Source organism: Peromyscus maniculatus, chromosome X (genome assembly GCF_049852395.1).
Source record: "Peromyscus maniculatus bairdii isolate BWxNUB_F1_BW_parent chromosome X, HU_Pman_BW_mat_3.1, whole genome shotgun sequence".
NCBI lineage: Eukaryota > Metazoa > Chordata > Mammalia > Rodentia > Cricetidae > Peromyscus > Peromyscus maniculatus.
In genome coordinates, this window is record NC_134875.1 from 132,196,843 (window position 1) to 132,325,483 (window position 128,641).

At 42.5% G+C, this 128,641-nt stretch overlaps 1 pseudogene; it reads left to right on the plus strand.

Moving 5' to 3' along the window:
• Window positions 1-35,698: 35,698 nt before the first annotated feature.
• Window positions 35,699-99,985, plus strand: LOC121825622 (peptidyl-prolyl cis-trans isomerase A-like; annotated as a pseudogene).
• Window positions 99,986-128,641: the final 28,656 nt, after the last annotated feature.

Consider the following 128,641-nt stretch of genomic DNA (forward strand, 5'->3'; position numbering starts at 1 on the left):
TTGCAACATGTACCAAATTTCCCCATATATAAGGAGAAATAGAATGTGTCAATCATTGGGATAGAACTAAACCATCACAGATTATTAGTGGCTTCATAGGCAAGAGTCAAGTAAAGAGACCCACTACCTGGCTCACAATAACTTTTAATTTGTTCCAACTCTTCAAGAGTCATACTGCTCTTTCTGTCCTTGGGTTCAGGGAGACAACTTCTCAGTCTTCCAATTACTGTTTTTTCTCTTAAAATAGTTACATTAGATTTCTTACATGCTCCAAAGTCCATGTATTATACAAACTTTCATTGCCTCCATCAAATTCAATGCCTTCTGTGTTAGTCTTCTACTGCTACCTAAAAAAATTGCCACAAAATGTAGCAAATTAGTCTTCAAGGATCAGGAACCTAGGTATGCCCTAAATGGTACTTTGATTGAGCATCTCTATTTTTTTTTTTGTTGTTGTTGTTTGTTTTTTGAGACAGGGTTTTTCTGTGTAGTTTTGGTGTCTGTCCTGGATCTCACTCAAACTCACAGAGATCCACCTGATTCTGCCTTGTGAGTGCTGGGATTAAAGGCATGCGCCGCTGCCGCTGCCGTGGCCACCACCCAGCTCATTGAGCATCTCTTATAAGCCTGGAATCAAAATTTCATTCGGGCCATATTTCCATCTGAAGACCAAACTTGGGGGAGGTATTCTTCTAAGTCCATTCATATGGCTTCTTTCAGGCTTCAAAAATCCACTTTCAAGTTTGTTCACTCATATCATATTATTAGCCTTTCTTCAGGGTTGTCTCATGATGTGACAGTTGGCCACCTTAGAGCAAGTAATGTAAAAGAATATGAGAAGAAGCAGCTAGAATAGAACCCATGATCTTCTCGGCGAACCTATTCTCGGAATCCATATCCTACCACTTCTGCTGTATTTTGTCCATTAGAAGTCACTCGCTAAGGCTAGCATGCCCTCAAGACAGAAAGAATTTCACAAGGGCATGAATACCAGAAGGCAAGGCTCATGGGAGAAGAGAGCTCTTAGAGACTACCTGCCATAACTTCTTATGCCAGATTAATACTCAAAGTTCACTGAATATATATTTATAGCAGATATCCTATATTTTCTGTACTCTTTTGGTCTCATCTCTTTATATTCCTGGACATCTTCTGATTCAACAGAGAATCTGAAGCCATCCCTCTTCCTAGCAAGTGCTTATAGTGATAACTAAGGACAAAACTTATCACCAGCTTGCAAATTCTTTGAAAGCAGAAACTATTCCTATACTTTGCAGTGAAAAGCATGGCCTGTCAATAAAGATACCATTGGCAACTGACTAGATCTGTAATGACGAGAGAGAGAGAGAAAGAGAGAGACAGAGAGAGCTCTAGCATGACTCTCTGGCATTTCTGCTCTACTTCTGACTGATTTAATCACTTTGACCTTCATAGGGGCCCAGTCTCTCCTTTACCTTAAAACATAGAGATTGGGCCAGAACTTCAAGACTACTGCAAGGACATGCTCTAAAGAATCGCATTTTATTTCAATTTTCCATGGGGTGGCGTACTAGACACTTCTGATGGCCCTTCCTTCCCATTCCCTTGCCCCATCTTTAATGTCAGCACCATCTATGGGGGGCACTCTATTCTTGCTGAGCATGTCTGTCTGCTTCCTGACTCTGGGCCCTCTCTAATCAGGATGGAGTTTGCCTGGTCTGTGTATCTGCACAGCTTACAAAGGGGAGGGTATTTGTATCCCGGGAGACAATCCTTCACCATGGTCAGATGGCAGACAGTGGATTAATGGCCTCCTGTCCTTCCACTGGATTTCAGAAAGCATTCTCTGCTCTTTCTTGATAGCTAATGCTCTGTTGGTTGCCCTTCATCTTGTTTGGGTCTCTTCCATTAAAGCCAAAGCATGAGGAAACTTAGATGAAAAAGATAATGTATGTGACCCGAACAAAGTCTTACGTGGAACAGGATAGCCTTGTCCTTCTGGTCCTCTAAGCCAGTTTCAAAGTGAGAAGTTTTCTAACTGCAGTGAAGGGCAGAAGTGCAGCCATTCTTCCCTAGGAAGATCCAGACACCGTTTTCCCCTTGCAGGTAACCTAGAGCAGCTATAGATAAAGTAGAGAGCAATCCAGAGGTCCCAGTCCCGAGTTGTTCTGGGCTACACTGGGCATGTGAGGAATTCCAGCAACCTTTAAAGCCTCCTGGAGAAGAATATACATGAGTCTAGATATTGGCCAAAGAGCTTACTAGAGAGATTTACCACCATGGAGCAAGATCAATCCTAGAGCCAAGTGAACTGATTTGGCCACCTGAACTGCCTAGTTTGGGGTCAGGGCCATCAGTAGCTATAAGGGCTGAGAGGAGCTGAGATAGTGAGGAGAATCATATGGCCCTGGGAGAGGATACCACAGGTTCATTCAAGTCAACTTCATGAACTTTAGCAGTTGGCAGTTACCAGGCATTGTGAACATATGTTGCCATGGAGATATGAAGGGTTCCCAAAAGAAAATAATAACACGCTTAAAGACCCCTTTCTTTCATGACTATGAGATGTAACATACTCCTTCCCCATACTCAAGTGACATCATGAAAAATATTAAGGGAAGAAGAACAGCAGGAATTGACCATTTAAAGCAAAAGATAGCAAATTTCCAAAAGAGATTATTTGAATTATTAAAATGGACCGCAGCTGTCAGATCAGAACTAAGTTCAGTAATCTCTCTCTCTCTCTCTCTCTCTCTCTCTCTCTCTCTCTCTCTCTCTCTCTCTCTCTCTCTCTCTCTCTCTCTCTGTGTGTGTGTGTGTGTGTGTGTATGAATATCCATATACATGTCTGATTTAGGAAATTACTTTACATAAATGTACGGAACCTGGAGGTGTCTTTAGATTTTTTCCTAGGTGCTGATGGGGCAGGAAATAAGGCTTCTCTATCAAGATGTCTCACTATGGGGATTTCTCCAGGCTTCTCAGCTGGGACAGCAGTCCCTGCTCAGGGCAGGCTCATTTAAGCTGGAAATCCACAAGCTGCAAATGCACTTCCGGTGTCTGGTTTAACCTGGAAGGCAGATGTCAGGGGTCTTAATACATTCAGCAAGACTTGTGCAGGAAGGATTGAGGGGGAGAGGGCAGCCTTCATTCATTTCATCTCCTTTGGCAGTCTGTTCCCCTGCTGCCTTCCTCAGCCACATCAATGCTATCTGTGTCCCCCTGTCTTTCCCAGCCTCCCCCGGGATGTCTCTTCTACCGGTGACAGTTGCTGAGGGTTCCCCAGGGCAGGTCGAAGTATGATTTGCTTTTCAAGCTCTGCCCACTTATTGATCTCCTGTCTGAGAAATGTCAGCAGCAGCCAGGAGCTCTCCCAGCTAAGGCACTTAGCTTGGAAACCTGGGGTAGCTGCCTGTATAAATCCCTCCCACTTCTACCTGTCTGGCTTTAGAACTATCCCCACCCCCACCTTGGGAAAAGTCTTCTAAGACGAGATGGTGTGAATCAAACAGCTACATGCTTTGAACACTGGGACGGGAACCAGATTTAAATTGGGCAAAGGACACAAGCTCAGAGGCACTGCACTTCACTTCCTGCCTTGAGAGGTTGGCCAGGGGCAGATGCTCAGTGGGTTCAGGAGTCAGAAACCGGGGCTCTGGTCCAGGATCAGGACAGAAACAGTAACCCATTATTCCCACCGCCATCCTCTCACCTCACACCCCCAACTCAGTGCGATTTAAATGCAGGGTTGGAAAGAGGGAGGGGAAGAGAAAGACTGTGTGTTTAGTGGTTAAACCTTTTAAAGTTTAAGTGCATAAACAGGCCTTCTCTGTATCTGTCTATAGCAATTCCCCTGACAGTTACAGCAAAATTACAGAAACTGGGTCGTTTATGTAACCCTTTGTATTGTCAAAGCACATTAACAGCTGCCTTCTTGCGCCCTGCTCAGCTGTCTCCAGCTGTCAGATCCCCATACTGCAGCTCCGCACACTGAGGGGAAAGGACGCTGGCAATGAGCACGTGGGGAATACTGGACCCTCCGGTGCAACAAAGTTTTGAAAAGGAGATTTTAATTTCCTCTGCATATGAGAGTCCCACAGTTTTAGAATAGACTGGATTCTCTGATGCCAGGCCAGATGCTTAGACACCTGGCTAGTGGGCTTTTTCCTCCCCAGTGGGCACACCACCATACCTGTCTCTCCTTTTGGATAGGGTTGAAAGGGCTCATTCATCCATTCAGTTAAAGGAGAATTATTGAATGTTTTTGAAACTACTAGTACTTTGAATAACACGAAGCAGTCGCTGTTTTTGTTTTATTAATTCAGTTAGCGCAGAGTGATGAGTTTCACTGTTCTCTCTCTCTCTCTCTCTCTCTCTCTCTCTCTCTCTCTCTGTGTGTGTGTGTGTATACACACACCCTCTTACAAACCTCTTCCCTTTTTCTCGTCCCCTTCATCCCCCCAGTCCCCATACAGTGTCCTTCTGTCTGTTTTGATGTACATACATCTCATCCTCCTACCCCCTTAAACCTCTTTTCCCCCTTTCCTGGTCCCCTTTCTAACCTTACAGTAAACCTCTTCATTCCTGTCTCTACCTCCACTCCACTAGCCATGTGTTCTTGGCAAGTTCCGTTTTCCTTCTCCCCCTAGCTCAGGCGGGAGCCCAGAAAACCCTCTCAGCAGTGCAGTTTGAAATGGCGTGGGAGATTCAGGTGCAGGTGGACACGGAGCTAGAGCTATACATAGAGATGAAGAGATAATAATGGAGACAGAGTGTTTTCTGGAATTCCACCCGAGGTAGAGGGAGAAATAAAACCAAACTTGTCGAGGTCACAGGGCTAGTGGTAGTGGAGGTGGTTTTAACCTCTCTACTCAGCTCTCCCTCATCTATAGAAAAGTTTTTCTCTGCCCTTCCTGGTCCTGACACTTCCGTTCAAACTCTTCAATCCACTTTATCCTGTAGCCTTGAAGGGATCATAACCTCTGTTCTTACACAGAAGGGGCGTGAGGCTCCATAAGCTCAGCAAGGAGATGGGGCCTGCTGTAGGATTGGACTCTGAATGTTTCAAATTCTAAAGACCTGCCGTGTTTGGCAGTGCCAGTCTCATCCCAGGCCCAGCCATCATTCCAGACCAACCCGCTCACGTGGACAACACAGCGTTTTGCAGAGGGACTTTTATTGAAAAGAATTCATCCAGACCTGGAGCGAGGACATTCTTTCCTTATCTCTCTGCTCTCTGTGTATCAGGAAGCAGGGCTGCTAACTGGAAGATGACTCCCTTGATGGGATTTATGGAGCTGTGAGGATTTCCCGAAATTGGAAATGTCCGTTATATCACCACTAACATCTAAAATTCCAGTTTCCTTCCTTCCTTCCCCTTCCCTCCCTCTTTTCCTCCCTCCCTTCACTTTCACTCCCCCTCCCTCCCTTCTTTCTTTGTATATATATATATATATATATATATATATATATATATATATATATATATATATATATATATATAATCCCTGGCTGTCCTGAAACTGACTATGTAGGCCAGGCTGGCCTCTAACTCACAGAGATCTGCATGCATTTGCCTCCTTACCTCCTTAGCACTGGAATTAAAGGCATACTCCACCTCACCCAGCTCCAGTTTCTTAAAAAGTTAAGTATACATATATCATCCCACTCCCAGATATTCACCAAAGATAAGAGGAATCATACATCCATATGCCAATACCTGAATGCTCAAAGAAGCTTTACTTATTCCAAGCCTAGAAATAATTCAAGTGTCCATCAGCAAGTGAATAGCTAATGAGTTGTGCCATATCAGTATTTTTCAGAAATAAAAAATAAATTGATAACTCTCTCAACATGGATGAATTGCAGAAACATTAAACAAAAGAGCTATCTACACAAGGGTACGTGCTTTGTGATTTTCACTTATTTGAAGCTCTTGAACAGCTAATCCACTACAGTGATAGAGCTTAGAATAGGGCTATGTTAATGTAGTTTGGGCTAGAAAGTAGAAGAGAGAACTTTCTGGAGAGGTGGATGTTTTCCCTATCTTGATGGGAAAATGGTTACATGGGTGTACCCATTTGTCAAAATGAATCAAAATGCCCAATTAAGATGGCTACATTTTGTAGCATGTGATTTATACATCTCTAAAACTGATTTTTTAATAGATTACTGGCACAATAGAAGTGACATTTTTAGCTGGAGTGTATATACACACCACTGGGAACCTATTTGTGTTTTCAGGAAAAGACCTTAAAGTTTTCTTGTGTTTTACTTTCACGTTTGCCCACACTCACTAAACTCAAACATACAGGAAACAAAACATTGCAAATAACCATTCTTAGTTACGTATCTAGCAGACAGCTTGCTTATTAGAATTCTGCCTCCCTTGGGCGTTAAATTCTTAGGGAAAGATTCCAAAATGGAATACTAACCCATCTGCATTGTGAATAGTAAGGAAGGGCTGAGGGTCAGTTCTAAGTCTAAGAATCACCAGGCTACTTAACCTGCTTTGCCAGGAAGATGGTGGAGAAGCCACACAATCTCTCAGATGTCCATGACTTAGAGCAGGTTTGAAATTACAATCTTGTCACACCCATTTAATGCACCACAATGCAGTGAAATCCCATTATCGTCCATATATTAACTGTGCTGACAGATGCAGGATGGAACTGTGGACACCGCCAGAAACACTTCATTCCTTTGGAACCAGGAAGCTTGGGAAAGTCTGTCTCAGCAAAAGTTACCTTTAGCAATCATCTCAGCCCTCCAGATACAAGCTGGAATGGAATGGGTTGTGTTGAACAGCACCTGGTAGAGGGAAGCACGTGAGTGTGTCTGTGTGTGCACATGCACATACCAGGAAGAGCTGGGGCAGCAGTTTGCAAGATACTTCAGAAACTAGCAGAAGCAGCAGCAGAAGCAGCAGCAGCAGCACTTGGGAAGTTGAAATGCTGAAACCTGTGAATCAATCCAGGCACAAAGCTTTCAGTTTCTAATTTCATTCCTGTTTCCAGCACCTTGCAGAGAGTCAATCTGTGCAGAAACACACCCTCTTGGCATTTCTCATATTCAGTTCTAAGGGAATGCAGGGACCACAAGTGTCTAAATGGTTTATTTCTTTAAGAAGACCCTATACCATCAATGATTGCTCTTGCAAACTCTCAAGAACTTTTCAGTGTCCAGATTCAGAAACATTAGAGTAAAAAAAAAATCTCATCTAGACTGACAATGTTTCCTCCTAGAGCCAAAGACAACCTATCAAAAACTTCAACACCAGGCAGGGGAAAAAAACCCTCATTTGAGTTGTTCAAGAAACTCTCAAAACATATAGACAGTTGTTATTGCCCTTGGTAGGCTCCAAGAGGTGAAAATCCTATTGCTAAAGATACCATGCACTTCAGAAACAGGGCCCAGAGGCCTTAGAGCTGGAACCAACCTGAATGTCTCCTCCCTGAAGACTGGCACCATGAAGTCTTTCAAAGGAGAGAAGTCTTACCCAGCTATGACGCCTATGAATCACAATGATCAACATAGAATAATATAGCCCTAATAGTGACATGCATACCTTGGTGGTAACCAACAACTCTCTAACTGGACTTAAAAAATCTGCTTAACAAGAGAAATCATACCTGGTTCTAGAAACCTAGCCAAATACCCATGGGTAGTGAAGTCTTGGGTCTTGGTGGAGAACCTATAACCTCTACTTTACTAAACCAGTATATTCTCTAAGTACACACTGAATACTTATTCTTATACAAACAGATATGTGTAGTTCTCTCCCCTCATTGAGGAAACATCTTTTTGTTTCCCAGTAATGTCAGAAGTTACACCTATAAAGTCTCTTTTATGCATAAACATTAGTTGAACCCGGACAACAATAGACATGCCAAGGTGAATATGGGAAAGCCATGAGGCCTTAATCCTACATAAAGAACTATAGGCAACCAAGGAATGCTAAGAGTGAGAGAAATCGACTTTCACAGGGAAGAAAACACCAGTTACTTATCCAATACCAAATGGTCAGCTCTGAATACACACAAGTAACATTATATAGACTGAATAGGTCATATTTCAGAATATATATGTACATATGTGTACATATAGGCATGTAACAACAGTTAATGAAAAAAGAGGCCATGAATTTGAAAGAAAACAAGGAGAGGTATTTAGGAGGGTTTGGAGGGAGGAAAGAGAAGGGAAATGTGATGTAATTATATTATACTCTCAAAAATAAAATAAATAAAATCCTCAATCTTTTGCTGGCTGTGGTTCTTCAACATTTATTTATCAAGTATCTACTTGATGCTAGATCCTGATTAGGTAGTCAGAAACTCCCCTCCCCTCAAGGAGCTATATTTTAAGTGATCAATAAAGGTTTAAATTACATAATGCATATTGATAATTCAGTGGGAGAAAAGTTATTCAAGCAAAAATGGGTCTCGGTTTTAGATTACATGGTTGGGCAAAGTCTTAGTGAAAAGAATGCAGTTGAGCAAAGGCTTAAAGAGGGTGGGAGAGGTGAGCTCTGTAAGAGCCGGGAAAGACAGACACAGGGAGTAAGAGCAGCCCAGGCAGAGCTTATGGAAAAGGGATGTGCCAGGGAGCAGAGAAGGTGCAAGAGCTCAATATTCCAGCTCTAACTGAGCAAAAGCAACCACAGCTATGAGGTGAAACTAGTAAGGCTCACATTGTGAAGGTCCTCGTAGGCAGTCACATGATTTGGGCTTTGACTCGAGCAAGGTGGAGGCTTTGAGCAGAAAAAGGACTTGTTCTGACTCAGATTTCCAATGTGTTTCCAATGTGTCCAATGCTGAGAACAGGCTGTCCTGTAGGGGCAGAAGCAAGGCAACTATGGTTTGGAACATTTTCATATTCAGACGTTCAATAGATGTTCAGCTGAAATGCTGAGTGGGAATTTGAATGGCCAGAGATAAAATCTCAGAAGGCACACACACACACACACACACACACACACACACACACACACACACACACACACACACAAAATGGTTAAGGTCATGAGAGTGGACTGAATTATTACAAAGGTTGTGACTGGAGACAAGGAACCAGAGAACTCACATCTGCTTTCCTCTGATATTAAATAGTTAAGATGTTCTCTTTAAAAAAAATCTCTTCAGTATGCATTTTTTCTCGAAAACAAAAATGTCCAGATTGAAACCATGCTAAATTATCTTAAGATGACAGTAATCATGGTGATAACTGACAGTGGTGTCATTTATTTTTATCTTCCCACCTACCTAGTCTATAGAAAATAAAGAAATAATGGAATGACAGCTTAGAAATGCTTAAGAATCCAAACCTGGTATCTGTGAATAGGATTTGTGGACTTACTGTGCTTGTAAGAGAGTTCATTTTGCTACTGTTCCCATTTAACTTGCTGAGGACCTCCGCTGGAGTCTTGATCAGAGGCCAGTAGAGCAGGGCCAATGATGCCAGTAAAGTCCTTCTGATATCTGACATTCCTAATAACCTTCGAATGTTGTGGGCTTTCCTCTGGAGGTGCTAGTATATCTGTCCTCCTGCTTCATTGTGTCATTTACCACCTAAAAAATTTCTTAATACTTTATTGTCAGTCCCCTTCTGAAGACTTTGAAAACTGACCTAAGAGATAGAACACTGCCTAGGTCCCAGACAGACTACTGAATGGTTCACACTCAGGACAGTTCTGATGTACACTATAAAGGCTTTAAAAGTTGAATTCGCTTAGGAATGATACCCAGAGATTGTGAATGGTACCTTCCAGCCTGAACCTAACTAGATGAAGTGTCTTTCAAAATAAAAATATCATTATTGTTTCAATACTCTAATCGCATAATACATAAAAAATGGAGTAGAACCCCAAATTACTCATCATATAAATGAATACTAAAATTTCAACTTGCATAGGAAGAGACAACAAACGTCACTGATGAGTGGGTATATTTGTTGAAATTATCTGATAAATATTTTGAAAAAAAATGTGTTCAAACAAGTAATCACAAATATTTCTGGCACAAATTTCAAATGGAAAGTTTCACTAAAGAAATGCAAGGTCTAAAGGAAGGTCAGGGGAAGTTGTTGTATTTTGTTTTGCTTGTGAGATAAGGGGCTCTGCTTCTGAAGATGACCTAACTGGCTATGTAACCAAAGCTGGCCTGGAACTCACCACAGTCTACCCCAACTTGCCAAGTGCTGGGATTACGAACGTGAGTCCTCACCCCACAGCAATTGAAGGATGTTTTTAAACTGTACAGTACAACAAGAGAAATTTAAAGTAAGAAATTGACCCAATGCACATAAAAAGGGTCTGTGAATGTGAAGACAGACCACCTACCAATCTGAGTAACAGAGGAAGAGACTTAAAAAAGATTCATAAGTGTGGAGGCCCACACAAGTTTCCTAGTGAGATCTGAGCTTGCTTTACCCAGCAGGACTGCATTAGAGGATTGTTTGACCATGTGCATGGTTACTAGGTGATTGGAAAAGGTATGCACTTGGCTGTGCTAGGGGGAGGTCTTTTACTCCACACCTTGGCATTCCTATAAAAGGCCCTTTAGAAGAGACAGAAGGGACCAGTAGATAATGATCCAGGCCCTCCCGAGGTTACCCTGTGTTTCTATGTTTCTCTCCCCTCTATCCTTCTTTCTAATGTCTCTTATCACTTACTCCTCAACAGTACCCTGTCATAAAATGTGGGAGTCAGTCTCCCAGCTGGGCTTCCTCAAATAGGGCATTAGGGATCTGTGGGATTTAATATTTATGTCATCAGATTTCCATAGAAGAGAAAGAGTATGGTGCTAAAAATAGCTTGAAGCAATAATATCTGAAAACTTTCTGTGTTAGATAGCTTTCTGTCCCTATGACAAACCACATGAGATAATTGACTTAAAGGAAGAAAATTAACCTGGATCTGGTGACACAGAACTATGATCCCACTTATCCACTTACTTGGGAAGTTGAGTCAAGATGGTCAACCTTTAAAGGTCTACCTAGGCTACACAGAAAGGTGAAGGCTTGCCTGGGCAATTTAGTGAGATGGTATTTCAAATAAAATATTTTAAAGGAAGTTAGCAATATAGATGTATAGTAGTGTGCTTTCCTAGCATGCTCAAATCTTGAGGTTCAATTCCAAATAACAAATACATATACATATATATACTATTTTTGTATATATGTATGTATATATATGTTTGTATGTGTATTGTGTGTGTGTGTGTGAGAGAGAGAGAGAGAGAGAGAGAGAGAGAGAGAGAGAGAGAGAGAGAGAGAGAGAGAGAGAACAGAAGTATATCATGGTAGGCACATGTAACAGGGGAAGCTGCTCACCCAATAACAGGTAGGGAGCAAAGAGAAACAGGAAGGGCCCAGGCTTCCCGTATCCCCTTCACAGTTATGACCTTAATAGCCTAATTTCCTTCTCTCAGCTTTTACCTCTTAAAATCCTGAGGACCGTGTATTTAACACACAGAGCTTCAGAGAACATTCTGCCTCCAAACTATAGTATTCCACAAGTTTGGCAAAACACATAAACCTAAAACATTAAGAAATCAGTGGGTCCCAAATAGAATATATCAAAGAAAACTCGTGCCTAAATAAATCATAAACTGGTATTTTCAAAGGTTGAAGAAAACTTCACATGAAAGCTTCCCCAAAGAAAAAGCACATTGTGTACAGGAGAATAGCAACCTGAATGGACGGCTCATAAGACATCATTGAAGCTAGTAGAAAGTAGCATAATACTTTTAAAGTTTTTTTCTTAGAGTTTCTACTGCTATGATAAAACTCCATGAACAAAATCAGCTTGACATATAAAGGATTTATTTTATCTTACAACTCTCAGGTCACAACCATTATGCAAGACAGTCAGGGCAGGAACCTAGCGGCAGGAGCTGATGCAGAAGCTGTGGAGGAGTGCTGCTTACTGGCTTTCTCCTCATGGCTTGTTCAGCCTGCTTTCCTATATGCCTCAGAATCACCTGTCCAGGGATGCCACCACCCACAGTGAGCTATGTCCTCCCACATCAATCATTAATAAAAAAAAATCCACAGACTTCCTACAAGCCAATCTGCTGGAGACGTTTTCTAAGTTGAGGTTCTCTCTTCTTAGATATGTCTAGGTTGTATCAAGTTGACAAAAACAAACCAGGGTAGTAATGAATTGTCAGCATAATCATAAACTGACAAATGATACATTTTATGAATGAGGGAAGGAAAAATGAAGACATCCTTTGATGTTAGAAAATATAAAACAGATTGTCTCTAGAACAATTGCTACAGAAATCTCCTCAACAAAATAAAAATGTTAACAGGAGAAAATAAAGGAAGACCAATGGAAACAGTCTACATCTCAGTGAAGGTTTGTTTCACAATAGGAAGAAAGCAAAAATTTATAACTTTACCTTCTAGAGTTTTAAGTATAAACAGATGTGATACATAAGACAAATACAACACAAAAGTGGGGTGCAAAGGACTGCTGATAGAGGTAACTTTAATACAGTTTCATTAAACTGGAAGCATTTATTCTAAGTTGATTGCCAAATGTTAAGTACATATTTTATAAACATTAGAGCAACCATTTAAATAACTATATGACATATAGAAAAAATCACAATAAGTAATACTTAATTCTACAAAATGCTCAAATAATGATATGATTGAACAGTGTATTATCCTGGATTTAGTATCAAAAGAGAAAAGTGAGATGAGTAGAAAATTGGCAGAATTAAAATCTGGAGTTTAATTCATAGCAATATATCAAGTATATTTTTCTTTTTGGACCTGATAATATAAGATTCTAACAACTGGGAAAGCTGAGATGTATGTAATAATTTATTTTATTATCACTGCATTCTATAATTTGACATTTTTCCATTCCTAGGATACATTTCGGGTAACCCAAAATTAAGTCAGAAAGCTGGAATAGAAGAATTTTTAAAAACTGAAGAATTAAGCAAAAAAGCAAATATCAAAATGTGGAAGTAATCTAAACATGTCAATAATTACTATAAATGGTCTAAACTCATTTATTAAAATAATGATGAGCAGAATTTGTTAATGTAAGAATATGACCCATCAATAAGCTGTCTACAAGAAACTCATTTCAAATATAATGATGTATGTGAGCATAGTTTCACTAATATCAGACAACTAAGATGTCAGAGCAAAGAAAATGACCAAAGATCACACAGGACACTAACTGGTGACAAAAGGGTCAATTCTTCAGGAAGATAAAATAGTGCTAAATGTGCTTGTACTTAAAACAAAAATTTCTAAGACATGAATCAAAAAACTGGCATAATTGAAAAGAGAAATAGATAAACCCACACTCTTAGTCATAAACTTTTTGACATTTCTTCCTCAGCAATAGATGTGGTAGGCAGGACATGGACCAGTATGTAAAAGAACCACTCAACAACAGGGAAATCATACCTGGTACAGGAAATGCAGCTAACTAATCAGTATTAGTGAAGTCATGGCTATTGGAGGAGAATCTACAACCGCTAGTTTACTAAACCATCATATTCCCTAGCAACAATCAATAAACATTTATCCTTATACCCACAAATAACTGTAGTCTTCAACCCTGATCAAAGAAAGAAATCTTTCTGCAACATCATAGAACATTACAGAGACATTTCAGAAAACCACAACCAACTAATATGCAAAGTTGAGGAACACAGTCCCACAGGAGACATCTACAAAACATTCCCACTGCTAAGGTTCCGGGACCACTGCAGAAGAGGGGGTGGAAAGACTGCAAGAGCCGAAGGATGAGGGAGTTTGCTGTGAGATTGTGTCTCCTAGTAACAGAAGAAGCTACACGCACAAAGTCTCTCCAACATGACTGCCCAAGTGTGAGCTGAACAACGATGTCACCAATGAACATGCCAGACTGGCCAGAGAAAAACCCACGAGGCCTCAGCCCCACACAAAGAACTCGAGGCAATGAGGAAAGCTGGGAGCAGGAGAGGTGGCCTTCCCCAGCGTCAGCCCTGAAAACATACATACAAGTAACATTACATAAACTCAACAGGTTCTATTTGGGAATAAACATATGTATATACAAATATATGTATATACAAATTATATATATATATATATATATATATATATATATAACATGCAATAACAATTGATTTTAAAAGAGGCCATGAATTTGAAAAAGAGTTTCGAGGATTAGGTGGGAGGGCTTGGAGGGAGGACAGGGAAGGGAAAAATGTTGCAACTAAAATACAATCTCAAAAACTAACAAACAAATGGAACCAAGTAATTGCATCAGTCAACTGACATTTTTAGAATATTTTATTACAATAAAATATTCTAAGTAAGTTACAAAGACTATTTTATTACAAACAAGAAAAGTGAGATGAAGTAAACAATCCAAAAATCCCTTCAGTTACTAAGTTAATTACACTTTAGTTCAAAACCTTCCATAAAAGAAATCTCTAGGCCCACATGATAAATTCTGCCTAATACTTAAAGAAGAAATGTCATTAGTTCTAAAAAAAATAATAACAATAAAAACTGAAAATAAATAATTGAAAATCTCTTCTAGAAAATAGTAGACGATGGAGCTCTTCTCAGCTCATTTTTTGAGGTCAAACTTTTCCTGATACTAAAGCAGGACAAAATGATCACAAGACAGAAGCCTACACATTGATATCTCTTATGAACATACATAAAACCAGAGTGAAACATTAGAAGGTTGAATACATCAATAAATAAAACTCCAAATTAACCAAGTGGGGTAGAGAAACACTCAAAAAGTGAATACGTATAAATTCACAATATTGGCATTTTAAATGAAGAAAACGTAAGACTACCTGGTCTTTTTCTGACCAACTGACTGATGCCAGAAAGGGAGATGACAAAAATCCAATGTCTACTGGTGATTTACACACACACACACACACACACACACACACACACACACACACACACCACCTCTTAGTACACTGAACATAGACTGGTGCTTGCTCATGCTGATAAAGCACAACTACAAAATCTTGGTATTAACATGATATTCAATGGTAAAGAATGGGGCACTTCTTCCCTGGGATGAGAACAAAAGACGTCAAAATTGTCCCTCTAACTTGGCACTAGTGAATTGGGCAGTAAGCCAAAGAAATAAAAGGCACACAGATTGGAAAGGGAGAAATAAAATTGTCTCCTCGTAGACTATGTTTATCTACACAGTAGATCCTAAGGAACCTGCAAAACAAAAGCAATGCCAAATATACTCACAGAACCAATGAGTGAGTTTAGCAAGTTTGCAGATATAAGTTAAACATACAAAACTCAAAGACAATTGCAAAGAGCAACACGATTTATAATAGTTCCCAAATAGTGAACTATGTAGTAACGAAATGTGTGAAGGATCTATATGATGAAAAATACAGAACAGACAGGGAAAAATAGAAGCAGTCTTTTGAAAAGTGGGTTCTTATAGAAAAGTGATATACCATGGTCATGGATTGTTGCAGTTCAACACAATACATTCTTGCCAAAATGATTTATAGGTATAATGCGATAACCAATCAAGAGGCCAGGAGGATTTATGTGTATGTCAACAAGTGGGTTCTACAATTTATATGGGAAGGCAAAAGAACCCGGAGACTTAAAACAAATTTGAAAAATAATAAAGAGTAAATAGAACACACTACTTGATTTTAAGACATACACTAACTATAACTGGGATGCCCCATCCCTAGCTGAAGAGCTATAGGCAGTTAATGGCTCCTGGGGAGAGGGTGTCATTTTTCTTCAGGGCCGTGGTCACTGGTAAGCTTCCCGTGATGCAATAAATAACCTCATAAAAGTGTGCATGCCAGAAGCTCTAATTAAACTCAATAAGTTTAATAATAATAATAATAATAATAATAATAATAATAGACATGAATGTAGGAGAGGGACCGATTGGGATGAAGCATTCATGAGACAGTAGGAGGGGAATAAAGGAGAACAGTGTGTGTGTGTGTGTGTGTGTGTGAAATTGTCAAAGAATAAATAAAAATTATTTCTTTAAAAAGATACTCCAGCTCTTAAAAATTGTGATAAAGACGCTGAAATGTAGCTCTCTACAACTGATGGCTCCTGACAGGGTACAGGTAGGGAAGGACTCAGTTTTCTTTAGGGGCTGGCCACTGGGAGTTTAATCATGCTCCGGGGGTACATGTGACTACACAAATTTGACTTGTTTTTTTATTATTGTTATTTTTATTTTGTTGGGGGGGGTCACAAGGAGCAGGCATGGAAGGACTGGGAAGTGAGTATAGTCAGGGTGTATGATGTGAAATTCCCAAAGAATCAATAAAAATATTATTTTGAGAAAAAAAGACTTACTCCATAGCTACAGAAATGGAGAGCAAAGGGATATAGAGCCAGGCTGATGACAAAAGCACCTTGAAATAAGCTCGGTAGGATGGGCAACTGATTCTTGATGAGGTTTCAAGGAGTGGGTGGGCACTTGTTCCATTTGGTGTTTGGGGTGGTGTGAAAGAAAACGGCCCCCATAGGGAGTGGCACTATTTGGAGGCATGGCCTTCTTGGAGGAAGCATGTCACTTGGGGGGCGGGGGGGTTGAGGTCTTTTTCTCAAGCTACCCTCAGTGTGACAGTCAGTTGATTTCCTGTTGCCTGCAAAATGTAGCACTTTCAGCTGCAGCACTACATCTGCCTGCACACTGCCATGCTCTCCTTCATGATGATAATGGACTGAACCTCTGAAACTGTAAGCGAGCCCTCAATTAAATGTTTTCTTTATAGGAGTTGCTGTGGTCGTGGTGTCTCTTCACAGCAATAGAACACTGACTAAGACAGCATTGTTGCTTCATGGGGTCCTCAGCCCTTTTGTTGAGAGATCTGTGAAAGAGGTAACTCTCCTCTGCTGTCTACTTAAAAATCCTGGCCTTCTGGGCCAAGCCAACAGAGAAAGACAGACTGATAGACTCACCCACTCAATGGGGGTTCATGTCACAAGTTGATAGGTCTCCTTTTCTTCGTTCTGTAGATGGGAACAGTAGATGTGGAGAGCTGTGGCTGTGTATCCCAGTATCCAGACTAGATGGTAGCAAAGGTTCAACTTCTGTCTGCTGTCTGACATGCATGGGAAATGTGCAGGACAGATGGCCACTATTTACTTCTTGTTTCCTTTAGTAATCAGAGATTTCGAGAGAGCCCGGAGGCTTTCCCCCATGAGCCAGGTCAGCTGTGCAGTGGTGGTGCAGGAAGGTGATACTCTCCAATATGCTGCCTACTACCTGTAAGTCTTGGCCTTCCATTGAGCAGGAAATCATACAACAGAGGCAGCCAAGCACAATGGTAGATCAAGGCAAGATGCTTAACCACGTAGGGTACAAACCAGCAGGCGTGCTGAGCCTAGGGTGCTGCTCTGAACACAATTAGGGGCCGTGCACGAACCTCAATTGAGAAAATGTCTCCACCAGACAGGCCTGCGATCGAGCCTGTAGAGCATTTTCTTCATTAGTGATTGAGATGGGAGGGCCCAGCCCAGAACATTTTCCCTCCAGTGGTCTCCACCCCCAGCATCCTTCCAGCCTGCTTGCTATTTTCTGCTCCGCCGGGGCAGTCATAGGCAACCCATGAGTGGCTGCCTGCTTGGGGCCCTGCTTGGTGTGGCCTGTTCTCACAGTCAGCTGTAGCTTCCTCACAGCCCCTGCCCCCAGGCAACCAGGTGCCAGGGGTGGGGCTTGGAAACCCTGGGCCTGCTGAGCCTTCTCTGCTCTCCTCTGGAGCCAGAAGCTTTGCGTGTGGGTACACCTGCTTGGTACTTCCTGGAGAGGAGAAGGGGCCTGTTTTTAGTGTATGCACCCTTTCTCTTACTTCTTCTGTCTGTCTGTCTTTCTCCCTACATAAGCAAAGGCAGTTCCTTCAACACCACGAGCAAAGAAGAGGGAGAGGCCGAGAAACGAAAGACTCAGAGTGTTACACCTAACAGTGGGTGTATATTATGGAAAGCAGTCGACAATCAGTGTTTGTAGACGCCTTTTATTTTATATTATTTCCTCACCTGTTCGGCTTTCTTGGGCAGGAGCCAGGAAGTTAATATTCTCTGTCAAAGTCGGCCTTTTATCTGTCAAGTTCAAAATGAAACTGAGACGCTGGGGTTTTAAAGCGTCTCGGGCAACAAGTAAACACACCTCAGCAGCAGCACCAGCCCAGGGTCAATGACTGGGGATACATCCGCCATAGCAGCTCCTCCTGTGCCACTCTGAGTGGGCTTTTGATTAAGAGTCACTGTGATATTCACCAGTCTGATTACTGGGGTAGGCCAGTTCAGGCACCCTCTCCACTATTGCCTGGAGTCTAAGATGAGGTCATCGTTGGGGATTCCTGGGAACTTCCCTGGCATCAGGTTTCTCCCTATCCCCATGATGTCTCCCTCTATCAAGATATGTCTCTCCGAAGATTGGTGACTATCCTAACTGTCATCATAGAGCCTTTCTCCACTAACCGATGGAAGCAGATGCAGAGATCCACAGCCAAGCACCACGCCGAGCTCCAGGAGTCCAGTTGAAGAGAGAGAAGAGGGATTCTATGAGCAAGGGGGTCAAGATCATAATGGGGAAATCTACAGAGACAACCAAACCAACCTAGTGGGAATTCATGAACTTTAGATCAACAGCTGTGGAGCCTGCATAGGACTGGACTAGGCCCTCTGCATAAGCGAGGCAGTTGTGTAGCTTGGTCTGTTTGAGGGGCCCCTGGCAGTAGGATCAGGATCCATCCCTGGTGTATGAGCTGGCTTTTTGGAGCCCACTACCTATGGTGGGACACCTTGCACAGCCTTGATGCAGGGGGAGGGGCTTGGAGCTGCCTCAACTGAATGTACCAGGTTCTGCTGACTCCCCATGGGAGGCCTTACCTTTTTTTTTTTGTTTGTTTGTTTGTTTTTTTCTTTTTTTTTTTTTCGAGAGGCCTTATCTTTTTGGGAGGAGGGAATGGGGCGTGGGTGGGCTGGGGAAGAAGGTCCAGGGAATGGAGGAGCAGGAGGAGGTATGAGAGGGGGGTCTGTGGTTAGTATATAAAATGAGTTAAAATTTCTTGATAGAGAAAAAAGAATCACTGTGATTCTTTGACCAGAACGTGCACCAGTGTGGGACCCCTGGCTGGCCACAGCTTTTTGGTGTCACACAAGACCAGTTTGGTGCCATCATCAGCCATGTCACCTCATAGATCATGCTGGAGGGGGGTTGGCATTTGGGCTGGTTAAAGGGGGCAGGTGACAGGGTGGGCTTGGGAGAGGGGCAGCTGGGGAGGGTTAAAGTTCTGAAAGAACTTCCATGAGGTGTAGTCTGAACAGAGTTGAACCGGTTTTAGATCATGTCTCCAGCTTCTTTAGAGCAACCCTCCCCCCTCAAAAGACATTGGAACCTACTTCCTCTCCCCTTCGTTATGAACCAGATTTCATGACTCGCCTTGAGTGTGTGTGCCTGTACACATGTGTGTGCGAGGACACACATGTGCACGTACGTGTGTGTGTGTGTGTGTGTGTGTGTGTGTGTGTGTGTGTGTGTGTTGGGGTGCACATGCATGTTGCCTGTGCAGCATATGGAGGCCAAAGGTCAGTCTCAGGTGTTCTTTCTAGGCACCAGTCTACCTTGGTTTTGTTGTTGTTGTTGTTATTTGTTTGTTTTTCCTTTAAAGACAGAGTCTCTCACTGCCCTAGGATTTACAGATTACTGATTAGACTGCCAGCGACTTCCAGGGATCCTCCTGACTTTTCCTTGTCTTTTCTTCCTAGTGTTGGGCTTACAAGTACACACCACCACATCTGGCTTTTTAAAAAATGGATTCTAGAGATGGAATTCAGGCTCCCCTGTCCATCTCCTCAGCCCCCTCCAATGAGTCACTTGTAATAAGCAATTATGGAAGTAAGACAAGGTAACACTGTATGATTTCCCAGGTTAGATCTTCAAAGTAATGTGCCTTCTACTTTGCTCCCTCTCCGGGGACACTCACCTCAGGAGCCTTGGGTGTCATGTGAGAAACCCAGCTATCCCCCAAGTTACCCTGTTGAGGAGATAGAGAGACCAGACACCTCTTCCATGGCAGCGCCAGCTGTTTGAGCCTTCTCATTTGAGAGAAGGTATCCTACATATGTCCCTCACCTCAAGCCTCTAACTGAAACTGTATGAGAGACCAAAAGTAAAAGACACCTCACTGAGTTCAATCTTCTGAGAAATGTAAGAGCTAATGACAAAAATGGTCAGCCCTGTGTCACCTCATTGTGTCTTAGGGCTGTGTGCTGTAAAGCCAGATACCAGTATAATGATCCCTCTAGTCTGATTTTGTCACCTGCAAAACAACGCTTATAGCAAGCAGACCCTTTCTGGTATACAGATCAACCTTGGGCCATTTATCTCAGGTCAATAGGCCTAAATTTCAGCTGTTTCTCCACACATGTTGCCTTGGTCCACTCATTCACATTTTCCAAGCCTTAGTTTCCATGTCTACACAATGGAGACAATTTAGTTAGGCTCTACTCACCCAGACAGTGAAGGGGTCAAATGTGATAGAAGTCGTAGACTTCTCAGTGACCTGACATCCCAGAGCTCGTCAAATGTCTCGGTACAGCCTCTCCATTCCAGCCAGCTGGCAGAAAAAAAAAACATAAAGCACTCATATAAGTGTCACATACATGCAAACTTGATAGCCCTGTGCAACTGGACCAGGAAAGGGACTTCTTCGTAAAATGCAGGGAATGTGTGGAAGCATCTCTTTATTCTTATGATCTATGAGAGTGACACAGGGGCAGCCAGTGACATCGTGCAGCTGTGGAGACCAGTTCCATTGTAGGAAGCTTCCCTGGATCTCTGTTACTTCTTAATCGATTTGAGGGCCTCAGTGGTCAACTCAGGGTTTGAAGGTCTCCTAGAATACTGTGAGGCTGGGATGCAGCCCAATGGTAAAGTGTCTGCTTAGCATGCACAAATCTCTGGGCTTGGATGCTGAGGTAGAAGGATTACCGTGGGTTCAAAGCCAGAACAGTTACACAGTGAGACCATGCTTCACTACAACACAAATTTGCAGTGGCCTTGAATTTCAGAATCTTCCAGGCATCAATGTTGTGCCGCCCAACCTCAGACCCAGCTGGACTCAATAGCATATTTGAGGGTCATGTCAAAATGCAAACAGGTTCTTCAGGAAGGAATGAGGCATGCTAATTTTATGGCAAGCTCCATGATGACCACACTGAGCTGGTTCCTAGAATTCTAGGCAGAATGCTCTGCACCAAGCCTGCAGCCCTTCTGGGGGCCTCTCCCTTTCTTACAATATGGCTGCTGCTAATAAAGGCATAAATGCTGCCAAGCACTTATTACAGTAATATTATCTTTATATTATCCCAGCATTACCAGGCCGTGCAGAGGGCTGGGGAGGCGGGAGAAGCTCTTCGGTGCTGTCAGTAATCGGAGGACGGCAGTTTAGTTTAATGATAATGACTTACACTTACATAGCTGCCCTCATCCCAGAGGACCCTGGAGCACTTTACAAATACACTCGCACTCTGAGCCTTTCGAACAAACCTGAGCCGCAGCACTGCTTATAAATAAAATATATTCTGAGTGCCTCTATATACTGCAAATGTATGATATAAATATGTATAAATGTAACAAATATGATTTTTGCATGTTACATTTATAATATTCAAAAAATCGTGACCTATCATGGATGTACAGCTACAAAAGAGACTCATAAGATGCAGAAGTCCAATAAATACGCATACTGGGCAGCCATTTAGAGCAGGTGCCAGCCCGGGGCTCTTAAAAGCTAAAGAAAGCACTCATGGTCTGCATTCATTGGATTCCTCTCTCACAGAGGTCATTCTCAGGTCAAGTTCATTCAACCAGATCCAGCCCAGGGTCCAGCAAATCGACAGATATAAATAGCCCTGGTATTTCATCAGGTTGATTCTGACACCAAGATGCTGTGTGATCATGGCCAGAGGAGGAAACATCTCTGGCTCTCAATATAGACAGTATTGTCAGCACAGACATCTAGGCAGAGCAAGTGTAGCATGCTATTGCTCCTAATCTTTCGAGGCCGTTCTATATTAGCTCTGAGCTGCTATGGAAGAAGTCAGACTACTCTGAGACTGCCATGCCATGTTGTGAAGAAGCCCAGGATCAATGAACAGGCCCTCTGGTTAGCGTTAGCTCAGGCTTCAAACATAAGATAACAAAACTTTAGATGATCCCAGCTCCAGACTCTGAATCTCTTCCAGCATTCAAGTCCTTCTAGTTGAGATTCTAGACATCCTGGAATAAAAATAAGCCTGCACTTTGCTACTACATGCCTACTACTGCTCCACAGAACATGGACCTGATAAGACAGGCACTCCTCCTTACTAAGTTCACAATCTGTAACACAGTAAGAGTAACCCTAAAAATTAGCCAAACTCCAAATTGTGGAGACAGCAAAGTAGACTCTGCCTTACTCTATGGTGAATAACTTCGAAGTCACATGACAAAGGGCATACACATGAAGGTGCCAGGGACACTTACTATTCTCCAAGTACATTTTAGGGGTTCCCCTGTCAACAGCCCTGTATTAAAATTTTTGGAACTTAAAGCGGGAAATAAGCATGTAACTGAGTCAAGAAATATGATGGGCGCATGTGAGAAAGGATAGGAAGCCGTGTTTTACACCCTTACTTTTGAAGACAGTCTGGATGCCCCTGGGAAAATGTACTGCACAGTGATGACAGCAGAGACCTTGAAGACACAGAGACTGGTGTTTGAATGCTGCTTCATCCATCTTATGATTGCCTGCCCCTGGGTGAGTTCTTGCACCTCTGAGCCTGGGATTTCCTGCTGATGGCATTAGAGCTTCAGGAGGAACAGAGAGCCCTTGTATGTGGAACTGTTCACAGGCCCCATGTAGATGCCTGGTTACGGTCAACTGGTCTTCCAGGGGGACACATGGGACGGTGTGTTCAGGCTTAGGCTCTAGATCTGCATTTCCTGCTTCAAAGCCTAGATCCAGAACTTCCTGGCTGTGTTACTTTGGGCAAGGCTTTATGGAGTTGTGGAGGGAATTAACGAACTATATATACCAGACTAGCACACTATTCATGGGAGATGCTCAGGGCATGTTAACTGTCAAAGCCCTTTATGATCTGCTCTTGTGTTTTCTCCTCCTGCCTTCTCCCCTTCTCCCCTTTTCTCACTGTGCATTGGTGGAGCCATTCCTGCCATCCACCCTAGTTCCTTGCTGCCTTTTGCTACTGTCCAACACCTTAGCTGTTCTGGAGTCTCCTTGGCCGAGTGAACCAGTCTTCCCAGAGCACCTTCCTCTCTGTTCCTGTCCTTGGCCTCTTCTGGTACTTTCGGAACTGGTACCTTGCTCCACTGAGCCTCTCAGGCCCGAAACCAAGGCACTGCAGGTGGTGCCTTCTTTCCCTTCTCCTTTCCCTCTCAAATAACCACTGAGTCCTATTTCCTCCATACAGTCTTGCTGGGACCTATATGGCGCTCTCCACTCTCCGCGATGGCACTGGGTGCAGCCACCATTGTTGCTGACCAGAACACAGCCATGATGCTTCATTGCTCTTACCCTGTACTTTCACTTTATATCTACTCTCCATGCAGCTTTCAGAACAATTGCCACTTCCCCACCTAACACCCGCCAGTGATTTCCCTCTTCACTATGTACAAAGGATAAATTCATTGCCTCATAGCTTATTGCACCCCCCACTTCATTCCTTAGTAATCTAGATCTTTCTACCCAAGGCCCCTTGTACTTGCTACTACCACTGCTCAAAATGACTTGCTCATCCAAGTTCTCATCCTTCATCCTTCAGCATAGTGTCATATCTGGAAAGTGACATCTTCTCGATGCCCCCATGTAAATCAAGTCCCTTAGTACCTTTGATGGACTTTTATACTCCTTTGTGATGCTACAATGCATAGTTAAATATTCCATAATTAAATTTCTTATTCCCCCATGAGACTGGCAAGGGAAGGATTCCCAACTTGGTATATCATTGTCCCCCAAATATCTATTGAGTACTGTAGGAAGAGAATAACGTCCCGAGTGAATGTGTATTGTTTGACATGGACACAGCCATGTCAAGAACTCCAATGCCTTAGCCCCATGAGAGTGACAAAGTTTTCCCTGCATCTGAGTGCAAATGTTGACAGTGTATGCAGAAAATGGCCACTGTCACTTTCTCTTCGGATGTTTATGGCCTCAAGACTGCTCTGCTACAGAGACTTTACCTTCTTGTTTATCTGTGTGTCATAACCCTGCCTCCTTGTTCAGCTGCATGCAATAACCCCACTTTCCTGTTCAGCTGTATGTGTTAAATATGTTGAGCGCTAGGGTGCTGTGGCTTCTCCATCCAAGAGCCCAGAATGTCCAATCAAAGCTTTTCTGTACATGTGTCTGTCTTTTCCTCAATTCCCTCACTGCCCCAGTTAGGTCAAACCTGGGTTCCTGTGGAAGGGAGGGTGAAGATAGAGGCTTAGTTTCCTGTTCACAGTAACTAACATTATATCATCACGGTAGTAGGCTCCGTCATGCCCTCACTCAGATCCCCATTCAAAGAAGGATGTGCTGCTTGGTTGTGGCTTGGAGTGTCTGTACCCAGCTCTCAGGCCTCAACCCCTTCAGGGTAGGTCTCAGCTAATGAGTGATGAAGAGCCATTGAAGCTCAGAGGTCCTTCAACTTGACTGTACTGGACACAGCTTGCCTGGTCCCATGTTGGAGAATCTTATTTAGTAGGGGTGAGGTGGGGCTTGAGGACATCTCTTACATGCTCCTGGTGATGTTGATGCTGCTGTCCATGGATCACACTGAGAGTCAACACACAAATGACAACGGCTCCACTTATATTTTTAATATAACCATGGTATCCAGTGGTGCTGAGTGATGTTTTTGTCAACTTGACACAAGCTGGAATCATCTGGAGAGAGGGAACCTTAACTGAGAAGATGTCTCTATCAGTCATCCTGTAGGCAAGTTTGTAGGGCAATTTCTTGATTAATGATTGATGTGGGAAGGCCCAGTTCACTGTGGGTGGTGCCACCTCTAGGTAGGGGGTCCTGGGTTGTATAAGAAAGCAGACTAAGCAAGCCTTTACTTCAGCTCCTGCCTCCAGCTCCTGCCTCCAGGTTCCTGCCTCCAGGTTCCTGCCCAGAGTTCCTGCTCTGACTTCCATGGATAATGGACTATAAGATGTAATAAATGTATAATAATGATGTAAAAAGAAGCTGTAAGATGAAATAAACCCTTTCCTCCCCAGGTTGCTTTTGGTCAGTGTTTTAGCACAACAGAAACTCAACTAGAACACTAACCAAGATACATTTAGTAGAAAACATACTTCAAATTTTGAACTTTGACCTTTCCCTGAGCTAACACTCTATGGTGTGACATTCCTTACTACACTAAGCAGTGGCAATAGGGCACAGCTCCCAGTTAGTCCTGTGGTTACAAGGAACAACGGCTAACACCCTACTCTGCACTACACTGGAGTGGGTGGTAGGTTAGGGCTACTACATGCCTTTTATGACAGTGGGATCATTGGAACATAACTTCGGTGTAAGTTGAGGAAAATCTGGATGGAGAACTGAAAGACAGACTAGAATATTCATTGTCCTCGAAGTTCTAATCTAATAGTCCTATGGGCTAGGTGTCCCACAAAATTTCTTTTCACCTTGGAATGTCCATTTACCTATGTTTGAATCCCCAGAATGAGGTGAGGCTTGAGTGGTCACTTGGGAAGCAGAAAGAAGTCGGGAGGCTGAACACAGAAGTATGTTGCTGTTTCTCCAGGGTTCAGTCCTCCCGCCTCCCGCCCCTGAGTTTTCACCCATCCAGGGCCCGACTTCTAGCTGTGTTTGGCATTCAGCTTCCTGCTCCCAGCCTTGCCACTTTCTGGAGCGCCACTTGCTCACAGAGCCACCTCCTCAGGCATGTACGTAGCTGATACTCTGGGCAAAGCCACTGACTGTTTTAATCTACTCTCCATGGCCCTTAAGCGGAAGTCTTGAGATGCATCACAAGAAAACAGCCATGAGGTGGGCTGGGGCTCTGAGAATGAATTGAAGAACGACTCCTCTGCGAGGCGTTAATACCTTGCAAAGAAGTGAATCTACTGGCGTTTTTTTTAGAGTTTAATAAAAATATATATGCACCATGAGGAAATCACAGCAATAATTCCTTGCACCTTTGTTCTAAGAAGCCCAAAGCACTCCCCATATATTATCATATTCATTATCCTATTTTCTTCACGTTTCTCATTAATTTTTTTCTGAGGTGATATATTAATATGAAATTCTAAATCACATTAAGGATACCACGAACCAAACTTGTTCCTCTTCACCCTAACTCCACCTTTCTCTTCTCCCCGTTCCATCCATCATCCTCATCCCTTTCCCCAGCTGAGGGGAGGTCAAATCAGCAGCTGGTAGGCAGCTGATGGTGGGGGCTGGGTGTAGGGGGGCAGATGAGTAGAGCAAGGCAGGTGTCAAAGTGCTGCTGTGCCAGTGGGCAGCTTTCCCAGGCCAATTGCCAGGGCTCACCCCCTTCCCCAGGGTCACTCGATCAGATCAGGGCTCTGAGGCAGGTCAGGGAGAGGAAACTGCCCTCCCCCCTCAACTCTCCCTCCCTCATGCAAGAGGGAAAGAATCAGGCTCATTACAGATATTATCATGCAGCACTTCATATTTCAAAGAGCTTTATAATCGCTAATTAGTTATTGCCAGAGAATATGGAAATGGCGCCTTGCTGGAAATACGCAGGATGGGAAGCTAGAGTTCTGTAAGAAGATTAGCCTGTGCCTGGCTGCCTGACCCAGGGGGCACTTAGGAAAGTGTGGCCACCCATCGGTTGTAAGGCCCAAGGTTTGGCATCACGGCCAGTGTCATCCCTAGGTTCTAGACCCAATCAAAACAACATTTTCAGCCAGAATAGTCAAAGACAATGAAACACTTCCCTCTTGCCCGTGTGCTTTGCTTCGTTCTCACTTTACTCCGGCTATTTCAGTTTCTTTTGTGTGTTGGTGTCTATATCTGCAGGAGTGCACACGTGGGGAGGCCAGAGGAGAGTTGTCAGGAGCTGATTAATTCTCTCTCCTTCCACCCTGGATTCTAGGGATCATCTTAGGTCCTCGGGCTTGTTGGGAAAGTGCGTTCTTTACCCCTCGAGCTATCTTGCTTACTCTATGCTTCATTCGTGCTGTGATGGCTAAACTGGACCTGGGGCTTCATCCCAAGGGGATGCTTGTGTGCAAAGCAGAGGGAAAGCACTTCTAGATGCTTCTTAAAGACCTCATGGACACATAAGTGTTTTGATCAAGTTCTGAATTCTCTTCAGAGAAAGGGGGAACAAAGAACATTTTTTTTTTATCACGGTTTTACCTCAGTCTCATTGGAATTCCATTATAATTTCCCTCTGAAGCTAGAGTGAGAGAGGAGCAAGAATGTAGCCCTCCTGGGAGCTCAATTTGCCATCCTTGAGGAGCCCTGTCCTTCCTAGGGTACAAGGACTCCATCCTTCATCCTTCCTGTTAATGGGTACTGAGGAAATGTCCCATTTCCCAAACCAATAGTACAGGTGGTGGCAGCAAAAGCCTTCCTTCTGGCAAAGGTCAGAAGTAGAGGGACCATGCCTTTGGAAGCCCTCCTGACTACTTTATAAACTCAGTGAGTAAACATATCCAATACAAATGGCCCTAGCTTTCGGACCTTTCTGGAAATGGGGCCTGTGCTAGATACTCAGTAGTCTGATCACACTCTCCATACTTCCCAACTGTAGTTTCGAGGCTGAAGCTAGGAAAAGATGAAGAGCTAGAAATGCGCATGCGTGCCTCCATCTGTTTGCAGGAAGTGTGTATCTGCCAAGGCACAGCCTTTGGATCAGAGACAGCTGTTTTGTCTATTGCCGGTGGGTTACCTTTCTGAAGCTACTCTGTGTGAGAGATTGATGTTCTTTGCTTTTGTAGCATTGTAGCTGGAGAAGGAGCCTCATAGCTCCTTTGCAGATGGTGTCATTCACCATGGTGATGTAGCTCGCCCTAGGCCAAGGGATCTAACAGTTGGTTCAGCTTGGCCAGCAAGGTCAGGGACAGCAGTGAGGAGCTGAACTATACACAGAGGCTTTTGAAAAGCAACATGTGTATAGTACAAGTCTTCTCAGCTCATCGTAACCAGTCCCTTCCACCTTACCTTCTCTCTGTTTCATGCTAAGTCAACTGGCAAGGAGGTTAGAGCCAAAGACTTCCTTTTGCAGTGGTTCTCAGCTTGTGGGTCGTGACCCCCTGGGGTCACATAACAGATTTACATTATGATTCATAATAGTAGCAGTAGCAAAATTATAGCTCTATGAAGTAGCAAGAAAAATAATTTTATGGTTGGGGTCACCACACCATGAGGAACTGTACTAAAGGGTCGCAGCATTAGGAAGGTTGAGAACCACTGGCTTAGAGTGTTAACTGTCCATTGAGATCCTTTTAAAGATGTCTCCAACCCCTATCCAACAACATTCCTCTTTTTCCAAGGTCCCCCAAATCAAAGGGGATGGGTGTGAGGTGTCTGCCATTCCTCATGGTTCCTGGTCCCAAATGGCCTCCTACACTCTCAGGACACCCAGAACCATAGCACATTTCTACCTCCAGTTCTCTGCCTTCCTTTCCAACCTGCCCAGCTCTAGATAACTACAAACAGCCAAAACACTCCTCCCTTACGATGGCGACCCAGAACTTCCCTTCTCTGTGCTCAATGCAATGGGAAAAGAATAAGAAGCCGTGAAGCTGGGGTGGGCATAAAACACAGCCATTCATCTCTCGGGCTCCAGCTGTCTGCCAGCTGCATCACATCCCTAACAGAGTGCTGTGCAAAGGGTCTTAATGAAACACTTAATCCATTGTAATCTTTTCTGGCCTTGGAGAAAGAATTGTGTAGGCACACTCACACGTGGCTGCTCTCTCTCACACGTACACTCACATAAGCACACTCACCGGAACATAATGCTGTCTCTCACACAGGCACACCCTCATGCATACTTGAATGCAAATACACTGACTTGTGTAGCCTAATGATTTCCTCAGCTCTTAGATTTTGCTTGTTTCAACTGCAGTCATGCAAACTGAGTCAAGCCTGGGAGGAAAGGTGGGACCATCCCAGTTTCTCCCAACAAATAACCGCTGTTGTCATTGGCGCCTAAATGAGATGGCATGTGGGAAGGTGTCAGTCCTGGCTCTGTTCACAGGAGACTGTGACAGACATGACCTTTTCTGGAAAGGTAAGAGTTACAGTGGTTATAGGTTATACTGTCACCACAGGGATAAAGGGGGAAAGAGTGGCGAGTGTGTGGTCTGAGCAGTTGTTCCTAAGGACAAATGACAAGAAGAGAATAAACACACAAACGTTTCTAGTGGTTTGATCAGACCCACCAGGCAAGACCGGAGGCATGGGAACTGAAAGGTCCATGGATCACTTATGCAGGACAGAGGTAGAAAATGCCAGCTTTGTATGCTTAAGGGCCGTCTCCGTAGCTGCTCTTGAGAAAGTGGTATCTTCTCCCCCATTCCATGAACCTCTAGGGGCATCCTGCACAGAAAAACTCTTAGCAGGGAGAGGTCACTGTCTGTGTGATGTTAGAGTTAAGGACACAGATCCTGGAGGCAGACTTTCTACAAAGTGCCATCTGTGTGACATTTCACCGAGCCTGGATTTCCTCCTGGGTAAAACGAGAAAACACAGGCAATGCCATTTATAAGGACTGCCCCGCATGGGGAAAATACTCAGGAGAAGGGTAAGGAAAATGGGGTCCTATGGTCTGACATTCAACAGCAGTCTCGCAGAGGTCCTGTCCAGCCTTGGAAACCAGTCCCAGGAACTCTAGCTGCTTGCCCCAGCAGCACACCTTCTCTGTGCCTGTTTCACCGGGAGATCCCAGTCCCTAGCTCCACTTCCTCCCGACGGCCCCTCTTTTCTTCTCATCTCTTCACTTCCCTCTCATTTTCTCCTCTGCTTCCCCCTTTCCAGACTTGGAACCTCTCCCACCTGCTCATTCGCTCTACCTCCCTAGTCCTGAGCAGCAAGAGCAACCACTCAAAGCCTGTTTCCATACACCCCCATTTGAGCACAGAGCACCAGCAAAAGCATGTGAGGAGAGCTGAACGATCCAGCTGGATGACCTAGTCTTAACTCCTTTATTTCCTAGCTACATAATCCTCAGGGGGCTCACAAAACTTGCCTGACACTCAGTTTTCTCATCTGACAAATGGGGGTAGAACAGCTGCCAAAGCGATGTCCCAGGGGTGTTTAGTGAAGTCCAGGAGTGCCTGTGAAGGTGCTGTGCAGCCTGCAAAGCACCAAGTAAGCCATACCCCACAGAGCCTCATCCTGTCTCTGTCCACACTCTGGTCAGCTATTGTTGAAAGGGAGACGTTCACTCATCCCTGGGTGCCTAGCCAGTTTCTCCTCTACCTGCCAGCATCATGGGAGAAAGACGACAAAGCCTAGTGGCTCATGAGGGTCTAGGGACCCCAGGAAGGGTTGATGAGACTTGCTTTCCACGCTGGGGCCAACCATTACAAGGTTTTTGATGATTTTTGCCAAATTCTAAAATGTCGGGTTTAGCAGGATGACTGAGCAAGCTAACTCTACTTCTTTTGCCTTACTCTCGCGTAGGCTTCCTTGGTCGTGTTCTCATGGAAAAAGCAGGAATTTGTGTGTGCACGTCTCTAAGGTATGCTCAGGTCACGTGAGAAAGTACTGTGGGTTTCTGTCCGGGTGTGGGGAGGCAGCATCTTCTGGATTTAGCTTGCGACCTAACATCTCCGTATCTGCTTCACATCTCTTAAAAGCGAGCACATCTTCCCCATTTGAATTGTTTCCCTTTACATGCGGAGTATACACCCTGCATATCATTTCAAGAGAATCCTCAGAGATCCTGTGCTAGAAGAAGGACACAGGGCCCTGAACTCTCACAGCCTCATTTTCCTCACCTGTAAAATGGGGCTAGTGGCTGCTTTGATTCCCGTGGTGGATCTGCCTACAAAAATTGTGTCAGCTATAATTCACAGGAAAGCAATCCTTAAACCGTAAGAACTGCAGAGGTGGAGATGTACTCTCTTTTTAGAGATACAAGCTTGTTGTTCAGTTTCAATCATGGAACCAGGGAACGAAATTCAGAAGAAGGAGGAAGCTTATCAAAGAAGGGAGGGAAAAACAGGGAGACAAATGGGTGGTGGGAAGACCAAAGGGGACCCTTGGGTTGGTGGTATAAAGAGAACCTAAGGGGTCAGACTCCCAGACATAGCTGATCAAGGACCAGTCGCATGAGCTCTACGCATCAAGGTTCATTTCCTATATTCGACGGCAGGTCTTTCATCCTTAACCATTTTGTGACTCTGGTTGCCTTGCGGCTGCTCCTCAGGATCAAGACAAAATGACTCACCTCCCATTTCAGCCTCTCTTGTCTCCCATCAGGCTCCCTGTCTTCACCCTGCCCCGAGACTGCCACTCTGAGGCGAATCCTGGTACGGCCTCCTGCTCCACACAGACTCTGGAAGCCAGGTGACCCCAGACCACACAGCTGGCAGCGAAGAGGATGGCTCAGTGTCTGGAGCTGCCAGCCAATCCTTTGAGGGGTCAGACTGTCTTCTCCAAGCTCTGAAGAGCACACTGCAGCAACGTTCCTGTCGCTAATCTGCCCAGGGCTGCTGGCTTATCTGGTGGCAGGGACCATGGAGACGAGAGAGGGGAGGAGGATGAGAAAGAAGAAGATGAGGAAGATGAAGGATGATGAAGAGAGACGTAAAGGGAAGGAGAGGGAGTGAGAAGGTGAAGTTGAAGGGGAGTTGGAGGAAAGGTGGGCAGGGGAAGGAAAAGGAAGGTGGGGGAAGAGATTGGCAGGGAAGGAAGGGTGTAATAGGAGGCAAGGAAGGGGACAGTTTTGTGTGCCCTGTGACACCAGGGCCACTCTCGCCTCACAATTCCATGAAGAATCTTGTAAAAAAAGAAGCCACAAGAAAGCGAACATAGGAAAGGGGACTTGAAGAGAAAGCCAGGTACATTAGAGACTTCTAAAGCATACATTGCATCCTGGGATTTGGGAGTACCAAAGCCCGCAGATAGTCTGGCCAGGTCTGTGAGAGAGCCTGGAAGTACAGATCCAAAGCTAATTCTTGTCTGCTCTGTCTAGGATGCTCACTAGCCGGTGGCAATCTGTGCTTAGCAGTAGGCACCATGTTTATAAAATGGGGATAATGTAAATTCATGCTTTACAGTGATGTAAAAGGTAAATTAAGTGAAGCAAACAAAAAAAATATGCCTGTGGGAGATGCAGCTGGTGTCCTATCCCTGAACACTGAACACTGGTCCACACTTGCTTGGGAGGAGATGGGAGCTCTTATGTCCCTAAACACTTGATAAATTAACACCCCTGCCCTTTGAACTACTAGCAGTAAAGGGTGCAGGGGTGGGGTGGGGCGGTGATTTGCACCAATACCACCACCAAACCAATAAACCCGCATTCCTTGCCTGAAGAAAGGCAGCTGTGTAAGCGGCACCTGCGCACGTTAGCCGTGTCTCTTCAGTTCCTTGCTAGGACTCTGTTTCTAGGGAGCCCCATATAAAACAGAAGCGACTGACTGAGCTGAGACCAAGAATAGGCCTGCATTGCGTTTGTAGACTGGTTCTCCTGGAGGCAGGAGGACCACCCACAGCTCTGGCCCTACTGAAAGGAGTCATGTAAGTGTGTGCGCCTCAGGCCGCTGTCCAGCTGTCCTGGGCTGGTCTCCCTACTCCAGGGAGGACTTAAGGAGGAAGCTGAGTGGGAGTCCAGTGATTCCAAATGAAAATAGGCTGGATGGAGTGGTCCCCACGGCTTTCTGTGGTTTCCTGGGATACCAAGCAGACACAGCTCTTGCAAATGAGGCTGGCGCTGTCCATCAGACATTGTGAAATGACCACGGAGAAACGATTGGAGGATGAGGAAGCAAGGGGGAGAGAAGGCTGCTGATCTGGGAATTGTGTGAGAAAAGCAGAGTTTGAGACTCCTGCAAAGACTGAGAGGAAGCCAGGGCACAGTAGAATGGGGGAGGTGCCGGCAAATGCTTCCATTTTGTGTGCAATTAGTCTAGGGATGCCCTCATTTGCATAAGGTTCATAAATTTGCATAAAATTGCTGGAGGCCCTAACCACCAGTACAGAAAATAAAATAACATGAATCAATTAGTGGGCCTGGCTGCGATTGAAGCAAGTGTGGTGTGAGGGAATCTCCTTCTCACAACTGAAATCATGCTGCATTGGCAGAAAGGCGGCAGAGAGGGTCCTAGGAGGAGAGCCTGCTCCACCCTGCCCAAGAAGGGACTGGCTGGCCAATCAGATGGACCGAGAATGTGTAGGGCTATGAAATCCAGGCCTAGGCAGCAGATAAATGGTAGGTGGGGGAAGGGGGGGTGGCGGTCAGCCTCAAGGATGCAAATGTCTAGAGAAGCTTAGCAATGTGGTCCCAGCACTTCCTTCAAAGCCATTTTCCTTTGGCCTGAGCTCACACACTTTCTTTTCATTTTAGCCTTCTTAGCATCCTCTTAGGAACCCGGTGAAGTAAGCCCGCTGCAGAGATGCAGAAGTAGACTTGGAGAGCTGTTACAGCTTTGCCCAGTATACCACCAGCAAATGTCAGATAGGGGCCTGGCCAGCGCCAGAGACCCATAGCAACCTCCCAAGGAGCCTGGCGCCGGGCATCCAGCAGGACCTCAATAAATATTTATTTAAGAAATGACTGATGAGTGTGGAGATGAGCTCTGAGGGGAGGTGAAGGTCAAACTGAGGACGCCAATGGCAGCGCTTAAGAAAAACAGGTTAAAAGTGAACCACAGGATGCAATTTCCTTTAAGAAAAAAAAAGTGCCTGCTTGGTCATCTTGGGAGTCTGGGGAGATGGAAGGATGTAACTGAGGCATGATGTTTCGGCCCGTGAAAATTTCTGTGGGAGGGGCTTTTACCCTGTCCTCTCTACTTGTCGACCTTTAGAGCCTTGCCACACTTACCCGTAGACCCAATTTTCAATTCAATTATGGTCTGGAACCTGCAGTCCTTAGTGAGTCAGCATGGCCCTGGCTAATGAGGAAGCTGAGCTGGGGGAGCCGGCTCTTATCTCTCATTTCCAACCCCTCACCAGCTTAGCTGATGAATCACCAATTTCTCTTTCCTTCTTTCCTCTTCTCTTTGCATTGACCCTGCTGGTTTATAAGAACTCTCAGGATTTTTTTTTTGTCTCTGCTCTCTCCCTGAACCTCCACCTCCCCCAGAGTCACTGTTAATGAATCAAATTGCCCTTCTTCTTGAATTACAGGGAAGGCAACCTCACCTACTACCGGCAGTAGATGGGGTGGCTGCCCCCAGATCCACACTAGCCTTGTCACAATGCCTCAGAGTAGATGTTTATTTTTGAATCGCGCATTCTTTATCTGAGAAAATGGACTACCGATGGGAAACAATTACCTACCACTTACCCCACAGGGCTGATGGGAGCAGATGGCACGTGCGACAGAGAAGCAGCACAGTGCATTAATGTCATCAGCAACGATCACAGCCATAATGAGTCCCCATGATGGGGACTGCAAACTGGAGAGAGGAAAGAGCAACAGCTGGGCACTTCTTCAGCCAGATCTGGTCCCAGCCACCCAAACGGCTTGTTCCAGTTTCCTTAATAGGCAGAGAGAGGGTGGTGGGAAGCTGCAAGAACACCCACAAAACCCAGCTCCAGCTTTCAGCCCTACCTATTATCAGGGAGCTGCTTGGCAGACAGTACATGGCAATTCATTGTTTACCTGGGCCCACTGAGTAGCTTTCTTCTGCCCTGTTTGAATAAAGCAAAGCTTGGGTGTGTGCATGTGAGGGGTGTGTGTGTGTGTGTGTGTGTGTAGCTATACAGTAACTCTGCTAATTCTGTCCAAAAGGAAGGGCAGGGGAGACTCATGGGAAAGCTCGGAAAGCTAGGAGTAAGGCCAGCAGCCACATTTCATGATTCGGTGAATCTGGATGCTTTGATACAGTAGACTGCAAAGACAAATCGACAGGTCAGTTTCTTAGCTGTAGAAAAGGCAAAGGACGAAAATCTAAACTCCAGGCTGCATTCCTGCTCCTTTGAGGGACTTGGCCAGGAAAGGATGGGCCACTCCACTTCAGACTGCTCCCCTCTTCAGTTTGTCTCACAACCCCAACTGTGCTGACTACCCATCTCCCCACTTAAAGCATGGAGCAATCACAGAGCTGCGTTCTAAGCTCTACCCTACAGACATGACCACTAGGTTTGGGCAGGAGGAGCCTTAATTGACAACGTCTCAAAACAGAATTTGGCTTTGAACTTGGCCATCTCTGAAGCTAGAGGCCTGTGGCATCTATCCGTAGTTCATTTGGCTTCCAGCATAAAGTCATGAGACCTATGACTTCTAGTGACATTTTCCTCTAGGGTCACAGAAACCTGATTCTCCTGAAAGCCAGTTTAATGGAGTGTTAGAAATATGGGCAGTTCATTGGGCTACCTTTCCAGTGTTGTGAGCAGAATTCTCAGCATCTCTAATGCTGCTGCAATCCAAGTAGGCTTTCACCTCTATGTTTTCACTCCAGCGCCTCTGGTTTCTAAATGTGTTGTGGGTGAAGAGGAAGGTTTCTCTTACTACTGCTAACAGAATGGCTTTTGTTCATGCTTGTCCATGGGTGATGTGTGGGCCTCCGAAGATGTGCAGCCAGATTAAATGGAACTCGGTGTCCCCACTGAAGGCTGGTGTACTAACAGGTTGGTCCTCAGCTATTGATACTGTTTTGAGAGGTTCTGGAAACTATGAAGTGGAGGTGGAGGCTAACTAGAGAAAGTAGATTGCTTGGGACATGTACATAAAGACTGCATCTTGTCTCAGGTCCCCTCAAGTCTCTCAGTTCCCTTCTTAACTACGAAGAGTTCAGCATCTCTGCTTCACCATGCTCTCCCCATTATTGGACCAACCCCTTTGAAACCCTGAGCAAAAGAAATCCTTCTCCCCTTAAGCTGCTTATACCAAGCATTCTGTCACAGAAAAACCAGAAAACTAACACCGATTCCAAATGAGCTGGTTCCCTTTTAGGAGCAGGAATATTTACCATGGTTATTTAAAAAAGAACGCAGGATGTCAAAGTTACAAACAAACATGGAAACAAGATAGTGCATAGCTTCTTTGTTTGTGACAGGAGGAAACTGAGGGCCAGGGGGGTTGGCTGTGCAAAGTCCCAGGGTGCATGATGCCCTGACACCATCCAACTTCCCAGGTGTCTGGAGAGCCTGACACATTGTCTATTAAATTATATAGGCTTTGTTCCATTATTATGTGTTCCTAGTTCGTGTCATAACATAGTTTTTGCTGTTTTGCACAAACAAGGATGATGTTTCGCAGGAGAGAGCAGTGCTTTATGTTTCTATAGTTGATAGTTGGTGTAAATGTGCAGAGCTCCTAAGCACACTTGGGACTTTGGTCTTACTTCTCATCCACTCTTTGGAAACCTCTCTTTGCAGATATCTATTTGTTTCCCCATTCAAAAGACACTCACAGACCTCATTGACTTAACACTTTGGCAGCATTTGACACTACCGACCCTGAATGCTCTGGCTTAGACTCTTCAGAAAGCATCATTTGTGAGCTGGGCTCAGTGAGAAAACTGTTATTGGCTTACAAAGATGATCACATGAACTTGAAATAATAACCATTTTTGTGACAGTTTGACCAAATGATTTCTATCTTCTAAATTTAATAGTAAAAATTGGATTGTATTTTGAATACAATTGTATATAACTAAATTAATTTTTATTGCATTTTGACTTAAGTGTTAATTGGTATGCAACAAATTGGGGGGGGGGTCTTGCTCTTCAGCTAGAAGAAGAAGCCTTCTTGTCATCCCTTATCTTTTCTGATGCTGTATCTCATGCCTCACAGCTACTGTACCGTTTCCCAATATTTACATGTTGTTTCATCTTAGATTCAAACTCCTGGATATTTACAAATCAGAGGAGCAATCCCACCCTTCAGAAAGGACCTCTTTTGTGCTGTCTTCACAACAATATATGCTGGATCCTGTTACATCCATAAAACATCTCTGTTTCTAATCCCTAGTCCATGGTATGACACACAGAGGAAATTCGATCATCCTTTTTTCTTGTGAATGAGTTTCATTTGAGGTTGTCATGGAGTCACTTTCTGCAGCACTGAAACCAAGGCATTTTCTTCCCATTTCCTTCCTCTCTTTTGCTAGCCTAGCCTCATTCTTGCAATAGACATTCTGACTGTGAAAAATTAACAGTCAATTAAGAATGGTCCAATCTCATCCGTGTTCTAGGACAAAGTGAGATGGTCTCGGAAAATAAAATATCCTATGTGGTGGACAACTTCATTTTCCTGGGGAAGCGGTAGGTACAGTGGAGAGCTTTCCAAGCATAAAACTCATTCTGAAGGCTTCACTGCATCTGGGGAAACTGGCAGCTTCTGTTGGGCCTTGACCACCCTAGTATGAGGAATCAAGAGCTGGAGCTTCAGTCACCGCAGTGAGATTGCTACTCTCCTCAACTGATGGCATACCACAACCTTCCACTTCTGTGCCTCAGCATCCTGTAGGGTGCCTAAGTGGCAGGTGGTGACCCCTGGAGCTAAACTAAGGAAGGATGCTAATTAGTGACTGTCCCACACTGTAAATAGAAATGTCAAGTGCTACTATTAATAGTCATGTTTCCTGTTCTCTGATCTCCAAGGTCCCTTGTGCCTTCACTCCAGAACCTCTGGAAAGAAACAAGAAACATAATATGGAGAGGGAAAACGTCTGTCATTGTAGTGTACCTCACTATGACTGGAACAACAAAATGTAGACAAATATGCTGCCATTCTGAAGTAGCCCTACAGACTGGAATCCAAAGGAAAAGGTTAATACAGACATGAAAAAAAAAAATTCCAGAAAGCAATAAGAGAACAAATGGAGCAGGGCGGTGGTGGTGCACGCCTTTAATCCCAACACTCGGGAGGCAGAGCCAGGAGCATCTCTGTGAGTTCGAGGCCAGCCTGGGCTACCAAGTGAGTTCCAGGAAAAGGCGCAAAGCTACACAGAGAAACCCTGTCTCGGAAAAAAAAAAAAAAAAAAAAGAGCAAATAGAAAAGTGAGAAAACAATTTTTGTATAGGTATCAATTGAGTATTGCAATATTGAAGAGTACTTTAATATGTAAACTGCTTTTACAATCAATAATAAAGGAAGGAACATTCAAAGAGGGAGGGGGAGCAAAAGGCACAAGTAAGCACTCCACAAGAGAAGAAATACAGATTAACGCTGTGTCAACTGAGGATTCCCATATGACTGGTAATCAAAGAGATGCCAAGTGCAGCAGCACCACAGACAGTTTTTCATTGATGAGGTTGGCACAATTAAACACAGTAATCACATCCAGGTCAAGTGAAGAAAAAGAAGCATTTGCATTTGTTAGTAATGGGTCTTGATGCAGGTGCAGCCATTCTGAGGAGCAATTTATTTGTTGATGGCAGTGTATAGAAAAGCCTTGTCCTTTGATACACGGATACCATGTTTAGGAATGAGGACTAAGAAATAATCAAACAAATCTCCCAAGCTGTATATAACAAGATCTCTGAGCCAAATGAGGTCTCCAGTAGTGAAAGTGGAGGCCATCTGCATGTGTGTCCTTGGGAGCTGATTGGTTTAGCACACACTGGTATACTACAAAGCCACCTTCAAAAGATGAATGGCCTGGTTATATATTTATATGAAAGAGTTTATGATGTGTCATTACCACTAAACAAAAAGAAGTTTGGAAATAGAGTATGAATCTATCTGATTTTGAGCATTTTAAAAGTGGTGTGTGTGTGTGTGTGTGTGTGTGTGTGTGTGTGTGTGTGTGTGTGTGTATGAAAACATCTGGGCAAGAGTGTTCTACAATACTTTTATAATGATGGCATTATAGGTGATTTCACTTTTTGCTTTTCACTTTTCCACAATTTACTGAATTTTTGCAATAAAAATTTCTAGTTATCATCATTGAATAATATTTTAGGGTACACATTGTCTGATTATTCTGGCTGTTTTGCAGAGATACAAGAATCAACAAAAGTATAGAAGTGAAAATTAGGTAGTGAAAAGTCTAATCCATAGTCCATTGGGTTGTTCTTATCTGGAATCATTAATTCAATACTTACCTGCAATTCACTTACTTTATTTTTGGGAGCTTCCCTGTCCCTAGCAGCCCTAGCTTTTTCTTTTGAATATATCATGAAACATTCTATCACATTAGCTGTCCTTGGAATCATTATTGGGTATAATATTAGTATTTGCATTTTTAAAATTGCTGATAAAAAATAATAGCCAATTAACTCATAAATTCTTAATGAAAAATAGACTCTCTCCTTAGGGATGATTATTACCATCTCAAATCTCCAAGTCAAACTGGAGAGAGCTCACAGAGCCTATTTCTGTTCTGATCCCTCTTGACAAGTGCATGGAAGACAACCTTTCCCTTGGATGGGAGCCAATAGTTCCACAGATGCTCTTAAGTGATCTCCCCATATGCTAACTTTGCATTATTTTCTTATAGGACCAAATCAGGATTTGTGTCCATGTTTAGGAATATCACCGTAAAGTATTTTATGTTGTTATCTGTCATTTTATTCTAAGAGTTAGGACAGAGATACGAAGGGTTTATCAACTTTGTTAGAAGAATCAGAACATAGAAAAATCACTGTGTTAGTTGCTTTGCTATTGTTGTGATGAAACCCTATGACCAAAGCAACTAATAGAAGAGTTTATTAGAATTCGTGGCAGGCATGGTAACAGGAACAGCTGAAAGCTCATATCCCAAATTGCAAGCAGGAAGTAGAGAGTGAACTCAGAATGCATGAGTCTTTATCTCTCATGACTTATCTCCAGTGATGCACTTCTTTACACCAGGCCACACCACCTAAGCGTCCTAAAACGGTACCAGCAACTTCAGATCGAGTGTTTAAATACATGAGCCTATGGGGGAAATTTCACATTCAAATAACCAAATTTCACTCCCTGGTCCCCATAGTCTCATGGCCATATCATAATGTAAAACACATTTTGCCCAATTTTTAAAGTACCCAATTTTTCTGTCACAACACTGCTTCAAAATCAAAAATCTCATCAAAGACTCTAGGCAACCTAATAACTATAACCCTTTGTAAAACAAACAAACAATCAAACAAACAAACAACAAAAACAAATCACTAATTTCCAACATATAATGACAGAGAACACACAATTCTGTATTAATTACTTTTCCATTGTTGGGATAAGTCATCATGACCAAGGTGATTTACAGAAGGACAGGTTTGTTTGGACTTACAGTTCTCGAGGGATAAGAGTCCATCACCATCAGGGAGGGGTGACAGCAGACAGGCGTGGCAGCTGGGGCAGCAAGTTGGGGAGCTAATGTCTTAAACCTCAAGCAATAAGCCGAGAATGAACTCAGAATAGCACATGCACTGAAATCTCAAAGCCCGCCTCCAGTGATGTTTCCTACAGCAAGGCCATGTCTCCTAAACTGACCCAAAGAGCCCAACAACTACAGATCAATTATTCATACTTATGAGCCCACAGGGAACATTCTCGTTCAGACCACCACAAATCAAGTTTCTTTGAAGTATATTCTTATTATCAAAAGATATATATAAAATATGTATAGTAAGCATATAACTTACATGCATTATATATTAGCTTTCCGTACAAATACCTAAGAGAAACTATCTATAAGATGTAAAGGTTTATTTTGGCTCATGATTTCAAGGGTTTCAGTTCATGATTACTTGGCTCCATTGTTTTGGACAGAATACATCATGGTGGAGGGGCATACAATGAAGCACAGCTGTTGATCTTATGTAGAAAGGAGAGGAGAGGAGAGGAGAGGAGAGGAGAGGAGAGGAGAGGAGAGGAGAGGAGAGGAGAGGGGAGGGGAGGGGAGGGGAGGGGAGGGGGGAGGGGAGGGGAGGAGAGACTAAGGTTTCAATTTGTCCTTCAAGGTCACACCCACAGTGAGCTAACTTAGACCACTTCCTAAAGGATTTACTCCTTCTCACAAGCTGGTGACAAAGCCTTTTACCACAAGGGCCACTGGGGGACACTCCAAACTACAGCTTACTATACACTAGTTCAAAGTGTATGATATTTCTGATACTCAGTTCTTTTTGGCCCCTTCAAATGGCAATTTTATGTGGTCCAACTTATGTATTTTCATTATAGACATAGTACACGGACCTATGATACTTTGAGAAGAACTAATAAATACTAATATTCTTACAGTGTTGTCATTGTTTCTGAGGGGTAAACATCTGCTTTTACAGGGAAGCAGAAAAGTCTGCATGTTATTTGTGTATTCCTCTAATGAATGCCTATGTATAAGTGTGCATGTGTGCATAAGTATGTGTGTGTGTGCCCTTAGCAACTCAACAGAAGCCCATCCCACATGTTTGTAAAAATTACTCTTAATCTAACTTCAAACAGTGCCCTGACCAATAATTGCTTGATTGAAGTTGCCTTTCAACTCTGATTCTTTTTTCACCACTTGTATCCATTTTAAAAGGGGAAAAATACCCAGGTGACATTACTAGATTGCTTTTGATTTTGCTCATTCATTTTTATCTCTGCTGCTTCCCCTTAAAACCATTCCATTCTTTGACAGCAGGCCAGAGATGTTAAGTAATCTATTCAAGGTCACACAGCTAATTGCTACGGAGCTGAGATTGGAACCCTGGCTTCTCTACCTTTTCCATCATGAAGAGGGAGTGAGGGCTGCTACACGAAGGACAGGTCACCTAAGTTAAACATCAAGGCCAGGAACCAGCTGTTTGGAAGGTCTGACAGAAAATATCATCATTTGACAAATTATCATGATCATTATTAATGTTATTATTCATATGCTACGTCTGCAGCAGAAAACACAGGTTTATTTAAAATGCACATAATAATTTGAGTTTTCTCCAACATTTATTTTCTGTCTAAATTATTTTTAACTGATACGAATGCAAAGACTTGTGAAGACAAAAAGCGAGGCTTTTTAAAAATCCATAACCTTAAATTAAGACCACATTTATTCACACTGCTGCTTGTAGCCCAGAACTTTCTCCCTTTTAACCCTTCAGTGGCACTGGCAAACACTATTTCTACTTCTTCTCCACTCAATTTTTATTATTTTTTTCTAGTAATAACTGCATTGGATTACCAAAGTGCAATGCATCTCGCGGGAAGAATTTTAATGGGATTTTCGGGGAACTGGCCAGATCAGTCCACTTCGCCAGCAAAAAGATGCCTCTAATTGATGTCTATGTAGAAACAGCAGCTGGTGGTGAGAACCACTGTATTCGGATGGGTAATTATTTTAGCAGGATAAGCACTTCTGTCGTGATAAGGGAGAAGCCGCAGAGCCTGGGGCGAGACACACAGGACAGACAGACACAGATAAGACCCAGAAAAAAAAAAAAAAAACGTGACTGCAGGACCAGCATCCACGCAACCTTAAATGGCAAGTGTCTGATAACTCCTGATGGGTTGGAGCCAGGTGGGGGCGGAAGAGGAGCTTGGCGAGGCAACTGCCCAGGGTAGCAGGTCAGAAAAGGCCAGCTCCCTGGACAACTTGCGCTGGGCCAGAGCTTGGTTAGGGGGCGCTGTGGGGCAGCAAGTGCCGCTTCCCCACCCCACAAAACCGCAGGCTTTCCTTGCCTGCCTGTCTGCCTGCCTGCTGGCAGTTAAAAGCCCATAGCTCTTTTGGCGAAGAGTAGGTGTGTCCTGGCCAGGTTCCAGTTTGGGTAATTACAGCCTGTCAGCCTAAATTCCCCCCAGGATTGCAGTTAAATATGGTACCCGTCTTCACAATTAAATTTTAGTTCTAATAGGACACTCGGTTGTCATGTTACGTGACAGTTAAATAGCGGCCACATCATACCCCGGAGAACTACAAAGAATTCTCTCGGGCTAATGAGTGACCTGTCTGGACAGAAATGGGGTGCTCTTTCTGATACAGAGTAGTTGGTCACTATAGGACTTGGCTCATCACTAAAATTTCTGGTCAAATTGTTGGAAAGGAGGTCCATAGAGAACGGTTCCCCCAGTACCACTGTGATTCCTTTATGTGAAAAGACACAGGAGGACTCTAGGTTCCTGCAGGACAGATGAGGCCCCTCAGCACTTGTAATCAGCTGTCCCAGGCTCTGCCCTTCCTTCCCTCTAAAGACTCCCCATTCCTGCTTCCCCACAGTCCGATTGCTGCTTCCAGAAACATTTTATTCTAGCCAAGTCCAGCTCAAATGCCGCTCCCTTCATATGGAATTCCCAATCTCCTATTCCAATTAAGCATTTCTGCTTATGGCCTCCACATTGTGTCCCTCTTGTTCTGGCTGGGCATTTATTGAAATCTGTCTAAAATAAACGGCTTGCACATCTGGCGTGCACTAAAGGGAAAGCTCCCTGAGGGCAGGGCCATCACTATGTCTCTTTACAGCTGCACACAGTGCTTAGGAAATATTGAACAAGTATAAATACAGCGATCTGCAATCTACTGAGTATTCTCTACGTGTTGCTCATTGCTATCTTTTTTATTACCTTCCTGGAAAGAAATCCTAGAGTCTCTCACATGCTAGGGAAGTACCACTAAGCTACATCTCCAGCTTTCTTTTTACTCTTAATTTTGACAAGGGCTCTAAGCTATCCAAGCTGGCCTATAACTCATTTTGTAGCCTAACTAGGTAGGCCTTGAACTTGTGATCCTCCTGCCTCTGCCTCCTGAATAGCTGGAATTACAGGCCTGTTCAACTAGGCATGGTTTGTCAACCAGTTTTAAGTATGGTGCATATACTAATTGACCACACCATCACATAAAGCATTATTGCTATCCGATTTTTAGAGAGGAGAGGCCACACAGTCAGTAAATGCTGGTAGTGAGAGTGAAACCCATGAGGTCTATCCCCAGAACCTCATACACTTCTGCTGCTCCATACTCCAGATCTTGAATTAAGCACATCACTGTACCAATTGTCTTGAAAATTGCACACCAGTCTAGGCTGGGGAAAAACACAAGTCCCTTTCTAAACAGTGACGAGGGAAGAAGTCTGGAATTTTAGGATTTTGTACTTCAGCTCTCCTAAATAACAAGAGGGCTGCCTTCCCAAATTCACATTCATGTTTGTCAGTTTCCATCCTTGGGCAATTATTTCACACTGAAAATGAGAAGGTGATAATCTGGAGTATTCGCAGCCAGTCTTGCCTGCAGAGGTGCGAGCAAAGGAGGAAGATAGCATGTTGTGATTAGAGAGAAAAGAAACAAACCCCGGTGATTGCAACGTGAACGGAAAGGGTCAGTCTCGTTATTCTAATGCATAGTTTTCGGCGCCCATAGAAATATTTTATTCCAACAAGTTAATTCCTTTAAGTGGCGAGCGCCAAGTGTGGCAGACACGATTATCTTCCTTAGGTTTCTTGCCTCTTTCTTTGCGCCCGGCTAGGGGAAGGATTTCTGTGGCTCACCTCCTGCAATTAGAAACATCCCCACAGGGCAGAGGTGCAGCCTGCGTTCCCAGATACTCCGCTGCTGCTGAAATAAGAGCAGCCTTTGAGAATATTCTCCTGCCAAAATCATTTTAGCATTTCACTGTCACACAGCGGGAGGCAGGGAGAGAGAGAGAGAGAGAGAGAGAGAGAGAGAGAGAGAGAGAGAACCCTTCATGCACACTCACAACCGCCAAGACCTCATGAGTCTTCCCTGTGTACGAAGAAATTAATTAATTTCCTTTTTTTATTTTTGTAAAAGGAGGCCATAAAAACATAGTTCAAGATGTTACGTTTTCATAAGGAAGAAGTCTCAATTGTAAATGAGTTTCTCTTTTAAGACAAGACTGTAATTAGATTGCCCGTGGTGATGATGAATGGGGAGGGTGAAGGGTCTGAGCTTTTTTCTGGAGAAAGAAACATCCTCTAAGGTGGAGGCCAGGGTTGCCTCAGGCGGCCACACTGGCGCTAGTGCCAAAGACTTCTTTTCCGCAAAGCCGAAAGAAGAAAGACAGCTTCGAAACCTAGCGGGGCAAGGCAATTTAGATGGTGAGCCAAGGTGGTTGCCTAAGCAGGGGCCGGCGGCGCCAACAGGGGGCGCTGTATCTTCCGATCATGGGCAGAACTGATTTCTGCTGGAAACCTTTTCTTTTCTTTCTCTCCCTCTCCCTCCCTCCCTCCCTTCTTCCCCCACCCCTCGTCTCCACATGCGTGTTATATGTAGAAATTTGCCCCCTTCCAACTTATGAGGTCATTAGGGTGGGCTTGATCGGATGTTGCTGGCTTCCTTACAAGTGGAAGAAATTTGGATGCACAGAGAAATACCAGGGGTAATCCACAAAGGGAGGTCCATCATGTGGTGGCTCTGGTAGAAAGTGGTACTGTGCAAGCTGCAGGGCCTCAGGAGCAACCAAACCTGGTTACACATTGATCTTGGACATCTAGCCTCCAGAGCTGTGGGAAAATCCACCTATGCTGCTGAAGCCATCTGGTCAGAAACTTAGTTGTGGTGGCCTTGACACAACACCTAACGCAGTGCTGAAGTGTTCTCCTAGAATATGGTCCACGGGCCATCTTGTCAGAAAGTGATGAGTACATTAAAATGCAGATTCCTGGGATCCATCCAGATGGAATCAAATCTCTAGGGTCCAAGAATCTGTAGTCTTTCGTGAACACTCCAGATCATTCCCAAGCTCGCTGAAGTTGGGACATTCTTGCAGCAAGAATCTGCTGAGAGAACTATCACCTCTGGGTTCACCTGAAGGAGACTGCCCAAAGGCCTCACTGTCTGAAAGCCCACCATTAGAAAGACATTCTTTACAGTTAAACATTGCCCTCTCCCTGGTGGATTTCTTTTCAGTGCAAATAGCTCCTGGATGGAGGTGACAAATTAAGTCAATAACCTTTGAGTATGAATTCATTTATCAGCTGAATTCCTGTGGGATTGGATGGATGCCAAACCTGAGAGAAACCAGAGAATGGGACTGCAGAGGGGGGTTGACAGAGCAATGCCTGGGATGTTTGCGTGGGCCACACCAGAAGCTGCCACCTTGACAAGTTTGCTCCAGGTTAGCCCCCAGTGGGAGCAAGGTAACTCATAGATGCCTACTCCCTGTCAGGGAGGGAGGGAGGGGAGGAAAGGAGAACGGGAGAGGGAAGGAAGAATGGAGAAGGGAAGAAAGGGAGAGAGAGAGGGAGGGTGGGAGGAGGAAGAGAGAGGGAGGGTGGGACGGAGGGAGAGAGAGAGACTGGGCTTTTGATCCGACTCCCAGCTGTCTCCTGTCTCCTTGTTTGTTTCCCACTTGAAAGGCAAGAGCAAAGTCAAATCGGCTTCCCTCCCTTTCTGGGAGGCAGTGGGAGGAGAGGAGGAGGAGGCGATGGGAGACAGTTCCATTAAGGACTGGAGTGGGTATTAGCAGGAGCAAGGTGCAAATTATTTTATGCCCGGTATGGTGCATCCATGAGCCCACCAGAACAGAAGGCCAGCAGGGACTGCAGGTAGGATTTTAAATACTCCCTTTGTGCCAGAAGTTGGCCTCTCAGCGGCTGGCAAACAGGAGATCCTGGCTCAGAGCCTTTCTCCACACTCATGGCATAGGCCCCGGGCCCCAGTGACAGTGACGGAGGTTTGGGATTCTGTAGGCCTGAGAAGAATGCTCTTGGGTTTCTGTTGCTTTTGTTGTTACCTATTTCTACATTGGCAGGCATAAAGGCAGCATCTTCTCTCCTCCAGCTTTCCAGTTCAAGCTCAGTGTCCTTTAGTCAAAGCAATTCACACCGGTTATAACATCCTATGGCCACCTCTCCCTGAATCCCCCCAGCCAAACTAATGGCCTGAGAGCATCATCCAGCTGACAAGTGCCAGTATCCCAATGGCTGACAAGTGACCATCCTTGGAGAGAGTGGCCAGGGGGCCAAATAATAAATGACTGCCTCATCTTGGAAACCGAGCCATTGGAATTGATAATGAGGTGGAACCCAGAGCAATTTTCAGGCCTGAGTAGATCTCACCCTGCCCTCCCCACCTCCCCCACCCCGCAGCAGTATGTTCTTCCCTGTGGAGATGTGTATCCTGGTTTCCCATTTCCCATAGTCAAGGGGGAATCCAAAAGTCAAGGCTGCAACAGATTCCAAATCCTGTTTCTGGAAGCAGCAGATGGTCAGAGGGGGAAGAGGACCAGCCAGTCCAAAACCCTGGCCCACAAGCCTTTATTTTTTTGCCACGACAATACTCATTTTGATGGCAGCTAGTTGTGGTCTCGTCCAGGTTTCTGTCCCTATCCCAGCCCTTTGGCACACACCTTGTCCTCTGTGTGCTGTTCCTTCACCCACCTGTGCATGGCTTCAGGCGGTCAGCATTCAGATTGAGGGCAGAGAAGCACTTGGCACGCGTGGGGAACTCCATGGACCTGGAAGCTCACCTCTTCTGAGCAGCCTATACTGGCTGAGCGGCAGTGGGCAGGAGCCTGAACCCCCTGCTGCCTTGGCTTGGAAAGGCTCATTTTACCCTCCCGAGATGAGTTTCCCATGCATAGGTGGAAGGGGCTGAGACTGAGAATCCCAGAGTGTGCCTTTGCCTGGCTGCTTCCTTTTCCTGCTCCCCTTAGCATTCTCCCACACCTGCACCCCGCCTCCAACCTTGCAGTTCTCCCCTGGGACTACTTCTTAGAAAACTACTTGTACACAGACTCTCATTTTGCATTCTGCCTCTGGTACCCAGCCTAGGTTTTGCATATAAAATCTTGTTTTCCCCCTTTATGGTTATGCTGGTTAGTTTTCAATGTTAACTTGCCACAACCTAGAATTACCTGGGAAGAGAGTTTCAATTGAGGAATTGTTTGGATTAGGTTGGCCGGAGGGCATTTCTGTGGGAGACTGTATTGATTACTCATTGATGTAGGAGGGCCCAGCCCATTGTGAGCAGCAGCATTCCCTGGATAGGAGAAAGCTAGATGAGAGCAAGCAGGCAGTGTGGGTGCACTCGTTTCTTCCTGCTCTTGACTGTGTGTGGGATGTGACTATATGCTTAAGTACCTACCTTGGCTTTCCCCTCAATGATGGACTGGATCCTGAACTGTAAACAAAATAAACCCTTTCTTGCCTATGCGGCTTGTGGTTGAGACACTGTATCACAGCAACAGAAATGAAACAAAGGAAATGGCCATTCTCCAAGTGGATGAGATCTAAAATCCCCTAGGAGACAAATGTCGTGGTGCATCATCGGTGAGGGTGTGCCCAGAGGTGTGAGTGAGGGATGAATACTCATCCTGAATGAATCACACCACTGAGAAGCTGGTGTCTCAGACTGAAGAAAGGAGCAAAAGGGAGCTGAGCACCAGCATTCACCTCTGCTTTCTGGCTGCAGACACATGATCAGCCTCTCCATGTGCTTGCTCCCATGCCTTCGGCTCAGACACTGAGCCAAAATAGTATCTTCGTTCTTTAAGTTCTTTAAGTACTGGGTACTCTGTCATAACAATGAAAATAAAGTAACTAATAGACCTTCTATTGACACCAAGCTAAGGAAATGTTCCCCTCCCCCACTTCTCTCTCCAGATGTCCTTTAAACCAAGTCGGATCCTCTCCTGACTCCTCTATGTAAGAGAGCACACTACTATTCTTACAAGAAAATTCAGAAACTTGAGTGTTTTGCATTTCCTGTCCTACTCAACATTTCTTCCCTGCATTCACCTCCAGCTCAGGCCCCCTTCCTTATCCCCTGGACTAGGACAGTAGGTTATCAACATCAAATATCCACGGCCGGCTTCCATGATTTAGGAGTATCTAGGAGAGTATTGTCAAATGGCTCCTGCTAAAGTTCAGATAGAATTTCTTCACCCTTTCCTGATCACAGAGCTGTCAGTGGGTCTCAGATTCCTGCCCAAGTAAATGTATCCCCCTTATCTCAGCATTCAAGGCCCTCTGCCCCATGCCTTATGTGCTAGCTAATGTTTTGTCAACATACACAAATGACACAAGCTAGAGTCATTTGGGAAGAGGGGACCTCAACTGAGAAAAACCATGCTCCCACCAAACAGTCCTGTGGGGACCAAATAGTCCCGTGGGAGCACGTTCTTGATTAATGATTGATGTGCAAGTGCCCAGCCATTATAGGTCCTGCCACTCTTGCATAGGTGGTCCCAAGTTGTATTGGAAAGCGTGCTGAGGAAACCATGGGGAGCAATTCAGTAAGCAGCACCCCTCCATGGCCTCTGCATCAGTTCCTGCCTCCAGGTTCCTGCAGTACTTGGGGTTGTGCCCCGACTTTCCTGGGGGTGGACTGTGATGTGTAACTATAAGATGAAACACTTTCCTCACCAAGTTGCTTTGGGTCCATGCTATTTTCTCCTAGAAATAGAAACACTAACTACAACACTTTATAATGTCGTGTAAACTGTCATAAGTCGTTTGCACTCAGTGAGAAGCTGGTTCTGGAAGCAGGGTTGTCCTCTCCCCTTTTAAGAACCAAGCATGTTTGTATCAAGTGCCCTCCAAGACCCCTTGTCTGGGGGATGGCTGGCCAAGCTGCCCTAACTCTGTGACAGGAAAGCAAAGAGTCTAAGAGTAAAAGCTTTGGCGCCAAGGGGAGTGAATGGTTTTTGTCACCCTCAGTGAACAGCATTAGAAAAGCACTATTATCGCCCCTTTTTTTATTCACACAGAAACTGAAACAAAGTGAGCGTATGAGCCTACATAGTCTGATTGCTGAGCCAAAGGCTCTCTTCACTATGTCCGAGCTAAACTCTAGAGGTGGGTGACAAGGGCTAGCTAACAATGGAGAAGAAGCAGGTGGTGACCCGAGCTTGTGTTACAAAGCCGGAGCAGAGACCAGGCTCAAGCTGGAGGAACGAGGATTAACACGAAGTGGAAGAGAGGGTGGCCCCATCAAAATTTGGGTAACAATGAATCTCTTTGGACAACAGTCTCTGTTTTCTCCCTTAAAAAGCGTCAACTCCTAGATCTGCCCAACCTCCCTATGGCCCCAAACAGAAACCTGTCCAGAGAGGTGAATATCCCCAAGGCCACAGGGATGATCCGTGCCTAACCTTTTAGACCAACTAGGTTTCCATCTCCTGTCTCCCTGGTCTCCACACCACAGCTTAGAGCTGTCTTAGAATGATGGCTGGATGCTGAGGCAAGCATGGGACCTCCCACTTGGCTGTCAAGTCTTAGAGGCAGCCTCCTGCCTCCTTCTTAGTTGTGTCTCCCTTGCTCACCCATCCCCATCAGTATTCGGAGCACCTCAAGAGTGTAAAATGAGGGGCTTGAGAGAAGGGGAGCTGTGAGAGTGCTGCAACCGCACGCGCGCCCTCCTTTTTCCTGCCACGGTGCTCAAGTTCTATTATGCAATCCCTCCCTTCCCTCACCATTAAAACCTAACAGCGCTATGGCAAGTGGCTAAGAGCTAGGAAATCAAACAAGCCTTGGTGTGAAACCCGCTTTACCTCCTTCCAACAGAGTGACCTTGAGAAATCCGCTGGAATTCTGGGAGCCTCAGTTCCTTCCTCTATAGAGTGAGACCAATAGTGCTCACGAGTTACCCAGGGCTCCCAGCACAGTAAGAGCACTGTAAATTGTAGCCATTGTTATGTTTATTAAAGTACAGGGAACCTAGTCATCATTAATCTGAAATCCTCAGCAGGGAAGGACAAATCTGCATGCGCATTAATTAGGGTTTCTCAGAACAGGAAGGATTTAGCTGATGGGGCAGTGTCTCTCAGGATAAGGGCAGGCAGGATCGGACTAGCCATCATGAGAGCAGAATCTATTCCAAGGCAATCCCAGGGCACAGAACCCTCCTTCTCCCAATTCTCTCCTGCTATATCGAATTGCTAACCCTCACAGTTCATATTTCCTTTGGGTCAGCGTGAAGGCAATCCATGTGAATCCACAAGTAGAAGGGTGCAATGGGAGAGACATGTGATGTGTCAATAACTTGGTGGACTAAGCTAACAGAAACGACACTGCCAATGCAAATAGACAAAGCTGATAAAACATAATGAAAAAAGATAAATAAGTACACAGCTTGAGAAAGATGGAGGGAGGGAGAGAGGGAGGGAGGGAGGGAGGGAGGGAGGGAGGGAGGGAGGGAGGGAGGGAGGAAGAGGGTTGGGGAGGAGGAGACAAAAGAAACTAGTATTTTTCAGATACTAAATCAGACTCCATGTTCTGGCTCTCTGGTCCCTGAGCCAGGCTGAGGTGTCCTTCTTTATAGGCCAGGTTCCAACTATGTTAAGGTTTCTTTAGCTCTGTGTACCAGGGACACTTTAGCTCTCTAGAGCTGCCTATGGGTTCCTTCTCAGAATTATGCTTCCAAACAAAGAAAATAAAATGATCTTGAAATATATTTAGCAAAACATCAATTTCCTACAATGCAAAATATCTGTGATCCACTAGGGATCAGCACTCCAAACACTACAGCAGCCTTGTGCCTACAATGCTATGTGAAGGAAATGCTAAATTTGAATTTAGTATTAGTGAACATGAGATGATCTCAAATATAGATGATGATTTAATCACCCATATACAGTGGTAAAGGAAAACAAATCCACAATAGGACCTCCCTCCTTTAAGAAAGAGGGGAAGGCGAACAATGTCTAAGGCATCCTGGAATGTAGCCCATGTTCTATAGCCATGACTGCATGTCTGTGGACTGAGAACGTGGCTCCCCTGAGTTGCATACTTTGGAAGAAATTCTTCTGATTGCTGTTTTTGCCTGGACTTCTCCAAGGCGGGTACAAGAAATAAATCTGTTCAAAGGATGCATTAGTTAGCACCCCAAGGCCTGCCAGAACAGTTACTGGGGCTTATTGCTTGTCTGGGAACAGAACAATCTATCCACCTCTCTGCCTTCCAAATGTTGAGGTGCTGTAGCAAGGCTGTGACATTAGAAATCTCACTTAAGTGGCCTGACATTGGAATTTGCAACAAGAGGGCTGCTAGGTAACCAAAATTGATGTAGACCTTGGACTTAGGAAACGGCACTCTTATGCTGATTTTTTTTGTGCTTTGGAATTCCATTCTAGAAGCTTTTTCAATGTCCCTTTGATGCCTTAATTGTCCCACAGTATTGTTTTGGCATGGTCTTACCTCCCATATGTGCTCTGGCCACTGAAAATATCTTCCACGGTATTTTCTATGTCTCCATCCTATGTCTTAGATGGAGCTCCATGATCCCAGTCTAGGACTTGAATGGACTCTGGTCCATGCTTCTCTCTTCGTTTTCAATCACCATCAAAACTCCCAACTCCTTGGCAAAGCGGTCAGATCTTCTAGGGAATTCTGAGGTTTTTGCCTATAGGGATGTCCCGGGTTTGGTTTCAGGAGAGAAGTCTGACAAGCTGTCGTCTGTCCTTGTTCTGACTGCCATGATGCCTTTGTGCTGTGTCCCTCCCATTTCTGACATGCTGAAATTTCTGGCATCTCTTGCTCCACCTTGGGGTCTGTATCGTTTGTTCTTCACGGATGGGCATTCTCACAACCCCCAAGGGCTCCCCAAATTGTTCAGCAATGGACTTTTCTGGTCGAGGTTGTCTCTTGCCTCCAACTAGTGTTATAGCATGCTTTGCTGGGTTGTTCTCGATGCATGCAGAGAAAGGGAGAGCTACTCCTTGCCCAAATTAGCCAACTCTTCCGTAACTGCCTGTGGGCCCCTAGCCTGTCTTCACACTGGCAGATGAAATGTGAAAAGCAGAGGTGAATTTGTGAGAGCTTTGCCTGGATAGACAAATAAATGCCTAATCACACTAGATAGGGCACTAATAGACCAATGAAATAATTCCACCCAAGTCTAACTTAATGGACCAATAAACTTAATTATAAAATTACTTATGGAAGTGTAGGTGAAGGGTTATATATAAAAGCCTGGACAATTTATGAATGGCTACACCACTGAAGAATATCAGTTTTCCTCTCTTCATAACAACATTAATAGGTACAGGTGTTGTGGAAGTAATTACAGCTGCCAAGAGTTCAAAACACTGAAGATCATGTCGTACCTGGAAGATAGCATTCTAAGACAGAGATCAACATACAAAGGAGTCATATTGTAGAAATGCAGGGATGCCAGTCTGCAGACATCAAAGGGAGAGACGAGTGGAAGTTGTATGTGGTTTTATGTTTCAGCTACGACATTCTGAACAGTTACATGTGACGTGATCACAAAATGAAGCACCATTTGCATTTTCTCATATACTCAGTAAGACATTAATTTGTAACCATCAGTGAAGCTTATTAATGGTCTTTGAAACAGACATTGATGGCCAGTGCTCATGGGTGGCAATCTGGATGATATAGCATCGTGGGTAAAGTAATCAGCTCTGATAAATGCAGCAAGTAGGATGAGGGTCCTGAAGAGGCAAGAAGATCTATAGTTACAAAAATAGATTCTAAACGGCCATGACATTGTGAGCAGCAGCAACACTGCATGCTACCTTTTTCTTGCAATGAGGGATAAGAAATTATCCAGGAATGATGCTTTTGGCAATGAAGAACACAAAGAGATGGTTCTTGGACCCAAACAGGAAGAGATGGTGCCAGGATACTATGAAGAATCTTCACAAGTATTGATTGGATAGTAAATAAATATGCAAATTTCTCTTCACTGCTCATCATTCTGAATTCTTTGTCAATAAATCACTCTACCTCACAGAAGCCCATGAATTTTGTAGCAACTTAAGTTGCTTCTATAGTTGGCTCTTCCAAAAGTACTTGCACAGGTTTCCCATATAACATATAGATGACTCGAATCAAAACTTGTTGAGTTACAGCATTTACATCTGGACTCCAGCCTTGAGAATTCAATATTTTTCATAATCTGTCTCAGTGTGCATAAGGTACCCCTTCATTCTTAGTCTAACAACTTCCATTTTGTTCTCTGAGTTGAAGCAATAAAAAACAACAGGGTAGTTGTAAAGCCTAGTTAACGTGTCTGTAGCTTCCAAGTTCAAAGCTCCTGTTCAATTTGAGTGGATAGCTTATTGCAACAAGCATAATTATCACCTTTTCCAGGCAAAGAGTACTAACCCAGAGATGTTTGGAAGAAGCCAGTGGTTTCTGATTTTCCATAGATCTTCTTGGGAGTATTTTTCTTCCCCAATGTTCTTCCCTTCTCTTTGCCTTGGTGAGTTCTAACTTTAGCTTGGGATATAGCAAGGGGTTTTTGTTTTGTTTTGTTCTTTCAGTCTCCTTAGGGCTCCAGATTTTTTCAGGCATTTGAAATTGCTGAACACTTTAGGAAGAGTGAGTCTCAGCAAAGGTAAATAAATACTGCTATTTTGCTTCCAGATGAAATGAGCTTGCTTCCAGGGTTGTGAGAAGAACTGAAAGCAGCTCCCACATTCCAACACCCTCATTCTTCCTGCTGAAGTTCAAAAGTGCCAGCACAGGTGAGCAGATTGCCCATATATTCTGAAGATTCACGGGCTGGCAACTTACCAGATGTGTTGCTGCCTCAAAATGGCTGAGGACTTGATTGGTTGGGAAGACATACTCATACGCTGATAGTGGTTAACTTAAAAGGAAAAAGGGTACTGTTCTTAGTCTGTTCAAGGTGTCAGAACACAGTACTGTAGGCTGGAGGTCTTCAACAGTTCAGATTGGAGGTCAAGATGCTATGAGGCAGGTTCTAGCGAAAGCTCTCTCTCTTCCTGGATTCCAGAGGATTGACTCCTTGTAGCCTTGCCTGGTAGTCCTTGGTTTGAGCATGGAATCCCTATCCCCCTTCTTATAAAGTCACTAGTTTTATCCGATTAGACCCTCACACTTGTGACCTACTTAATATTAATGGTCCTCTAAACAGCTTATTTCTAGATATAATCACATTAGCGATTAGGGTTTTCACATATAAGGTTGCAACAGTATACAATATAGTCCACAACAGTGCTTGTTAGATACATTCTGGAAGGTTCAAGTGCTGAATACTCAAGACAATCTGAACTGGACCCATTTGGAATCATGACAGATCCAGGAATAAATACAAGGAATGAATGCTGCATATTTTACTAGCACTGGCTGGGTAAACATTCAGCTGTACTTCCTTTGACAGGTGTTTAAACCCAGGGTTCAAAAATTCAGAAGAGATTGCCAGGCTTGGGTTACACACTCCAATCATAGCCTCTAAACGAAGTGACACTGTGTTTTTTGGTTGAGGGGATGATGTGTTCTGATTGGCTGGTTTGGCTCCTGTGCATGCACATGCACATATCCGGATAAAGGTAGCCTTTTGCAAATCACACAGAACAGTTTTGTGTCTGGCAAGAGGGATCTTGTTAGGTGGTAAACACAGTAAGTTTGATGAGCCAGGATTTTATAGAATGAATGTTGAAGTATAATATTTTGAAGGGAAAATATTATGGGGCTCAGGGGGTGGGGAAGTTGCTGTGCATTGTCAACTCTGTCTTTTTCTTTCAATGTGACAATGGGATGAAGAATCAAACTTAGATCTTCTGAATCATCACAGGTCTATGGAGTTTATTTCCCAGGTAGATTAATTTTAAAAAGCTGTCTAAAGGCCAGAGACTAGTTGTTTTATCATAAAATGCCATAACTGACAATTAAAATTTTCTGGTTGCAAAAATAAAATTGAAAATAATTTCATAATTGTTGACCATTTTTATTCAGCCCGCTCTGGTCACCACTATTGAATGCCTTCCCAAATTTATATACCCCATTCTTTTATATCTTTTATATTTATATTCTTTATATACTTTTCCCTAACAAGCGTTTGATGTTTTCTGCTTAATCACTCCTTCCCCACCTAAACCATGTAACTTAGGGTATGGAAACCCCTATCACCAGCAACAAAAGTAAATTCTGATTCATGCGAATCAACCACCATACTCCATTCTTCTCTTCCCCTGACTGGTTCAAAGTCCTAGTCGCCATGGGGGATGTCTATAGAAACATTTATAGATTCAAGACAAGGGCTCTAACCCAGGTGGTCTTAAAAAGGTGGAAGAGAAGGAATTTCTTTCCATATTTGGGAGTGACATGCTCTCTGTCCATTGGCTATGGATGACCATCCCATCATCTCAGTTTCAGTAACAGCCACTTTGCTTCCATGGGGATCTGCCTGACGAAGCCTGAACACAGAGAATGTGAAGTTCCAAGTCTCAACGAATCAAATTGTCAACAAGCTAGTGGTTAGGTTATGAGAAAAGCAAAAAAATGTGGCTAGTCTCTCCTTGCCCTATAGCTTATGGGGTTTATTCTATAAAGAAATGATGTAGGCCATCAAGATGCTGCAGCTGGTAAAGGCACTTGCCACCAAGCCTGATGACCTGACTTCAATCCTTGGAATCCACACAGCAGGAGAGAAGCTACTACTCCCTCAAGCTGTCCTCTGACACACACAAAAGTAAGTAAAATGTAATAAATAGATAGATAGATGATAGATAGATAGATGATAGATAGATAGATAGATAGATAGATGATAGATAGATAGATAGATAGATAGATAGATTGATAGATAGATAGATAGATAGATAGATAGATAGATAGATAGATAGATGATAGATAGATAGATAGATAGATAGATAGATAGATAGATAGATAGATAGATTGATTGATATATAGATAGGGCAACAGAATGCACTTGTAATCCCAGCAGTAGGCAAGCTGAGGTAGTAGGATTGAGAGTTCTTGGGCTATTTAACAAGACTGCCCCCCTTTAAGTTTTCATGGATCAGTTTTCAAATCTTTTAAAAATGAGATTTGTATGAGTACCCATTTGCAGCAATATTGAGTTAAATGAAAAAAAAATACTTGAAAAGGTCTAAAATAGCCAGCTGTTGCTACAAATTAAACGATGAACAAAAGAACCATTCAACTGCATAATGGTAGCAACTGACCTAGACTTAGTTCTGCCAGCCAGCTCTGCTTCCAGCTGTAGGTCTAGCTGCTTTCAGCTACAAGGGAACAGTCAGGTCTGATCCATGCATTTTCCCTCTGGAGTCAGGATAAATAGGCAGCAGCAGCCAGCAGGCGTGTGATGGGGGAAGCTTTCCTTCCGCAATGGAACAGAGGGCAGAGTCAATAGCATGTCTATTTTAAGCCCTTGATTGCCTCACATCTGCCAATAACCTGGTGGCCTAGCTGCTCACGTGGCCAAATTCAAATCAGTACAGAGGAAGGGACTGCAAAGTCATATGGCAAAAAGTGTAGATAAAAAAAGGAGGGGCTGGAGAGGTGGCTTAGCAGTTAAGAGGACTTGCTGCTATTCCAGAGGACTGGACTTTAGATCGCAGCACCCACATTAACTCTAGATGGAAGAGATCTAACAATCCTCTTATGGTCTCCATAGGCACCTACACACTCTCAACATACGCTCGAATGCGTGTGTGTGTGTGTGTGTGTGTGTGTGTGTGTGTGTGTGTGTGTGTGTAAGTAAATAAAAGCGAGTCTCCAAAACAGAACCACAATGCCATGAATTGCAAGCCCATAGAACAGTGACCAAGTCAAAAAGTGGAAGCCATGCCTCTGGATGGCTCGGAAATCTTTGGAAAGTCCAGAGATGCCACATTGTCTGTGTCAGATGGGCAAAGCACAGTGACAAACCAACTCTTGGGAATTCAGGTTTGAAGAAAAGGGAAATGCTTCTTAATGGCTTTTGTATAAATTGATATATTTCCCTGTGGGGATGTGTGCGTTTTTGAAACTTACTGTACCTACTAACCAGATCCCGAACTATGGCAAAGCGTCAGAACAGTGGCACTGGCTGCTAACAACTTTAATCTTGGTACTTCAACAGTTTGAGAAGGGTCAACTGGGAAGCACCTTTTGCTCTTTTCTTCCTATTATGTCTTGAAGCCTAGGTAGGTAGTGTTTACTCTATAGGTTAGAAGTAACCCTTTGTTAGTTCTACACTGATCATATCAGCCATATTAAGACAATAGCCCTCAGCCACTCCCTTTCAAGAGAGGCCGAGAGTGGTGCCCCAATGTACATGGCTTGGTACCAGTCACAGATAAGCCTATGATTTCTCTGATACTATATGACATTTTCTGAAGTTCCTCTTCTCTCTAGTTTACCCTTCCACAATCCTCCATTGGCTGTACACATCAGAAAAGGCCTACAAGCTTCTCCAATGCTCTTCTCTGGGAAGGCGCCACTACCACGCAGGTTTACATAAATCTTCTCCACAGATTGCAATTATTCTCTTTTGGACAATAGAAACCACAATACTCAGGCCCATTGAAGAAAAGTCTTTGTTCCACTTACCTAGAGACTGGCTTTCGTCATTAACCAGGGTTGGAGTGATGATGGTTGAAGATGCTTTTGCGCTTCCATTTACAGCAAAGGTAAGGTTCTTGGCAAATCTTCAATAAACATTTAATTTAATTCATTTATTTATTTTGAGATAGAGCTTCTCTGTGTAGCCCTGGATGTCCTGGAACTTGCTTTATAGTAGACGAGGTTGGCTTTGAACTCAGAGAAATACCCGTTTCTGCCTCCTGAGAGCTGGGATAAAAGTTGTGTGCCACCACCTCCTGGTCAATAAACATTTCTTATAAGGCCTTAATATGCTTGCCATCTTACAGTTCTGATATACCTATAGTCAATTTCACACCAGTACTTGGGTAGTTCAATACATGCCAAATATGATCATTGTAATTTATTCAAGACCAGTTTGGAAACCAAGAGATTAGAAATGAGAGGCTGGTAGGCAGCTGTCCTTTCTTGTCTTGTTAGTTCTGAGAGCGGAACTTTTGATTTGAAGACAAGAAGAGAATCCAGGCTGAGAGGTCAGTGTGCTTTAAGCATGTAGTACACACTGATGGCTTTAGAGGAGCGACTCCGCTTGAAATGTCCAACCTAGGCAGACGGGCCTCTTCAACCAGACTGTGGAAAGCACTTGAAGGGACAAAAAGGGGCCAAGCCTCTAGGGTCAGTGAGTAGTAGGGTAGAGGTAGAGATAAGGTGACTTACTGATCCCCATCGTTACAAGCTTATATCTTTTCAAGGATACCATCTTGTCTCCCTGTAAAAGCTATGGTAGCCTCAATTGCTACCTCTTGGAAAGAAAACACAAGGGGGGCGGGGCGAAGGACAGGGGCCACATCCTAGTCTCTAGCCTGGGAGATTGATTCTCCCTAGGTGAAAGGGCTGCTGCTGGTGATTGGCACAAGGAGTGGCTGCCTCCTCACTTACACCCTCTATGTTCACGAATGGCTTTGTCTCTATCTATAGCCTGCTTTCTAACGTAACTGTACTGTGAAATGCATATAACAACCACACAGAACGAACACCCATCACTCACAATGGCATGGTGCGGGGCATCGTTAGGAGTGGGTTTACATGCACTACAGACCATACAGGCTTGTTATGGCAAGCAGGTTAAGGCATGAAAAGCAAACCCACTAACAAATAAAAGCATTGCTCCTTCCATGGCAGGTCTGAGTTCAGAGGCAGTTCAACATTGTGGCAAGTAAACTCTGGAAGAGCTTGGGAAATGGAGAAAGACACTGCTTTTTATTATCCCAAATGAAGGCACCTGGCTGCAAGAGGTTTGGAAATGCTAATTTGTGCTAATTGGGTGATGAAGAGACAAGGAAGTGTGTAAGATCAACAAAGAGATGGGAAGCTGGTATGAAAAGCGAAAAGAAGCAAATTCAAAACGCAGCACAATGTGATATCAACACCCACCCACCAGAGTAGCTAAAATGAAAAAGGCAATACCAAGCCAGTATCAGAAGGAAAGCAGCCAGCCCTGTCGCATACTGCTGGTGGAGGGGTACTTTGGTAAAACTCACTTTGGAATGATATTGCTTTGTATCATTGCAACTTGACCCCAGGCCTATCTTGTTACCCAACAATTCTGCTCCCACATAGAAATCAACAAAAACGTACACCTGCATTCACTAAAATGCATAGACTTGAATATTCACAGCAGCGCTCCTATTTGTGCTGGCATTGGTCAGGAAATTTTCTAAATGTTTGACAACAGTGGGATGGGCAAATCAACCATAGTATCTCCATAAAATGGAGTGTGGACCAACAGAAAGATTTATATTATAGCTACATGCTATGTCATGGAGGAATCATAAACATTGTATGATGTGGAAGAAGCTGGCTGTAGAAAGGTTCTTAAGGTATGATTCCGTTTTCCTCCTTTTAGATGGTATTGTGGCTTGAATGACATTCCCCCACGAATGTGGAACGTCTAACCCTTAGCACCTGAGAACGTGAACTTAATTGAAAATAGTGGTTGCAGATGTAATTACTTTGGATGAAGTCAAGCTGGAATAAAGCAGACCCTTAATCCAGTATAACTGGTCTTCTATCAGGAAGGGAAGAGTCCCAGAGGTGCAGACATACAGGAGATTGTCGCATGATGGGAAAGACACAGACTAAAGAGCTGCAGCCACCAAGCCAGAAGATGCCAAGAATTGCTGGCAGAACACCAGAAGCTGGGCAGAGACAACCAACAAGTCTTCCCTACAGGTTTCCGAGGAATTATGGCCATGCCCAGAACTTGGTTTTGGTTTTAGAACCAGAAGACAATAAACTTCCATTCTTTCAAGCTGTCCAGTTTTTAGTGACTTAAAACAGCCACCTAGTTTGTTTTGATTCCTTTGGGAAACTAATACAGAAGAAAAACCAAATCATACTAATTAAAGCACGGATCTAGTTAGCTTTGGTAGGAGGGAGGGATAATGTCGGCAAAGGGTCACTGAGGGAGTTTTCTTTGTGTATGTTATACTGTAATGAAAAGTTAGCACATACGTCTTTAGGACCTTCTAGGTCAGGGTGGGTCCAGAGTCCCTACAAGAGAGACCTGCATGTAATGCGCAGATAAATGTGTGAAGTAAACTAAAAAAATAATACCAAGTTCAGTGTGCTGCTGCATGCTTGAGGTGCTAGCAGCAAGATCACAAGTTCAAAGCCAGTCTGGACTACATAGTAAGTTTGAACCCAGCCTGGGCTATGTAGTAAGACTGTCTCACAAATAAGACATAAATGTACTAAAAGCCTGCACTATACAATGACCAGCTAATTTCTCCATCATTCCTGTAGTTGTGCTCTTCTTTGGGAATATCCCATTGTTTCTGGACACACTCATCTTCTCAAGCACCACCCAGTTAACAGTGATCTCTTCTCTAGGGGGTGAAGCAGAGTTGAGTTATGACTATCCAGATTCTAGTAACAGTCTGCTAGGATTTAAATCATGACTTGGCCACTTTACAGCTGTGTGATCTGAAGTAAATGATTTATACTCTCTCTGGCATAACTTCTACATATGAAAAATGGAGATATATGCCTTATAAGGTTATTATAAAGATTAAACCGATTAATGCTTGAAAAGGGCTCTGGCCAACATATGTTGACTGTTGTGGCATTCTTACTTTCTCATTCCACCTTTAACATGGAATGGCAGACAGCTGTGCCATGTCCCAAGATCCTGTGTGCAACTAAGAGTAGGGGAGACTTAGCTTCTTCGCTCCTTTTTCTGTTCAGAAACAATTTGTGCAAAAAGAAATGTGCAGTTACTATGACGAGCTTAATTGTGGAGCCCAGGACCTCAGAACGTGACTGTACTTGAAGGCAAGTAATTTTGAACTTCAATTGAGTATCCTGTTAGATGTCCTTATAGGAAAAGATGAGAATTCAGATTGGCTGATCATATGAGGAGACAGAAGAAGTATGTCATGTGTAGCCCACCTCATAAGCAACCTCTTCCTGATGTGTATCACTGTAGATTGGTTTTTGGTTCTAGATGTTCATGAAAATGGAATTACATAATACTTTTTTGGTATAACTCAACCATATATATATATATATATATATATATATATATATATAAACCATAACTATACATTTTTTAAAAATTTCAGCATACAAAGTATTAAGTACCATGAGGGCTTGGGAGTGTATTTCAGCAAATGCTCCTCTTTTATTTCCCTCCCTCCACTTTGTTATAATTTGTAGCCACTCCCTAGCTACATGACCATGTAAGTGCTGTCCAGCAGTCAGGCAGAATGCTTAGTCACCCCAGGGCTTTGCATCCTACGTTCACATAATCTATGCACATGCATGGCATAGCTATGGCAGCCCATATGTGCATGCACGGGAGGAAGGACCTATAAAAGCAAATTCCACCCTTTTCCCATCCTCTCTTCTGCACAGTTCATTTCTAGTAGGCCTATTGCACATCCCCTCTATCCCTCCCCTTATAAAACTCTTGGAGTGGGTTTCATTGTACCTTGAGTTCTCTCTCACCTGGTAAATAGCACCACAAATAAATAACAATGGTACCATGACAAAGCAGGATCTTGTGGTGCCCTGTGCCAGGATCCTGAAACAAGGTTGGTTCATCTGCAACTGCCCACCTTCCATCTGCCTGGCCACTGAATCTCTCCGCACAATACTAGCTGCTTCGATTAGTGAGTTTTCCCTTTACCAGACAGCGTAAATAGTCCCTTGGACCCATAGGACCAACCATTGATCATCTGACATCCTTCTGATATCCTTGGAACTAGGGGTACCCCTGTCCACGGTCTTTATCTGCTACAGTTGGCCCCCATTGCAGGCTATAACCCTCAGCCATTCCCCACGCCTGCGGTCTGAGATATCATTCCTGTTCATTTCTTGTCTGTCAGACCCTAGTCCTCAGGCTATATTGCCCCGGCCCTCACTCTTTTTGCCTGACGAAGCACTGAGTGACTTGCTTGTGCCAATTGTCTATCCTCACTTGATCTTGGGGACACCTGAGATATCTTAGCCATTGGACCTCATTTATTTTTTATTTTTTTTCTCTCTGCCACAGCCATGGGAAGCAAGGCTTCCAATACCATTAGCACCACATCTCCTCTGGGATGTCTTTTGGAAACTCTTGAGCCTCTCAGCTTAACGCTTTACCTAAAGACTTCTAAGCTTATCTGCCTCTGAACTAAGAAATGGCCTAAATATCTCTTAGATAACAATAAAAAATGGCCACCTAATGACTCGTTGGACCCTGATGTTTTACGGGAATTATCTAATTTCTGTCAGCAAATGGGCAAATGGAAAGAGTTACCTTCTATCCAAGCTTTTTTCTATCTCAGCTGCAAACCCTCTCTCCTTGATTCCTATTCTCCTGCCCACATGCTCCTAGCCGGGCAACCCAAACCTGAGGAAGCTCTGACTACTGCTTTAGACCCTGCTAATGAACCCTGCCTTTCCAACCTCCTGCTCCTTCTTCTCAAGCTACTGCGCCTTTGGCCCCTCCAGCCCCTTCCTCTTCTCTGATAACCCCCTCTTCCTCTCTGATATCAGGCTGCTCCAACCACCTGATTCTGGCTCCCATCTTTACACCTCTGTCACGTGTTCTCCAGCTGCTAAGGGACCCAACTCCAACCAGGCCAATCCAGTGGCTGTTCTTCCTTTGTGAGAAGTAGCTGAAGTTGATGGACTGGTTAAGGCACATATTCCTTTCTCATTAGCTGAACTCTCTCAAATTGAAAAAAAAAAACCTGGGTTCTTATATGTCTAGTTCTACCTCCTTTATTAAACAATTCCAATATATTACCCAATCCTGTAGTCTCACCTTTCATGATATATACATGATCCTTGTTAATAACCTACTTCCTGAGGAGCATAGATGAGTTTGGGAACAGGCTAGAATACAAGAGGGACATTGGTCAGGTGACTGCCCTCCGTGTACCTCGTGGCATGGGAACACCAAACGAAGACACCCACCAGCTGGTCTCCTAGGCTTCGCTATGGGTGGGTGATCGAAGGTGCCCAGGTTCTGACTCAACAACAGTCATCTCCCATGGGGAACCTCGGGTAGCCATTATAGTATCGGGGCAATCCTTTCCCTTCCTTTTTGACACCGGGCCACTTACTCAGTCCTGAGGGAGTTTTGGGGGTCCTATCTCTCCTTCTCATCTTGCTATTGACAGTGAAGGGGGACAGCTTTACCTATCTCATCAGACCCTCACCACTTAATTGTATTTTCATGGGAATCCCTCTTATGCATAAATTTTTGGTCATGCCAACCTGTCCTGTGCCCCTAATGGGAAGAGATTTTTTAGCTAAGGTAGGAGCTTCTATTTCTTTTTCTCCCCCCATTCACCTGACCCCAGATTCACCAGCAGCTCTTCTCTTCTTCTTGCTAGCCACCCAGCCCACTAGCTCTAACATGTCATTTCCCTTGCCAGCCTCTCAGGTGGACCCCAAAGTCTGGGACACCCAGGGCCCTTCTGTTGCTAAACACCATCCCTCTATTATTATCCAGTTGCAGGACCCTCCCCAGTACATCACCCAAGCTCAGTGTCCTCTCTCACTCCAGAGCCTTAGGGGACTTAAGCCTATCATCTCCAACTTTCTCAGAAAAAAACTACTTCGCCCAGCTTCTCCTTTTAACACCCCTATACTTGCAGTTAAGAAGCCTAATGGAACCTACTACCTGGTTCAAGACCTCCAGCTCATTAATTCTGCAGTGGTCCCCCTCCATCCTGTGGTGCCTAACCCTTACACACTTCTTTCCAACATCCCTTCAGGAACATCCCATTTCTCAATTGTAGACCCCAAAGATGCCTTGTTTTCTATTCCTTTTAGCCCTCAGTCTCAAAATATCTTTGCCTTCACCTGGACTGACCCTGACACTCATCTGTCTATGCAGCTGACCTGGACTAACTTGCCACAGGGATTCAGGGACAGCCCACACCTATTTGGCCAGGCCCTAGCCTCTGACTTGCTCTCTCTGTCCCTCCCTGGCTCTAAATTAATACAATATTTAGATGACATTCTATTCTGCATCCCATAATTACAATTTAGGTAAACTAACAGCTCTGCTCTCTTAAATTTTTTGTCCAGCTGGGGTTATAGTCTCTCCTTCCAAGGTCCAGCTGTCCACTCCTCAGGTCACTTATTTGGGTCTAACCATTACCCCAACCTACAAGGCTCTTACTGTAGATAGAAAGAATCTAAACCAGTCTCTTGCAGTTCCCTCTACTAAGCAGGAGATTCTATCCTTTCCTGGAATAGCTGGCTTATTATGGTCTTGGGTTCCATCTTTTTCTCTCCTTGCTTGCCCCTTATATGAGGCACCTCTGGGCTCCCCACACAAACCCCTCCTTCACCCCATTACTAAACCTTGCAGAAGGTCCAACAGGCTCTCCTCCAGGCCCCAGCACTTCACCTCCCAGACCTAACCCATCCCTTCCCCCTCTATGTAACAGAAAGAGAGGGATGTGCCCTTGGGACCCTAGGGCACCAGCTGGGACCCTCCTTTGCATACCTGTCAAAAAAACTAGACCTCACCACTCAGGGTTGGGCATTCTGCATACATGCTTTAGCAGATTCTGAGCTCCTTATTCATGAATCAAAGGAACTAACCTTTGGGTCACCCACCACTATCTTCTCCCACTACAACCCGTCCCATCTCTTAACTTATAAAGGCTTACAAACTTTACCTCCTTCCTGAGTTCTTTCTCTCCAAGTGGCATTACTAGAGGATGCCACACTTTCCAGACTTGCACACCCCTTAGTATTTCAAGCCTCCTTCCTCAACCTAATACTGACTATTCTCCATCTCATTCCTGCACTGAAACCTAGAGGAAATACTGCCCCATCCTTCACTCATACAGGAGGGCACATTGCCTCAAGCCACTTATACCTGGTACACAGATGCAGCTCCTTTTTACATGAGGGGGCCTGTAAAGCAGGCTATGCCATAGTGTCAGACACTAAGGTGGCAGAGGCACAGGCTTTACCCACACACACCACTAACCAACAGGCTGAACTAATAGTTCTCACCCATGCCTTCCAATCAGCACAGGGGCAATTCCCAAATTTTATACATACCCCAAATATGCTTTTTATTTCCTCCTGTCCCACACTGCTATCTGGAAAGAGAACGGGTTTCTCACAGCAAAAGGAGGATCCATATCTAAGTCGGGCCAAATAATGGCCATGCTAAAAGCCTCCCATTTCCCCAAGGCTATAGGAATTATTCACTGCTGGTCTCAACAGACCGGCAGCTCCATCATCTCTAAAGGAAATAACCGGGCCAATCAGACAGCTTGGGCAGTGGCCCTCCAGGGCCCAGAGTCACCCCACTCACCACAGGGAATCCATACAGTGCAGCTCACACCCTCACAGGGAACCCCTGACACTAGGCAAATCCTGTCCTATCTACAGCAGCTCTTTCTCCGTAATAGTCTGCCCCTGTCTCATTTTGTAAAAGCCCACCTACAGCCTGCCTCTGAGGACTTAGAGTTCTTAAGAACTATTACTGCCTCTCGTGAGATTTGCCAAAAGACAGATTCCCAATTCCAAATATCTGAGCCAAACTTTTCCCATTGACCAGGCTAGAAGTTCCCTTCCGGGGACTGACTGGCAGCTCAATTTTACCCATGTGCCCACTGTCAGATGAATTAAATATCTCCTCATGATGGTGGACTCATTTTTGAGTTGGGTGGAGGCATTTCTGGCTTCTATAAGTGGGCTCAGTCGCTGACCTCCTTCTCCAGGAGATCATCCCCCGATTTGGGATTCCTGCCTCTCTTCAGTCTGATAATGGCCAGGAGTTCACCTCCCAGATTTCCCAAACCCTATCTAAAGCTCTTAGAACCCCTGGCATTTCCATATACTTTATCATCCTCAGTCCCCAGGGAAGGCAGAGTGCACCGACTGCTCTTTAAAATCCATTCTTACTAAGATGTCACAGGAACTTCACCTCTAGCTCTTTTTAGGCTCTGGGCCCTTCCCAAGAAACCTCTTTCAGTCACGCCATTGGAACTCATGTATGGGAGACCGGCCCTAACCCCTGGGTCCTATCCAAACCTTTACCTCTCCCTAATAACCTCCTCACGCCACTACTCTATCACCTCCGATCTCTCCTGTGGAATTTCACTGACTATTCCTTACCTTAGCCATGTGATAACCCATGCCTAACCCCAATCCACATTGGGGATCAGGTCCTTCTTTCCCCTCCAGGCCAGTGCCCCTCATCCCTTTCCCCTAAATGGCAGGGACCCTTCAAGGTAATTCTTGTGACCCCAACAGCTGCTAAGCTCAAGGGCTTTCCCCACTGGATCCATCTGTCTCACCTGAAGCCTTTTGTCCTACCCTCACCCCAGAGGAATTCCTCCTCATACACAGCGACACAGACAGGGCCCTACTCTCTTACGTTCCAGAGGACACCAGGATCAACTATCTTGTTACCAATTCCAGAAGAATGACGTTTCATCCCACAACTATACTCAATCCCACTGGATAGGGAACCCCATGTGTTTTTTCTTCTTCCTGATTCCCTCTCTGAGTTCTCCTGTCTCTACTGATCACATTCTGCTTCATCAGTTTCCCTGTGTGTCTCTAATAACATATTCAAATTTCTAATTAAATATTCATCTAATTGTTACAGGACCACCATCAGCCATACAGCTGGAGGCACCAGGACCATCAAATATACCCAGATGACAAGAAACAGTAACAGTTCAGAGGTATTCACAACTCCAGACTCAAAAGGGTCTAGACTCTGCAAAAACAGACTTTAATATAACAATCTATTACTGTTCAATGCCCTCAGCAATTGATCGCCTGTGTCTCCTAGATGCTAAAATAATGAAGGAAACAGGTGCCTTAAGGTTTGTCTCAGGTGAAGATAAAAAGCCTAATTGATATTAATAAAACAGTAAAGTATGTTCCAGATTTCTCTATCTCCTCTTTCTCCCTCTCTCCCTCTCTCCCTCTCTCCCTCTCTCCCTCTCTCCCTCCCTCCCTCCCTCCCTCCCTCCCTCTCTCCCTCTCTCCTCTCCCCTCTCCCCTCTCCACCTCATATCTCTCTCTCCTCTCTCCCCTCTCCCTTCTCTCCTCTCCTCTCTCTCCTCTCTCTCTTCTCTCTCTTGCTAGCATTAATCAATAAAATTCTGATAGCAGAGTACTAAACATTATAATATCATGGCTACCAGCTCAAGATTTTAAATGCCCTCTTGTTGCTTCTTAATATGCTTAAAATTTATCTCCTTTGTAAACTTAAAAAGTTCTTCTGAGCTCCAGAGCCAGAAGACATGGACAGGTCAGATCTACTCCAGATAAGTTTCAACCAAACCTTCCTGGTCCCAGGACTACCCTCCCTCATCCTGGGACCCCTCAGGGACCCTTCACCTCTCATCTCATCTCCCCTTTTCCCCCACGGTAAAATTTGTTTTTCTAAACTTCCTCTTCTGCCTCACCAGCACCTTGTCAGATCCAAACAGTCAGATCCAAGCAGCGATGGACAATTCCACAGGGCCCAGAGCAGCAGAAGACAATCAGCTACCTCAGAATGTCCAGCTACCTCAAGAAAAGCCCCCTCCCTACCTGCAAAGAATTAACCAACACCCACCTAGTCAGCTGGAAGCAGTTCTGGGAGACATGGTGCCCCCATTCCCATTCACCCGCCACTCCTAACCCCTTATTTTTATAATAACAAAAAGTGTGGAATGTTATAATTTGTAGCCACCTCCTAGCTACATGACTGCTCATGTGCTGTCCAGCAGTCAGACAGAATGCTTAGTCACCCCAGGGCCTTGCATCCTACGTTCACATAATCTATACACATGCATGGCATAGCTATGGCAGCCCATATGTACATGCACGGGAGGAAGGACCTATAAAAGCAAATTCCACCCGTTCCCCATCCTCTCTTCTGCACAGTTCATTTCTAGTAGGCCTATTGCACATCCCCTCTATCCCTCCCCTTATAAAACTCTTGGAGTGAGTTTCCTTGTACCTCGTGTTCTCTCTCACCCGGTAAATAGTACCGCAAATAAATAACATCCTTCCCCCTCCAACTCCCCTTGCCTCCTATCCACTTTATGCCACACATGTCCTTTTGCCATCTCCCTATTCCTAAGCACCCCTTTTCACTCTCTCTTGGTCTTCTTTCTAATCTTTTAGGCTTTACTCATATTTACACCCATTTGCACACATGCACACACATATTACAGGCTAAGATCCACATATGGGAGAGAACACGCAGTTTTTTTTTTTTTTTTGTATCTTTCTGAGTTTGGGTCACCTTGCTAAATATTATATATTTCAGATCCATACATTTTCTCAAAATTTTCTTCTTTCTTTACAGCTAAATAAAATTCTATTGTGTGGAGCTGTGTGTGTGTGTGTGTGTGTGTGTGTGTGTGTGTGTGTGTCACATTTTTTGTTATCTATTCATCTGTTGATAGACATTGAGGCCAGTTATAGTCCCTTGTTATTGTGAATAAAGCAGTAATAGACATGGATGTCTTTGTGGTAGGGCATGTAGTTTCTTGAGTACATGCCCAGGTGTGGGCATTTGGTTGATTCTTCTTTGTGGCTATCACAAATGAAGTTGCTATCAGTGGTCATGTCTAAGTCTTTTTGTGAACGTATTCTCATTTCTCTTGAATAACTGCATTAGCTGCGGATGTAATTGCTGGGAAATAGGGCCAGATGTGTGATTATGAGAAGTTGCCAGTTTCCCAAAGAGTTTTTTTATAAACCATTATAGACTTCAATTAGGAAAGTATGGGTTCTGGTTGTTCTACATCTTTGTCAGTAGTTACAGTTGCCACTTAATTTTTTTTTCTAGCAATTTCATTCTTGTTTGGATTTGTTTGTGCTTTCTGAGCCACAAGTTGGCAAATCCATCAGTTAAGTTTTTAAAGAAAGGAAACAAGGACATCTAGCATCTATTTTATTCATGAAAGGACTAGCCCATTGGTGGGTAATGACTAGAGCTTGAAAATATTAGGGGGATACCTCCAGAGAGGTCAGACATCACTATCAGGAAAAGGCCAGGAAAGCTATTAGGAAGCCACCGAGCAGCAGTGTGAATCTTTAGGTCTGAGGATATGGAGGACATGGAATTGCAGAGACAAATATCAATCTATATCAATCGATGCTCATTGCTGAGTAAATATCTATTGTAAGCAAGTGACTCCCAAGGGATCCAGGAGAGGAGTAGATCAGACTCAGAAAGATTTACTCCTCTTGATTTTGCATTATCTGTGCCTCCAGCCCCTTCCATTAGCATGAATAATTAACAGCTGATGGAACTGCCATCAGCCACAGTAAGAATGCTTGGGATTCCAGCTTTTTCGTGGGCTAAGAAAAAGAAAAGTTTCAAGGGTTTGAGTGGGTGATCGGGGTGATAATGGTGTAGGTGAGGAGGAAGATGAAGCACAATGGCACACAGCCCTTTAGTTTCTGTTTGTGTATAAAATTGCCGTTGAATGCTCTTGTAACACCTGAGTGCTAAACTAGAAGGAGATACAGAAAACCTTTGCAACTACACTTGCCACCCACTCTTTGATTCCTCTCCCCTGGAAGATGATGAAGTTAGCAGTTGAAGCATGCTTCCATACATTCTAGAAAAATGCTTATCAGTGTAAATGTATAGTTCCTTTGCAAACATACATACATGTGTACATGTGTGTAATGATGCTGTTCTAATTAGCCTCTAATTATTATGCCCATATTATTGTGTCTTTCCTTGTCAGTACATACCAAGGCCTTTATTGCACAAATATGCCATAATCCATTACCTGTAGATAAGCATTTAGGCCAATTGCATTTTTCATTATGTATGTATGTATATCTTTATCGATCTATCTACCCAGATATCATCTATCTTTGGGTACACACATAAATGTATCTATAGGATAGAATTTTAAGAGGTTGGCTTGAAAGAGGGCTTGCTGGGCCAATGACTCTGACCATTTTGAATGTTTCTAGAAGCTGCCAAATTGCTCTCGAAAATGTCTTTGCCAATTAAACTCCCACCAAGGTGGCCATTTCCTCCCACTCTCCCAAACACTGGATGTTGTCAACCCCTTTGATGTTTGCCAACCTAGTGGGTGAAAATGGTTTCTCTTTCCTGTTTATACTTTCATCATACCAATTTCTAGTGAAGCCTAATATCTCCTCATATTTCCTATGAACCCCATCCAAGTGTAGGCAAGAAAACTCACTGTGCTGTAGGATTAGGAAGAAGCAAGAAAGTGAAAAATACTCCTCCTGGCAGAGTCATCTGAGCCTTGGTGCGTGGTGTTGAAATGTAGCCAGAATCAAGTTCCTCAAACCTCTGGCCGTGACTTGGGAAGGTGGATTTATTCAGCTATATTCAAACCCAAGCAATTAGCTGATTATTTGGGCACTAACCTGGGATATCATGCTGAGATGCTGTTTGCTGTAAACTCCCAATGAACAAAGGATGCATTTGGGGCCAGCTTATTTTCTGAATACTTCCTCCTCAGTTCTTGAAGGAAACTCTTCTCCCATGTGAACCATAGTCTAGGTACCTTTCCTGTCGTGGTCAAGGTGGATGAGAACCGTCAGCTCAATGGATGGCTCTGAACCAGGTCCCTTGGGTCATTCAGAAAACTAGCAAATGCTTTTCTACAGCTACTAAGCAGCAGGAGTCTAAAAAATACTGTAGTGATACAGGCCACAGCCCTTCTCATTGGCCTCTGTTCACCCCACTGTCCTTCCTTCTGCCAAAAGAAGGACCTTTCCAAACCTTTCCAACTGAGCTCCTTTCATGGTAATAGTTTGACAGAAGTGAGCATGTGTGTGGTGCTAAGCATTTGCTAACATTATTGTCTAGTAGAATCCACTGGCTAAAAAATCCTAAGGCATTGTCCTCTTTCTGACCACCCCCCCCCCCGAGAGAGAGAGAGAGAGAGAGAGAGAGAGAGAGAGAGAGAGAGAGAGAACGCACCCCAAGCCTTGTTCATCCCCCCTGACTTCAGTGGTCTTACTCACCCCCACTCAATATATGGTGCTCTCTTACTTCACTCAGGCTTCTCATTAAATATCACCCCTCCAACAGATTTTCTCTAAAGACTTTCTACAATAGCTCTTTTAACACTCTCTGACCCCAACCCCACTTTATTTTTTGACACGGCAATTTTCTCTTGATATTTCATTATGCATTTATAAGTCATTGCCATTTCTTATACTCAACTATAAATTCATTGAGAAAGGGACTTTGTTCACTGTTATATCTCTTATGACTAGACTAGCGCCTGGAATGTGGTTGATTTTCAAATATATCTTTCCTGAAGACACGTACTTTGAAAGCATTTTGCAAATATCTTGTAGATTTAGTAATTATATAGTTATAAATACATAGAATTTAGTATTCAGATGCTCCATGACCCAGCAATCTCAACTCTGGGATTATAACTGAGGATAATTCATGCCTAGATCTGTACAAGGACAGATGTGAGGATGTTCTTTTTTAAATTTCTTTTTATTTATTCTTTATGTCTTTCACATCATGCATCTCAATCCTATTCATTTCCCTATTTCATTGCCCTCTGCCCTTGCAACCTCTCCCTAAAATAAAATAAAATAAAATTTTAGAATAAAAAGAAGCAAAGGAAAATCAATCTCATCATGGAAGCTGTAGTGTGACACAGTGAGTCACTCAGTAGATCCTTTTATCCGTTTATTACAATTATTACATGCAAGTGTTCATTGCGAAGAGTCATTGGTCTGTTTCAAGGCCTCTGGTTTCTGTTACACTATCCAAGCTGGACCCTCACTGAAACTTCTCCTGCATATCATTTTGTTGCCCTTTGTCATGAGATCCTGCAGCTTGGGATCTGCAGGACCAGTCCCTTCACGTACTCCACCAGATCATAGATGGTGTGGATGTTGGGATGGGCCAAGTCATAACCCTGGTTCTGGGCCAGGGTAGTTGCAGGGTTGTTCAGCCCACCAGCTCTCCCTTGTCCTCAGCACCAGGGTGAGCTCTCCAACATTGCCCTGGCTAGTTCACCCCTTGCAGTCCTCCTGTTTTCAAGTCCTTAGGGTCAGCTGGAGAATATTCTTTATGAGGGGAGATACTTAGAAGCAACCTAGGTATTTATTAGCGGAGCTGATGAGAAAGATGAGGCTTCTATAGAGCACTGGATTGTAGCAGAAGACAGAACAACAGCACTCGTAGATCTTTAAAAGGAGTCTGACGTGAACAATGTAAGGAAGGGGATGGTGTTTACAGCATCATACAATTTAAATAAATAAAATCCACATATACATAACAGAGTACTGTGTCTTATACAAGTACAAAGCATCCAATGGGCCCTCAGTATATGCAGGTTTCATCTTTATGGATTCAACAAATTTTGTATAGAAAATATTTGAAGAAAATACATTTGTATAAGACATGTATAGATTTTTGGTTATTCCCTCAAAATATAATATATCAATTATTTACATAAGGTTTGAATTGCCTTTCATATTGTAAGTAATCTAGAGATGGTTTTAATTATTTGGGATATCAAAGAAATCTCTCTTTACTACAAATAGAGACTATCACGGAAATCACAATGCAAAGCTCAACAGATCATGGGGAGCCCAGCCCCAGTGGATGCTTCTACATCACGGCTCCTGCATCTAGGGCTCAGGGAACACTATGCAAGCAGGAGTAAAAAGATTGTAAAAGCCAAAATACCAGGAAGTCTGCTATGAAACAATCTTTCCTAGAAATGGCTGCACAACCAAGAGCAATGGCGATATCGATAGACATAATGACCTGGAAGGGAGTCCCACCCCTAACCAAAGAACTACAGACAACTAGTGAATGCTGGGAGGAGAATTAGTCTCTCCCAGGGATGAGCCTGTTTATTGAGTGTCCAATGAAGAGTGGTCACACCTAAAGCCGTATGCACACAAAGGACAAAATTGGACTCAGCAGGATATATATATGAATAAATATACACATAATATGTATTATATATGTAATGATAATAAAGAAAAAGAGGCTATCAACTTGGTAGTTGGTGAGACTTGGGAGCAGCTGGAGTGAGGGTACTTGGGCAAAGCTAAAGAGAGGAAGGAGGTGGAAAGTGGTGTAATTCTATTTCAATTATAAACATACAAAAGGAAATAATAAATTATGTGGGAGAGTGTGCACAAGTTATATGCAAACATTACACCATTTTAAACCAAGACTTGGTCATCCATCGATCTCTGTAGCCCTGAGGTTCCTGGAATCACTTTCCTAAGGACATCAACAACTGTATTTAGGGATATCACTACAAAGGTATCCTGAGGAGTTGAAAACTTAAAGGGAAAGAGAAAAAAAGCAAAAAGGAAATTCTGATGGATTGTGGAAGATGGTGTTTGCAAGCTGAGAAATATTAGCTCACAAAGCCCTTTCTAGCCTCAGGTTAGAAAGGAAAGAAAAATTAAAATATAATGTCTCTTCCCTTTTCTATCTGGTGATGCTCTACTCACCTTTTAAACTTAGCTCAGACATCATATCTATTTTGAAGCTTTCTTTGACCTTTCCCCATAGGATTAATTCTTCAGTTATTGACATTCTGATAGCATTTTAATGATATTTTTATTTTAGCATTTATAACTTCATATAATAGCTGCTTGCTTACACATCTGCCTTCTTCATCAGGAGATAGTGGATGTGACTTATTAATATTTACACCTCTGTCACCTAGAATTGATGATGAAAAATCGTTGGTAAATTTGAGCAAACAGGGTCTCAGAAACTTCTCTAGCTTGAACTTGATCTACAAAGGGTTTTAGAATCAAGTGGTGTTGAATTGGATAGAAATGGGGTTTCTAAATCTAAAGCTGCTTTCCAAAGCCAGAGGCAGCTTATTATAAGTGGGGTGAAAAGTATGCCTGTGAGGTCAATTTGGACTGAGACATCTCCAGGGACAGTAGTTCAGTTAGCTACCAGAATAACAAGGTTTAGCAGGGGAGTGGAAGTAGGCTACAACAGACACACCCACAGGATCCAAGTGGGTTCTGAGGGTGCGGGCTCAGCTGGGCGTGCTATAGAGAAGATGTGTTCTAGAGTCTGGATCTATCAGAGATTATTATAGCTGACTCTTTCTCTCTCCTGGCAGGCAAATATTTAATGATTGGGTCAAGGTAACTAAGACTGGAAATGGGGCAGGGACAAGAACCCATGGTAGAGTTTTGTACAGATACCAAGCAAGCAGGATATAGCACCTGGAGTCCAGCAGTGGAGTGCATCCCCCTGCCACTGGCAGGCATTTGCTTTGTAGAGGGAATACTGACCGTCATACTTACTAGGCAGACTACTGTAATCCATCTTGCTGACTTAAGTACCTACCTAGTGTCAGGCTTCATTCTGAGTTCAAGGGAAAGAGAAGGACACGAGGAGAGAAGCTGGAGCACGGGGATTAGGGCCTGTGGGGACAAGGCGGGGATGGTCACCCTTGGGATTAGGAGCCCCATGTGCTTGGAATCTCAGCCGCAAGGAAGTCAGTGTTGAAATTCCAGACTTCGTAAGTGGAGCTGCTGGAAGGATTGCAGGTATCCACATGACTTAGGACATCCACCGTGTTCCACCGTGTCCAGATATGTGGAGGAGGCGAGAGACTGCCGGGCTACAATCTAGAAGGCTCTCCCAGCCACAATGTTTTCCTGCTCGAAATCTAATTTGCTTTGGGAGTGACCTGGTTTGAATGTGTCTTTTAAATCTCATGTATTGGATACTTAATCCTCAAATTCATATGTTGATGATATTTGGGGGGTAATTAGGATTAGATGTGGCATGATGGTGAGGTCTCTATGATGGTATTATTAACTATCAGAAGCCTCCCTGTCTCACCATGGAAAGCTTCCACCATGTTATAATTCATTCAAGACTCCCTCACAAAATGTTGGCATTAGGGTCTTGGACTTCTAAGCCTCTGAAAGTAGGGACCAAATATCCCTCTATGTTTTATAGATTATCCAGTCTGAGAAAGTTAGTTATAGCCACAGAAACAGATTATAACAGTGACCATGGGTGTGGCTCTGCACTTCTGCTATTTTAATTTTGTCACGGTTAGACTTTTGAAGATTTATTTTATTCATTGATAACTATATGTACGTGTGTGTATCTATGTGTGGGTATGTGGATGTAAGTGTGGATGTAAGTGTATCATGGTTTCTTAACCACAGAACCATCTCTTCAGACCCACACATGTAAATGTTGAAAGTTGCTATCTGCCAGGTGTTTGCTAGGTTCCCTTCAGCCATCTTAGACATTTTCTGTAACTTCATCCTAGTCCTTTGAGATAGTGTTATGAAAGTGAAATCGAGGCTCAAAGACTTTAAGTGACTTGAAAAGGCCAAAGCAGCAGCACTGGAAGCCATCCGTGTAAGAGTGTTGCATATGCCTTCTCGTTCATTCTACCAATGCTCCCTGTGTACTGTGTGTGCTCACAACTGGATGGCAGGGAGGGCCAAGTCCTCCGTGTTGCCACACAAGGATTCCATTACAATTAAGGAGCATCTGCCGAGAGCTTAGGTTGACCCGTTTTCTTTGGCCACTGAGAGCCCCCCATTTGGGAGACAGAGCAGAGTAGAAATAAGATTTGATGGCAGTGGCTGGAGGTTCTGGCTTCCGTTGTCAGAGGCGCAGGTGACCTCAGCGCATGACTATGCATGACCCGTTAGTTACGCAACTGCCCAGGGCCTTTCTTGGAGTAAAGCCCAGATCTTCTCAGAAGAGCCAACAGCACCTCAGCACTGTTGGTGGCTGCGAGTTCCAGAAACCAGGGCTGCCTGATCCCCTGCTCTGCTGAGAGAAAGTGAGTGGTGAAAATGTAGTTCTGTGAGTTTTTAGGAAAGAGACAAGTGCTTCCAACACAGGAAGACTTTAGCCACGTGTGAAAGGCTGTCAGTACCCAACCATACTGCCTCACTTCCTACCTCAACATACTAAACCTTGCATGCAATTATCAGCCCCACATCCTCTGAGTATCTTCTCTACCTCCAAGGCTCTGTTTTGTCCACCTGTATGGAATGGTCCTGAAGCCAATACACAGAGGCCCAGAACGTTGGGAGAGTTAAAGCCGATAGGGAAGGAGCAAGGATTCTTGTCTTTCAGCATGCATAGTTCAGAGAGATGTGTAGTCTAAGCTGTCTGCCACACATGCCCAGTAAGGTTACCCACTGATGTCTGCAGTGGTGGTTTGTTTGATAATCACTGTGTTTTTTTTTTCTTTACTCCGTTCCTTCCATGCTTTCATTTCTGACTTCACCACTTCACAAGCCTTCCTGGGTCCCCTCTACCACCCAATTAAGGTAATTATCCTCAATTCAAGGTTAATTTCTAGATAACCCACATTAAGAGATCTAAAAGGATTCCAGATAGCACACTATAGTATATCCTGAGACACCTCGAATTTGAGATGGAGACATCCTTCCAACCTTTTCTGCAAAGAGGTAAATTATAGAATATAAGTCCAGATAAGCCTAGTAATGGACTTCTAAAATCTGACTGAAGATGGAACTAAAATAGTCTAAATTTCTACGGCATCTGCAGTACCTCTCAGAACCCTTGAAATTACTCCCAGACTGCAGTCTCTGTCTTTCAAATTAGAGGCAGAGGTGACCCTGTCTTGTTTCTATGAGGGTTCCTCTTCTTCATGCTCTGGTCTTCTTTTGCCACATCCACATGGAAATTACTTTTCTGCTCCAGTTAGCAACAGTTTCTGCTTTCCAGGTGAATAAATGTAATTCTCTGCAGGGGGCAGGTGGGGGAGGGAGCATCCAAGTCGGTTACTATGGTTGGTTCTGGCTGCCCTCACATTTACCCAGGGTGCCCTCTCCTAGCTACTGAGCTGCTCTTCCTTTTGTTTAATAAAACCGCCAATCTGCCAATAGCAAGACTCCTTGCGCCATCCTCATCAGCTGAAGACCTAGGATTTTATTAAGAAACGTCTGTACAGAGAAGCTCAGGAGACACAAGGCTTCTCTAGGGTAGTGCTTTCTAGCCATTTGCACATCACCAGACCCAAAGTCAGTTTATAGGGTTTTTTTTTGTTTTGTTTTTGCTTTTGTTTTTTTGGTGCACTGGAGAAAATGGAGGAGGGGGCTCTCATCTAGAAGCAATTGAGAGACTTTTCTGCACTCCAGGCCCCAGGCAGCTGCCCGGAGAGCTGTAAGGATCAGCAATGTCCTGGCATATCTGTGACCTCTGCGGCATGCCAGTTGTACTAACAGCATATTAACAACGATTCTGAATTTCCGCGGTAGCACATCTCAGGGCATTGAGCGGGAAAAGCACAGATGGCTTTTCTCAGAAGCCACAGGTTCCCTCGGGGTCCTCGTTCTGCTGCTTACTAAGGCTTCCTCAAGAACAAATGACTCGGTTTTTAATAAATAGCTTGATGGAGAAATAATTTACATAGCATTAAATTCATCTGTTTTAGGTGAGAAATTCTATGAACTTTAGCATAGTTACAGAGTTGCGCAACCATCACAGCATTCTAATCTTAAAACACCCTCCATCAACGACCACTCCCCCACTCCTCACCCTGTGCCGAGGAGCTCACTTTTAACACACTCCTGCTCTTGAGATATGCTAGCCACTAACAAAGAACTATCCTCACCTCCTTCCTTTTCTCCAGACCCTTCTGGGAATGTGCAGAGGGTGTTTGCCAGGTGTGTGTGTGTGTGTGTGTGTGTGTGTGTGTGTGTGTGTGTGTGTGCACATGTCTACTTTTCTCAAACTGTGAAATCTTTGCCTGGTATTGGCACTAACTTCAAAGCCACAAGGCTAAGATGGGGTGATCAGCCAAGCATGCACTTCAAGAAGTCTGGAACAATCTACCAAAGGTCAGAAAGCATCAGTTCTATTTCCTCTCTACATTGTACACTTGCTATGTGCTGGAGACTCAAGACACACATGGAGTTCACATGCAGAAAATTCCCTGGCTGTGTCAAAAATAGCTGGCTAGAAGTTCTTTTGATCTATCTGTCTAGAAAAGACAGAATTGGTAGTCCTTCATTCCAGAAGGCTCACAAACTGGCCCTACAAATGTAAAAGTGTATGGCTGTAAGCTTTGAGAGTTAGAAGCTTACGGTTCCAAGCCTTCAACAATGGAGACTTATTGTCTTAGGAGCTCAAGAGAGAAGCATACTGCTCTAGGATTTGAGTACTAATACCCAGCAGCTAGAGTTATAGCTCTCCAGCTTTCGATGCTGGGAGCCTCTGCATTTTAACCTTTGGCAGCAATACGGAAGTTATCAAGCAGTCAAGTCTTGCAATCCCCATAGACTGGCCTCCTATCTTCAGCTCTTGTCAGCCTTTCATCTTCTGTATTCTCTGAATTTCCACCATATCATGCTTCCCATGCTATCAGCATCTCGAAGTTTCTGTCCTTAAGTCACTGTCTGGGACACTCCATTTTCTGGGACTCTTCAGCTGCCTCTGTGTGACAGTTTGGAGCTTCTGGTAGATCTCAGCAAGGGCACAGTGAAAGCACCAAACTGGACGGCTTTATGGTGTAAAGAGGAAAAGTTGATTGTACATATGAAATTGCCATGTGGGCTTTCCAGTGGAGAGAGCATAGCTAGAGGTTTCCGAAGGCGTCCAAAGCTGCTATGGCTATCTCTCCGGGACAGAGAGAAGTGCAGACTGCTGAGTTCCAGGGCTACCTCTCAGGAGCAGAAAAAAAGCAAAAGGGGGGGAGGGGAAGGTTGTGGGGTTTGAAGGTAGCAGATAGCTGCAGGGGAGGGGGATAGAGCTATAATCTGGAACAGCCTGGCAGTTTAGTTTGGGGCCAAATGAGCCTGATGGCTTTGATATGCACCACAGGTACATGTTAATAGGGACCAAACCTGGAGGTTAGTGTGGCGCTTTGATTTGTAACCAGATGCTCATTTGCCTGAGGTGCGAATAGATGAGGGAAAAGTGTCTCTTCTCTGTCGACCGAAGCCCATTCCTCAGGTTTCCTGAGGAATGCCGCCTGTGAGCTTACCTGCTAGCAATCCTTCTAGACTCCAGCCTGAGCTGAGCTCAGATCATCATTTTGGACAATGTCAGTGGCACTGCCTTTTTTCCGGGGGAATTGGGACCTAAAAGTAGAGAGCTCCTAGTTCTTGGCAGCCTTTGCTCCTCTTAGCACCTCCTGGTGTTAGCGCTCTGAGCTGTTAGGTGTTGGGGCCTTCGGCTCTCTGTGGCTCTTTAGCTTAGCTGCTCCATTGGTGCTGCTGCCAGACCTAGGAGCCTCAAAGGTCTTGTCTGTTCTTTGTGCTATCAGCCCAGTAGTCTCTATCTTCATGATGAAGACCACAAATAAGTGAAGAGACCATTTGGGGGAAGCCTTTATTAGGTCCTAATGTTGCGCATTAGGGGGTAGTCAGTGTACAGGAAAGGAGACTCCTAGAGTAACCCTCAAACAACAATGAACAGCCTGCTTACATGACTAGAAAGGGGGCACAGTTTGCTTGTGCATGGGCTGTAATTTCACCATTTATAGCCTGGGGTATGCATGGCTTCCAGTTCCGCCCATCATAAGCCTTACATGAAGATCACAAACCTTGGATTGTACCAATCACAGGCTGTTTGCTGAATCATTGGTAAGCCCCCCCCCCCCGCCATGAGAGAGAGAGAGAGAGAGAGAGAGAGAGAGAGAGAGAGAGAGAGAGAGAGAGAGAGAAACTATAGGCGAGCAGGACCATCCAGTTCCCAACAGAGCTTTCTCAGAGTGAGTCTTCCAAAGCTAATGCAAGTTACCTCATTCAGTCTTGTGTGGGGCAAAAGGTCCCAAGGGGGGATGTCATTTTAGTCACAGCCATGATGGTCCTATGAAGGAGGGAGGTTTATTCAACATGACTGTAGAGTTCAACATAGCTGGACTGTCAAAAGGAAGAGATGCGTGACTGATAGAGGCCCACTCGAGGCAGCTAGGCATTTGGAAAGGATATGTCAGCTGTCATTCAGGGGGCTGAATGGCTTGTTCCTAACAGCTTAGCTTATTTAAAGAAAACAAGAATGCAACAACAAATGGCTCACATGGAATTAATATTCTCAACCATGCTTTTACCCTGCAGCAAAACACACTTAGACAGGGTTTGGTCTCCGTGGTTTATCTCAGCTCCCATTGTGCTTCCTTTGTGAGACAGTATCTTGCTATGTAGCCCAGGCTGTCCTGGAACTCTTGGCCTGACCCCCTAAGCCTTTCAAATGCTGGGGTTATATGACTGTGACTCCACCTTTGACTTCAGATCTTCTTGAAAACCAAATCACAGGTTACCTTTTCTTTTCCTCTAGCCACGACTGACTGCATTTGATGCTTTGTGAATATGTATGGAAGGATCCTCGTTTTAGCCATATGTTCACCATTAGCTATTATTTGTATTGGCTTCAAGTAAAATATATAAATCAATACAGGTATATAAAGTTCTCTTCCGATCCCTCAATGAAAACTATCACTTTATTTGATGTCCTTCTGTTGTACTTTTGACATCTTTTATGAGTGCTCTCAGCCCTCCATCCAGACTCTTAGGGGCTTTTCTATGAGTTCCATGTGTCCCGCCTGAACTGAAGTGGAATGTCCCCTAATGAAGACTCAGGAGATTGCCTGTGGGTTCCGGAGCTGCTGCACCTTTAGTCACAGACAGTCAGAAGGGCCTGTTTATAGTTTATATCCATACTCATCCAGGGGGCCTCGAGCCAACGACAGGGGCGCGCAAAGGCAGGCCCGGAGCTCCCTTTCTGCTTCAGTGCAGATTGCCTGTCCTTGACTCTAAACTCCTCATGCGGCTGCTTCTCTCAGTCTAGCCTGCTTCCCCAGCTTCCTCTCTGGCCTCCGGCATGGGGGAACTTTCTCTGGAAATCACTGCAACACCGTGAATGTCACAAAGGAAACCAGCTTCATTCGATACATGAACACATCTCTTTCTGCAGAGGAGTGTCAGTCTCTCTAAGAGGAAAGCTGAGTGTAGTTCCTGGCCCAGTTCCCATTTTACCAGGTGTTTTTGAAGTGCTTGTACTAATTCATGTTGCTTGCACACCCCTACTTTCCTATATTTTTGAAAGCCTGTGGCGTTGTCAGACTTACTGTTTTGCCAATGGAGTGGTTAAGAAATGGTAACCCCATTGTTTCCCTCTGGCATCTTCACACTTGTGTGTTCCTCGCTCTTGCGGTTCTTACGTTCTGAGGAAAACCCATCAATACCACTTGCCCTTTCTTCTGAGTTGTTTTTGCTTCTTTATTTGTTGTGCAGGAATTCTTGTATGTTCACAGTTTCTTTATCTATCACAGTACGTGAGAACTTTGTGTTGTTTCAAAATAGAAACTCAATTTAAAAATTGTGAAAATGACATGCATTTCCTTTAAAATATAAATAATTCAGAAGATGAGCAATTATACATATAGAAGTTGTTTTGAATAATTTCCACTATGGCTTCAAGTTTCAACTTCACCTGATAACAACAACAACAACCAATCACTGTTAGCACATAGGTATAAACCCTTCCAGAATGGATAATGCAAAAAAATAGATTTACATAAATGAATTTACCAAATTTAATTGAGCGTCTGCTATGAGTCAAGTATAAGTGGTATGTGGTACAACAAATCATTGAAAATACACACTATGATAAACACTCTTTTACTAGCTTTATCAATTCCCAGCCTATTGTAGAGATCCTTCTCTGTTAAACCATAAATCCCCCTGATGCAGCATAATATTCCATTGGAAAGTTCCATCATATTTTAGTAAATGCTTTTCCACCAGCCAACTTTTAGCTATTTCTTCTTTTTATATTTTATAAAAGTCCCTCAGCGAACATCCTTGGACATACATCTTCTTGCAGTTTCTGATTCTTTCCTTAGGATAAATGTGTATACACTGAATTTCTAGATCAAAAGAACCCATTTTCAATTTTGATATATACTGCCAGACTTTCTTTAGAAATCTCACACCGATCTATTCTTTCACCAGCAGTATGTAAGTGTGTCTATTTCCCCATACTATCAGTCTTTCCTTTAGAATAAAAACTTTGATAACTACTGTAGAACATCCTCCATAAAGTCCATATAACTTTATTTTCTTACAAGTAGATGAGAATAACCCAGATACAGTCAACAAGATACTTCAGTTCTTTCATTAATTTACAACATCCCCTCTTGAAACTGTTTATCACAAGGTGAAATGTATTTGCAGCAAGAGATCTAGATGTGAAATCCACAGGGGGCTGGCAGGATGGCTCAGTGGGTTGAACATGCTTGCTACCAAGGCTCACGACCTGAATTTGCTTCCTGGAATCCAAATGGCTGCAGGAGAGAATGACTCTTACAAATTGTCCTATGATCTCCATATGCGCACTGTGGCATAAGCATACCACCCCTCCCCAAAATAAATAAATGTATATAACAAAAACCCAAAGGTATTTTGGTTTCAGATACCAACAAGATTTTTTTTTCCTCAAGTATCTTACCCTTATGAGTCCACACAGCAAGAATATCTGTCACTCGTTGAAAGATTCCCTGGCCTACCTACAACTCCTGTGGGTCTTTTAGAGACACATATTTCTGTGACACATAGAAACATATACTTGCCTTGCTGCGTGCTCTCTTTTAGATGCTCATTCTTTGGTCAAAATTTGGAGCCTGATAAAAATATTCAGGTGAGAACAGAGTGAACAATTCATTTTTCACACTAAAATTTAAGTGTCATTTGGTGTCTCCAAAGCCTTGACACTGTACCTATTGAGTTGAGTTCTGAATTGACTTTGCACAACCTGCAGCCAGTCAAACCCATGCAAAAATAAATGAACACTACAAGAAAATGAGGGTAAAGGTTTCTTATTATGACAACAAAGTCTAACCCATAAATTCCTTCCTTAGCATGATTTTCATTTTAGATCCTCCTTTTCTGGGTGATCAAAACTAATTACCCCCATGGGATATTCCCTTTTACTTCTCTGGGTGGTCTTTCCAATGTGCCTGTTTGGAAATAGATACAGCGAGGCTGGTAAAGTGAAGGCAAGAAGAGGCATCACTGTAATATTATAGGGTAAGAAAATGTCATTATCATTGGAAGGCTTAAAGGAGTGTTTGCTAAGCTGCAGGACAGTGAGTGACCGGGGGACAGTATAGGTACAGTACTGACCGCAGCAGAATAGCACTACCCATGATGTCACCACTACAATACTGAGTTCAAGAACAGAAGTGTGAAATTGCAGCTGTGAAAAGGGAGTCATGAATCCAGAATGAAGAAGAGACCATAATCCGTGAACAATTGTTGCCAGTGCCTCAGAAGCCTCAGAGGCGGGAACCGTGGACATGGGGCCCTCACATTCTTACAAATAACCTTGCCTATAGTCAAAAATGGCCCAAAGGTCAAGGCTGTGACTTCTGCCTTACATTTGCTTTCCTGAACTCACATGAGAAGAACCTCAAGTTCACATCTGTAATTAAAATTGCCAAGGTGTTTAGGAAAAATGTAATTTTAGTTTTCTAGCCTTTGCAGTATTAGAGAGATCTAAGAGGCTGAGATAAAAATTGATCAATCCAATTAGAATGTCCACCAGCAAAAGCATATGACTTCACCCACGAAAACTAAACACACACACACACACACACACACACACACACACACACACACACACAGGAGGAGGGAGGGTAAATCATATGAATGACGGCTTCTAAAGGAATATACTAATTGCCATCTCTGTGACATCTTGTATTCTCCAGCAGTATTATCACCTTCAGGAATTCCAAGTGTTGATAATGACATTATTTTTGAGAAACTTAAAGTTTGTTATGGTGCCAATAGCCTGTCTTGCTTTGTTTTTGTGTTCACGCAACGTCTCTTTGTCAACTCTGCATGCCTTGTTTCCTTTCCATTACAGGCAGGGGAGGGATTCTTCCATGAGTGTGATTTATTGCAGACTTTTTGCATAATATAAATATTTGCAAGGCCTGCTGGTTTGTAGTATTATAAGCTATTGGAATGGGAGTTACCTCAGCAAGCAACTGGTAGAACACTTCCCTTTTACAAATGAACATACAAACAAACGAATAGCTGAGACTGGGTTGGGGGGAGCATGTTATATCTCTAGTCATAAAGCAGGTTAGTGTCAGAGACAGAACTGGAACCTAGATCTTTTGAATACCAGACTGGGGTGTTGGCTGCCCTGTTCTATAAGCGTCTGTTGAATCTCTCCAGGAGAGAGACTATGTTTCTTACTGTCCAGAGATGGACCAAGTCCCTGCTACTGGCCGACCCAACAGTCATTCCCACTGTCTTCCTCTTGCTGCATCTGACTGTGGGAACTGGAAAGCACATGCACATTTCATTTTCATTCTGATCTCTAGCTGGAATGGACCAATAGTATAAAAGGGGAGCCTTTTCAGCCACTGGATAGCCAATCCTTCCATATATTTGTTTAGTCACTTCCCTTCTTCTTGTCCTTGAGGAAGGTTGTGGTCCTTGGACTTGTGGCAGGCACTTTCAGCCCTGAATGTACAAACAGGAGGGCACAATGCCAGCACTCAGAGCTTGGCCGAGCAGAAAGGAGAGAAAAGTGTGTCAGTGGTGACATCACTTCACTGCCCGAGATACTGAAGAACAGTTTTTCAAGGTAAGGCTGAATATAGAAAGAGGCAGTTAATGGTTTGGTCTGTACAGCTCTTTATTAGGATTACTCAAGTAGCACTAGACATTATGGAAAAATTACAAAAGTGCAGCTGAATGAATAAGGGAAGATAAAAATCACATGTAATCTCACCATCTAGAAATGAGTCCTTACTTTCTGTGCATGCATTTATAGACTTCAACACACACACACACACACACACACACACACACACACACACACACTCCTAATGGAATAATGTGTACAGGAACAGGCTTTTAATTCAAACTGCCTTGGTTCAAACACCCAATATGCTATTTTAAACCTGTGTAAATGTGAGGGAGGCAAATTATTAAGTTCTCATGCCTCAGTTTCCTTGCCTTTTAATAGCAGGACCTTACCTCCAAGGGGTATTAGGAAGATTAAATGAGTTCATCTTGACAAAGCACCTGGATAAGCGCCTAGAAAGTACTAATTATTTAGCAAATACTGCTTATTATTATTGTTGCATGTTTACACAAATAGAAAGCCCAGTGTACACACAGCCTCATGTGTCTCAGTCACTGAACAGTTGCGTCCTAAACAGAAGAGAACGAACTACTCACACATTCAGTCACAGTTCAGGGTCATAGTGAGCCAACTGGTACTGTTTATAGTTTTCTAATGCCCCTAGGATGGCTTCTCACATCAGTACACCTCCTGTAAGTCCATGCTTACCATATGAGGTGGAGTATCTTTGTACTGCAAGAATTTTCAATGGTTTCTATGGTTTTTTTTGTCACGGCTGGTGCTACTCCATTTCCATTAGTAGTTCCTTATGTTTGGCTGCTTTTCACCATTGCTGCAGTGGAGTGTGGCTATTGTACTTCTTTTAAACAGACAGAGTTTCTTATTATCTTCTTTTGGTTGTTGAGATTTCAAGTGCTCATCTTAGTGTCAAGAAGATGGCAAGAAATACCAGTGTTACAAAATCAAGTGACAAGCCCAAACACATGTAAATGCTATTTACAGTTTTCAATGGCTTGTGAATCTAAATCTTCCCCAGGCAAAAATAAGTTGAAAGGCACAGTGATTAGTTTTGTATTTCGAGTCAGAAATATCACTGCAGTATAATTTATGTGGGGGTGATCAATATCAATCAAATAAAACAAAGTTCAAGGGATTATCCAATAATTTGGCTGTATCAATGTTTCACAGAATGAAATACTGTTCATAGTAAACATGCTATTAGTTAGAGGTTTTCAGTAGATTGTAAAAATGCTCATAAAATCTTTATGGCTCCTCCCTTCAAAAGGTGGAACCTATTTTTCTACCCTGTGTATTGGGACTTGGCCATGTGACTTGCTTTGATAAACAGGACTTTAATTAGAAACTTGAAAAGTGGAGGCTGGAGAGATTGCTCAGTGGTTGAGAGTACTTGGTGCTCTTGCAAAGGGCCCAGGTTTGAGTTCCAGGACCCACACGATGGTTTACAACCAACTATGGCTCCACCAGACATGCACATGGTACACATATTCACATACCGGCAAAGCACTCATATAAAAGAAACTTGAAAAGTACTATGCAGTGGGGCTTCATTATTAAGCTACTGTGAACTCATTAGCTAACATGTTAAGTAACCAGAGCTAGAATTTTAGAGAATGGAAGATGATGGGTGCTACTCATACAAACATCCCAGATATTTTAGTGAGTCTCCAGACATGCTAATGAAGCCATCTTGGACCACCATTTCTAGCCAATTCAGCTCAGCTCAGAGATCTAACCAAATGATCCACAGAATGATGAGTATGAAAAATGCTGTTTTTAAAGCGCTAAACTGTACTCAGGTATGTAGCACCATGTAACATTCATATGATCTTTGCACTTAAACCAATGACTTTGGCCATGCTAGGTAGCACTCTACAGACTGAACTACACCCCAAGCCCTCCAAACATCTTTAGAAATTACAGTGTCTCAGAACAATTCAAAGCCAAGAACACTGGTAATTAAATAGCAAGAGAATGATCTCATAGTACTGCATCAGACCCTCCTCCAATCTAGCACCACTCAGCATCACTGGGAGAAAACATACATGTAAGGCTTTTCTTTGAGGAGAGAGAGTAGACCATATGTGAAGTGGTCTGACTTGTGGGCTCTGCCCAAGGAAAATATTTCTATCTCACCAACTCAGAATGTTGACAGGGAAATGATGTAATTGGATGGCTGAAGGTTTCCAAGACTACAATAGAGTTTGCTGGCTTCTTGTAGCATCAGAGCATTTGTGTCATCCTAAAATTAGTCCGACTCCAGGAATCAGGAAGAGGCACCCAGGTAGTGACTTCTGAGCAGGAAGAGGAGTGGAAGAATAGATGCAACGTTCTCAATTTTCAAGAAGTTTCCTAAGCGTTGATTATTTTTTTTTTCCTGATGCAGAATGCTGATCAGAAGGAATCATATATCAAATACCTAGAAGCCATGGAGAACAAAAGGAAACTCTGTGGTTAGTGGCACTAGAGAACCTAAAATGGTATGAATAAATATGAAAGGGAACAAGAGATTACAAGGTCCTGAAGAAGACATTTGTAAACAGTGTGATTGAGCAATTGTATGTGGTGGTCCAGAGATCATTCATTCCCAGAAAAGACTTGAAAGGACAAGCAATGATTGACAAATTATTTCCTTTGTGTAGTGCTAGTCCACAAAGGCTAGCCGAAATGGTTGCTTCTTTGTTTTCAAATGCACAAATCACAACAAAACAAATACAAGAAGAAATGAGAAAATGTGGCCCAATCAAAGGAACAAACGAAATTCACCCAAAGAAAGAGAGACTTGTGAATTTTGTCAAAATATTCTGTGTAAAGATAACTCAATCCACTATATATGTACCTGAAGCCATATAACCAAATGACATCAGAAAAAAACAGTACATGAACAAAATTTGATCATCAACAAAAAGAAAGAAACAGAGTTAGATGCTAAGATGGTATTTCTGAAGATACCATGCAGTTCAGCTGTAGGACACAAAGAAATCAAGCTGGAACTGAACTGGAAACATCCTTTCTTCTGATCAGTGTTCATTGTGCAGTTATTGAGTTGGAAGATGCTATACAGGCTACTGCAGAGAAAAGTTATAAACAACCTTACCTAGCTATGGACCCTGCATGTGGCAATACTTAACTGCCAGTGTAATAATGGCATAACTGTTATGGGAACAAACAACAATGTTCAAGCCTATTCCACAGGAGATACTTAATGTCTGGTACTATAAAACTAGTAAAAATCCCATGGCTAGAGAATTCACAGATTATGGGGAGTGAATCTACTACAGTTAGTTGGCTAAAGGGACATGTAAAATGCCTTACAAATATTCATATTTATATCCACAAATAAGTGCAACTCTTAGCCTTGGTCAGAGAAATTTAGTTAATCCAGATTTTCACAGCTTGTTAAAATGTTCAGAAGTGACTGTTGAGTGATTTTCCAAAAATGTCCCATCTATATCACCTTCTCCAAGGAAGAGAATATGGAAAGAATGTCAGAGCCAGGGATAGGGGAAAGTACTATGAAACATTGATTTCTGGGTAAAATATAGCCACTGAAATTCTGAACTCACAGGAGCTGTGATTACCTGCACAAGGCTAGCTGAGGCTATCAACATTCAAATATATATGGGGGAGAAGCTCATGAAGGTTTGATAGTTAATGTGTTGATGGGTGGTGATGGGGGGGGCGGTCAGTCATTTACCTCAATGGCATAGCCACTGTTAAATTGTACAAACTCCAAAAACAACCTCCAAACTATGTTCTGTAAGCAAACCCAATTAAACTCAGAGGGTCACCAAATCAAAACACAGAGTAAGAGTGGCACTAATTTTCAGGAAGAAGGCATTCCACAGGAGGAATAGGACAACAGAGAGTGATGGGGAATGAATGTGATCAAAATGCATTGTATCCATGTATGAAAGTGATAAAAAAAAACCTGTGCACTGCATATAAGAATGAAAATTTCAAAATAGAAATAAATAAATAAACCTTTTTTGGGGGAAAGAAAAGAAATAGATTCTAGAACTGAAGAATATAGCAACTGAGTATAAAACTTCTTTGGAGTGGAACAGATTGTGTGATCAAGCAGAAGAATAAATTTGAAGACAGGTCATTAAATGTTAGCAGGCTAGAAAAGAAAAAAATGAAAGAGTAAGCACAAATAAGGGATTTGTGGAACACTATCAAGGAGATCAACACATATATTATGGAAGTAATAGGCAGAGAACTTATTTGAAAAGATAATAACCAAAAAATCCTCAAATCTGAGGAATGAAGTGTATATTGAAATTCATGAAGTTCAAAGGACTCCAATCTTACACCCTCAAAATAGGTCCATATCATACACTTAATAATCAAATTTAAGGAGCAAAAAATGAAGACTCTTGAAAGCATCAAGAGAAAAATATCTCCTTATAAACCTGGGGCCACTCACAAAATCATCAGTGGTTTTCTTAGGAGAAACATTATAGGCCAGGAGAGAGTGGAATGACATATTCCGTCTGGAAAGAAAAACATGATAACCAAGAATAGGTATTCAACAAAACTCTGCTTCAAAAATAGAGGAAAAATTAAAACTTGCTCAGATTAGAAAAAAAAGCTGAGAGAATACATAACTACTGGACCAGCCGGCCATACTAATTTGGGATCTCCTACAAGTTGGAATGAAAAGACACTAGATAGAAAATTAAAAGCACATAAAAACATAAAGCTTTAGAGTAAAGGTAAATATATAGACAAATATAGAATGCTATAATACTATAATTTTGGTGCATAGATAACTTAATTCAGGTATGTAATTTAAAACACAAAAGCAAAGAAAATAGCTACAACTATGAACTATGCTAATGGATATATAAGTTAAAAGATATAATTCATAACATTGATAAGCTAAAGTAGGGGAGGAAAACATGAAAGAATAGAGTTTTTGTGTGTGATTGAAAAAATGTCATCAGTTTAAAATAGAATGTATAACTAAACACTGTTTTATGTAATCCCCATGGTAACCACAAGGTACCAATAAAAGATGTATAACAGATAATAATAAATCAAATCATGTTCCTATAAAATCAACAAAAATAAAAACCATCGGAGATGCAAAGAGGGCCAAAATAACTATAAAACAAGCAGGAAAAAAAGGTGATATAGTATGTGCTTTCCTATCAATAGTTACTTTAAGTGTAAATGGATTAAACTGTCCAATCAAAAGGCATGGGTTTAACCATGCAGTGGTTAAATGGATAAATAAATCTCCAAAATCCAACTGTATGCTGTTTATAAGACACCCACTTTAAACTTTTTACTTATATATAGAGAGAGATCGAAAATAAAAGAATAAAAAGAAAACTCCATACAAATGGCTACTTAAGGAAAAAAACAATGTTGATACTTATATCAGATAAAATATAATTTCAACAAAACCTTTTACATAAGGCAGACACTATATAATGAAGACTTGTCAATTACCTCGGAACATATAACAATTACAAAAACACATTCATCTAGTTGCAAAGTACCTAAATGCATGAATGAATAATTTACAGAAACCCATACCTGGCATTGTTAATAAAATTGACACCCTGAGACTAGATAGGCCATAGGCCTAGGGGAAAACCTACAATAATTATTCTACTAAAGGAACATAGCAATAAAATGACTCCTAATGAAATAGTTCTACATCATAAAGACCAATGCATCACTCAACCCTCATCAGAGAAGCTTTTTCTTGCAGTAGATGGGAATTAGGAGAGAGAACCACAACACAGCAATGTGCAGAGAATGAGAGACTTAGGAGCACTCTATCCTAAATGGGATGTTATCAACCTCTCCTTAAGGCTCAGAGATCTATGCAGAAGAAAAGGCAGAAAGATTTTTAAAGCCAGAGGTGGTAGATGACTCCAAGGAAACAGTGTCTTCCAGATATAACAGGACTGATACACATATGAACTCAAAAAGATTGTGACCGCATGCATGCCTCATACCTGCATAAATTCAAATCAGACAAAACCCTAGAACAGAGAAATGGAAATGGGCACAAAGTTCTACCCATAACCAAGAAGCTATTTACAACACCTTTCACAATAGCCATAAGTAATATAAAATATCTTTGGGTGACTCTAACCAAGCAAATGAAAGACCTGTATGACAAGAACTTCAAGTCTTTGAAGAAAGAAATTGGAGAAGATATCAGAAGATGGAAATATCTCCCATGCTCATGGATCAATAGGATTAACATAGTAAAAATAGCCATTCTACCAAAAGCAATCTACAGATCAAATGCAATCCCCATTAAAATTCCAATGCAATTCTTTACAGACTTTGAAAGGACAATATTCAACTTCATATGGAAAAACAAAGTAATCCAAGATAGCTAAAACAATCCTGTGCAATAAAAGAATTGCCAGAGGTATCACCATCCCTGATTTCAAGCTCTGCCACAGAGCTATAGTAATACAAACCACAAGATATTGGCATAAAAATAGACAGGCAGATCAATGTATTTGAATTGAAGACACAGACATAAATCCACACACCTATGGACACCTGATTTTTGAGAAAGAAGCCAGAAATACAAAATGGAAAAAAACAAACAAACAGAAAGCTTCTTCAATGAATGGTGCTGGTCTAACTAGATGTCAGCATGTAGTAGAATGTTAATAGATTCGTATCTATCACTCTTCACAAAACTCAAGTCTAAATGGATCAGAGACCTCAACATACAACCAGGTACACTGAAACCTAATAAAGGAGAAAGTGGAGAATAGCCTTGAATTCATTGGCACAGGAGATGACTTCCTGAATAGAACAGCAATAGCCTAGGCACTAAGAACAATACTCAATAAATGGGACCTTGTGAAACAGAAAAGCTTCTGTAGGGCAAAGGACACTATCAATAGGACAAAATGGCAGCCTACAGAATGAGAAAAGATTTTCACAAACTCCACATCTAACAGAGGGCCAATATCCAACATATATAAAGAATTCAAGAAACTAGACATCAACAAATAATCCAGTTTTAAAATGGGGTACAGATCTAAACAGAGAATTCTCAACCAAAGAATCTCAAATGGCTGAGAAATACTTAAAGAAATGTTCAACATCCTTAGCCATCAGAGAAATGCAAATCAAAACTACTTTGAGATTCCATCTTATAGGTTCAGAATGGCTAAGATAAAAAATGTAAGTGACAGTTCATGCTGGCGAGGATGTGGAACAAGGAGAATACTCCTTCATTGCTGGTGGGAGTGCAAACTTGTGTAGCCACTATGGAAATCAATATGGCAGTTCCTCAGAAAATTGGTAATTGATCTACCTTAAGACTCAGCTATAGTTCTCTTGGGCATATACCCAAAGGAAGCTCCATCCTACCACAAGGACACTCGCTCAACCATGTTCATTGCAGTTTTATTCACAATAGCCAGAAACTGGAAACAATCTAGATATCCCTCAACTGAAGAATGGATTTTTAAAATGTGGCACATTTATACAATGGAGTATTACTCAGCTGTTTAAGAAAAAAAAAAGGTCATGAAATTTTTAGGGAAATGGATGGAACTAGAAAAAATCATCCTGAGTGAGATAGCCCAGACACAGAAAGACAAACATGCTATGTACTCACTTAAAGTGGGCATTTACCTGTTAAGTAAAGGATAATCATGCTACAACCCACGGACCAAAGAGGCTAGATAACAAGGAGGGCTCAAAGGGGGATGCAAAGATCTCCTTGGAAAAGGGAAATACAATAGATTTTGCGGGTGGACTGGGGACAAGTGGGGATGAGAACAGGTGGGATCAGGTTGGGGGTGGGAAAGACAGAGAGAGAGTACTGGAAGAGAAGACTGGAATTGGGGGGCATTGGGGCAATGTAGAAACCTAGTGCAGTAGAAACTCCCTGGAATCTATAAGAGTGACCCTAAAGAAGTCTCCTAGTATCTATGAACCAAAGGCTGAGGGGCCCCCAACTGGATCAGGCCCCCTGAACGGGTGAGACAGTCATTTGGCTTGATCTGTTTGGGAGGCAGCTGTGCATTGGTGCCAGGTCCTGGGCTCGTTGCATGAGTTGGCTGTTTGAATCCTGGGACTTATGCAGGGACACTTGGCTCGGTCTGGGAGGGGGGAATGGACCTGCCTGGACTGAGTCTACCAGGTCAACCCCGGTCCTCGGGGGAGACCTTGATCTGGAGGAGGTGGGAATGGGGGGTGAGCTGGGGGGAGGGGTGGGCGAGAGGGGGAGAACAGGGGATTCTGTGGCTATTATGTTGAACTGAATGGTGTTGTAAAATAATAATAATAATAATAATTAAAAAACCAAAAAAAAAGAACCTGAACATAAAAATGATCACATTAAGCACAATAAAATCCAGCAGTCCCAGTCAAAAAAAAAAAAAAAAAAAAAAAAAAAGAAGTCTCCTAGTAATGGGGGATATGGAGCCCAAACTGGCCAGCTTCTATAACCAAGTAAGTCTCCTAGCAGTTGGACTGGGACATCAACCCAAGAACAAAACCTTTGACCCACAATCTACCCTGCTTGCAAGATGTGCTGGGGTAATGGTGGTGCAGAACTTGTGGGAGTGGCCAACCAGTGACTGGTCTATCTTGAGGCCCATGCCATGAGAGGGAGTCCATGCCTGACACTGCCTGGATGGCCAGGAACCAGAGGCAGAGCATCCCAGAGACTCAGGATAGAATCAAACATGACTTGCAAAATAAACATAGTCAATTAAGTGATTCCTAATAATATTCTGCTCTACTCATAGATTGGTGCCTAGCCTAACTGTCATCAGAAGGTGTTATCTAGCAACTGATGGGAACAGATGTAGAGACCCACAGCCAAACATTAGGCATTGCCAGGGGAACCCTGAAAAGAGAGAGAGGAAGGATTGTAAGAGCCAGAGAGGTAGAGGATGCCATGGAAACATGGCCCACAGAATCAAGAAAGTGGGACTCATAGAAGTTCACAGAGACTTAAGTGACAAACACGGACTCTGTATGGGTCTGAGCTAGGTCATCTGCATTTACCTTATGGTTGCATAGCTTGGCATTCTTGTGGAACTCCTAACAGTGGAAGCTGGGGGCTGTTTCTGACTCTTTTGCCTGCTCTTGGGATCTTTTCTCTCCTACTGGGTTGCCTTGTCCAGCCTTGATATGAGGGTTTGTGCCTAGTCTTGTTTTGACTTGTTAGGCCCTGTTCAGTGGATATCCTTGGGAGGCCTGCTCTTTTTTTTAATGGGAAATGGAGAAGGGGTGGATTTAGGGGAGAGGGGAGATAGGGAGAGGGACTAGGAGAAATGGAGGGAAGGGAAACTGCATTAGGAATGTAATATATGGGAGAAGAATAAAAGAAAACAAGAAGCTATTTACATTTGCTAGCTTCTTAGAGAGGGAAAATCAGTTTTCTTCAATGGAGTGATACTAGGATATAAACCACACTCCAAGGTATACCTCATGCTCAGGAGTAGTTGGCTAACAAAAAGTGACTCGTGTGTGTGTGTGTGTGTGTGTGTGTGTGTGTGTGTGTGTGTGTGTGTTTTTGTCACTTTAGTTGGGGTTTTCTTTTAGAGAGAAAACGAACATGAAATTGGGTGGGCAGATAGTGAAGAAGGATCTGGGAAGAGTTGGGGGAGAGGAAAGAATATGATCAAAATAAATTGTATGAGACAAAGAACCTCCAAAGACGCCACTGAGATTGTTTCCTGTTAGTCTTCTACTGCTGGGCATGGGGCCTGCCCTTTAAGAGAGACTCCATTGGATAAAATGAACTTTTCATTTGCAAATGGTTATAGATGGGTGCATGTGCCCACTTCTGTCAGCATTGGGACCCCATATGCAGGCCCTGGGAAGGTGGGGAGGAACTTGAAGGAGTTGGGACGGGGGAAATATAGCTGTAATATACTGCATCAAAAAAATACATTTTCAATAAAATGAAAATAGGAAAAATTGCATGAAAAATTAATTAAAATCAATAATTTTAATTACAAAAAGATAAATACATACTTTATAATAATTGAAACAAAACAATGTTTTCATAGTTCCTAGAATTTAAACTTGTACTAACCTGTCAGCTTACTCTTTATGTTGCTACCAATTAATTCATTTCAACTGAGATAATAAAATTGCAATTGGAAAAAAACAGTTGGTAGAAGGAGAAAATAGATAGTAATAGCATAATAGTAGGATATTTCAGTAGCCCATCTTCCATAATGGACAGAACAAATAGACAGAAAATCAGTAAGGACAGTAGTCACTTGAACAGCTACAAACCAATTAGACAAAACAGATGTACACAGAGCACTCCAGACCCCTAACTAGTAGACTGTACATTCTTCTCTAGTGCATGCAGAGCACTGTCCAGGAAGCTTAGGTCATAAAGCAAGTCTTAAGAAAGTCAAGAAGAGCTAAATCTTGCCAAGCGTCATATCTGACTACTGTAATATAAAACTAGAAATCAATAGCAAAAAAGAAATGTGGAAAACCCATAACTGCTAAATTTAGCAGCACATTCTTAAAAAATAGATGGGTTGAAGAAGTCACAAGATAAATTAGAAACTATCTAGAGACAAACGAAGACATACACAACACATCAAAATATGGCTTGTCATTTGTTTTATTGATCTTGACAATTTTGATTGGAGTAAGATGAAATTATGGCTTGTATCAAAAGCAACAGTTACTGCTCCATTAAAAGGAACTCAAAGAAACTAAAGTCAAAGTTAGTATAAGGATTCAACACTTAGTGTACTTACAGCATTTAAAATAAAGATTAGGGCAGAAATAAATACAATCAATACAAATCAGTGGAAAAAGATAATCAAAACTGAATTGTTCTTGAAAATGTTAACAAAATTGTGACATCTTAGCTAGGCTGAAAGAAAAAGAGAGAAAAGTGAAAAATCAAAAAGACAACACTTGTAAACTCCATTTATGAGGCTACTATTAGCCTAATACGAAAGCTAGGTACACGTACTTAACAGAACATTACAGTCTAACATTTCTGATTGAATATAGATGTAAAAAATCTCCCCAACACTAACAAATTGAATTTAAAAACATATGAAAGCATCAACATACTATGTATGACCAAGTAGGATTTACCCCTCCACATAAGGGTATTTTCTCTACAAATAAATTCTTGACCCACTAATTTATTCCCCCACCCATTCTGGGACTCCAATATTGCAAAAAAGAAGCATTTGTCCAAATTAAACAAATTAGACAAAGATTTGTTCCTTGGTGTTGTCAGATTTTTCAACAAATAATGACATAGAGACTTCTTTTTAATTATGAAAGCTTGCCTATAACTTAGGATTGTTCCTAACTAGCTCCTATAACTCGAATTAACCTGCTTTTATTAATTTATGTTCTACCACTTGGCCTTTTACCTTTCTTTCATTCTGTATGTCCGACTCCCTCCATGTCTCGCTGGCATTTCTTCTGGGCCGGATTGGCTCCTCCTATTTTGTCTCTCGGCCTGGAAGTCCCACCTAGACCTCCTGCCTAGGCATTGGACATTTAGCTTTTCATTACACTAATCACAGCAATACATGTTCACACAGTGTACAAATATCCCACAACACCTTTGTGTGATAGAGAGCATATATGACAGGTCTACAGCTAGTGTCATACTCAATGATAAAAAGATGAAGGCTTGTTCTCTAGACATGGGGCAAGAATAAGCACACACTTGTGATATACCCTCTTCATTATTTGAACTTATTGAGGAATGTATTTGTCTTTTCACTAAGGCTTAAGTATTTTATCTCTTTACATAAAGTCTTGGTTCGATTTCTTCTTTGAAACAGCCTCCTTATATAGCCCAATTTAACCTTGAACTTATCTTGTCACTAGGGCCATCAACAAACTCAAGATCCTCTTGCCTCTGCTTCCCAAGTGTTGGGATTACAGGCTTGTACCACGGTGTCAGGCTCCAAACTGTCTTCATCAAGGGATGATGATATTATCATTTTATTAGTACCAATACTTTACCATTTCAAATTAAATGTAGGCATCATATCCATTTTGTCCCTTTATTTTAGTCCTCTGCTGTAATTTGGTGTTCTTAGGTATTTCTTCAGCATAGGTTGAGGCAATTTAAGACAGGCAGGGCATCTTATAGATATTGCAGTGTAAGAACCCACACATTTGTCCACTCTGCTGTCCTGCCTTTATTCCCAGTGTGGTACAGTTCCTTCAGTGATCACTTCTTTCTGTTTAAAACACTTGCTTCTTTTAAGGTGATTCCAATGGCAATAAATTTTCTTGGTTTAAAAAAAAAGCCTGAGGAAAGAAGTCTTTGTTTTACTTTTCTTCTTTCTCTCTTTTCCTTCTCTTTTGCTAGCTTTCCATTGCTGTGAACAAACACTTGAGAAAATCGACTTCTAAGTAGGAAGGTTTGCTTTGGCTCATGGCTCCAGACATTTCATTCCATAGGTAACTGGGGAGAGGCAGACAGAGCATGATGGCAGGGAGTGTGTGACACAGCAAAGTTGCTGACCTAATTACAGCTAAGACGCAGAGGCAGCATCATAAAAGGGCTTGGCTCTCAGTATCTTCTACAATGGTACATCCCTAATGATGTTTTGATAAGCCCGACCACCTAGAAGTTCCTTCACCTTCCAACAGATCCTCAGGCTGGTAATCTAGCCTTTGGCATATGGGCCTTTCAGGTGACCAAAGGGCCAAACCATAACATAGGCAGACAATTCTTTCAGTGCGTGGAAAATGCCACATCATTTTCTCGTGGTATTTCTGATTTGAAGTAAGAAGTATGCTGTTACTTAAATTGACTTTTCCTCTGCGGGAGATATATTATTTCTTTCTTGCTGATTTTGAAATGCGTTTTTTTTTTTTTGGTCTTTATTTATGCCTTCCACCAAATTCAGGACATTTTCAAGCATTATTTTTCTGAATATTTTTTCAATCTCATACATTCTCTTCTTCCCTTCTGAGTGTCTGATAATACTGATTTTAGATTTTTTATTGTAACATGTGTCTGTATGTTCTGTATTGTTCAGACTGTAATTTTTGTTACTTTAGCTTTGGCTTTGCTAACTTTTTTTCTAATCTCCATTCTCCTATTGTAAGCTTTAAAAAAACTTTCAAAAATTATTCTTTTAATTCTAGCAATTTCTATTAAGTTTTCCTTTGTGTTTTTCTTTTCTTTGCTGAGAATTTTTGTTTCAAAATAGTGATTATTCATAATAGCATTGTGTGGTGCTTGCTGTCAAATAACTATGACACCTATGTCATCCTGGTGTTAGCATCTATTCATCCTCATGTATCATTCTAAGTGAAATGTTCATAGTTCTTGATTTTTAATCAAGATTTTTTTTCAGATGATTTTTAATTTTATCCTGGACAATTTGAAGATTTCACCTCTGGTTTTTATTTACATCTTGCTATTCATTACTTCCATGATTGTAGACATCTTTGTTTGCACACCTAGTCTCTGCAATTGTCAACTGGTCAGGAGGAGAAGGGACATTTCCTTATAATGGCTTGGGCAGGATGCTGACAGACAGATATACCTCATTATAGCTTGTCTGGAATGGTAGTCAGGAATTTACTGGTACACAGACTCTGTAGATACCCACCAACCTGCCAGTTACTGTTGTTTCAAAACTGTAATAGAGGTACACAGTTGTGTTGTTGACTACCACACAAAACCAGATTAGGGAGTACACATGTTTGGGGCAGTGTTCAAATGGAGTAGGACATGTGCTGCTGAAAGGGCTTGGCCTTGAAGGAAATTCTACTTTCTCAATCATTTGTGCAGAGAGAGAAGGCTTATCCTGTCTTAATGTTTTGTTTTTATTTGGTTACTATATACTTGTTGTTTCTGTTTCATGAGCCTCTCTGGCACCTGTACCAAGACATATAAAAAGCAACAGTTCATACCTCAAATCTCATTGCTTATAGGCAAGCCCTTGTTCTCTTATTTTATTGTCTTGTGCTTGCCTCATCTAATTCTTTCAGGGTTTGTAAACATAATGTGAAATGTGTTCACTCAGTTTTGTCTAAAACCAAAAGTTCCATTTACTTTAATGAGGGACATTATGCTATATTCCATCTTAATGTACAGAAGGAGGCTTTGCAGATGCTTCTGTCCCCTGTCACCACTTGCCGCAGCCAGAGTCAACCTCACTGTGTTCTTCAACATCACAGCCCATGGCAAGCCCTTGGGCCACACCTCCTTCGAGCTGGTTGCAGATACATTTCCAAAGACAGTAGAAAACTTTCATGCTCTGGGGGCTGGAGAGAAAGGATTTGGATATAAGGGAATTATATCCTTTCACAGAATTACTCCAGGATTCATGTGTCAAGGTGGTGACTTTACACACCACAATGGCACTAGAAGCAGGTCCATTTACATGGAAAAATTTAAGGATGAGAACTTCATCCTGAAGCATACAGGTCCTGCCATCTTGTTCATAGAAAATTCTGGACTAAATTTCAATGGTCCCCAGTTTTTTTTTATCTACACTTCCCAGACTGAGTGGGTGGATTGAAAACTTGTGATCATTGGTGAAAGAAGGCATGAGCATTATAGAAGCCATGGAGAATTTTGGGTCCAGGAATTGCAAGTTCCACTAGAAGATCACCATTGCCAACCGTGGACAACTCTAATGCTTTTGACTTGCGGGCATCTTACTCACCAGACCATTCCTTCTGTAGCTCAGGAGAGTCAACCCAACCCATTTGCTTGCAATAACCCATAACCTCTGTTCTCACTGAACTTCTTTGGGTTCTGTGGTCTCCTCATTCTCCTCCAAGTCTAGCTGAAATGCAGAGTTAAGTTTATGATTATTAATAAAAATTAAATAAGAAAAATAAAATATAGAAGGGATACCAACATATAAAATACATATTAATTACACAATAACAGTTTTTTGTACACATACATTATTTTAAAGTAATGTACACAATGTGTACCCCAAGTATCATGTCACTAAGAGTTAGTGTTCTTCCCAAGTGACAAACAGAAGATATGAATAGGGATGTGATGGAATACATGCATGGGGGACTCATTCATTTCTCTCTCTCTCTCTCTCTCTCTCTCTCTCTCTCTCTCTCTCTCTTGTTCTTTCAAGGGCTTAAATAGGCATTTTTACTAAATTTGTCTTTAGACAATTTCACATATGTATGCCATGCACACCCTTCCCACAAATCTCTCATGCACACCCTTTCCACAAATCTCTCGCTCATGTGTACGTCTGTTCATTTTGTTTGGTGGCCCACTGAGATTAATCAGAGCTGATTTTTGTGACCATGGATTTGGGGCTATCTGTTAGAGTCTGGGGGGCTCATCAGTGGGTATACAACTAAAGACAATGATTTCTCCTCTCCCAGAATCTCTCATCATCCAATAGTTCAGAGGTAAAAGGGAGGGCTCCATGAACCCCTCCTGCATCCTTGACTGACATTGCTGGGGCCTATGAAGCCCAGTGCAAGTAACAAGAGTTAATGACTGTAAAATATGTATGAAGTCTAGAGATGGCGCTTTGCAGTCTTTCATCCTATCTTCCAGGTCTTCTATACTTCTTTCACTCTCTTCTATCATTTTCTTCACCAATTTTCAACTTGGTGAGGCTCAAGGATATACTGAATCCAGAAGTCCCCCAAACAAACTTTTAGGTTAGAAAAACACCTATAGGACAAAAAGAAAGAGTACATAGCACATGTGAACAACACAGAAAAGTTCAGACAAAGATGTGACCTCCTTATTCTCTCTAAATCTCTATATATGGCAAACCTTTTTACATTTATCCCAATATGATATTCAGTATATATTTGTAGCATATAATGCACTCCAACCGAACACTACTACATCAATTAATTTGGTGTGTGTTTCCTTGTAACTATTACTATAATGGCAAGATATCAGTTCTTGCGGTTTATTTATTTAGTGAGTCTTATTGTGAGAAAATTATTATACTAAAATGAAATAAAGTAGGAAGATAATTAAGAAGGAAACAGTTGTTCCAAATGTGACATCTTTCTGAAGGTCATTAACTGCATGGCAATTATAAAAAGTCAAATATAGGCCTAATTCATGTTCAAGATCTGTTAATGGAACAAGGGAAGGTGGTATAACCTCAGTGGGATTTCCTGGCATCTTCCCAGGAAGAAGAGAGAAAAACTGTTTTCTTTGACCATGTTCTTGAAAACTAGCTGTGATCCTAAGTACACATGGTAGATGTCACTTGAATGCTTTCCACCCTTGCCTCGAAGGTTTATGGGGTAAAAGGAACCATAAGGAACAACTACTTCTTACCAGGGCCATTAAGTGTGTGTAAATGCTCCTTCTGCTGGGCCTTGGCACTTTTTGATTGTCACCAAGGACCGGATACAGTGCTAGGCTGTGGTGCTCTATGAGAGGTTGTTTCATGGCATTGACAACTGCAATGTTCCTTCCTTGTATCTGTACCTTCTTCCATAATGAGGAAGAGTTGACTTCTCCTCAATTGTGGGTTCATCCAAATAATTGCTTTGCACAGGAGAATGAGATAAATATGACAAGCCTTTTTTTTTATCCTTTGCCAGTGCCGCAAGAAAGACAAGAAAGAAAAACATTGATCTCATCTCAGAAAGATGAGACATATGTGCAGCAGAGCTGAATAACCTTGAGCTAAACTCACTTTAGATTTTTAGAAACTCTAGATAAAATGTATACAAAATCCAGTCAAGTCTAGCAGAGTTGTCCTCTTGAGTCCAGTTTAGATCAGCCAATGTTTATGTAACTCTTCAGTTGTATGACAAATAAATATTGCAATTGTGTACCCAGAGGCCTCTGAGTTAATTTGTTATGCATCAACAGTGTAAAAATACAATAGCAGAAGCAGTGAGAATGCTATATTTTGGGTCTGAGATGTCTACCAAAGTCCATGATTAAAGGCTTGGTTCTCCAGGGTCGCATTACTGAGAGGTAATGGACGATTTAGGAAGGAAGGTTTGGTGAAGAGTATTAGATATTAGGTCATATCCTCAAAGAGATTTGTGGAATCCTAGTTTCTTTCTCTTTCATGTCCCAGCCATGAGGTGAATAGTTTTCTTTGTGATACACTCCATGCCATGATATGCTACTTCAATACATACTCCAAAGCAGTGGGGCCAGCCAAACAGATTGAAACATCCCAAACCCTGAACCTGAATCACCTTTCACTGTTGTAAATTAATTAGTTCAGGCATTTTGTCATAGTAATAGAAAACCGACTAACACAAACTCTTTCACAGGGATGTAAAAAACACCTGGGAGATCACTTGTAGTAGTACCCTATGACAATAATGAGGCAAGAAGAATTGCAAATTGATTACTTTCCTATTGGTCAATTCCATTATTATCTAATGTGATATGGATTATAGCTATTGGAAGTGATGGATATTTTCAAAAGTCTATAGAAGCACACACACACACAAATCTATATATAACAAATACATACAGGTATAAGGATATGGTATTGTATTGTACAAGTTACACCTTGTTTTAAAAACAAAAATAAATTCTGCCCTCCGGGGTTCTCCCATTGTGCTGTAAGCCTGTATTTAAGACCTCCTCCCTCCTTCAATAAATGACATTCGGCATTTAAAAAAATATAGATAGATAGATAGATAGATAGATAGATAGATAGATAGATAATTGAATGAATACTGAGAATGTAATCTATGAATACCACAAATGTGATTAATATCATGAGTGTAATTAATGAATATCATGAGTGTAATTTAAAAAATAAAAATAAAAAGAACAAAAATGTATGCCTGGATAGCTCAGTATATCCATTTAAACTGAAATTAAGTAAAAAATTAAATAGTTGTGTGTGTCCCATGTGCCAGGCTCTGTTGACCTGATCCAATCACTGCACTTTGGTTATCGCAGAATGAAAAGGGTCACACACAGTCTTGATTCAATAGTGTGCAGTATTTGGTAAAACAAGAGAAGGCAGCTAACTCAGAAATCCATCCTCATCAGATCATCCTACTCCAAATCGAGAAAGCCAGTCAACACACAGGCTGATGCAGGTGGATCTGCAAAATGCCGAACCCATGATGCAAATGAATAATGAGCAAGCCCCTTCCATAGAGGTATGCATGACTCAGGCGTTCTTAGCAGCTCTGGATTGCTACCAGCCAGGGAGAATTAATTGCATGCTCAGATAGCAATTATTCCTAAACACACTACAGACAGAACTTGGACCTTTTCTCCATCTACTTTCCAGTCTCCTTTAGTGTCCATTCATTTTTTCCAAACAAGCTTATTCACTTATTCCTTTCCCTCTCACGGCTCCTCAGATGGGACACACCGATGGTGCCTTATTCATCTCCAGACATTAGTTATTAAAAGTTCAATCCTGAATCATGACGGCAAGTCTGTGGGGCCTAGACAACTACTTGTAGCCAGGGCTGCTCATGGAGTGCAGAAGTGACCACAAAAGGGGGTGCTTTCTGTCTTCTGCTGCACAGTACCCCCATCCTCTGAACCTGGCAACCTATAATAAGTCTACTGAGTCACCAGCTATCAAAAGCAGCAGCAGGAGAGAGAAAAACATCTCTGCAGACCACAGTGGTGGAATAGAAAGAACAGTGGGCCTCATCTCTGATGATCAGAGTGTGAATTTTGGTCCCGACTCATTCGTCATGGAATAGTAAACCCTGGTTCCTGAAAGTGTGGCAGCATCAGCATCCCACAGAGAATTTCAGGGCCTAGCCAATACCCACTGCATTTTAACATGCATTTTAGCAAGATCCCCAGGTGAAGTGTGAGAAAATCTGACATGGGAAAATTACTGGATATTACTTTTCACATGTGAGTTAATGCACCGAGAGAACTTGGAACATTGCCTAGCACACAACACAGCTATGTAAGTGCTACTAACCACATCACAGTTATGATGTTAGCATGTTCTTTTTATCCTCAACGTTTCTTGTACAAAATTACACACAGCATTTGCCATCTTATGCATTTGAAAGTACAAAGGTCATTGTAGAGTTCATGAATTTTTAGAAAAGGGCATGCCTTTGTGCAGCCATCCTCAACATCCATCTCCATCACTCCTTTCATCTGGTCCTTGAAGACTAGCATCCTATGTTATGGGCCTATGATGGTGACTACTTGAAGTACTCATCACAAGTAAAAACTATACAATACTTATCTTTCTGTGTATGACTAGCTTATTTCATATTATATATAATGTCCTGAAGGTTTATTCATGTTGCAACATACTGCAGCAGTTCCTTCCTTTGAAAACTGAATGATAATCCATTTTCTAGATCACATTTTTCTCATGTACTCATGTTAGTAAATACTGGATGACTTCTATATTTTAGCTATTTTTAATGTGCTACTGTGAATATGGGCATAAAAAGATACCTTTGAGGTTCTGGTTTTAATTATTTCAAATATACACTTGGAAGTAGAATTGCTGGATCATATGGTGTCTGAGTTAGCATTAACTGTTAATTTGACATAGCCTAGATTCACCTAAGGGGAAAAAGTCTCCGCTGAGTACTGGCGTTTATTAGGTTGATCTGTGAGCCTGTAGTGAGAGATTGCCTTACTTGTTAATGAATGTGGGAGGGCCCAGGCCACTGTGGGCAGTACCGTTCCTTGAGCAAATGCTCTTGGACTGTATAAAAAAGCTAGATGAGCCTGGGCAAGCCAGAGAGAAAGCCGGAAAGCAGTGTTCATCCATGGTTCCTGCCTTGATCTCCTGTACTGACTTCTTGAAGTGTTGAACTATAACCTGGAAGTGTAAGCCAAATGAATCCTTTCCTCCCCATATTGCTTTTGATCAGAATTTTTTATCACAGTAACAGCACGAAACTAAACCATATGATAATTATCTTTTTAATTCACTGAGGTATTATTGACATATTGTTTCCTCCAATTTCTCCTACCAATAGTGCACTAGAATTCCAATATCAATACATCATCAACAGAACTTATTTCCTGTTATTGTGTGTGTGATGGTAGACATGCTAATGGGTTTGGCATCTCAGTGCAGTTTCATTTACACTTCTTAATAATTTGTGATGCCCAATATCTTTGAATGTGCTTATTGGCCATTTGTGTGTCTGCTCTGGAGAAATGTCAATCTAACACCTGTGAATTGAAAACATTTTCTCCAATTATTTAGGTTGCCTTTGAGTTTCAATATTTTTTGATACGGAAAACAATTTTAAATTCTCATTAAATCTAGTACTTGTGTGGTTGGCCAAGTGCTTTATAGTTTTAGGTCTTACACATTTAGGGCTTTTGTCCATTTTGAGTTTGATTTTTAGTACAACGTTAGGCAAAGGATCATAGTTTTAAAAATATGTGTATTCATTTTCTAGTATGCTCTGTTGAGAAGATCATCTTTGCTGAATGGATTAAGTACCCTATCAAAACTCATTTGACCATATTGTGTGAATGTTTACTTATAAGATCTCTATTGTACCTAGTCTATATGTCTTATGTATGTATTATGCCAGCATCATACTTTTGATTACTATAGCTTTCTAGTAAGTTTTGAAGTCAGGAAATCGTGGGTCCTCTAGTTTTTTTTTTTTTGCTTTGTAAACCTAACTTTGGATATATGAGATTCCAAATGAATTTTGAGATATTTTTCCATTTCTGAAAAAAAAATGTCATTGAGATTTCACAGGGATTATGTTGGATCTGTAAATCATTTTGGGTAGTATGAATTTATTAATAAGATTTTTTTCAATCCACAAATATGACATCTATATCCATTTACTTTTGTTTATGTGGTTTCAGCATTGATTTTAGTTCTTGTTGTATAATTTTTCACCTCCCTAGTTAATTCCTAAATATTATATGAGGTTATTTTCATAATTTCTCTTTCAGATTGCTCATTATTAGTGTATAGGACATGCAGCTGATTTTTTTGTGCATTAAATATGTTTTCTGCTAGTTTGCTGCATACATTTAGTGGTACTACAAAGGAATTTTGTGTTAGAATTCTCAATGCTTATGCAGATAAGATTACATTATCTGCAAACAGACAATTTTTTCTCTTCCCGAGTTCTGTGACCATGGGTGCTTGCCGCCATGCCCAGATTCTTCCAATTTGCTTAATACAAGCACTTATATCTACAAATTTCCACTTAAACAGTTCTTTTTGCTAACTACTAGAAGTTTTGATATGGTATGTTTTCATTTTATATTTCTCTCTATTTTTTTAGTTTTCCTTATGATTTCTTTCTTGGTCCATTGGTTGTTGAAGACCATTGTTTAATTCTCATAAATTTGTGACTATCTCACTCATACTTCTGATACTAATTCTTAAATTCATACCAGTGTAGTCAGAGAATCTACTGTGTGGTGTGCCTTTTAAAATTCAGACTTAATTTGTTGCCTAATACATAGTCTATCCCAGAAAATACCTCTCCTAGTTTGTAATACACATCATTAACTAAAACAACTTTATAAGGAAAGAGTTTATTTGACTTTTGTGTCCCAGATCATAGCCTATCACTGAGGGGGGTTAAGGCTGAAACCTGCAGATGGGAACTAAAGCAGGGCCATGGAGGGGTGCTACTTGCTAGCTTGCTCCTCGTAGTTTGCTCAGCCTGCTTTCTTATACAACCCAGGACCACTTGCCCAGGGGTGGCACTGCCGACAGTGGGCTGGACCCTCTCACATCAATCATTAATCAAGAAAAAGTCTCATAGACTTGCTTACCAGCCAATCTGATGGAAGTATTTTCTTAATTGAAGTTCCCTCTTCCCAAATAACCCTGGCTGTGTCAAGTTGACCAAAAAGAAAAAAGAGAAAGAAAAGAAAAAAAGAAAAAGAAAAAAGAAAAACAAAAAAACAAAACAAAAACAAAAAAAACACCTAACCAACACAACAACCCATGTATACTTGATGAAAACGCATTTGTTGTTGAGGTGAGTGTTGTGTTCATGTCTGTAGATCTACTTGATTTATTATGGTTTTCAGTTTGTTCTTTCATTCCCCATATTCTATGTGGTTCTATCAATTATTGAAAGTGGGACACTGAAGTATCTAATCTATTATTGTAGTACTATCTATTTCTCTCTTCAATTCTATTGGGTTTTGCTTCATTGGCTTTCATGGTCTTTTATCAGGGCATAAATGCTTATGAATGTTACATATTCTTGCTGTATTGGCTATTTTATTAATGCACTAACCTTATTTGTCTCTTGTAAGTTATTTTGATTTAAACTCTATTTAGTATAGCTACCCTTTTCTGTTTTTATTATTGTTTAATCAGAATATTTTCTCCATTATCCCACTTAAAATTATTTGCGCTTTTGGATTTAAAGTGAATCTGATATGGAAAGTATGTAATTGTGTAATTTAAAAACTCATTCTGAGCTGGATGTGGTAGCTCATGCTTATAATCACAGCATTCAGAAGACCGAAGCAGGACTGCTGGCAGTTCAAAGCTAGTCTGGGCTACATAGTAAGCTTCAGGCCAGCCTGGGCTATTGTGTCTCACAAAACCAAAATAAGCAAATAAATAAAAGGAATACAAATTCATTTTTGCTAATCTCTGCCTTTTGTTTACAGAGTTTGATCTATTTACATTTAAAGTAATTATTGATAAAACAGAGAATTTCTGTTCTTTTACCATTTGCTTTCTGTACACCTTATAGGGCTCTTTATTCTTTTCCCCTGGGTTACTGTGTTACTGTTTTGTGCATTCTTTATTTTTTTTCTTTTTGGAATGCAATGTTTACATTCATTTCGCATGGATTCTATAGATATTTTCTTTGTTGTTATCTTGGGGATGCAAATTTTACATCTTACAATTGTAATGCTCTAACTTGAATTTATACAGCTTATCTTTAGGAACACGTAATATTCTTGTAACTGCTCTGTCCTTTTCCTAGCTTCTTTTGGTTGTTTGATGTCACGAAGTTGCATCTTTATGAATGATGTGTCCCGAAACATAAACAAATAATTCTCTTAAATACAACAGTCTCTTAAACCATCCAGGAAACAACATGCAGAATTATAACTCTGCTAGAATGATATTAGTTTTGAGACTAATAATTTTTAAAGTTATTAATCCCTAAAATCATGAGGAAAACAAAAAGGGAGAGTTATAAACTACTATTAAAACAATACTAGTTTTATAATTGTCCATGTATTGACTTTTATTGTGATTGGTATTTATCCACAGAGTATTAAATTATTGTCTAGACACTAGACTCTAGCATCTTTTCACTTCTACTCCAGCAGTCTGGAGTATATCTTTAAGGGCAAGTCAGATAAACTTCTTCAATATTTGTTTATTTTGGACTGTCCTAATGTCACTTTTTCTTTTTCAGGACAATATTTCTGGACATAGGATTACTAGCTTCCAGGGTCGTTTGTTTTTCCTCTTTGACTCCACAATTTCTGATAGCCAATCTGTTCATCATCTTAATTGATGATCTTTATGCAGCAAGACTGCTTTTTTGACAACTCGTTGCTTTTTAAGAGAGCGTTTATAATGTGTTTTTGTGTGTCTGAGTTTATATTACTTGAAGTCTATTAATCTGAAATGTTTTGTTCATATCTTTCCCTAAATTTGGGACATACTCAGTCATTCTTCAAATATTCACTTTGTATCTCTTCTCTTTCTGGGAATCCCACAATATGTGTGTTAGACTACTTGGTAGTGGTTCATGGGTTTCTTATGCTATTCACTTCAATCTCGTTTCTGTCTGTTTCTCAGATGCAGTGATTTTCATTGTCTTGTCTTCAAGTTTAGTCATTCTTCTGCCTACTCAATTATACCTTTGAATCCCTCTAGTGATTGTTCTGTGTGTGTGTGTATGTGTATGTATGTGTGTGTGTGTGTGTGTGTGTGTGTGTGTGTGTGTGTGTGTGTAATTTTTCAACACAAGGGTTTCTTTTTGTTTGGTCCTTTTTAGATTTTTCTCTTTATTCATATTTCCATGTTGGTCATACATCATTTTCTTGACTTTTGTTATGTTTCCTTTAGTAATTTACCACTTTAAAGATTGTTATGTTAAAGTCTGTCTAGTAGTTTTCCATTTGATCTTTTTCAGGGAAAGTCTTTGTCAACTGGTTTCTTTCCTTTGTATGTCCACACTTCTCTGTTTCATTGTTATACCCTGTGGTTCTTCGGTCAAAAATAGACAGGTGAATCTAATTATGTGGAAATTCTAAAACTCAGATACACTTCTTTTATCAGTAATCACTGTTCTTTATTAATTTTTTATTTCTTTTATTATGATTTCTAGATTATTGTGTGCTGTATCTATGCCAGTTATCAGCCTGTGGTATCAACTCAAGATCCTACTTCTTTTTGGAACCTGCACTTTCTCTGGCCTGCATGGTCACTTTTTTTTAATTTAAGAAATTTTTTTATTTGTTTTACATACCAACCACAGATCCCCTTCCTACCTCTCCTCCTGCTGCCTTCCCCAATAGCCTTCCCCCCCCCTACCTACTCCCATCCCCTCCTCCAAAAGGGTAAAGGCTCCCATTGGGAGTCAGCAAAGCCTAGTACATTCATTCAGTTGAGGCAGGACCAAGCCCCTCCCCCTGAATCAAGACTGAGCAAGGTGTCCCACCATAGGTAAAGGGCTCCAGAAAGCCAGCTCATGCATCAGGAATAGTTCCTGAAACCACTGCCAGGGGCCCCTCACACAGACTAAGCTACACAACTGGCACCCATGTGCAGAGGGCCTAGTCTGGTCCCATGCAGGTTCCACAGCTGTGAGTTCCTTTGAGCTTGGTTTACTTGTCTCTGTAGATTTCCCCATCATAATCTTGAGCCCCCTTCCCCCCCCTGCCACCATTGCTCATATAGTCACTCTTTCCTCTCCTAGAGCTTGGTGACTACCCTAACTGTCATCATAGAGCCTTCATCCAGTAACTGATGGAAGCAGGTGCAGAGATCCACAGCCAAGCACCAGGCTTAGCTCCAGTAGTCCAGTTGAAGAAAGGGAAGAGGGATTCTATGAGCAAGAGGAGTCAAGATCTGTTCTGCAAATGTTGTTGTTCTTTAACCTACTAGTGTTTGCTGTTTGGCTCTCAAAATGAAGATAAAAAGAAAAAAAAAAACCTATGAGGGGAGGTGCCTAATCTTACGGCAACTTGATATGCCATGTTTGGTTGATATCCATGGGAGGCCTGCCCTTTTCTGAAGAGAAATGGAAGAGTGGGTGGGGGATGGTGGGAAACTGTAGTCAGGATGTAGCTTACAAGAGAAGAAAAAAAATAAAAAATCTTTAAAAGGGTATACTGCTTTAAGTCCTGGAAATCACTTCAGCTAGATAAAGAAGGCCTTGTAATAATGCAGTGAGGTACAATGGCTGCATCTCTTTTGTCTGAAGCTACAATGAGTGATTTGGGAATAGATCCCCACTATTCAGAGAAAAGAATTTTCCTTGTCCATCCTGGGCTCTGTAAGCTGTGTACAGGTTATTCCAAGGAAGAACACGCAGCTGCCTCCTACAGAGCCAGGAATGCTGGATGGGTAACTGCTACTCTCCTGAGAGTTTACTTGAGCACAACTGAGTATCCAGATCTTTTTCTGAATACTGTATGCCTTCAACAATTTTCCAAATACATAACATCCAACAGATTTTGCCAGCATATTTGCTGTCTACTTGTAGAGACAGATTCCTGGTGTTCACTATTCTCTCTCCTCATCTTGCTACAATCCTTTTGCTCATTTTTTCGGTGGAGGGTCTCATTATGTAGCCATGGCTGGAAGCTACCCTTTAATTCCCAATCTCTCTTTGTCATCTTCCTGAGTGTTGTGGTCACAGGTGTGCACCACCACACCCAGCTGCAGAATCCCTTTTCTTATTGTTCCATTTTAAGTGTTTGATTTTTAGATTAGTGAATAGCATAATCTATTTTGTGGGTTAAATATACAGTTCTATGAATTTTGAATGTATGTCCTCATCTATGCAGCCATCAAAAACACCTAAATAGAAACATTTCCTTTACAATAAAAATCTTCATGAGGTTCTCCTGTAGACGCCTGCTCCTTGCCTTTACCTTTATCTCCTGGCAACAATTGATCTGTTCTCTATCATTATAGTTTTGTCTGCAGATGATATTGTATAAAATACAACATGGCCTGTGTTGCCTTTTGAGGCTGGATTCTTCTATTCGTTATTTTGGAATTGATTTATTTATCTATAGTAAATTTCTTTATATTACTGAAAAAAGATTCCCCTGTATGGATATACCACAGTTTATTCATTTACCTTTTCCTTTTGAAGGATATTTATATGTTCCCTGTTGCTAGTGATTACAGTGTACAGATGATTCAAACATTAGTGTGTAGGGCTTTTTTTATAGTTTACACCTCCAAGTACTTCATTTTCTTCAGAGATGTTAGAAATGTTATCATTCATGTTTCACTTTCCAAATGTTTACTATGAACATACAGAGGTAAAATCAGCATTTTGTTTCGTTTCTGTACTCTAACCACCCTGGATTCTCATACTTCTTTAGAAATTTTGCTTCATTGTTGAGAGAAAGCATGCTATCTTTTGTTCACAGAGCCAGTTTCATGTCTTTCTTCCTAGCCCGCATGCTTTGTTATGCTGAATTGGCTAAGATTTCTACCATGGTGATCAGCATCAGTCGTAAGCATGGGCATCCATATACTATTTCCAATGTTGTAGGAAAGCATTCCATCTGTCACCATTAAGCATATCATCTATGTTTCCTTAAATGCTCTTTGGCAGGTTGTGAGGAGTTCCCTCTGTTTCTAATTTGTGGAGAGGATTTTGTCAGGAGTGGCTTTTGAAACTTTGTTGAATGAATATGCTGCATCCATTGATATGATCATATGATTTGTTTTCTCTTGACTGCTTGTGTGGTTGGTTGATTGCATTGACTGATGGTTTTGAGTACCAAACCAGGCTTTTCTTTCCAGGTTAAAACCTACTTGGGTTGTATTGTACTCTTTATTTTAATATTACTGGATTAGATTTTCAAATAATTTTTTGAGTATCGGTATGCCATTTTTAAATAAAAGATACTGTTTTGCAGTTGTCTAAATGTACATTCTGCTGCTGTAATAAAATATCTGTAGTTGAGAGATTTGTCAGGAAAGGAAGTTTATTTTGAAGTCTGAAAAAAATCTCACCTCAGATGTCCATATGCAGTGGGGGCACTTATATCATTAGCAAGCATAGAGTAAATGTTCATATCACGTTATAGGAGCATTATGAGACTATAAGAGGCATGTGAGAGAGCATCTATACATGTGGTTGCCTTGTTTAAAAAACAGCTTGATCTCAAAGTAACTGTCTTTGTTAGGGTTTCTATTGCTGTGATAAAACACTATGGCCAAAGCATCTTAAGAATAAAGGGCTTATTTAATCTTACAGCCTGTAGTCCATCATCCAGGGAAGTCAGAACAGGAACCTAAAGGCAGGAGCAGAAGCAGATGCCTTGGAAGAGCACTGGTTACTGGTTTGTTTGCTCTTGGCTTGCTCAGATGCTTTTTTATATCGTCTAGGACCACCTGCCCCGAGGTGTTACCACCCCTAGTGGGCAGGTTCCACCCACATCTATCAATAATTAAGAAAATGCATTACATACTTGCCTACAGGCAAATCTTATGGAGATATTTTCTCAGTTGAGAGTCCCTCTTCCCAAGTGACTCTAGCTTGTGTCAAGTTGACATGAAACCACACATCACAGGGACCTCCCCCAGTCCTGTTAAAGAGCTATTAATGCATCCCTACTGTGGTGCACCCATGACCTAGTTACTTCCCACTAAATACTATCTCTTAAGGTTTCACCATCTTGGAATACCAATGCATCAGAGATTTAACTCCCAGCCCACGATCATTTAAAGGACAAATCATATCTAGACCATCGAGGTACTTTTCTATTCTTATGCTTCCTTTTTCTGGTTTTCTATCAGAGTAATGTTGGCTGTACAGAATCAGGTTGGAAGTGTTCCATATTCTCCTATATTCCAGAAGAGACTGTGTGAAATTGATGTTATTTCTTGCTTTAAGTGGTTGATATGATTGTGCAGAGACTTCATCTGGAGCTGGGATTTCTATTTTGAAAAGGTTTTCACTATGAGCTTAAGTAATCAAATGATCAGTTTTACCTTAGTAAGTTTAGGCCACTTTTGGTTTGCAAGTATTGATCTATATCATCTATGTCTCCACATTTATGTGGGCAGTTATTCACAGCCTTTCTGTTATTATCTTCTTCATGCCAGGGAGATGTGTAGCTTTATGGTATAATTTGATTTCTTTTTCTTTGTTTGTTTGTTTTGTTTTTTCGAGACAAGGTTTCTCTGTGTTGTTTTGGTGCCTGTCGTGGAACTCACTCTGTAGACCAGGCTGGCCTCAGACTCACAGAGATCCTCCTGTCTCTGCCTCCTGAGTGCTGGGATTAAAGGTGTGCACCACCACGGCCCGGCTAATTTGATTTCTCATAGAAATTTGAATCACCATGTTTAACTTCTCTGCCAATATTCTCAGAAGTTTATAAATTTCATAAATCAAGGACAGTTCAAATTTTTTTCTGTTGCTTTTTCTATTTTGTTGGCTTCATTTTGAGTGTTTTCTTCTTTCTGATTGGACTGCTATAAGTTTATCTTTTTTTTTTAAGGTTCTTAATGAGTAAGCTCAGATTATTAATTTAGACCTTCCTGTTTAATGTAAATTTTTAATACTACAGCTTTTCTTGAAACATCCTTTATTTATATTCCAGAGATTTTGAATAATGATTTTTCATCTGCACTTAGTTGATTTTTTTATAGTTTTCCTTATGGTTTCTTTCCTGACCAACAGATTGTTTATGATTATCTGTTTAACATTCATGTGTTTGGATATTTTGTTTTTATCTTTGTGTTATTGAGTTATAGAACATACTTTGTACAAATACAAATTCTTCAGATTAGACTATTGTTTTTTGTTTGTTTGTTTGGTTGGTTTTTCGAGATAGGGTTTCTCTGTGTAGCTTTGGAGCCTGTTCTGGAACTCACGTTGTAGACCAACTGGCCTCACACTCACAGAGATCCGCCTGCCTTCGCCTCCTGAGTGCTGGAATTAAAGGTGTGTGCCACCACTGCCCAGCAGACTGTATTTTTTTTTAATTAAAAAATATTTTATGTATGTCGGTGTTTTGTCTAAATGTATGTCTATACCCCACATTCATGTCTTGTGCCCAGTGATTCTAGAGAAGGTTATCAGATCCCCTGGAAATGCAATTACAAATGGTTGTGAACTATCATGTGGGTGCTGAGAATTGAACTGGATCCTTGGAAGAAAACAGTGCTCTTAACTGCTGATCTACCTCTCTAGCCACATGGCTTAGGCAGTTTTTGCTTCATGTCATTTAGTCTTTTATTCTTAAGCACAAATGCATTTAATTGTGCTTCCTCCGTTATTGATTCTTTCATCATTGCATAGTCTTGGTCTCTGGTGACTTTCTGTTCTGAGGTCTATCTGATATTAGTATATCCATCTCAGCTTTCCTCTGATTGTTACATCTATTTTCTATATTTTTATTATCATCATCATCATCATCATTGTAGATTTTCTTCTTAGGATAGGGTCTCACCATATAGCCCATGATGACCTGTAACTCAGTCTTTAGCCCAGGCTGCCTTTACATTCTTGGAACTCTTACTGCTTCAGCCTCCCAAGTGCTGAGATTACAGGTGTGGGTACCATAACTGACTTATGGTTTTATTTTTAAAGTAGGTATATCCAAATCACTACATCACTGTGCTACAGGAGGAGAATTTTGTGTAAATGTCATCTGCTTTAATTGTTCTATAAATTATGTCCTGACAATCTATATTTTGATTGATATATTTAGATTATTTGATTAATGTAATTAGTGATATGTTTTTATTTATATTTTTCATTATTTTATGTTTGCTCTATTTGTCATCACCATTTATTTAAGCCTGACTTCTTCTTTTGGTAGTTTGGGTAATGTTTGAGTACATTTTAATTAACCAATCTGTTGACTGATGTCTGTGCACAATTTTGGTTGGGTGATCTAGGTATTAGAATATACATATTACCCCTTCCAGTGTACTTAGAATAAATATTTGACCAATTCTAATAGTTTTTAGGAATTTATTATTACAAAGGGATCTTAACTCTCTCCTATTTGTGTCCAATAAATATTCCCTCATAAAATTTTATAAGCTTTCTTTCAATCATTGAACTTTTTTTTCAAAATTCAAGAAATGAAGAATAGTTGATTTTGTTTACTGAATTTTTTTTATTTATGACAGGATTCTACTATGTTTCTGTGAGACTAATTGTAAACTACTGGACTGATGTAATCCCTCTACATCAACCTCCTGAATAGCACCTAGCATTACTCAGAAAACATACATTTTCATGAGAGTAAATATGTACTGTTATCATTTCTGGTACTCTTCCTTTTGGCGATCTTTCTGTTTGGGAAAATTCTTTTAACAATTGTTTAAGAAAAGGAATTTTGGCAACAAAATTTTTCTTCACCTGAGAATATCTTTAATACTATTAGTAAATATAAGGATTAATTTGCCACCCCCTTAGCACTTGAAATATTTCCTTTAGTTCTTCATAATCTCTTAGTGGAAATCCACAGTCATTAAAATTATTGTTCTGCTATAAATAGTGCCTTGTTTTTCTATTTTTAGAGACAGTTTGTTTTTACTTACTGGTTTGATTTTTGTATTATGTTTAGCTTTTTCTCATTGAGAATTTACTCAGGTTCTTGAATCTATAACTGACCATTTTTTCAAACTATGTGAAATTTCGACCAATATTTTTTCAAATAAATTTTCTTTTACTTTCTTCCTTTTTTCTTGGTAGAGACTCAGTGGTAAGGTAAGTACCATGTGCATGGCTGAGAGAAAGACTTCAAATATTTTTCAACATAGAATTCATCTTCCTCTGGGACTCTGATGGTATGATTATTATACGTTTTAGTATTACGTTTTAGCCTCATGAGGTAAAGTTAATTTTTTTCAACCTTTTTTTCTCTCTGTTTTCTATTGATCCTCTTTCCATTATCTGCATTCTGTTATTGAGCACCTCCACTGAGGGGGGGGGGTTCTTTTTTAATCTCAGCTATTGTATTTTTTAAATTAGAAAAAAAATTATTTGCAGTCAGGTCTCACATAGCCTGGGCTGGCTTCAAATTTGCTATGTAGCTAAGGATGCATTTGAATTTCCGCTTTTCCTGCCACTACCTCCTGAGTGCTGGGATTAGAGGCACGCGCCACTACATGCAGAGGAGCAAACCCACAGCTAGGCAACACTGTAAAAACTGAGCACACCCTGTTGCATCTCTTAATTCTATCATCACTGTTTCTGCATATATGTTGAGACATTCACCCAGTCTAGTTTGCTGTTGTTGAGACACAACTTTCTCGTCTATCTTAAGAGTAGCCACCTGTGCTAGTTACTACTGTATCTTTGTCATCGAAATACATGCAAGGAAACATGTTAAGTAAGGACCAAACCACTTTATTCGGGCAAATGGTTGCAGAAACATTTCAGTCTACCTTTATAGGAAAGTCATGGTGACAAGAACAGCTTGGTCCAGGCTGGTGGGACCATGAGGTGCTAACTTGCTTGCATAATGGTAGAAAGGACACAGAACTCTGGCTGAAACCAGGAGTATAACAATAACATTCAAAGGCCAGCCCCTAATGCCCTAATGACCTACTTTCTGTCCTGCTGGTTTTGTTTGTTTGTTTGTTTGTTTTGTTTTGTTTTTTGAGGAATTAATTGAGAGCTGGAGAGATGGCTCAGTAAGGAGTGTGTACTGCTCCTGCAGAGGACCTGGGTTTAGTTCTCAGCATTCATAAAAGCCACCTCACAACTACCTGTAACTCCAGTTGCAGGGAATCTGACGCCCTCTTGAGGCTTCTGCAGGCACTTGCACTCACGTGTGCCTACACACAAACAGACACATGCATGATATACATAATTAAAAACAATAAAATGTCTTTCCTTAATTAGTTAATTGTATGTGTGAGTGTGGTGCCCATAATGCTCATGTGAAGGTCAGGGGACAAGTCTTGGGAGTTGGTTCTCTCCTGCCACCTTGTGGAATACCAGGCTCACACTCAGGTCATTGTCCCTACAGGCAAGCACCTCTACTAGCCGAGCCATCTTGCTGGCCTGACCTAATTTTATTAGTTAGGCTTCATAGCCTTTCAAAGTAGCACTACAAGCTGAGGACCAGACACTCAAGCCATAAGCTTATGGGAGGCAGTTCAGATTCAAACGATAGCATCACCTTAATTTTTTAGGATGTTTTAGTAATCACTGCTTAAAATTTTTAGGCTACTAATTCTAACATCTACGTCATCTCAGCATTATGTCTTGATTATCTGGATGTTTAGTAGTTTTTATTGTATCCTAGGTGTTTTGAATACATTGTTATTAAATTCTGGGTCCTGTTTATGTGCGATAAAGAATGTCGCTATTTTATCTGTGCACATAGGCTGTCTCCCTGGTCCTGTTTAGTCTGCAAGTCCTCTGTGTGGTGCAGTCTCAATGTCAGCTGTGTTTCCAAGCTTCTGCCATACTGTTTAGCTCTTTCACACAGGTCTACAATCCAGTGGTTGGTGCTGAACTTGGACATTGGTCTGCTTCTTTATTGGTTTATTTTCAAAGTCTTTGATATGCAGTTTGGGATTGTACCCACACATGCTCACATCTGGGACGATCCCAGCAACTCATAACAATTTTCCGATTCCTTTCCATAAGCTTAAGATAAACTCCAACTTTTCAATTCCCTATGTCTCCCCCTTTTCAGTTCTCTAGCCAGACCTCATCAGAATCGATTCGTAGCACACTGGTGGCGACACTCTGGAGTAGAGTATCTCATTATAGGGAAATTCCTCCTGAGTAATGGCTCAGTGTCTACCATGTATTGGTTTTCTTCTAGACACTTACCATATATTACCTCATGAATGTATTTTTATAAAACCTCTTATGAAGATAGAATTATTGTTAGCATCCTTACATTACAGACTGAGAAAGTGAGACTTGGGGCTTAAGCAATTTACCAAAAGGGTGCAGCTGTTATAACAGAAAAATAGTGGGCTAGGATTTGAACTCGGGTAGTTCTCTTCATCATTACATAGGTCTGCATTACTATATCATTTCTTTGTATGAGTCCTTCTTTATTCTTTATTTCCATATCACTTTGCACTCAATTTCATTAACACGAATATGCAATACTTGTTATTTTAAATAAACAACATCTTCCACTACCCTTAGAGCAATGAGTCTCCCTAACTCAAATTTAAAACATTAGGAGATATTTAGGATTCAAATGCCCTAAAGTCACCATAACAAATCACCACATAAGAGGTGTCTATTGTTTAGACAAGTCTCCCTGTATGGTACAGGTTGTCTTGGAACTCATTATATAGCCTAGGCTCACCATGAGCTTGCAGTCCTCTTGCCTCCACCTCCCAAATGCTGGGATCATAGATATGCGCTATCATGTTTACTTAAACTGAATGTCTTAAAGCAATACAAATGTATCCTGTTACATCTCTAGAGGCCAAAAGTCTGAAATTAAGGTATTGGCAGGATTGTACTCCACCCTGGAGGTTCCCCAGGAGAATTTTTCCTCTGATCTTCCATTTCTGGTGAAAGTGGACACTTTTGCCATACTTCTTTTAGGAAGTTCTGGCCCAACCAGCCCACTGACTTTCTCCCTTCCCTTTCCCTTAGTCTTCCTCCTTGACTCTCTCACCCCCTGAACAGGATACCTGTTGTCAAATACTTGACTCAGGCCTTCACTGGGGTCAATTAAGACACTAGCTCATTTGCCAACAGAAGAGGGCATGATCCCACCTGTCTCTCAATGTCACTATTTTTTTCCACCTAGTGTGCAGTGATAGCACCCAGCATCTGGCTTTAGCTGTGGATTTCAGAACAGTAAAGAGGTGATAAAGAGGAGGCCAGGAGCCTAAGTGACCAGGCATTGTGGGCTAGAGTGACAGTATCACATTAGTTCACCCCTTAATACTCGATTTCCATTCTCAGTACTGCCAATATCCGGTGCTGTCAGCTAAGTTGTTACAGTTTGCCCTATGACCCTTCCAGAGATCATATGGTGACCTAATGGAAGACATGCACTTGTTTTGTCTGTGATTTACTGAGCCCTGTTCGTAAGCCACAAAGCCAAGTGGCTTGTCCCGCGCAGTTATTCATACTACCAGGAGTGGCGAATGTTTTGTCATGGCCTGCTTTTTCTTATAGCTCTCTCTCTCAGAGGATGCAGTGCACTTCAGCATCATCTTTTTCTTGAATCTGTTAATCGAGGTCTCCCAAGCCAACCGTGTTCTCAGGCGGCTTTCCTCTTCAAGGACTTTGCTATTACACTGTCAGTGAGTGAGGACCCTGCGTTTCCCTGAGTCCTTCCTGCTAGCTGAGATTGAATGGATGACAGTAGCATGGCTTGGGCCCTTGAAGAAGGCACTTCCCTGTATTCTTGACATGCGTGCACATGAGCATCCCCGTCTGGCAATCCCCCATCATCTCAGAAACAAGCCCTAGAAGTACCAGCCCAGCCCAACATTCAAACATCACCCCAGATAGCTTTCATCTCCCAGGCCCAGAGGACAAACTCTTTCTCTTCGTGTTCTATTTTGACATTATTCTGCTTCTTTGTTCCCATTTTAGGGCAGTGTGAGAGGCGATGTGCATTAGCTTTTGTGGGATTTAATGAAGCAAGATTTGACAGCATTTCATATCAGGTATCACCTTTTGTGTGCATGGGGAGAAGGGATGAGCAATGTTCCTTTAACTGGTGCCAGAAGAGAAAGAAGAGAAAGACAAAAAAAATCTGATAACTGCTTTTTTTCCATTAAAGTCCTGGCCCCTTTCTAAAACGCACTATTCGTCTATATTTCAAATCAGTTGGGAATCATATCTTTCCACAACAGCATTTCCTTACTTCCTGGAAACATATATCACAGGATGTATAATAAATGTTTATGCTAGCTGTAAAGAGGAAAGTAACATTTCATAAAATTTCCCATGGACCCCAAGGTGAATTTAATATAGGATCCTGAGTGACGAATCCCAAAGCAAGTGAATTTGGGCTTAAAGCCCATCCTGAACTGACTTCATTCTGCTCAGCTGATGTTGGGGGTGGGGATGAATGCAGGAACAAACTAAGCTGAGGTCTCTGAGTGATAAATTGGAATGTGACTCTTACATTAACCCTGCTCTTTCCCATGTGTCTCTCTCCTACCACACAGGAAGGACTGACTGTTTAGGAGTACTTGGTGCCTGACTCCCCACTGGGCTGCTGAAGGACAGAACAAGAAGAAACACTTGAAAACAGCCAGAGATAAATTTGCAGTGACGGCTTAGCTCATACCAGTTCATCCAGAGACTCTGAAGCTACCAGAAGATGGCCTTGCTTCAACATGTTGGCTGCTATAGGACTACTTGGCTAGACTGCACCGTCTTCTGAACTTGTTCAAAATAGGAGAGGTCCAGCGGCCCAGGATGGCCAAGACCCAATTCACCCCAAAGCATGTGCAAGAGGTCCCAAGAGGTCTGTATCTGTTTGTAAATCAGTATATCTAGCATCAGAATCAACTAATTTTCTTTTCTTTTATCTGATTTTATTTTATTATTATATTTTTGAATACCTGTTTGTATTCTAATGAGAGAGAAAGAAAAGGTATGGATTTGGGTGCATGGGGAAGTTGGGAGGATGTGGGAGAAGCTGGGGGAGGGGAAACCATAATCAGAACATATTGGATGAAAAAAGCTATTTTCAATAAAAAAGAATTTACATTTTTTATTTACTTATTCATTTATCTAGTGTGTGTCCTAGTTTGACTTTCTATTTCTGTGATAAACAACATGACCAAAAACAACTTGGAAAGAAAAAGATTTATTTCATCTTACAGCTTGTGGACCATCATGAAGGGAAAACAAGGCAGGAACTCAAGCATGGTGGGATTCTAGAGGCAGGAACTGAAGCAGAGGCCATGGCTGAATGCTTCTTACTGAATTTGTCCACCAGTGGCTTGCTCAGTCTGCTTTCTTATACAACCCAGGATCACCTGCCCAGAGTTGACACCACCCACAGTGGGCTGGGCCATCCCCCATCAATCATCAATAAGAAAATGGCCCCACAGACTTGCCCACAGGCCAGTCTAATGGAGGAATTTCTCAACTGAAGTTCCGTCTTCTCAGATTACCCTATCGTGTGTCAAATTGACAAAAATCCTAACTAGAGTCGTTTGTGTGTTACATGTGTGCCTGTGCCCATGTGTGTATGTACACACACACACACACACATGCCCCAGCATGTATATAGAGGTCTGAGAACAACTCAATGGAGCCAGTTTTTTCCTTCTACCATGTGGGTCTTGCATAGATCAAACTCGGGTCATCAGGCTTGGCAGCAGAAATTCTTGGCCTGCCGAACCATCTTCCCAGGCCCTTCAACTGCTTTGCTAGAGAATGGGAGGCGGAGCCACACCGAGCAAATGAACCAGGAAGCCATAGTCCTGTATTTGTTCTGCTGATGGTGTTTTATCTGATCTGAGTAATTTTCATGTGGCCTGGAACTCTGAATAACTGTCTTTGGAAGCCAAATGCCTCTGGCTTAGGGAACAGTAAGAGAAGCCTGAGTGCAGGTCTGTAAGGGGACAGCCTGCTTATGCCACTGCGATCTGGACACATGAGTAAAAGCCTTGGAACCAGGCAGACTGTGATACAGAGTTGACGTGTCCTATGATTCATTCCTTCCCATTCTGCCACCCTGGTCCCAGGAAATGCACCCAATCCACTTCCAGCATGGCTCAAACAAGAACTACTTGGAGTATCATGTCTCTGGCACAAACACAGTCGCAGTTCATCCCAAGAGAATGTTTCAGAGCAAGGCCAACATGCCAGAGTCTCCCTTCGTATTGGTTGAGAGATGACTGAGGCTGAGTCTATTGTAATGGCGTGTTTTCTCCTCTGCTGGGTTGCTGGTAGCTGGCCCAGCCCAAATGGGGCTCAAAATGACCCCAGGGAACAGAATGAGATCTTTCCATGCCAGCTGTAAGAGGACGGTTTTGCATTTCTGAGGATACTTACTTAGGTGGGACCTAAACCAAAAGCTATGTGCTGAGATTGCTCAAGATGCCAGCCCCTCACACTGAACACACTGAACCTAACTGCAGCCATTTCTCTAAATCAGGAACCATAACACTTGTCTTTTACTATGTCCAGAGCTTTGTACTTCCATGCACAACCCTCAGGACTAGGTTTTGATCCTAATGGAAGGCTTTTCCCACCTAACATTTAAAAAAAAAAAATGCTTCTTTAGCCTCTTCAGAGAATGACTCACTGTTTTTCCTTCTCTGGCAAGATATACTCTGGGTTTTACACACATACACATACACACATGCACATACATAGATACACACACACACACACACACACACACACACACACACACACACACACACACACACACGTTTAGGGGGCCCTGGTTCCAGGAATTGAGCAAGAGAAGAAAGCGCTGTTTGCTGTCCACAGGACCAGGGAAGCAAAAAGCCTTCCACTCTGATTTGAGCAGGGCTTCTGTGTGCCTCTAAGTAAGGAACCAGCGAGGACCAGCCCTGGCAATCCAATAACCATTCAATTAAGCAACCGCAGTTTCAGGGGCTGTTCGTGATCCCTCGGCCAGTCCTTCAGCTTGCCCTTTTGTGCTCTGAGAACTGGTGAGGCCTGCAGGGCTGCCTCAGCCCAGGACTGTGCGATCAAGATTCACATACAATGCAGCGATCCACTGACTTGGTCCTATTGTGCCCACTACAGAGATGGAGAGTGAAGAAACTCAGCTAGTGAGTGTAAGGCCAGGAGTCAGCAGAGCGCCCGAAAGGAATTGGGAATGTTAGGGACCTCTATGGTGACTGCCTTTCACACTTAGATTTGAGAAGCACTGAGCTGAAGTAACTTTGTAGCTCTAGAGTTTCCCAGATATGCCCAACCATGAATGCTATGCCCAGAACTTTTCTTAAAACAACAGGCAAGGCCTATTTCTTAGTTCATCTTCTGCTACTTTCACAAAATACAACAGAGCAACAAATTGAAGAGTTGGGGTTTATTTTGTTCAGGTTTCAAGAGGCCAGGAAATGCCTGCACCTAACAAGGGCTTTGGCCTGTTTGATTTCATAATGAGAAAATAACCAACCCAGAAGTGGTCACATGGTAAGAAAGAAAGCTAGAACAAGCAGAAGAAGCAGAAAATTGCCTCTATAATAACCTCTTCTGGAGAAAACCTGACCTAGTCCAGCAAGAATACTGGGTGTTCTTTCATGAGAATGAAGCCACCATGACTCAAATACCCACTTAAGGTTCTCATTAGTTTTTGAAACGGTTATGCTGGAGAACAAATTTTAACATAAATTTTGGAAGGGACAAACCGTATCCAAACCATAGCAGCACCCCTCTGCGGGGTAATCGCAACATGTATAGCAGAAATGGAAATTCCCCCTGGAGAGACCAAGAAATGTTCTCGCTCCAGACGTGCCAGTTGTATGAGCTGAGAATCACAACTCCAGGAAACCACTGCATAGTACAAGAGTTGGCACACAGGCTCTGGAGCCAGACTCAGTTGAGAGTCCATCTTCATCTTGTCTTAGCTGTGCTACCTTGGGTACGTTAATTAACATCTCTGTGTCTCCTTTGCTCTGTCATAAAAGATCTATAAAGAGAGCTTCTAGCCATAGAGTTCTTGGGAAGACTCACTGAGAAATTGTATGTCCACTGTTCAGAACAGGACCTGGAACTTAGTAAGGGCCCTGAAACTGCTGCTTCCTACTCACAGGAAGGTGCTAATAGCCTGGCTTATAGTGGCCCGTGGACGTTAGGTGGAAGGTGAAAGCCACACACACAGACCAGAGGAGAAGCCAGGCGGAAGGAAGCAGGCCTGTGTGATACAACGACCAGATTGGGCCTCTGGGCAAACATCCTTCACACTGTGCTCACAGCCCAGCCAGCCTCTAAGGGCCAAGGAGGAGGGGGACAAGAAGCTGAATGTCTCAGCGGGAGTCAGACAGATAGACATTACTTCCTAGTGGGAAGGAGAACTAGATGCTGCCCTTCCCTCACCCCTAGCAACCAGACTGCCTTCCTTAATAAGAAGCTGCCCTCCCTGGTCCTGATGTCTCAATCCTCCCTCCCTCTCCTTGCTCTCAGAGCTGTTGCCTCCACCACCACCACCATCAGGCTGCTGAACCTCCCTCACTTGCCTGGGAGAGCTGCCAGGAAGAATCGGCACAGCAGCAAGCTCCAATAATGCTAAACAATGGATTAATTACACTCCTTGCCTGTTTATCTGGAGCCCCTGGGGTCACCAGCACGTGTGGCTACAGCAGACAACAACAGGTGTGAGATGTTGGTGACTGCATCCACTACCCACGGCGGCACCCTCTGTGTCTCCCACCCCACCACACACCTTTTCTGAGCGCGCCCGCCCGTTCAACGCAGCAAGCCTGCCCCTCCCCCAAGAGATATGGAAAGCTTTTTGCCATCTTTCTTTCCTCCTTCCTTGGGGATTTCATGCTTGGAGAGCTGGGAGCGGGCGGGCGGGCGGGGGTGGGGGGGGACGACTCCTTCTTTCCAGGCGGGCATCTGGCATGGGGTAACGGCTGGGCTGGCACAGCTCTGAGCCCACCTGGCCAGGCTGGGAAGAGGCAAGAGCTGCTTTCCGCGCCTACAAGTGCCTGCTTTCGGAAAAGGAGGCCAGCCTCAGAGCGCAAACTACTAATTAGGTCACGTTCTGCTTACTGCTGCCGCGTTACTTTCCACCCCCCAAAAAGCTCCACTGCGAGTGTAAGACCATCAACCCTTTCCCTGAAATGCAAATGTCTTCAGGCGTAAGTCTAGTAGGCTGCTTCTGGCCCTGGCGAGCAGTACTGACAAGACTCCATGAAAGACAGGAGCGGTCTACAGAGAGGGGTAGCTTACATAAAACTAGCATAGAAAATACAGAGTCACTTTGTATGGGGGGAGGTGTATGTGATGTGTGCACGTAAGAGAGTGGGTATGCTCACCCGAGAGCAAGCATACAGGTGCCTTCCTCTATCATTCCTTGAGATAGGGTCTCTCATAGAACTGGAAGAGCCTTTTTTTTTTTCATATAGGCTTACCGGCCAGACACTTCTTGGACCTGCCTGTCTCCACCTCCCAATGCCAGGGTGACAGGCATGCATAGCCATGTCCAGCTTTTTGCACAGGTGATGACAATGTAGACTGAAGCCCTCATGCTTCCAGAACAAGGCTCACTGAGCCATGTCCCGCAGCACACCCTACTCGCACTCCTGGTTGCTCTGAAGAGGAAAGGCAACCCCGGTTGGACTCATAGAAGATGTGTGTTGTGAATGAACCCTGGATGTGAGGTTTACTGCTTTGGGCCTTTTTTTTTTTTTTTGTAACTTTTACACTAAAGATCCTGGTGACTTGCTCCAAGTCACTTCTGCACTCTGCGTCAGTTTTCTGTGCGTAAACTGAGCAGGTTGCACTTACCGCATCTAGACTAGGATTCTGAAAATGACTTCAAGCCAATTTCAAATGGACAATGAACTCTTTTATCTGGGTGCTTGCTACTACAACAATAGAAGTGGTATGTTTTACTTCTTTCCCCCTAAAAATAAGCCCACAAATGACGCTGGCATCCCCAGTTTTTATTTGCCAAGGAGGAAAAGAGCAGAGCTCTGCCACCACCCCAGACATCCTACGAAACAAACCTTGCCTTCTGCAGGGTTGTCGGCAGAAGTTTGATGTAGTCTCTGCCTAGTGGGTGGAGTCTAAGGCCATATTTCCCTTCCCTGCTCTTCTGCACAATCTCTTCTCACCTGAGACCTTGGTTCTCTTCCTGTCAACCTCAGATCCACTTCCACAACCCATAGCCAAACTATCCTAAAGGATTTGAGAGCAATCATTGTTCAGTCTTTGCTATTGGTAGGAACTGGCCAGCTGCTTTTCTCGGCTCTTTGCATTTCTGGCCTCTTGTAGTGGGTGCTGCGATGTTCCAAGGGCCTTCTTACATTCTTTCTCTGTCAGCTGCTGAGTCCTTCTCTGGAAGCTGCTCTCAGCTGACAGGAGCTTTTTGTCCAAGATCATATCTCCTCCATCTGTGTGGGAGGCACTAAAGACCAGACTCTTTGTTTTGGGGGGGGGGGTTCTGTAGACACCTCAGCTCTGGAGTTTCCTGAGATAGAAGCTGAGGAGCCTGTCACCACGTTACATTTCAAGCTCATCCCTATGCCCCATCCTGCTGCCCTCCCCCGCCTTACAGATGTGGCTCTTGAGAACAATCCCAAGAAGTTTCTTGCATGCTAATCTCTGACTCAGATTTTGTTTCAGAGTAAACTCAGCCTACAACACATCATTTCTTTTGGCTTCATCTTTGGGTGAAGGAAGTTTAGCTTAGAGGGTGGGGCGTGTTGGAGAGCAGGTTCCTTCCGGAGTCCAAAGCACTTACTCAGGCACCTCCTGGCAAAGTCAAAGGTTCAGGTATGCATCTGCCCGGTGCCATAGAGAGGGAGGGAGGCCCTGGCTTTGAGTTCCATTCTTAAGAGTTCACTTGGGTTTGTGAAATTCACAGAAACAGCAACACCCACATAGATTCCCTGAAACGCAAACTCTTAAAGCTCTGGCCCTGGCCCAGGAGCATCTACCCTGATTCTTCTGGCATGGCTTCCTACTTCCTGGGTGTCACAGGAAGGCCCTTGCATCACACACTTCGCCCTGATAATATTACATCATAGACTGTTGTTATTACCTAGTTAGTGGTACCAGGAGTTCCTGACAGGAGTGTGTGGTAACTCCCCCATGTCCATCACTGAGAGAATGGTGGCCAGGGATTCTACCATTACCACTTCCTGGCTAACATTAAAACAAAATGTACTTGAGGTAGTCATGGAGCTAAGTCTAGTGGCCCCCTAATTTGGAGATCTATGCCATCAGAGGAGGCCCATAAGGTGAGCAAACTCTGGTAACTCTGCTCTGGGACTCTGAAGAGCGCCCATAAACAATTGCAAATTAAGACAGCATTAGGGATATGTGACCTATGAGCTGAAGGGATAGGAAGGAAGAAGATTCTAGCATTCACAGACAAAGAAAGGTTTAGCACCAGCTCCCATTTTCCTACCTCACCCTTGTCCTGGAGATTGCTGAGCCAAATAAGGCCATTTCTCATTAACGTCTATGCATTTCCATCCTGCTACGTGATGGTGGTTGCCATCTGTCCACCAGCACACAGAGGTCATCGACTCAGATGAGCTCAGGGAGTTCCCGGGTCCCAGGAACTCTCGCTGGTTCTGTGCTGCTCCTGCTGCTGGAGAAACAGGGAGCAAAGCTGCACCCAGTCACCCGGAGGGATAACTGCTGCTGCCCCGACATCCAGAGTCTCCTCCTGAAGTCACTTCCCTCCCAGGCACAGATTGCTCCTCGCTCTAGCATTAGGGGATGCTGGGAAATGCTCACTTTGATTTATTCATTCCCTGTCCCCATGAACCAGACACTCTGCTAAGTGTGAAGACTGTGGTAAATAACATCAATTCTCTGTAGTGGTATTTGCTCCGCCCATGACCTTGGGCTATATAGCCAGAAAGAGGCAATGCTTCTTGCTGTCCTATATGACCTGTTAAAAAGAGAGGAGAGAGGGATCATGAGGTCCCTTCTTGCTAATACACACACACACACACACACACACACACACACACACACACACACACTTATATCCTGGCATGGTTGGACACCAGACGGCCTGGGAATTGACCCTGGATCCTCTGGAATATCTGTCAGTGCTTTTAAGCATTGAGCCACCTCTCTCCTCTGAAAACACCACTACAACTCTCCTCCACCATGACGATCCCTAGTCAGAGATGTCCCTATAGTTAGCCCTCACATAGCCTGCACTGTCAAGAACAAGCCTGCGACAGTCCTTCTCTGCCTTGGCATGGCCTGTCTTCCCTTGGGCATTCTTTCCTTCCCCATCTGCCTGTCATCACATCCGGGCACTCACGGTCCTGCCATGTGTTTCTCCTCAGAACTCCACGTTTCAGTGATTTCACTCTCTACTTCCCTTCTACTGGGTTGTAGCTGTGCTCACTGTGCTTAGGGCATCTTGTTCCTTGCCGGGTGATACAAAGAAAACAACCCGTGCTAAGAGGTGAGCTTCCTAACATGCATGAGAGGAAATGCACTCGGTCTCGACTTTGAGTCACAGAATGGGTCGGAGAGGCTTCAGTTCTTCTCTGAGCTCTGACTTCCTACGTGTAAGGCCTGGGGCAAGGGCAGTTCAAG